The sequence below is a fragment of the Hippocampus bargibanti genome, linkage group LG09, assembly GCF_051943395.1.
Source record: "Hippocampus bargibanti isolate YZ-2025 linkage group LG09, ASM5194339v1, whole genome shotgun sequence".
In the NCBI taxonomy this organism is placed as follows: Eukaryota; Metazoa; Chordata; class Actinopteri; order Syngnathiformes; family Syngnathidae; genus Hippocampus; species Hippocampus bargibanti.
In genome coordinates, this window is record NC_142742.1 from 17,091,740 (window position 1) to 17,235,918 (window position 144,179).

At 41.0% G+C, this 144,179-nt stretch overlaps 6 protein-coding genes and 1 long non-coding RNA gene across 11 annotated transcripts in view; 3 read left to right on the plus strand and 4 right to left on the minus strand.

Moving 5' to 3' along the window:
* Positions 1 to 1,128: 1,128 nt before the first annotated feature.
* Positions 1,129 to 51,084, plus strand: crybg1a (crystallin beta-gamma domain containing 1a). 2 transcript variants are annotated; one of them, XM_089005259.1, is made up of 23 exons: positions 1,129 to 1,534; positions 25,074 to 25,215; positions 27,636 to 28,960; positions 30,360 to 31,399; positions 31,986 to 35,578; positions 36,850 to 36,888; positions 36,997 to 37,115; positions 38,689 to 38,866; positions 39,321 to 39,460; positions 39,784 to 39,910; positions 39,993 to 40,028; positions 40,822 to 40,976; positions 41,069 to 41,195; positions 41,297 to 41,442; positions 43,696 to 43,822; positions 43,913 to 43,939; positions 44,614 to 44,726; positions 45,137 to 45,269; positions 45,392 to 45,531; positions 47,331 to 47,454; positions 48,351 to 48,509; positions 48,784 to 48,946; positions 50,451 to 51,084. In XM_089005259.1, the coding sequence occupies exons 1-23, from the start codon at positions 1,203 to 1,205 to the stop codon at positions 50,537 to 50,539; spliced, it is 8,574 nt and encodes a 2,857-aa protein (XP_088861385.1). In that variant the 5' UTR covers positions 1,129 to 1,202; the 3' UTR covers positions 50,540 to 51,084. The 2 variants fall into 2 exon arrangements, with proteins under 2 accessions (XP_088861385.1, XP_088861386.1); XM_089005260.1 differs by lacking the exons at positions 1,129 to 1,534; positions 25,074 to 25,215 and adding an exon at positions 26,760 to 27,006.
* A 724-nt stretch (positions 51,085 to 51,808) lies between these two features.
* Positions 51,809 to 62,851, minus strand: rtn4ip1 (reticulon 4 interacting protein 1). Its single transcript, XM_089005264.1, has 9 exons — positions 62,407 to 62,851; positions 61,313 to 61,464; positions 60,804 to 60,872; positions 60,591 to 60,715; positions 60,479 to 60,527; positions 60,262 to 60,398; positions 58,441 to 58,624; positions 52,391 to 52,486; positions 51,809 to 52,151 (listed from the first exon to the last, which is right to left on the minus strand). Exons 1-9 carry the CDS (start codon positions 62,696 to 62,698, stop codon positions 52,029 to 52,031), a joined length of 1,227 nt encoding a protein of 408 aa, XP_088861390.1. The 5' UTR covers positions 62,699 to 62,851; the 3' UTR covers positions 51,809 to 52,028.
* Positions 62,852 to 62,960: 109 nt separating this feature from the next.
* Positions 62,961 to 75,711, plus strand: qrsl1 (glutaminyl-tRNA amidotransferase subunit QRSL1). 2 transcript variants are annotated; one of them, XM_089005262.1, is made up of 11 exons: positions 62,961 to 63,078; positions 63,357 to 63,516; positions 63,761 to 63,859; positions 63,942 to 64,038; positions 64,793 to 64,954; positions 65,025 to 65,200; positions 69,889 to 70,001; positions 71,282 to 71,474; positions 71,668 to 71,785; positions 72,137 to 72,342; positions 75,167 to 75,711. In XM_089005262.1, exons 1-11 carry the CDS (start codon positions 63,055 to 63,057, stop codon positions 75,379 to 75,381), a joined length of 1,563 nt encoding a protein of 520 aa, XP_088861388.1. In that variant the 5' UTR covers positions 62,961 to 63,054; the 3' UTR covers positions 75,382 to 75,711. The 2 variants fall into 2 exon arrangements, with proteins under 2 accessions (XP_088861388.1, XP_088861389.1); XM_089005263.1 differs by having other exon boundaries at positions 62,977 to 63,078; positions 63,374 to 63,516.
* Positions 75,712 to 79,780: 4,069 nt separating this feature from the next.
* On the minus strand, positions 79,781 to 81,554 carry LOC148893847 (uncharacterized). The gene is made up of 2 exons (XR_016116033.1): positions 81,216 to 81,554; positions 79,781 to 80,304 (listed from the first exon to the last, which is right to left on the minus strand). It is a non-coding gene; the product is annotated as an uncharacterized LOC148893847 (long non-coding RNA).
* A 156-nt stretch (positions 81,555 to 81,710) lies between these two features.
* On the plus strand, positions 81,711 to 100,456 carry iars2 (isoleucyl-tRNA synthetase 2, mitochondrial). 2 transcript variants are annotated; one of them, XM_089003820.1, is made up of 24 exons: positions 81,711 to 82,064; positions 82,676 to 82,795; positions 83,412 to 83,565; positions 83,641 to 83,789; positions 85,104 to 85,153; positions 86,118 to 86,227; positions 86,339 to 86,426; positions 87,664 to 87,779; positions 87,846 to 88,015; positions 88,106 to 88,196; positions 88,294 to 88,445; positions 88,560 to 88,720; positions 88,820 to 88,922; positions 90,440 to 90,533; positions 91,514 to 91,594; positions 92,060 to 92,168; positions 92,787 to 92,889; positions 95,103 to 95,225; positions 95,317 to 95,448; positions 96,208 to 96,314; positions 96,402 to 96,547; positions 96,631 to 96,821; positions 99,395 to 99,539; positions 99,599 to 100,456. In XM_089003820.1, exons 1-24 carry the CDS (start codon positions 81,792 to 81,794, stop codon positions 99,742 to 99,744), a joined length of 3,114 nt encoding a protein of 1,037 aa, XP_088859946.1. In that variant the 5' UTR covers positions 81,711 to 81,791; the 3' UTR covers positions 99,745 to 100,456. The 2 variants fall into 2 exon arrangements, with proteins under 2 accessions (XP_088859946.1, XP_088859947.1); XM_089003821.1 differs by lacking the exon at positions 91,514 to 91,594.
* A 127-nt stretch (positions 100,457 to 100,583) lies between these two features.
* rab3gap2 (RAB3 GTPase activating protein subunit 2 (non-catalytic)) lies at positions 100,584 to 120,800 on the minus strand. 2 transcript variants are annotated; one of them, XM_089003819.1, is made up of 35 exons: positions 120,438 to 120,800; positions 120,124 to 120,221; positions 119,351 to 119,465; positions 118,928 to 119,009; positions 117,707 to 117,754; positions 117,542 to 117,617; positions 117,364 to 117,465; positions 116,010 to 116,109; positions 115,282 to 115,380; positions 113,739 to 113,887; positions 113,571 to 113,650; positions 112,930 to 113,022; positions 112,701 to 112,840; positions 112,039 to 112,234; positions 111,760 to 111,903; positions 111,431 to 111,513; positions 111,074 to 111,138; positions 109,510 to 109,600; positions 109,295 to 109,416; positions 108,971 to 109,184; positions 108,757 to 108,854; positions 108,567 to 108,675; positions 108,340 to 108,500; positions 107,300 to 107,468; positions 107,042 to 107,218; positions 106,850 to 106,956; positions 106,709 to 106,775; positions 104,914 to 104,984; positions 104,798 to 104,833; positions 104,637 to 104,711; positions 102,806 to 103,021; positions 102,424 to 102,513; positions 101,940 to 102,137; positions 101,700 to 101,864; positions 100,584 to 100,736 (listed from the first exon to the last, which is right to left on the minus strand). In XM_089003819.1, exons 1-35 carry the CDS (start codon positions 120,538 to 120,540, stop codon positions 100,584 to 100,586), a joined length of 4,092 nt encoding a protein of 1,363 aa, XP_088859945.1. In that variant the 5' UTR covers positions 120,541 to 120,800. The 2 variants fall into 2 exon arrangements, with proteins under 2 accessions (XP_088859945.1, XP_088859944.1); XM_089003818.1 differs by having other exon boundaries at positions 107,300 to 107,474.
* Positions 120,801 to 128,468: 7,668 nt separating this feature from the next.
* kcnk5a (potassium channel, subfamily K, member 5a) overlaps positions 128,469 to 144,179 on the minus strand; it is a 23,833-nt gene continuing 8,122 nt past the window's right edge. The window contains exons 2-5 of the mRNA XM_089005011.1: positions 133,846 to 133,957; positions 133,524 to 133,690; positions 133,261 to 133,429; positions 128,469 to 132,533 (exon numbers count right to left, since the gene is read on the minus strand). Of these exons, the coding sequence (XP_088861137.1) occupies positions 131,590 to 132,533; positions 133,261 to 133,429; positions 133,524 to 133,690; positions 133,846 to 133,957 (1,392 nt within the window). The 3' untranslated portion in view covers positions 128,469 to 131,589. The remainder of the gene's footprint in view (positions 132,534 to 133,260; positions 133,430 to 133,523; positions 133,691 to 133,845; positions 133,958 to 144,179) is intronic.

Sequence of the window (144,179 nt, forward strand, 5' to 3'; positions counted from 1 at the left end):
GTAGGAACAATCAGTGGGGCCACAGGGGGGGGTCCCGCGCCACCCCCCCAACCTGAGAGTAGGGACCTATCATAGCTGTGTCCGGCGCCACCAGGTCTGGACATTAGGGATATATAAATGGGGCCGATACGACCAGTCAGACTTTAGTTCGCTGACGAAGCCTCTTGGATAGGAGGCGAAACGTCCGAAACCTTCACTTTTGTACAGATGACGGCTGAAGAAACCTTCTCATCGATGGACCACTCCTGTACGACTGAGAGCTTACACAGACGTAATGCTTTCTTGTTACACATCCAGTTATGAATATGATTCAAATACACTGTAGAGGATATATATATATATATATATATATATATATATATATATATATATATATATATATATATATATATATATATATATATATTACTGTAATACATATACTGTAAGAACTTTTACATTAAAAAAAATGTAAATTGGCGCTCTTTCCCAATATGACCAGCAGATAGGGCTATTATCCCAACCAATTTCAATTTGTGGCACAAGGCTCTCGTTATTGACATTACTTTTTATTTTGAGTACATGTCATACTGTACATGTCTTGTGCAGCATGACCTCGATTTTATCACATGGAAATAGTCTAGTTTTATTTATTTATTGATTATGGATTTTAATTCGTTTTATTTATTTACTTCATTGTGGCCTACAAATCCAGATCCGGGATTACAGAGTCAAAATTTAAATGAAAGCGATGCGGAAGTTAAAATTAAAGCCTCGCCAAAAACGTATACAAATAACAGTGGTTATGAATATTAAATAACTGGAGCTTCGCTTATGTTGAATTGTTGAGCGATTGATGAACCTGGGCGCGGTAACAATCATGAAGCTTCAGAATAAAAGTAACGATAGATGTATGAAGTTTAAGGTAACGTATCTGTCCATAATTTATCATCTAATCTTTTTCTAAACCATTTATCATAAAATTCACATTCTTGTCGTATTCACTGAGTTGGGTGCATTCACCCAACGGGTAAGCAATTTTATTATTTTGAAGATTACAACCGGAAAAGATCCCAAAACTAAACTCAGAGCGGTCACCTGGCAGGTAACTCGCCCCGCAGGTTCGACTGGTCGATCACGCCCCCGGCTGATAACGCAAATCAGTCGCCTCGCCTCTTAGGTTTTAAAGCCTCTCTTCTGTCTGACGTCGTTTCCCACCAACGATGAGTAAGTCCAGCACTTTAAAAGTGAAGAATTTGTTCAAAGTTAAGTCACCGGACAAAGAGGGCAAGGGAGCCAAACTGTCGAGCCCAGTCAAAGAGGGAACAGCTACCGTTTCCAGCAGCGACAAGTCGCGGACTACGGCAGTGAGCCCCGCTCCTGGGAGCCTCGGAGACGCCGCCGCACTACCCGGTGATGGCTTGCTCAAGGAAAAGAAGGCAAGGCGGACGCTGTCATTGCGGTGGAAACGAAAGAAATCCAAGCAGAAAGACGACAGAGGTGGAGGCGATGATGAGTTGTTCCCCAATGAACTGGAAAGCTTCAGCAGCCACACGTAAGAGTGAAAACCAATTTAATTTTACATCTTGAATCTTGTGAATGCTGAAGAATGAATTGTCGTGAAGAAATTGGTTTGTGTTTTCCCCTTATTCAGTTACAGCAGCTGAAAAAACAGTATAGTAGTGCGTTATTGGCCATATTGTGGAGATGTTTGCTGTAGAAATGACACGAATGCTCAACAACACTAAGGCAATTAGCTCCATTGGTGTTCTCTCACTGGATGACAGCAGATTCTTTATACTCGCATTCAGAACCACGCGTGAATGCTGAGAGAACGCCCTTCTCAATGTTTTTGGTTCCAAGACATGCATTTAACTCAACCTTTTTTTTCTTGCTGAAATATAATTTCATTTAATTTCCCTAATTTGTCTTTGGCGAGCAAACCCACATAAAAATATGAATAGTTTCGCCCCACCGGCATAGCGGCTGCGGGGTATGTGATCCAGACCCACTCATGAAAGTCTATTGGACAAGTGTCCAAGTCAAGGCCCCGGGGGCCAGATCTCACCTGCCACACGATATTATGTGGCTGACGAAAGCAAATCAAACATCTCGGCTAAGCATGGCTCTTAAACACAGCCCAAGTCACTATGAAGTCACAATGACGTTGGTAATCATGCTCAAATTGTGAATGCCCAAAGCAAAGGGGCATTTCATTTAGGCAGTTAGCTTGAATGATATAGAACCGTTTTAAATCCTCTCATTAGAAAAGGCTGTCAATTGTTGCAAAATTGGTCATCCCTGCAGATCTTAGAAAAAAATGTGATTCACATTAGTTTTCCTTTCATGGTGAGTGGGACCTTAATGGGAACTGAAATGGCCCTCACTGCAGAGAATATCAAATAGTTGACACATGAACACCTAACATCAATCAAGGCTCCTCCTAAAACTCGCAAACAATGATATTAATCAATAGCTGAAACGCAAATTGTGGGTCCTGTTTTTTTCCTCTCTGTGGCAGCCCGCTAGCCCACTGGTGTCAAAGTCAAGGCCCGCGGGCCAAATCCGGCCCGCCACATCATTTTTTTCGGCCCGCGAAAGCAAATCAAACTTGTTAAATTCCATGATGATTGCTAAAATCTGAGCCAAAATTTCATTTTTTTGGATGTCAACCACAATAAAAGTCATTATTCTTGACTTCAGATTTGAAAACGAGTTATTCATTAATTTGCTGTGTGCTCTATATGTAATATTTGAAGGGATTTAAACATTCTAATGGGTTCCCCAAAGTCATAACGGCCCTCGAGAGGAAACCATAACGACAATGTGGCCCGCGGCAAAAAATGACTTTGACACCCCTGCGCTAGCCCTTCAATGACATCCACTCAAAATTTGGCACCTTGTGTTTGGACGCCACAGATTCTCAGTAACTTGAACAAACTTGAAACTGTAACTTGAACAATCTGTACTGGTAAAAACCGGTACAAACTGTAACTGGTAATTAATCCAGTATTGTCTTTTATTCAAGGAGCATCAAATTAGTCGTTGTTCAATGGTTGCACCTCTATTAAGTAAATTACCATTTAGGATTGTGTGTCATCACTGAGCTGTGTCCTGACATTTGGACACCCTGGACTAAATTATAATTAATAGTTTGGTTTTGAAAATCTGGAAAGACAATGTTTGTAGACAAACGTGAACGTACAGCTGCATGCATCTTAGATTTAGCCAGCACACTGAATTAGTAGCACTACCCAGCAGTATACTACTTTATACCAGCCGTCCTCGTCATAATTATACCGGAACTTCCCTGTTCAAAGATCAAAGAAGAAATGGAAAAACTAGTCTACATTCATTACGGGAAAAAAGGGGAAAATATTGAGATGTGCCACAGAGTCTTAGATCATTTGTATCCATTTAATTTACATTGTTCAAATATATCTAGATTAACATAAACCCAGCCCACTGGTTGTTGTCCAGCAAAGAGCCCGTCAACATGTGAAAGTAGTTTTGTGACAAATTGTCATGCAAACATGGATTCCTGACAACTTTTATTTCCGACTTTTTGCATTCCTAGCTTTGCACTACACAGTATTTGTCTTGTGCCATTTCCATTTCAAAGAAGCAATAATAGGCAGCAAAAAAAGTGTTGGCAACTACCGTAGGGCAAATCTTTTTAGATGCCATTGCAACATATTTTAGCAACTGCACAATCTGTTGATAAAAGCCATAATTTAGTTACATTCTGATATTATTCCCAATTTTCTTTACAATGACAAATATTGCAATACTGATTGCTAAACATGCTGGTTGGGAAATTAATTAGTATAGCCGCCTCACAGCTTTGCCCTCCTTCTGGGGTGTTTTCCCCATGAGAATTTTGTGACTTTCTTGCATGTCAAGTTAATTTGAAGACTGTATGGGTGAATGACTGGTCTGGTTGAGTGAGTGGCTCCCGCTGCTCACCCACAGAATAAATATCCTGTGACTGTAAAGTGTCCTTGACAGTTTTGAAAGGCGCTTATAAATGAAATGTATTATTATTATTATTATTATTATTATTATTATTATTATTATTTATTTAATAATAATAATATTTGTACCATGCAATGAATCGGCAACCATGGCTTGGCTCCAGCTCACTCAGTGTGACCCCTATGAGGACAAGCATTACAGTATTTAACTAAAATGGTTGAAAGAATGCTCATCTGTCACCTAAACCAATTGGATAGTGGATGGCGTAGCTTTAACTCTACTTCGGTTGTCACTCAATTAACCTGCAATAACAACGGTTAGTTTGATTTTTTTAAGGAACCTGTAATGCAGGTATGACGCATTGGTAATTAACTCGGGGCAACTTATTCGGCACGTTAGCTAAATGTCACACAGAGAAGACGGAAATGGAAGACTGCTGACTCATAAACGCACGTGGTGGAGATCATCAGCACTGCCATTTATTTACTGACATAAGTCATCCCATCCCATACCTGACAATAAAATGGGGTTTTAATTGTGCCACAATTATTTCTTTATTTCCTATTGCTTTGTCTTACATTTCCTCACAGTTTGGAAAAACATTTTTCTCTGAACCTGCTTACAAACAGCTTCACTCATAGCTGAATTTCAGGAATACCACCCTGTACAATACACCTATGTCTGCAAGCAGAATCATTCTTTGTGTTTTATCATATTCCCCATTCTCGTCATTCCATGTACCGTATTTTTCGGATTATAAATCGCAGTTTTTTTCATAGTTTGGTCGGGGGTGCGACTTATAAATCGGAGCGACTTATATATGCTTTTTTTATTACTGTATATCATTTCACATGTTATTTTCAAATTAAACCGCAAGAACGCAGAGAAGAGGAAGTGGCGCCTTGTCTACCTGCCGAGTTGGGGGAGTTATTTAAAAGTGACACTGAGGATGAAGATTTGGTGATTTGGAGTAAAACCTGATATTTTGGTAAACTTGTTAGCATGTTCTTTGTGCTAGAGTTATCTGAATAACTCTTGTAAAAGACAGGTCTGGGTTACCAAAAAGGAGGTGTGTCCATCGGAGTTGCGTAGAGCGAGAGCTGCGGTGTTATGTTGGAAAAAAAAGAAGTGAAACGGAGCCTGATGTTCTCTATTTTATTTTAATTAATTTATTTTAAATTGCTTTTCAAGATGACATGTATGTTGTTTGGTGTTGGATTTTATCAAATAAATGTTCCCCAAAAATGCGACTTATCCTCCAGTGCGACCCATATGTTTTTTTTCTTCTTAATTATGCTTTTTTTGGCTGGTGAGACCTATAATCCGGAGGGACGTATAATCCAAAAAATACGGTATGTTTCAGGCCATATATATATATATATATATATATATATATATATATATATATATATATATATATATATATATACACACAGTAATGTCTCGTTATATCGATATCGGATATATCGATAGTCCCGGTTATATCGATACTATTTCTATGCACGCACGGAGAAAATTACATGCAAACAGGGTCGGATATATCGATATTTTTTCGGACTCCCTTGAATATCGATATAACGAGACTTTACTGTATATATATATATATATATATATATATATATATATTATATATATATATATAGTGTGGAGCCCAATAAATATATTTAGTGACAGGCCAGGACTTTAACTAAAAAGGTGTTGAATATTAGTTGCTCATTCAAAAAGAAAAACAATTTATTAGGGAGAGCCACTCCCACGATAGTTTTATTAACATTAATTATAGTATTTATATAGTCTTAATTCCAATGATGTGCAATCTCATTACTTTGTGTGTTTTACTTTGAGATACAAGTGGTCTGATTCATGAGACTAACACTATATTTCAGTTGTTAGGGTTTTTGCATTATTTGGGTGGTTTCATCGGATTTCTTTCCCTCTTTAATAAAGATCTGTGGGGTTCAAGCTCACTGATAAATAATGTTATAGTTTGATGCCATAATGCAGCTGAAATATTCTTTAGCTAGCGACCTAGCTATTATAATTCCACACCCGCTTTGTGCACTAGGGCGCAGTCATACTGAACAAAAAAAGTGATTTACCCAAAGTTAAAAGCATTTTCTTCACCTGATACAGTGGAGCCTTGCTGTTATTGCCAGGGCAGCGGGACTGAACCAATCTGCAAATAGGAGAAACCTGGGTATTACATTGGCATAAAATAAAGTAAAACACATCTTCACCAAAACTGCTGAGAACTTTCAATATGATGAAAAATGAAACTTAAAAAAGTCAGAAGGGTAAAAAAAGACAATACTGGAATCAACATACTATATTCATGTTCTGGAGGATTTTTTTGAGCAACGGTACATTTTATGACCCAAGTAAGGCAGCCATTTGGGAGAAGCATCAAAACATCGAAAGTGACATTTTGTGTGCTTGCAGGATAAAATGGGGTTGTGCATGATTGACGGTGCTGAGTGACCCGACCTGCAACCCATTGTTACATGCACACGTCTTTCCACACCTGCGCATTGGACAAGCCTTTGTGTGGTTAAAGTTAGCTTACGCTGTATTGCTTTTTAAACCCAAAATTTGTGTTATCACCCTTTAGCCTTTCAATAAGAAAAGAGCAGTTATGGATATGCTCATGTTCTCATTATAATTGTGCTCAGCAAATAATGTCATGTCAGCTTTTAAAACCACCTTGTTTGGCTCTGTTCAGTTGAGCTGTCGTTTATTTACCAACCTGGAACAGTTTGCTCAAGCAGGCGTGAACACAAGGCTGGGCATAGTCGCAAACCAAAACTCCCAAGCTCTCACAAAGTTGATTGTAATATGTAGTGTATATGCCCACCCCCCGCACCCCTGACCTATATTCATCCCAGCTATCAGGTATTCCCTGCAAGCTTGGGCAAAATAGCTCCCGTATCCACTTGTGAAGCACAGTTTTGGGTGGCTGGAGACCAGGTGGTCAACACACAGCTGTGACTTGTGCTGTGCAAACAATTCAATAACTAACTCTACCCCTTTTAAAATCAAATTAAAAAGAAAGTTATCACATCGAAAACAATTTAATTAGATAAGTAGATCATTTTAAACCTTTGTTACAAAGCCTGATAAGTGCTCCTTATTTTTGTGCATTTATTTTGAAAGAACATTAAAGTGCATCAACTGGTTGTCACTATTGTTTACAGAATGTATGTTTTGAAACTGATGTTCAGTACAGAGTCCACTCACTCGATTAATGATGCAATTTTAACTTTACTCCACACATTTCAATACAGTACAGAAGTCAGATGTCAGAGGGTCACTGTGCAATCCTAATACTGAGTGTGTCATGATTACTTTAATCAACGGTTCATTGCATCTGATTAGATTCAAGGACGTTTTTGGTTTGTTTATAAACGCTTGAGTGGCTTAAAACCAATATTATTTTTTGTCCAAAGTTTAGCAGTGCGACTGATTTCAGGATACTCGGCAGTGCAGGTGAAATTCCTTGTTTGCTATTGTTTGTGTAAAGCATTTGGATTGGATTAAATGTACCTTTATTCGTCCCGCAGTGGAGATATTTACATTTCCGAACAGCAAATTTATGAAACGAAGGACAGGAAAGAAGTAGAAAAACAAAATACAGGAGCTGCTGGAAAGGCGACCACTCTTGGGGCACCATCTTGAAGTAAAAAGAACAAAAATAAATAAATATGACAACACAAAGACACAGAGAGGCATTCATTCTTCAGCCCTTGCTTGCCCATGTCATGGCCGGTCTGGCATGCCGGCACCCCAGTGGAGAGGTTGTGAGTTCAAGACCGGGTCTGGCCTCCCTGTGTGGAGTTTGCATGTTCTTGCCAGGCCCACGTGGGTTTTCTCTGGGTTCTCCGGTTTCCTCCCACATTCCAAAAACATGCAGGGCAGGCTGATTGAACCCTCAAATTGTCCCTAGGTGTGAGAGCGGATGGTTGATTGTCTTTGTGTGCCCTGCGATTGGCTGCCAACCTATTCAGGGTGTCACCCGCCTAGTGGCATAGGCTCCCGCACCCCCAATGACCCTCATGAGAAATAATGGATATGTAATTATGTCATTAACTATCCTGATGTAATTGTCCCCCTTTGCAATCAAACTAACGGCACAATTTGTCGTGTATTATTTCAGCTAAGTAAGTTCAGTAGAGCTTATAGACCGATGCCAGTGAGAGAATTCAACGTGTGCCAAAAGATACTAAGCTCATGTAACCGATGACACAGGTACTTTGTGTATTCATTTGTAACAAATTAACAAAAATATAACTGACAAACTGCCAGTTCCTGGAATTTTAGACTTTGTTCAAAATAAATTCAAGTGTAAAAATAACAGTTTCAACTCCAACGAACATGACAGACTGTATTTCATATCAACTGATATTGAACTCCCTCTCTATCTCTCTTTGTGTAGTTTGTTATATATAGTAGTCCCTCACGAGTTAGAGCTTTATGTTTTGCAGCTTCAGTGATCAATGTAAAAAAATAATAAAACAAAATCAGGGAAAAAGAAAGCCATAGTGACATGTTGTGTTGTGTTTAGATAGCACGGGTGAGAAAAATAAAAAACAGCAGGATTATGCACCCAGGGGAAGTATTTTTTTGTCTTTGGAGACAAAGTCAGAGAGGCTAGGCCAGGGGTGGGCAAACTTTTTGACTTGCGGGCCACAATGGGTTCTAAAATTTGACGGAGGCTAGGGGCCGGGCCAGGAGCATTTGGAGGGAATGTTTAGGCCGGATGTACTAAAGCATTAAAGGACAACCGACGTCTCCAGACAAGTTGTGTCCATAATTTGTCAAATCGCTTCAAATGACTTCTATTGAGTGTATTTCACAAAGATTCCACCGCATATAGCTATATTTTACGTTTTAAGACTCGCGCTGAATATTCCGGAAGACTTGTTTTTGAGTTGGTGACGAGTCCTCACGTCACGTCACTGAAGGAACGCTCCTGACCGAGGAAGGACACACTGTAGCAGTCCTTTGATCACCCAATGTATTTTGCGGTACTTTATTTGGTCTGAAAACTTCGTGTTGATCCGTGTTGATGGCGAAATTAGAAGGAAAACACATAAATAACGTGATGGTGAATCCTTGCGTGTTGTGACAAAAATGTTGAGCCATTTACACACGGAAGATTGTCGCCATCTTCTGCCTTTTTTGGGTGCGACCCCCCCCCCCCGATGCCTCAAAATGACACGGAATAAATTCTTTAATCGATTGCAAACATGTATGCTTTCCTCTTCAGAACTATTTCAATCATATTCATAACTGGATGAGTAACAAGAAAGCATCTTCTCTGAATCTGAAGCCATTGTTTTGATTCTCGAGCAAGGCAAGACGTCTTGGCACCACGAACAAGGGGGCGGGACCTTCTGAAACTGGCCACTTCTGGTTTCGATTTTTTTTATTGGTGTTTTTCATTTGACTAAAAATATCATACTGCATGTTTTGGGTATTTTAGATGCTATAAAACATTTTTCTGATGTCAGTTAGGAAGCAAAAAACTGATGTCGGTTGTCCTTTAAATCTAGTGTGTGCAAACCTCACACAGTAAGAACACTACAACCCAATTTGGATTGGATTTGCCTTTATTAGTCTCGCAGTGGAGAAATTTACATTTCACATCAGCAAAGGGATGAAAGTGATGTTTTTGATTGATTTATTAACAGTCTTTCAAATGTGAAAAAAACCCTTATCAGTTCATAAATTTGTCTCAAGGAATATGCAAGATATGGCATTTACATACTATTTTGCAGATACTGGGAGGAGGAAATGTAAATAGATTAAAATAACATACGCACTGTGATTTATCAAGATTGTGTCTGTTTTTAATAAGTTTCAATCGAAAGTGGAAAGTTAACGAAATCAACATTTATTGAAAAAAAGGAATCACATTCAACATTCAATACGTATTGTTACACAACGAAATACTCAAGCTCAATAATATCTACTTGTGTTAAACTCTGCAAAATCATGGATGGATTGTCCTGACCGTGCAGTCGACTAACTCGCCACGGATGCCCTCGCTCGCCTGCATGCGCAAACAGTACACAGTTGTCAAGCACACAAACATAGGCTACTTACAGTTGAAATTTGCATACTTGGCACAGCAGCCGATCAGAAGCTTGCTTCCTGCTTCGGACTTTCCCAAAAACGCTTGGGAATGTCCGAAGCAAAGTCGTGCGTTTGCATATCATTTTCCAAAGTAGATGCACAGAACCTTAGCCCCAGAAGAAAGATTCAAAAGAAGCTAACAAAATTTGTGTCGCTATAAAAGGTAAATTTACATTAAACCGTGACTGTAAAGTGTACTTGAGAGTTATGAAAGGCGCTCAGTGGCCCGTAGGAGACAACGCAACGCAAACAACGCATTGTGCACAAAGACGGCAAAAGACAACTGCAATTAAACCTTCGGCCGCGGATATTTTCCGTAAATTAAGCAACGTAGCGTTTGTGGTAGGTAAAGCCTTAATTTAAGAAAAACCTATATACTTTGCGACAATGTTTTTTTTTAGCGATTTCTCGTCTTTCTTTATGGCCGGGTAGGCAACTTTTCAGAGTTGTCTGACTTGTCCGCTAACATTTTCAGACTATCGGACACTGTTTTTACTATAATTTGGACAAGTTCGGTGAGCCGGATTAAAAAGCCGTATGTGGCCCGCGGGCCATAGTTTGCCCATGTCTGGGCTAGACTGACATCGGTTGGACATGTCCAGAGTGACTATATCGGGAGAAGGATGCTAAGCCTTGAACTGGCAGGCAGGAGACCGAGAGGAAGACCAAAGAAGAGGTTTATGGATGTTGTCAAAGAGGACATGAAGGTAGCTGGTGTGAAAGAAGAGGATGCACAAAACCAGATTAGATGGAGGACACTGATTCGCTGTGGCGACCCCTGAAGGGAAAAGCCGAAAGAAAAGAAGAAGGAAGGAGTTTTTGTCCATCTCTGGAATCAGGACCAACAGATTTTCTGGGTCAGTCCACGACAGACTTCCTTCTCGCTGCCCACTGAAGGGCACACATGCTGCATGTCTTGTGTTTGTTTGTGGGGTGAATATACCGGGGTTGCTTTGAGCAGATGGCATTGAGTATCTGCTCATGTAAATCCTCTATTACACCCTCCTCAATCCTCTCTCCTCTGTTTTACATGCGACAACATCTCTCAACAGAAATTCCATCAAGGACAGAGGAGGTGACAAAGCAGCAAAGTGAGAAGAGCTAGAAATGTTTTGGGGGCTAATTTAGCTGATGAGTCGATGACAAGAGTCACATAGGCGCGGGTGGTTGGTTGCAGCTGTATGCAGAACTCTGTGCCCAAAACACCAACACCACAATATGTCCCCTGACATGAAGTCGAGAGCTTTCCAATTCCCTGTTTTCAACTTTTTATTCACTGGATGAATCTATTCGGCCAAACAATTCTTAATCGTCTTCTCAATATTGTCGTTTGTTGGAGACATCTGCTTAATGTGACACATCACAAATGCATTATCTGCATGTCAGAATTATAACTTATAAAATCGGAGCGATTTGTATATGCTTTTTTTGTGGCTCAAGACAATATGACAAGATAGGGACAATTAATCCACATACAGTATATGATAAAAGAAGATAAATGGAATGTATACCCAAAATCACATCTGTGGGTGTACTGACGCTCCCCAATTTATGAGCATTCGAGTTACGAATAACGGTACAGACGGACATTTTTGCTGGTATAGTATGTCGAAAAATCTTCGGACAGAGATACTATAAGTTCAATTTTGTATTGCATTCCTTTTTCCGGCCGAGCTCGCTTGCGATTGGCTGCGTACTGTGCTTCATGCAACCGCACAAAGACACATTGGAGGTTTCAAGGGCTGGATGTTGACGTGACGGGCACCAAGGCTGATCAATCAGCGCCCGGCTATGCTGAAGTGTTGCCAACGAGTTCAGGTCCCGATCTGCTGAGCTTACTTACAATTGGCTGCATAGTATGTGGGTGGGGAATCCCTCTTCCCAGTTGACGCTCCAGGAGGATGCGATACTTTGTTTCAAGTGGGATTACATGACAGTCAATACACATGATAACGTGATGGTACCGGTATTTCCTTAAATTGGGTGCGATGACAACAGAGATTTTCATCCTTTTTTGTACATTTATTTGCAAATAAACCAACATGGTTATGATTTTATATTAAATCTTGGTGAAATTATTTATTTTTAGTGATATTGTGTGAAGAGTTACCTTGTTCGGATTTGGGTCATCAATGTTGGTAGAGTATGCATATGTTATTTGTGTTTATGGAGGACAAAAGTAAAAAAATATAATGGCTCTGTTTTGACACAAAAAGTGCGAAACTTAAACTTTTTTTAGTCTCAACGAAATAAAATTTAATACTGTAGTTGCGTAGAGGTCAGGCACGTGTTCCATTTAAGCAGTACACTCTGCTGACTTCAACAAGTCCAAAACCGCAGTCTTCAAGTATGTTTTACAACACTGTATGGCCAAAGGTCCTTGCATATGAACACGGCCATTTGTTTGAGTTGCTTTTGTCATTCAGAGGATTTGCTGAATCGATATTGAAATGCAAGGTTTTTCAATGGTTTTATGAATCATTATTTTTACCCCACCTCCAGCAAGAACTGGGCAATTTGTGATAAATAGCTCTGTGTGTTTTCAAATTCTCAGTCAGGAACAAAAAACAGGTCATCCTCTGCTTGATCTATCTTTTCTCCTTCTGAAGGAATTCACCTGGTCAGCGGGATGCAGGTCAGATTGTTAGTTTGTTATTTGAATAGCTCCAATTTGCTTTGCTGGCACTCCCCTATTGCTGTAACCTCGGTTGTCATTAATTTGGACTGTGGCTCTCTATTCACATTTTGGTAGTGTTTAGATGTTTGACTTCTTTGCAGTTTGATTATTATTTGTCTTTTTTGTGCGATTATCAGAACATGTGAGAAAAGAAACAGCGGATTCAATCACCAGCCAGTCCAGGGGGTCGGGAACCTTTTTGCTTAAGAGAGCCATAAAAGTAAAATATTTAGAAATGTTTTTCAGTGAGAGCCACACACACACACACACACACACACACACACACACACACACACACACACACACACACACACACACACACACACACACACACACACACACACACACACACACACAGGTGGTAAAAAAATCCAGCCAAACGATCGGAATGACAGTCAACTTGCCGGGTCCACAGGCAAAGTCACTGCTAGCCAGCCTGCACACTGCTGATTAGCTTGCACGCTTGCTTTCTGCTGTCTCTCACAGAAGTATATTGATGCTACCATTAGCATGGGGCAAAGTGTCAGTGATATTCAACTGTTTCATTCATGCTATTGTTTCATTGCAAATTAGAATCACGGCAGAACTTTTTCTCTCCACAAAGGCAAATCCTTTTGTCCATTCAACCAGAAGTGTATGATACTCCATCCATCCATCCATCCATTTTCCGTACCGCTTATTCCTCATTAGGGTCGCGGGGGTTGCTGGAGCCTATCTCAGCTGTCTTCGGGCACGAGGCGGGGGACACCCTGAATTGGTTGCCAGCCAATCGCAGGGCACACAAAGACGTACAACAGTCACTCTCACACTCACACCTAGGGACAATTTGGAGTGGTCAATCTGCCTGCCATGCATGTTTTTGGAGTGTGGGAGGAAACCGGAGGACCCGGAGAAAACCCACGCAGGTCCGGGGAGAACATGCAAACTCCACACAGGGAGGCCGGACCGGGACGCGAACCGGCGACCTCTGCACTGTGAAGCCGGTGTGCTAACCACTCGACTACCGGGCCGCCCTGTATGATACTCGTCTTTTTTTTTTTTTTTTACTCGTCAGGCTTATTTAAAAGGGGGTGTTTACCTGTTTCAACATCAACGGACATAGGTCAGTATCATTCAATCAAAATTGCACTTTCCGCCAACAGCCGCCCAAACATCTGTGTAAGCTCTCAGTCGTACAGGAGTGGTCCATCGATGAAAATGTTTCTTCAGCTGTCATCTGTACTTCTTTGAAGGTGTTGTGCATTTCGCTTCTTATCCAAGATGCTTCTTCAGCGAACTAAAGTCAGACATGGCGGTGCCGGACACTGCTATGATAGATGTCTGGATAGTAGGGATATATATATAGGGCCTATACTACCAGTAAGACTTTAGTTCGCTGAAGAAGCATCTTGGATAAGAAGCGAAACGTCAGACACCTTCAAAGAAGTACAGATGACGGCTGAAGAAACCTTTTCATCGATGAGCCGCACAAACAGGAAATGAACAGCGAAAAAGCGAGAATACAGTAAAGTCTCGTTATATCGATATTCAAGGGAGTCCGAAAAAATGTCGATATAACCGGGACTATCGATATATCCGACCCTGTTTGCATGTAATTTTCTCCGTGCGTGCATAGAAATAAATAGTATCGATATAACCGGGACTATCGATATATCCGATATCGATATAACGAGACTTTACTGTATATATTACGTTTTATCGGCGAGCCAGATGCAATCATCAAGAGTCATAAATGGCTCGCGAGCCATAGTTTCCTGACACCTGAGCTAGTGAAATGTAGCATTACATGTTAAACCCAAGTGAGTTGGGTGATTTCTAACCTAAACAATGTGTGCTGTTTGTGCTGTTGTTTTTGATGGGCTTTTATTTAGACCAGGGGTGGGCAAACTTTTTGACTCGCGGGCCGCATTGGGTTCTAAAATTTGACAGAGGGGCCGGGCCAGGAGCATTTGGAGGGAGTGTTTGGGCCGGAAATACTCCGAACAAGTTATGTCCATAATTTATAAAATCACTTCAAATGACTTCGACTGAGCGTATTTTACAAAGATTCCACAGCATATAGCTATAGTTTACGTTTTAAGACTTGCGCTGAATATATGAAGTCTTGTTTTCGAGTTGATGACGATCCCCATGTGACATCACGTTTGGACCGCCCCTGACCGAGAAAGCGACACATAATGCAATTTGGGTACTTTGTTTGGTCTGAAAACTTCATGTTGATCTGTGTTGATGGCGAAATTAGAAGGAAAACACATAAATAACACCATGGTAAATCGTTTTGTGTTGCACCAAGACAACTATTTGATATTCGCTGACACAAATTCCCAGCTGACAAATCAGCCCATTTCTAACAGAGCTTGGGCGCAATCTTCTGCTTTTTCTGGGTGCTACATTGCTGTCATTGACGGCTCGAATTGATATGGGAGGACTCCTAGAATCAATTGCAAACATTTATGCTTTCCTCTTCAGAAGAACAAGAACAAGAAAACATCTTCTCCGAATCTGAAGCCATTGTTTTGATTCTCGAGCAAGGCACGACGTCTTGGCGTGACGTCACGAACAGAGGGGTGGGACCTTCTGAAACTGACCATTTCCGGATTCATTTTGAAGTCATTTTTATTGGTGTTCTTCATTTAACTAAAAATATCAGCCTGCCTGATTTGGGTATTTTAGATGCTATAAAACGTTTTTCTGATGTCAGTGGGAAACAAAAACAAAAAATGGTGCCGGTTGTCCTTTAAATGTAGTATGTACAAACCTCATAGCACAGTAAAAACACTACAACCCAATTTATTAACTGTCTTTCAAATGTGAAAAATATCCCTGATCAGTTAATAAATTTGTCTCAAGGAATATGGCGTTTGCATACTATTTCGCAGATACTTGCAGGAGGAAATGGAAATAGATTAAAATAACATGCACTGTGATTTATCAAGATTGCGTCTGTTTTTAAGTTTCCATCGAAGGGGCAAAGAAATCAACATTTATTGAAAAATGGAATCACTTTCAACATTCAAAACATATTATTACACAACGAAATATTCAAGCTCAATAATACCTACTTGTGTTAAATTCCGCCAAATCATAGATGGTTTGTCCTGACCGCGCGCTCAACAAACTCCTCACTGACGCTCTCGCCTTCACGCGCAAACAGTACACGTGTACCGTCGCCGAGCAAACAAACATAGACTACCTGCAGTTGAAATTTGCATACTCGGCTCGGCAGCCAATCAGAAGCCTGCTTCTTTCTTCCGGACTTTCGCAAGCGTTATAAAGTCGTGCAATTGCATGTCATTTTCCAAAATAGATGCACAGAACCTCAAACTAGAAGAAAGATTCAAAAGAAGCTAACAACATATGTGACGCTACAAAACGTAAATTTACATTAAACCGTGACTGTAAAGTGTACGTGAGACTTATGAAAGAGGCTTAGTGGCTCGTAGGAATCAATGCAAACGTTGCATTGTGCATCACAATGACAATCGACTACTGTAGCAAAATTTACAGCCATGCGCATTTGCCGTAAATTAAGCAAGGTAGCATTTGTAGTTGGTGCATTCTTGATTTAAAAAAAAAAACTTCATACTTTGTGACAATGTTTCTTAATGGGATTGGTCTCATTTTGCTTCAAGTTGGGAAAAATGGGGCAGGCAACTTTTCAGTTATCTGCCCAGTTGTTCGCTAGCTTTTTGTCATGAGTTTTAGACACTGTCTGTACTATAATTTGGGCAAATTCGGCGGGCCGGATTGACAAGCCTAACGGGCCGTATGTGGCCCACGGGCCGTAGTTTGCCCATGCCTGATTTAGACTGTTACATAATCACGTCAACAATTAAATGGAGCGCCTTTCTTTAGTATTCGTATTTCTTTAGTCTAGAGTATTTTTTCCAGCCAGGTTTTTATTTCTTGTCGCATGGTCTTCTTTCGTCTTGAGTAATGTCGCCGGATTTCTCCACAGACCACAATGTACTTTTTTTAACACCCCAACAACATAGAAAAATAGATGTATGGATGATAATGCACCAACTGCTGCACAAGCCTCACCATATAGGAAGGGGATGAATGTAAATTTCTGACCATAATGCTCAGTTTTCACTCCGCCTCTTCAATTGATAGAGAAAATCTTTCTGTTTTAAGTGTGAGTTTGGGATTTGGATTTTTCTATTTCAAAGTCAAAGTCAAAGTCAGCTTTATTGTCAAATATGCTAATATGCATGACATACAGCACAGATGAAATTTGATGGAACCATCTGGTGCAGATGTTCCGCGTTGGATCTTCTTGTGGTCGAGCATTGTGAACTGTGCAGAATGATCATAACAAATGTATTTGTTTTCATTTGAAGCAGCTTGAGTGGGATTTGTGTTACACCACAAAGGTGCAAATCGTTGTTCTTGGAAATCTGCTGGATTCCTGGCTCAGATTGGGTTAACATACAGCAACGAGAAATATTTTTCGCTTTGTGTGTTTTAAAAATATCTTTGGCTTTTAGGATGGCTGTGAAAATATTCCAATAATATTTTCAATGTGTAATATTACAGAATTTAAAAAAAAAACTGAAGATTGTAGGTAACGATCCTCTAACCATCTGGTATCTATAATGCCTTAAAAGTTTCAGGCAGACATATCAAAAACACATGCTCTTGCTGAAGTTGAAGGTGTGCACATCATATTCTCACACACAGAACAACAAAAGCACGCACAACAAGCATACATCTGGGCCTTGATAAAGAGGAGTGTTTTTGTACACCATCCAACTAGAATTTTTCGAAGCAAAAGAAAAGTCTTATTGTTCAGGGATTGTGAGAATTCACCTGAGAAAACATTTCAATAGTTTTGGAAAACACTTCACACTTCATCATTCCTCACTTGGCTCTATTAAAGGAGCTTTCGAAAGTGTCAGCAATCACAGCCGTTACTGTGAAAATGAAAAATAATTCATGAATATAGATTGTTGTGAATCAGGGTAAATTACCCTCACCGGGGTGTCCAATATGGACCCGACCCAAAATATTTTTTGGGGATGCAGATTTTATGGATCATCAACCAGGTTCACAATTTCATGTTAACTCATTCACTGCCGTAATATGATGTGGAAAACCATTCCCGAATTTGTTCGGGTTTTGGTTTTTCTTGGGGGGGGTGCCGATATAGTGCTGGTTAGACCTCTGCCAATGTTTCTTCCCTTCCACAAGGGGCAGAATTTTGTACAGCTGCCCCGACTTGCACCTCATATTACTCCAGGCCCATATACGTTAAGAATTAACTCTCCTAAGGTTTCTTATGCTGTATTCTGTGGTTCCTGGAATTTGAGTGAAAATGACAACCTTGGCACTGGAGTGGACACATTTTAGCACGTCTGGCAGTGAATGAGTGAAAGACCTTTTTTCAATTTTTGCTTGTTATAATAACTGCATATCTGTTGACTTGTCATTTATGTACTCCAGTGCTGTCACAGTACAACATTTTATGGAGCAGAAGAAATGGGAAGCAGTATTCATGAATTTGAGTGTACACTATTCACTCTAACTTTGAAACCACCACCAAGCGTCCCCTCGGTTTCTGTTTAGGACATTGTGAATGCTTTCCGTTGTGAGGTTTTGCCTGTATTAGATTTCATTTCCCCCACTAAGACTAAAGTTTTGTCAGTTATGAAAAAGACAACATGCCCTGATGGTTCTATCTGTAGACAAGCATACTTTACATCAGGGGTGTCAAACTCAGGTCTTCGAGGGCCACTGTCCTGCATGTTTTCCGAGTTTTCCTGTTGCATCACACCTAATTCAAATGACCAGATCATCAGCAAGCTCTTCAGAAGTCAGACATTGAGCCTGTTCCCTTGAGTCAGGTGCGCTACAACAGGGAGACTTGGAAAACATTTAGGACGGCGGCCCTCGAGGACCGGAGTTTGACACCTGTGCTTGAAACAATCACACTGTCGCCAGCACGATTCAGGCCAATCAGAAGGTGTTTGTTTTCAGACCCAACATTTTGAACCACATCCTTTCTCTCCTGAAATCACAATAGTCTTCCTTTGAGTCAAAGAATATATTTTATCAACTTACTTTAGTTCTATAAATGTCAAAATAATGTGCAGGATGTACGTATACCCTCCAAACCCTACTTATTTTAGATGATTTTATTTTATTTTATTTGTGATTTTCTAAATCTTTCATTTCTTTCTTTTAAGGCTTCTAATCTGAATTGGCTTGCTAATGAAACATGCTGTACTAATAAACGTGCCTGTCTGTTACATGGCATGAGAGATCCACTCACTTTCAATAAATACGTCTCCGTGTTTTAAGTTAGTGATTTTTTGGATACTTTGAGACCTAACTGGCCTTACGTATTGTGTTTGACAACGGTAATAAAAAAGCATTTAGAATGTTAAACTTTACAAGCGCTCATCTTGTCACCAAAATGCACCTGAATTGTGCACACACCTTCCTCTTTAAAATGCTGTTGTAAGAATCCAGAATGGGATATAAATTTACTTTTTTAGAGGGATTTTAACGGCTGACGTGACTTGATCATACATCGTTTGTACAGTGTTTGCTTTGTTTGTATAGCAAATATAGGTAGGAATGTACCTTCTATTTATAATTTGTGTATGACTATTCTTTGTAAAAATAATTTGCATGACCAGACTGAAGATAAAGCAAGCCCACATCTTCTTTTCTTTATAATGATGAACATTCGCATGGGGTTGAGAATGAAGGCTTCTGTAATGAATGTGAAGCGGTCAAGGAAAATGAAAAAGTGCTGCAGTATATAGTACCCGGCATTTTGGTCAACAGCTCACTGCATGTAAACTGATATATGGTGTATTGTTGGTTTAGATGACATGTTTACAGTTTAAAACAGGGGTCCCCAAACCTTTTCCTGTGAGGGCCACATAACTTTTCCCTTCTCTGATGGTGGACCGGTGTCAGTTTGTAACAGAAAAGGTGTGACGATTGTAGGGGAGCTTAAAAAATTTATTGTTTTCCAGAAAGCCACACATAACCAAATAATCCTTTCCAGGTTACAGAAAAAAAGTCAGGAAACAAATAATAACACTATTAATGAAATAAATAATAACTAAATAAAATATGTGTGTATATGTATGTATGTGTATGTATATATGTATGTGTATGTATATATGTATATGTATGTGTATATATATATATATATATATATATATATATATATATATATATATATATATATATATATATATATATATATATATATATATATATATATATATGTGTGTGTGTGTGTGTGTGTGTGTGTGTGTGTGTGTGTGTGTGTGTATGTATATGTGTGTATATATATATGTGTGTATATGTATATGTGTATATATGTATGTATGTGTATGTGTATATTTTTGACCACGACATTCATCAAGGAGGAAACTGTGCTGAGCGGTTGCGTCTTTTCGGCAGCATGAATATGCCTGTACTGTTTTTGAATGGGAGGAATGTCGGTGCCATTCGACTGTCATCGCTGGACAGCTCTGGGGCCATTGTGTTTTTTTGCGCCTGTAATGGGCAGCATCTTCACAGCCCCGCTTTGTTCAGTGGAAGGTCGGTGCTGTTGGACAGTCTGCGGCTGGATGGATACATGGCTTGAGGAGCCCGCGATAAGAAGGAAGGAGCGTCAGCGCAGAGCGCCGATGCGTATATGCAACTGTCGCGGGATGGAATTGAAGCAGATTTATGTGGGACAGGAGATGTGAGACGATCTCTTTTCGTCAATGGATGCTACAGCTGCATGTTTGCTTTTAACATTTAGCTTGTAGTCGACTTGCACTTTCCACCATGATGTCCCTGATACACTGGTGAAGAGACGCTTTGATCCTCTCCTCTTTCATCTGGATCTGCTTTATGTAACAAAGAGGGTACAGAAGGTGCTTAAGAATGAATGTCTCTCTGTGTCTTTGTGTTGTCATGTTATTTGTTATTTAGTTTTTTTTTTGTTCTTTTGACTTCAAGACGGCGCCGCGAGAGTGGCTGCCTTTCCAGCAGCTCCTATGTTTTGCTTTTCTACTTTCATTTCTTTCATAACTTTGCTGCTGTGAAATGTAAATTTCTCCATTGCGAGACTAATAAAGGCAAATCCAATCCAATCCAATCCAATATATATATATATATATATATATATATATATATATATATATATATATATATATATATATATATATATATATATATGTATATATAAAAGGAGTCAAAGATGGCGCCCGAGTAGGCAGCCGTCAGCAAGTGCTCTGATGAGCCTTGCTTTTTTTTTTTTTTTTTTTTGTCTTGTTGTGTTTTCTTTTGTCACTTTGTGTTGTTGTGCGTCGTGTGGAACGGATACGGATTGTTTTTCAGCATTTTTGACCACGACATTCATCAAGGAGGAGACTGTGCTGAGCGGTTGCGCCTTTTCGGCAGCATGGATATGCCAGTACTGTTTTTGAATGGGAGGAATGTCGGTGCCGTTCGACTGTCATCCCTGGACAGCTCTGGGGCCATTGTGTTTTTTTGCGCCTGTAATGGGCAGCATCTTCACAGCCCCGCTTTGTTCAGTGGAAGGTCGGTGCTGTTGGACAGCCTGCGGCTGGATGGATACATGGCTTGAGGAGCCCACGATAAGAAGGAAGGAGCGTCAGCGCAGAGCGCCGATGCGTATATGCAACTGTCGCGGGATGGAATTGAAGCTGATTTATGGGGGACAGGAGATGTGAGACAATCTCTTTTCGTCAATGGATTCTACAGCTGCGTGTTTGCTTTCAACATTTAGCTTGTAGTCGATGTGCACATTCCACCATGATGTCCCTGATCCACTGTTGAAAAGACGCTTTGATCCTCTCCTCTTTCATCTGGAACTGCTTTATGTAACAAAGAGGGTACAGAAAGTGCTTAAGAATGAATGTCTCTCTGTGTCTTTGTGTTGTCATGTTATTTGTTATTTAGTTTTTTTTTGTTCTTTTGACTTTGAGACGGCGCCGCGAGAGTGGCTGCCTTTCCAGCAGCTCCTGTGTTTTGCTTTTCTACTTTCATTTCGTTCATAACTTTGCCGCTGTGAAATGTCAATTTCTCCACTGCGAGACTAATAAAGCCAAATCCAATCATATATATATATATATATATATATATATATATATGTGTGTGTGTATATATATATATATATATATATATATATATATATATATATATATATATATATATATATATATATATATATATATATATATATATATATGTGTATGTGTATATGTATATATGTATGTATATATATCAATTACTCCCAATTTCTTCACTGCGTCTGGTGATTGTACTCGCCGACAGACTTAGGGCATTAAATGCATATTTCTTCTCAGGACACACCTCCTCCGCGACAGCATCCATGCATTTCTTAACAAACTCTTTGTCCGTGAAAGGCTTACCGCTGCTTGCTAACAGTTTAGCAACCCAAAAGCTGGCCCGAACGGATGCCTTCTTCAGCTGAGCTTGGCGTACAAATGTATTCTGCTGAAATAGTAGTCCACTTGTTAGCTTTGAGAGTTGTCTGCTCGTATTTGGCCTTGCAAGCTATCATACTTGTCTTTGTGACGGGATTCATAGTGTCGGCGAAGATTGTATTCTTTGAATACCGCCACCGCCTCTTGACAGATGAGACAAACAGCCTTTTCTTTGCATTGAACAAAAAAAAATATCGTTTGTCCACTACAGGTTAAATACCCTGCTTTCTGAATAAATTTTTCTCTTCCCTAACCTTTTCGCCATTATTCCGTTCTCTCTTTGGCAGGAAGGTTTACGAGAGAAAATGGGTTTGGGACCAAACTGAGCGCCTAATTGAGCACACCTGAATGTACCACCGGACTCCCCTGCACTTCCTCATACGTCACTTTCTTGTGTCGAGTCGCATTGTGACCGACTCCTTTAGCATTCTATCGTGAGCAGGCGTGTTTGTATTGTTCAATCACGATCATAGACAACATACATTGATTAAAATAGGAACAGATAAGGATTGAAAACCGCCGTTTGACTTGTAAAAGGATTTTTTTTCTGGAGGCCAAATCAGAAAAAAATCTGATATAATCTCTGGGATTGTTTAGGAGGCCGGGCCAAATGTGCTGACGGGCCGGATACGGCCAGTGGGCCGTAGTTTGGTGACCACTGGTTTAAAAGAAACGTCTTAATGAACACTTGAGCTCAGTTTCCACTCTCCTGTTTGTTATTTCTTCCAAGGAAAGGGAAGTTAAGTGGCTGCAATCTGTGGAGCGTTTACGACACACCCAACATCTGGCAAACTGTCATTTTCCAAGCACTCCCGAACACAGTCGTGCTTTCTAAACAAACATTGAGGCCTCATGTTATCAGACATATTGGTGCCTGCTTTCCTTTTATCAGAAGCAATTCAGGAAGTCATGAATATGAAAAGCAAGTTTTGCATTACTAGCAAAATGGCCATTTACTTCTTGATCTGAGATTATAAAGGCTGATAGACTGGACAGCAGCAATTGTATATTTGGTTTAGATTTTTTTTCTAATTCTTGAAAGAAAATCTGCATATTATTCATGGAAAATATTAAATACCTCTCAATCTAAATGAATTACTTGGTGAAGTGATCCCACTGTTCACCACTGCACCAATGTAACAGCTCAGCTATGAAGAAGTAGCAGTAGAGAATCTCTCCGCTTTTGTTTGTCTTTTGTAGTTGACCCTTCTATCCATGCAATGTTTGCAACATGAGGTAATCCATAGAGTGCATCACTTTGGGGCTTCAAAGAATTGAGGCCCTTCAACACTGATCTGACCCTTGCCCTGTGTTCAATGTTCCCATTCGTGGTTGCTGTGTTTTCATTTACCCCTCTGTGCTATGGAATTCCTTAAAGGTATCCAGCTATTTTTGGGCTCGTAAAAGGCATTTGTAGCATCTGTACTATTTCGGTGAACATTACACATTAACGTTTCATGCATTATCATGTACTAAAAGGAGATTATGTGCTGCGCAATGACAAAGTTTAGACAAGTTGGGGCGTGTATGTGCAGGTGTCAAAAGAAAGATAGATTTGTGATAACTTGGCACGCCACGTTAAATTCTAAAATCATTTCAGATGCCAAGGATATCTATAGAGGAATGCCCTAATGCCAGATGCCACATTCAAAATGCACCGTACATGTTTCACAATTATGTCGTGTAATGCATACAATGGCCGCATTCGACAACCACAACTGTGCTTCCATTTGGTCTTTAAGAAATAACCGATTCTATGAACTGTATAGGGACTAAATTGATAAATCCATCTCCCTGTCATAAGTATTCAGTGTGTCTGTGGAATGTTTTGAGAAAAAGTATGTGTGATAAATCCAAACCTAAGAGAGGGCCTGGCTCAAAATGCATGCATGCTGATATAGTCTCTGTTCTCAGGCACTTCCACAACAAGCTAAGCTTATGTCTTTATGCACCTTGTTTTGTGCACTGGGCTACATAGATACAATGTACTCTGTAACATACTGGAAAAAGAGACTACTGTTGAGCAAAGTGTGTCTTAACATTTCATGAATGAGGTGAGTGAGGTGTGCTTATTAGTTTACTGAGCAGCTCAACCATACAAAGAATGTTAGGGTGATATATTTCAAGGCAGAACACAGATGTCTTTTGCCTTTTTCTTTTTTGTTAAAAAGCCACTCAATAAGTTCACTGCTAATGGTGTGTGAATAACATTCTGCCTCTGCCCTCTTGTGGACAAAACTCCCCATTGCCGATTTCTGTCTTGGCTCGGATTGTTTTTTTTCCCACGTTGTCCTGTAAAAAATCAAGCAGACTTGACCCAAAATGAATGTGGATCGTATTATTACGTTTTATTATTTTCAACACATTATTAGAGCACACATTTTACCTTGTGGTAAAACACTGCTTGCAGCAGCAGGTAAACGCTTCTCATGTCTCACGCATGAGCCAGAATCCACAAAGGCCCTCTAATTGCTCAGCGAACATGGTACCCTACTTTGAACCAATGTTGCCCGCCAAGTGTGATCTTCTGCTTCTCCTCTGTGTTTATTTTTTTATTCTCCTCACTCCTCAAAAGCAGAACGGTCCAGCCCAGTGAAGTTAAAACAATTAAATATCAGTGCACCTTGGAACACCAAACTTTGTCATGGGAACATGAAACATTATTCAGTGCCACATACAGTAGCAGCTAAGCCTGAGTGAAATCTATTGTAAATACGCACTGAACAGTGAGAGGGGGAAAAACAGCTAATGACCTCATATCCTTTTGCCCCCCCTGCACATCTCCAACCCCCTTTCTCTTTCCCGCCTCGCTTTATTACCAGGAGCTATGACCAAATGAGTGTTTCAACAGCGTACTCATTCCAGACTGAATCGGATTGGGACCTTCGTTCTGACACCAACTCCATGATCTACTTCAACATGCCTCAACAAGGAGGTTCCACTTCACCATCTAAATACTTCAAGGTCAGTATTAATCCATGACAATCCAATTTAAAAATGTGTTTGCATCTTATTCCTGTCTGATACTAGCTGTGAGTTGCATTGTTCTGTTTCTGACTTTGGTATGAATGCATATTTGGAACTGATGCCCTTGACATTTTAGGGTAAACATTCCGAATGTACTGACTGATTTATCCTCATTTTAATGAAGCCATGGCATGAAATAAATGATAGTGTGGTGATAAAATCCAGACGATGAGGACATTTAAACTGAAATTTTACAGAATATGTGAGGTTCCCGTTTAGGTGGAATGCATTGCTTTGTTGTTTTTAATAATATGGTCAACCATTTGTCTAAGATACTCAGTCCAGTTAAACCCTGCCCATTAGCCATGGCCTCGATTACAATAATTGCACCACCAAAATGAGGTGGCCCATAATTAACTTCACAATGTCGTATTGATTGCATTACTTTTTGCATTTACTCAATTAAATTGCTCCTGATCAGCAAACTATTGCAAATTTCCTCTGCATTTTGCTGAACTTTGCAGCCAATCAAATCCACAGCTGTATGCTGAATCAGATTAGAGTGCTGTTACTGCATACTGTTGTTGGAATCTTGTGTAGCAGACTGTCTCATATACAGTATTTGTTACCACATCTTAACTCATTTTTGTCACTGTTGACTGTCAAGATGAAAATTATCCTGTGGGATTAATTATTCTTGGGCTATAATGTATCACGACCCGATCTTGGCCAACCTGCTTCTCCACCTTGTCCCACCTCAGCATTGCGGTTGTCTCTGAATAACACATTTTTTTACATGTGCAACAATTGATTCAGCTCAAGCTTCTCTTTGAACTTTAAGTGACAGTGCTTTCATTCTGCAAAAAACTGCGTGTGCGTGTGGGTGTGTGTCATTCTACATTGGAGAGTGAGACACACATGATGATCACATGATGTAGATTGTAGACTCTACATTGTAGAGTCTACAATCTACATCATGTGAGGGTTTAAGTATTAGTTTTAGTATGGTTGTCAGTGGTTAAACGTTTTTTTGGCTGACAAAGAACAACAAATAGCTATTATTAAATACTCACTGCGCAGAAGAAACAAGTTTTTCCCTGTGGAGGATTAAGTGAATTTTGAGGCACAGTACAGTGTTTGAGCAGGTAATGTAAATGTGATACTCTATGGGGAACAGGAAATTCAACATCTAGCAGAGGCCACTGGGTGTCTTTTTTTTTAATTCTGTTTAAACATGAACAGGAAATCCCAGCCATGAGTTGCTGTTTGTTTCGTCAAATTGTGCTAACATTTAGCACTATGGTGTATCAAAGGTGTCTTTTTTCTCCTTCGTTTTTAATTCCAGAAATGTCAAAACAGTTGTGACACACCCCGAGCAACTGTTGTTTGAATTCCATGTTGAAAGACCAAACTCAATGTAGTTGCGGAACAATTTGTAGAGACTCAAAAAAAAGAGAGTGCAATCCCCTCCATCTGAGGAAGGGTGGGGTTTCCCTCTTTTCCACACCCTTTTAGTTTTCTCGTAATGTAAATTGCCCGTTTGCCGTGTGAGACGCCATTTTCATCAGTGCTTTCACAACGTTGCTGCAAATGGCCATGCCCTCAGGACAGTCACTCTGCTCATAGAATACCAGAGCTGTTTGTTGTCACTCGCACAGGGCAGGACTAACTACATGTTGAGATGGTTCCTATGACAGCTGTTTTGGGAATGATTCTAAAGGAAATTGTCTGTGCTGGTTGAATGTATTCCAACTTAATCTGCAAAGAACTATACCAGATAGTCAAATGGTATGTAACTTGATTTTCTTACACAATATGGAATGGGATTATTACCGGTGCCATTTTAGTCACAGCTGTTGCCTCTAACCGTGGTTCGAATATTTTGCTCCTCGTAACTAAAGAGAATAAGTTCTCGATACGGTTAAAAAAAACACACATACTCACACATATAATCTTTTATAATGTGACAACACCTCATCTAGCTCTTGCATTGGATTTGTCGCTCATTTAATTAGGATGTGCCCTTCATGAGTTTGTGAGCTAATAGCACTTGAGGTTTGTATTCAGTTTGATCGTATATGTACAAATACATACTAAATTCATAATTCATCTCAGCATGACTGCTGTCTTTGGATGTCGAGATGTCTATTTTACTGAAAACGTATACAAACTAACAATGTAAAGAAATTCAAGTCATCATACTTTACCTACATTTTTTTTCTGATTTTATATTACTCACACGTACATTTTAAACAATCCAGAATATTGTTTCAAAAACATATAACTGAATTATTTACATCTTGAATGTTTACTTTTGGATAATCTAAAAACCACATCATCTAAAGACAACATGGGTGTTGGCACTGTCATCACTTGTACATGAATCTTGTGTCTGCATCTTGTCTGTCCTGTGTCAGAATTCAGAGGAAAAAAAAGGCGTGTTGGATCGTCTCAGTCACTTCTTCAAACCCAAGAAAAGGAAGAGCCGAGGAAGGGACACTTCAGACACTTCGGTCAATGTAAATATTCCAGGTTCGCCCGCCTCCCCCTTGTCTCCAAGTTCATCGCTGCTGTCACAGGAAGATGGCTCAAGGACTCCCACTCCCTCTCAAAAAAATGACAAGAGCGAACCCCGAGCAGGAGTGGAGTTTGGAGTCACCCTCAGTCAAGGCTCCAGCCCCGGTGCCTCTAGTGTGGTCTCTCTATTGACTGATGGGGGAAATATTCCATTTGCAGACTCCAACAGCAGTGGCTCTAACAGTGTGCGGGAGGTTCCTGTGTGCGGGGTGAGCACCGCCAGTCATCAAAAGAATTCAGGAAATGTGACCCCCACGGCTCTCGACTTTCCATTCACGAATTTGCCACTTTGTTATGATCCAAATTCAGAAGTAGGATTTGCAGAGTCAGTGGTGGATGAGGTCAGCAAAAGGTTGCAGATGAATTTGGACGATGTCACAATGAAGAAGGCAGAAAGGTGGACTGTGGGTGGGATTAAAAAGCCACCCAATTTGCCAACAGTTCAGATTCCCTTTCCCAACAATGCTTCATCCCCAAAGTCGCCTAACTTAACTTCCATAAGTGTAGCAACAACAAAAACATCAGTTAAAGGTGGAGAATATGTCCACAGCACAACACTAAAGGGAATAACATTAAGCTCTCAGACAACCGCGACAAACCTCATGCCCACTCACGAGCGTGCTCCACACATTGATTTGGAAAATACAGTACAAAGACATTCCACAGAAGGAAACCAAGTACAACAACCAAGTGAATCTCCCACTCACCTCTTCAAAGCCATATTAGTCGATACTCACCTCGCAGAGGAGGAGAGAAATGGGAGGGAGGACATGAGGGACGTTCGGATGGAGGAGGGGCAGTGTTTTATACCACTTTCGCCTGTCGTGCTTGCCATACCTGTCACAGTATTTCCTGAGGATGAGTCAATTACTCAAGGGAATACAGGCACAACGAAAAGCTTGCCAGAGTTGTCAAGGCTAACTAAAGGGGATTCGCAAATTACTTTACAACAGTCGGCGGAGCCTAATACTGGCACAGACTCAAAGAAACACCCACTAAAGGAGAACCAAGGGTCAAAAGAGACTTGTGTTACACGTAAGACGGTGAATCTGCCTTCAAAGCCCAAGGCTGTGGCCCATCAAGTGCAAGGTAGTCCAGCTCTAAGTCTGGAACGGAACAAGCAAGATTCCAGTTCAAAGATTTCTGGGCAGTCAAAGACGACCCTGTGAGTATCTGCATTTTTTTGCCTTTTTTAATGCTCTGTTCTTGAAAACTCCCTTTGAATGGAGAAAAGAAAGCAGGTGAGTTCACCCTCCCTTCATGCAACCTGATATTAGAATTCTCATATGCTATTGTACCAGCGGACACACAATGACTGAAGTGCTGAAATATTTATATTGTGAGAGTCAAATTATACAGAGTGGTGCCAGTTTTAAAAGATTTAAAGCGTCAACTATTTCTGATGCAATTACATTACCCTGACTTTTGTACTCGGCAACTTGAGTGTAAATCATCACCATTCCGTTGCATGTCTTGTATCATCTTCATCCACTGAGTAAGTTAGTCATTACAAAACTTGACAACCCACAACTACAGCTCTCTTAATTTGTGGCATCACACCTGTAAAGAATATCCACATACACTGATCTGGGTACATGTATATAGGTTTGAATGTCTGATAGCTATAGTATTCAGGCGACTGCAGGACATTTCTTTTGTCAAGTTTGTAATTGATCACATTTATATTCTATTTGATGCGTGAAATAAATTAATCAAAATACCTCTTGTATTGTTAATAATGTACTGCTGTACGACATATTACTCATATATTTACAAAATCAGCGTACTTATTTTGGATTATTTAATTCACCAAATGAATGAAGATGTCTAAATTCATAGTCAATCATTTGCAATGGCATCATAAAGCAGATTGAGTTGCAGAGATGAAATGGTATGAAAAATTCATATTGGTCGCCTCAGTTTTGTTAATTACCAGTGACATCCCAATTCTGCATTGATAACAAAATACACACACATGTATTTAAAATGCAGATAGTGCACTGTAACAATAAAAATGAAATGTACTCCAGAAATTCAGAAAATACTTTTTCCTTTTTTATCTTTCTTTCATCGCACTTGCATCCTTTCACAGTAGCTAATTGGTGTTGGGTTATAATTCAGACAGATGTCAGGCCATCAGCATTTAGCTGTTTAAGCTTTGTAGTTTTTGTCAGCATATCAGTCCCTTGGTATTTGGGGCAGAGTATTTTCATCACATGATAAATGGAATATCACACCTATAGACAGTGGCGTTTTAGGCACGTCACAACAACATCCGTGACACTCTGATGAAGGCGGAAGTACACGCTGAAACATGTCAAATAATTGAACACTTAAAACGCCACTGCCTGTAATAAAAGAATCTGTTCTAAATTCGATCATACGGACACAGTATGAACTTAACACAATCACACCTGTAGGTTGATTATTTATTCATTTATTGTCTTTGGGGAAATACAGGTGTCTATTGTGAGCCCTGGGCTTTCGTGGGCTGCCGTGTAACTTGTAACCTGTATTTTTGTCCTGATGCATTTACTCATGTGTTATTCTCTCTTTATTTGCAGATCGCTACGGCTTCAAAACCACAACACTGACACAAACAGACATGCAGACACTACGCCATCCACAGCATACAATGAAACTAAAGACAGAAACACAACTGAGGGTTTAATTCAACAAAACACCGTCTCTCAAACATCTGAAAGTGGCGATAGCCTCGCAACCCCTGATATGCATAGAGCAAAACTACAAAACGCAGTATCTGGAATAAGAGGCAATGGGAATAACCAGGCAACAGCCACTAAAGCAGGAGTTAAAGTAGCAGCTGAAAACCGGCGTACCACTGAAAGCATAGCAAGACCCTCGGCAACAACAGCAGGAGACAAGGCCAAAAATGTGACAACAAAAGCTAAGAGTGCCACTGAGGACATTAAAGTTACAGGACCCAGTGATCTACTGCCACGAGAGCAACATAGCAATGAGAAAACGGTCCCTGTGATAACACCATTAAAAGACAAATCCACCAGTGATCTCACAAAGTCAAGAATTCCCAAAAGGCAAATATCAGAGGGTGACATAAAATTACCAGCTTCAATAGATAAAACAACAGAATCTGATAGCCCTTCGTCAATTCCCAAACTACAGAAAAACCTGCGACTCGCAAATGAATCTATGAAATCATTAGTGTTGACAACCAAAAGTGTCGGAAAACGAAGCTCTGATGAGGAAAAGGAAATAAATACTCGCTCAGGTGGCATTTCTCCTACCAAAGCATTATGCCGGCCATTGACAGATCTTGTGAAAGAAGAGCCAACGGATATGGAATTAGTAAATGGAGTGGAAGAAGATCGTCTAATAGGACAGTCCAATAAAGATAAGCACGCTTCCTTATTGCCAAAGAGCCGGCTGCCCGTTTCATCTCCAACGAAAAAGTTAAATCACAACCTGCCAAAAACAAATGAAAGCAATTACAGAACGGTTACGTCTCCTCGGTTAGGCACAGACAGACACAAACAAGCCCAGAAGTGCCCAGACCAGCCAGCAGCTGCACGTGAGGAAAGAGTTGCCAGCGAGATCCCTCCTCCCACTGGAAGTCCCAAGAAAGGTAGAAGACCCCTTGTGATAGTCCATACATTTCTTATTCCTTGAAAATTGGCTTTGTATAAAAAGTGGATTTTTACTGTGTTTATGTTAATGTTAATGGAGGTTAATTGATAGACTACATATTTGTTCATTTGCTGTAGAATAAGCTTACAGGAAAAAAATATCAACCTGCTAGGTCGTCTATATAGAATCACTTCTGGTTTTGTACTTAATCGGTTAGCATAAATGGATTTGGAATTATTGGATTAAAGTTCCAATGTGAAGAAATACTTGACCATCAGGTCTACAACTACTTGTGAGGGCCTTCTCTCTGACATCACTTGCATGCCAGCATGTGTGTAATCAGGTTGCATTTGTGATGCTCACCGCAAAATACACGCGCAGAATACGTGTTGTTAAAAGGCCACTAATTTTGACTCGCCATCACAACTGCAAGTTACTTTTTCTTCTCAACTTAAGAGAAGATGTATGAAATCCACAACAAATATTGTATTACTTCCTTTCTTGAAATTTGGATTGGGGTTGGAGCATGTGATGTTCTGTGTTTTAATTGTTTCTCTGTGTATGTGTGTGTTTCTGCTCAACAGGAGGCATCTTATCACTAAAACAATTGAGTCACATCTTTAAAACAAGACAGCGCCATGAGGAGAGTGACTCTCCAACTGTCACCAACCAAAATAAAGACCCAAAGTTTCTCAAACAAAATCCCAAGTCTCCATTACATAGTTCCGGTCCCCCATCTCCAAGCAAACTTCCGACAAGAAGCCAGAGGAGCTCCGTCAATAATAAATCAAGGAAAAATCAACATGTTTCAAGCGATGATTCATCAAATATTTTTCTACACAAAGAGGACAGTGTACATCCAAACAGTAATACAGACTCAGCTGACAAATCTGCAAACAGTGTGGAGGCAGATCATTCGAAAGACAGCACCGCTGTGGATACACTTCCTCTTAAATCGTCTCACACGAATGAGCACAATGTGACATTGACAGATCATTCTTGTGTCCATGAAACCAAAGAGAAAACAAGAGGGCCAGAGGGTCTTGAAGAGGCCCTCAATCATAGTCCTGAAGAAAGAATTTCAAATACTCAGATAATCAAAGAAAAGGAAATAGTGGTTACAGTAAAACTAGAAGACAAAGTTAAACCAATAAAAGATCCAATAGCAGAGGTAGTACCAGCCAAGGCCATACTCAGTTCTGAGATTCATCGGCCAGGAGAAGAGCAACCATTGATTCCGGAGCATTCAACAAGAAATGCATCTCATCTCCAATGTGACAGGACTGCACTGAAATTACAAACAGTACATTTAACGGGCAAGATATTTTCAGAGACAGCCCAGCTCACAAATGACACACAACTGGAAAAGGTCAGTTCAGAGGAAGATTCACTCATGATGGCTCAGGGTGTTAGTGCTGCTCCAGATGCCTCTGTGAACCCTTCCCCCGATGGCATCCATGACTGTGACAACATTATACCCTCTCACCAGGAAGACACTCCCACTAAAGCGGCTAAAGAAAATGAAAATGTAGCGTTAACTGAATTTGTTTCAAAAGACCATGATTCTGAGCTGGAAAATGTTGTTTCGGCAACAACTTCAATTTCTTTTAACACCACTGAAAAAATTAAGGATCGTAAAGTCATTATGGATCAAATTACACATACAATTCATGAAAATATGTTGCCATCGGCATTGGCCACAGATTCAATAGAAAATGCGACAGGAGAGGAGCAAAGCAAAGAAAAGGTCAGCACGAAACCAGCGGACACAGAGAATGAAGCTGTTTATGAGGCCTCCAAGGATGTCAAATGTCAGCTGGACAAAGAGCCCCTTTCACAAATACAAGAGTCTAAAAAGGAGGAAAAAGAATCAAAGTCAAGTGAAAAGCTAAATGACACACCAGTGATGAGCAGCGACTGCATCAGGGAGCTCAAGGATTTTAGCACAGAGAGCAAAGTATACAAAGACGTCACTACACCAAATGAATCAACCCAACGACCAGCAAAAAATGAACATTTACCGCTGGTCACAAAAGAGGAAATAAATACAAACAACACTGCTGAAAAGTTCAAGAGTCAAGCACAAAAGGCAGAACAACTAAGTTCAGTGTGTGGAAGTGCAACCAACATGTTGGATTCTCAAGAGGCTATGAAGGATTCTTTGAAGGAATGTACTAGTGCAGCTCATGAATCCCAGCAGCCAATGGGGAAAGAACTGTCCTGTAATGTACCGCTAACTCAGGATGAGATCTCCAAGAGTCAAAATAAAATTACGGAAAAACGCAGTTGTGTTAAAAGGGGGAATCAACAGGAAATTAAGCTAGATGATGACACAAATGATTCGTCAATTAAAAGTTTAGAGAATGAGAATTCTAACCCTGAAGTTATATACCAAGAAGACCCGGAGCCTGTTGGAGTACAACTTAAGACTCTTGGCAAATGTGATGAAATTACTGGTATGACAAAAGGATTAAATGGTGAAAAAGCCCGGGAACGCCATCTTGTTGACATATCATCTTCTCAAAGTTCTCAACAACAAACAAATGATTCTCAATTTAAACATTTAGACGAAAAAGCGCCAGCTGCCAATAACAATGATGAAGTTGGGGATATAATTGACAGTGCAGAAACTAGAAGTGTTCATTTTCAAAAACAAGAGTGCTCTGGACACATCGTATCTGATCACGAGGAGCTCAATACACAGAATGATAACTCCCATCAGTACACAGATTGCAAATTGGCAAAAGTTAACCAAGAAAGTAACAGAAAAATGTTCTTAGCAGAACCTATTGAGAACAAGGCCAATAATTCTGAAATGCCTGCCAACTTGTTCAGAAGTACAACAGACGGTGGTAAGATTGATATGAAAGAAAATGCTAATTTAAAAGAAGTCACTCAGAGAGTGTCTCAACAAAAAGATCAGCAAATGACTGTGAAGCAAAGGTTAAACCCCGGCCAGATTCAAGACGGAGAACAAAAAGACCTGACCACCGATGCTGTCCAAAGCCCATCTGATGAAAAGGCCATAGAGATCATAGAAAGGAAAACGACAACACATGAACTACATTCCAATAAAGAAGCTAAAACGCTAAATACTTCACAGCAGCCAATAAAACCACCACTTAATGCCGTCTCCCCACTTGCCACTACAGTGAAATCGTTAAGTCCACCTGTAGGACTTCGGCCCAAAGAGGGGTTGCCATCTAGCTGGTTAGACGTGGAACATCATCACAAACAAAAAAAGGACAATAGAAGGAAACGAGACGCCTCGGCCAGCGAAGACAAATCTCTCGAACCAGACGAGTTGGTGGATTTTATCAACAGCATTAAGGCAGGTGGCATGCCCTTCTCACTACCTCTTAAGAAGCACCCACATAAAAAGGCCCCATCTCCCCCTTTTGCAATGCCAGCGATTAGGGAAGATCATTTTGAGAAAACTTTTGATCCCGAAGAATTCCAGTTTGGCTTGAGAAAGAATGGAAAAGGTTTCAAGGACCCATCTCCAGCAATGGTGTTAAAACAAATTGCAGCTAACCGGCACGGGCGTCCCACGGAAAAATGCGAGCCAGTCAATTCCACACCCACAGTACAAAGTGAATTCCTTGATGAGGAAAACGGAAAAACTCAAGTCAAAGAGGGCCCCCCGATTGAGCAGAACAATGGAGAGGATCCTGGGGAAATATCATCCCGATTCGAAAGGATATCCCTCCTCTCAAGTTTACTGAGTTCCCCTCGGTATGGTAAGAAGCACAAAGAGGAAGCAGCCTCTGACCAAAATAACACTTTGTCCAAACAACAGAAAAAAGGACCCTCGCTTGGAAAGCAGGAAGCAGTTAATGCAACCTTTCCTGAATACGAATCAGATACAAAGGGTGTGACAAAGAGTGATACAGACTGCACGGTGGGTGGTAGTAAAGATGCCACCAATGAATCAACAATTAGTCCCTCCCCTCTTTCTCTGTCCTTGGTCTCTCAAATCAAACCGCCTCAACATTATCTTGACGACGGAAAAGAATCTGCTGAGACTGAACAGGACTTTACAAAAGAACCTAAAACTGAGCAGAATCCGGCCGGACACTCGACTATGGATGAGGTTTTAAAGCCTAAAATCAATAAGGCTGGGCTGCCTCTGGCCACCAAACAAATCCCAAAGAGTATTCCAAAGAAAAACTCAAAGGTAAGCAGGCGTTTGCTTATTTGAATTTCTTGAATGTGGTGGAAGCAACTGGGCAAAATGCATTCAACTTTTATTTTGTCGTGCCGTAAATGTAACATCTGTTTAGTAGTTTTACTCCTTGCGGTGTTTCGGTGTCACTGGATGCTTTTTTTTGTTATATCCAAGTAAGGATCCATCTGGGCCGTGCCCTTGTGCCATTTGCACATTTTGACAGCCACTGGGCACAACTTTGTAACTCCACTGCGCCAGCACCTGCGCAAGTGTGTGGTGATTAGCGCATATTGCTACATGGTCTCCATCACGTATGACATACTTCTGTTAAAGTAGCTAAAGAAACAAATTTAGTTAAATAACAATTGAAAAGTGTTAGTTTTACTTCAGAGGTTTTAACTTTTGTCGTCTGCCGTCTTGCCTTTCCGATATCTAGTAATCACCTTGCATTTGTTCCAGTGAGCTCCAAAGTCGTGGTCGAGAATATCTCGGGCTTTTCCGTGATCCACCGGAAACTGCCAAAAGGATAATGAAATATTCATGGTGCATTGCAGTGTTTACGTCAAACATGGCGGATGGTTGCAATATCGAGCTTGAGAACAGTAGTAAAACTCTAAAAGACATTCAAAATAAGCAGCAAACAAACATATTTGCATTTTTTTAAAGAAACAATTGAATAAGTCTGCAGAGGGTAGTGATTCGTTGCAGCAAACAGCTGTTAATTTTTTGAATGTATTGGATAATGTGTATGATTTTAGAGCTGTTGTAGCACAATGGAAATCTCCAAAGCAAATTTAAGTAGACACTCGTAAGAATTATTGTGCTAAGTCTGTTCTCTTTGTCTTTTCTGTAATACAGTAGAATATCAAAACAGCACAAGGATTGATTGTGTAGTAACTAAGAAAATTTTAAATGTTTATGTATGAATAAATCATTTGACCAGAATTAAAATTGTTTGTTGATATATTAGAGTAATATATTTTACTCAAATAATGTATTTTTTTTTCATTTGGAATTTGGAAATATCATGCTCCAATGAATGTATTTTGGTTTATTTTAATCAGTTTTACACACTTCTGCAATCTTGTGAAATTAAGACGCACCAATTTCAGAATTTTGCCCCCTTTTCAGACACAAGGGGGCCAACTCGCCCCCTTTTTTAATTTCCCAGATGCATCCCTGAAACCACGAAGAGAATGGTCACAAATAAATGTGTTTCACACTTAGATTGCTTGAATTGACCAGCTCATAAAATAAGCAATTTTAACATTTCCTTGCAGACAACTGTGGTCAAGGGATCCCACAAAAGACCTGGAAAGGTACAAGTGAATATTACATCAATAAATTGTTTGCACGTTTATCTTTACACATAATTAAAGCAATGTTCCCACCTCAGATTGTAACATCACCTCTATGTCCCGGTCCAGCTTTTCATTCACGGACATGACAACGTTGGGAGCGAAGTCTATGAACTATGTCGTGATGTTGAGGATGCCACGCAGATGAAACTGTCTCCTGTCATCTTGGTACGAGTCATCAGAGGATGGTAAGCAGCCTTTACTGTTCTGAAGTTCATATGGATTTATTAAGCGAGTTGTGTTAATTACAGTATGATTTACTTTGCTGTGTTAATTATTGTATGACTTGCTGATTGAAGGAGCACTTGGGGCTCTGTTAGGGTAATACACCAAATACCATTCCAGTAAAGCAGCAAGTTGTGTAAAATGTAAATAAAACATGACATTGTTTTGTAAGTTTTTTCCAATTTATATTGAATATGTGTTTGTGAACCAAGGACACTCATTTTAGAAAAAAAAATATTTCCCATGCTTGATTAATGTGCTCAACAGTTCAGTCTTTGTTGTATTTTACGCTATCCAAAATGTTCAACGTTTGTACTGCTGGATGGCCTGTCCAGTCTATTCTTACCATTTTTGTTGTGACTATAAGCGCATAATATGGATTGGCTTTGTTTTGCTGAAATGAGGAAGGATTTCCCAGGAAAATACTTTGCTTGGAAGGCACTATACTGTATATTCCTCCAAAACATGTACGTATTTTTCAGCAATAATGGTGTTTTACAGATGTACAAGTTACTCATGCCATGGGCATGAATGCACACCAATACCGGCACCATTGCTGGCTTGATATGTATTCCATAAAAATTATTTCAAGTGTGGACTCATCTCATCCGCAGCACACTCATCCACTCTTTGTCCATCTCAGATGAACTTGGACTGGAAGAAGTCGGCTGCATTTCTGGGTCTTGATGCGATATGAGTTTTGCTTTGCATTGAAGAGTTTTTTTGTTTTTTTTTTTTAATTTAAAATATTGTTGTAAGATTAACAGTGATGAAATGCTTACGGGGCAATATGAAATAAATTATACACCATAATGAATTAAGATGTCCACGGACACAATTTTTTTCCTGCCGATTTCCTCCTGATATCTGTCGCAGTCGACTCGGACTATTCAGTGAACTACCAGTCAACTGTGATTGACTTGATTGGGTTCTTCTTGCTGTAAATGTAAAAGTAGTAGTAACTGTACCTGAGCTCACATGGCAAAATCTTTTTTTCACATTTAACTTTGACATGATTAAATGCCATGTGACGATCACAGGCATTCAGGGTTAGTTTTTGGCCTTACCCTGACCATGCAGAGATTTTTCCAGATTATCTGATTCATTTGATGACATTATGGACAATAGACTATAAAATCTATTTTAAAATTGTTGATTTTTTTCATGCATTTGTTCACAAAGGATTGAACCTTATCGTAGGCTTTTTAAAACCAAGCATGAGACTCACTTGTTTGACACTTGCATTATTTATTATTTATTACATGTGTTTATCTTTTACCCCTGTACCAATTTGTGGAAATTGTCACAGCCACGCCATTAAAATTAAAGAAGACCCCCCCCAAAAAGTTTTCATCAGTATGAACATTAAATGTTATTTTTCGTGCGTTAAATTGCGGTTGATAAGGATTAGCAAGTCGTTGTATTCTATCTTTTATTTACTTTTTACACAATATCCTAACATCATGGGAAATTATGTTTGTATGTACAGTACTATTCTATCTGTCTAATTTGAAAACGTTTTTTTTATATATTTAGCTGGCTCCTGTATGAACATAAGGGCTTCCAGGGCCGTGTCATTGCCCTAGAGGAAGGTCAAACTGACCATGTAATGAATATGTGGGCTGACGATGGACCCAAAACTCCTCCGGATGAGAATAGTCAGCCTGCATCAACGACACCCTTTACCATCGGTTCTGTTAGACTGGCAGTCAACGTAAGTTGGCGCCTTGAATCTATGTCTCTAAATGTCTAACGTTATCGCTCACTTATCTAACTACTTATTTCAGCTCACTGGACACAACATTACATACAGCTTCACAATCTAATGAAACTCAGTGCAAGAACTTCATCAACAAATTCAGAATTTTAAGTGATTATCTCACACAAATTAATTATTTGCAGTCACATTTTTCTCTACTTGGTAAAGTCACAAAAATGCCACAAGCAGCAGCTACCGTGATGCTGTGTTTTCTACGCACCACTGCAAAATAGCTTCTCATTTCTTATTAGGGTGCAAAGCAGATTTCTGGATGATTTTTTTGCATCTTGCTAGTTGAATACGGGAAGTTGAAAACACAATTAACAAGGTGATGAACTACCCGATTTGCTGATGTTGTTGAGTTTGTTATAATTGCTCCACAATTTATTTATTTTTCTCACTATTGCAGGACTATACCCAACCCAGAATTGACCTGTTTACAGAGGTTGATGGTTTGGGGAGGGTATCCTCTTACTGCGACGACACAATTGAAATTTGCTCCTTTGGGATCCCCCAGACCACTGGTTCCATCAAGGTCCATTCTGGAGTGTAAGTTGATGTTGCTCATGTGACGTAACAAAGACTGTTGCCTCATTGCAGATCTAATGTTGGTTAATTTGAATTAGTTACAACTGATTTCCAATTTAGACAAAGGTACAACTGCTCTGCGAAATCCCTTCTTTTCACATTAAACTGTTTTCCCCATTGACTTTTTGGATCTTGAAAGTACCTCCTAATGATTTTCGTGCAACTTCTGTTCAAGTCCAACGATCAGGTTGCACATTAATAATTAATAACTATGTGTTACTACTTCACAATCATTGTTTTATAAAAGAACGGTCCATTGTCTCTCCATGTGTCTGTCTGTTTAGCTGGCTTGTGTACAGTGATCCTGGCTTTGGAGGTTTCGTTGGAGTGCTGGAAGTTGGCGAGTTTCCTTGTTCACAGACCTGGGGATTCCCACAACCCTTTGTTGGCTCTCTCAGGCCCCTTCGAATTGTAAATATCTACTGCGCAATGCATCACTTTGATCATGTTTTGTATATTGACTAATTCTGATACTTTATGTCTTTCTGTAAAGGGAGCAATAAAAGTGGATCATCCTAAACACGTCAAGGTTTGTTTAAGTATATCACCTCTTTTACATTCGTTTTATTGTGTGTCATATGGACTATATTGATTGTATCAACCACATTGTTGGAATATGGAACAATTATAAACATAAGTGAACATGTCAAAGAAAGAACCCACCCTACGTTAAAAATGACATTCAAATAAACAATAAAAAAAATAAAATCTTGCACAATGATCACTTTTTGCAAAGCTGAAATCAATATGATAAAGAATGTAACATTTATTAGTCATGGGAGTAGTCTTGAATCATGAAATCTGATGGCAGCCGAAATGAAGCCGAGATGCTACTGATCCTTCTGTGCAACGTGATTACCGCACTCAAGAAAAAAGTTTTTGATATGACTGAAACCATTGAAGTGAAAAATTAATGACATATTTTGTCTGTCATTCCCTTTGGGTTGATCTTGGCTTCTTGTTCATGCAAGTGCATGGAATGTTAAAAATAATTCACGACAATTGAAAATGTAAATATTTCATGAATTGTAAATTTGAACTAGTGATTTTCGGCACAATTTAAATGTTTGTGCTGTTTAGTATTGACTAAATTCTGAAGCCAGTGATATAAATTGTATTTTCAATTGCAACATTAATTGTTCATTACAAACTCAGGTGCAATACTTAGCATTAGGTTGAAATGATGCTGCCTTTGGTTACAAAAAAAAATTTCAATGTTGCACTATAGCATTCAGTTAAGCTCCAGGAAACAAAACCACCAGGGCATCAACTAAAAGGACCATCCAGAAAACCCATCTGTTCATTGATTTGGGCTCTTTTAGGCACTGGTGTTCGAGAAGGCCAATTTTGAGGGAGAATGTTTAGAGGTGGACGGTGACTTGTACAACTTGGGAGAGAGAGTAGCAGGACATGGCACCTCTGGTGGAACTACAAATACAATCTCTTTTGTGGGGTCCCTCAAGATACTCGGCGGTCTGTAAGTATTTCAGTCCATAGATGCAACGGGATCGGAAAAATGATTTGCTGTAGAAATGTGTAAAATGCCCTCTCTGCGTTTTGGTCTGGTAGCTGGGTTGGTTATCAAGAGGAAGACTTTGAGGGTCAGCAATACATCCTTGAGGAAGGGGAGTATCCCCATTGCAGTGATTGGGGGGGTTCGGAGAATGGTCTACTCTCTCTTCGTTCCATTAGGACGGTGAGCTTTATTGTTAGAGCCTTCATCTGTTATAGGAAGTATATTACAAGTCAGTGATAAATGAATTGTGTGAAAAATCGTTTATATCTCATCTCGCTTAGGATTTCCTGTCCCCGCACGTTAAATTGTTCAGTGAGCCCAACTTGGACGAACGGGGGCTCAGTGTGGATCTTATGGGCCCCGTTGTCAGCATGGAGGTCATCGGCCATAGCTTGGAAACCCAGTCCATCAATGTCCTGAGTGGGGTGTAAGTGAAATACTCGCTCTCTCTTTTTTTAGGCCAGGGTGTTTTGCTTTTTTTTTTTCAATTTCAGATATGCATTGTAAATAAAGGCTTCAAATTCCTCCTCAGTCCCTTTGGCTGACTTTGCTCCATCCATCCAAGAAGTAGAGACTTGCGTGTCGACTTTGAGCAGACTTTAGAAGCAGTAAAAACAAGGGGTAACATGAAATGTCCCGATTGTGTTCTCTCAAGCAGACACTTGCAGTTTTAGGTGTGTTAGTCTACTTACAAACATGACTAAGAGTTTTGTCACTGTTGAAACGCTTGACACACCTTGATGGTGCATGCACACAGCCCCGGAGGATACATTTCAGAATAAGCTCTCGCAACTGATCTGCGCACGTCATTTTCTCCCGTGAATTTCAATGTGTTTGTTTTTTCCTGTGCTTAAAGGACAACCGACGTCACTTTTTTTGTTTCTTAACTGACATCAGAAAAACGTTTTATAGCATCTAAAATACCCAAAACACGCAGTATGATATTTTTATTCAAATGCAAAACACCAATAAAAATGACTTAAAGTGTCCAAAATCTGAAAAAAATTGAGCTGCGAATTGGGCATTTTCAGAAAGTCCCACGCCCCCAGTTCGTGACGTCACGCCAAGACGTTCTTGCATTGCTGAAGAATCAAAACAATGGCTTCAGATTCGGATAATATACTTTCTTGTTACACATCCAGTTATGAATATGATTCAAATAGTTCTGAAGAGGAAAGCATACATGTTTGCAATCGATTAAAGAATTTATTCCGTGCCATTATGAGGCAACATTGAGGGGAAATGTCTCACCGAAAAAGAAGCACAATATGACGACCTCCTGTGGCCACCTCCGTTTCCACAGGCTGATAAATTCCTCATATTGTGCTTGGACGCCCTCTTCTGGCGGCTTTTGGGTGCAACACGAGGTCCCCAGACCAAACAAGTACAGCAAAATACATTGACGTGATGGAAGGACCGCTACAATGCGTCTTTTTTTCGGTCAGGGGCGTTCCTTTAGTGACATCACGTACGGACTCGTCACCAACTCAAAAACAAGACTTGCTGAATATTCAGCGCGAGTCTTAAAACGTAAAATATAGCTATATGCGGTGGAATCTTATTAAAGTACGCTCAGTAGAAGTAATTTGAAACCATTTTACAAATTATGGACACAACTTGTCCGGAGACGTCGGTTGTCCTTTAAATATTTGAATAGATGGTATTATTGATGCTCGTGAAAGGGTCTTGGCAATACAGTGATACCTCAGTTTACCAACACTTTAGCTAATGAACGTTTCGCCTTACGAACATTAAATTTGGGAGATATAATTTTGGCATACGAACTAATTTTCAGGAAACACGTGGAGCGCCACAATGGCTGGCGGACTAGTTTTTGGTGGAAGGAACAGCGCCACTGTGGCTGTCAGACTACTTTACCACACCCACTTTCTTTGAGTGCATACGTGGCATACACGATTTGCTATCGAGTGGATACTTAGCGTTCCAGTACCAGTATGCTATGTCGACCATTGCTACGTGTGTCTAAGGATGTTTCTGTGTTGTCTGAGCAACAGTCTCAGGCAATAGAAGAGGTTGAAAAAATTCTGTTGATTTGGATTAATGAAAAGCAGCAAGTAGGGGACAGTGTGAGTGAGGGTATTATCGCTGTGAAAGCACGGCAACTTCACTCCGATATCATGAAGAGGCAACTTGGGAGTTCATCATCCATTCCATCATTGTCATACAGATGCCATTGGGTGTTACCACTGCATGATGATAGCCTTTCAATACTAATTTGTCATGTCTGTTTATTATTGTTGCTTTGTATTGCAAGAGTAGTGTAGCCTGCACTCCCGGAGATATAGTCGTTGTTTGTTCTATGTACTTGGCCAATAAAGATAATGCTGATAAATCTTCCGTTTAGTTTGCTCGGTCTAGCCTTTATCTTTGCATTCAAGTAAGTCCCCATGATTTGTTCTAGAAATCGGGTTGTTGAACGATTCATACATATTTAAACAGCTAAGATGTTCTTCACCATTGCAAGGGAATTTTTAAAATTTTCTGAAATATTATTTGTGTGATCACAGATCAAATTAATTTCAAAGAATGTCTAGTTTTATCAGAAAACCTAAAGTAAAATGTCATAAGTGTGGGTGGTCACTGTTTAGTACACATGATAAAATGAATATAAATGGTATATGAATTTCATTCCGTTGTTTTTGTCTTTTCTTGGTGACAGCTGGGTGGCATTTGAAAATCCAGCATTCAGCGGCGAGCTCTACATTCTGGAGAAAGGCTTGTATTTGTGTCCAGAAGACTGGGGTGCCCAGAATGTCAATATATCATCAATCCAGCCAGTGTTCAATGTAAAAAAAATTGCATTCCCGCTCTGAATCAAGTCATTTTGGTTGAATGCTGATACAGATTTCCTCACTTATTTTTATCTTATTTTACAGGAAACGTTGCTGGAATCCCAATTCAAGGTATGTTCTCCGCCTATACTGTATAGGACATGGGGGCGGGGGCTACTTTGCTGGATAATTTGCTGGAGTGAGTCCGTGGGAATTTGTACCCATTCTTCCAAAAGCATGTCAGAGGTTGCGGATGTTGGTCAAAAGGGCTTGGCTCACACTGGCTGTTTTTCTTTGTGTATTGGAGCACAGTCATGCTGGAACAGAACTGATACCATGTGGCAAGCAAATTATCCAAAATGTCACACTGAGATGAAGAAATGCAATTCATCTCAAGACCCGGTGGCTAATTGTCCCTTGGGTCTTTTTCCAAGTGTGATTTTCCTCAATAGCTCCTCCAAATAAAACATGTTTTACATTGATATATTATTATTATTATTATATATTGATATATTTGCTGGATCTCACCATGGTCAAAACAAACAACCACTCATCTATTGGCAATTTTGAATGTTCAATTGACTTTATATGCACATTTTTTTACAATGTTGGACGATGATGGAATTCCCAGCATTTCACACCCAAAAGCCTTGACTGTATGAGTCAGATGCATGAAACCCACCATATTGTGCCAGCCTCATTACATCCAATACTTCTCTACAGTTTTGCATTGAAAATGTGAGTTAATCTTGCAACGGTTGTGTATGTAACCAAAGCCCATAAGCGTGCGATTTGTTGCTATCCAGGTGAAGATGTTCTCTGAGCCTAACTTTAAGGGTGAACTGGTGGTTCTGGAGGACAGTGCGGCAACTTTGGATGAGGACTTTGTGCCCATGTCCTGTAAGGTGCTAACTGGCAGGTAAAGGAGCCATAACGGAACGGACAATTCAGTACCACAGTAAAATTACAGTAAAGTCTCGTTATATCGATATTCTCGGGAGTCCGCAAAAATATCGATATAACCGGACTATTGATATATCCGATCCTGCGTGCATGTAATTTTCTCCTTGCGTTCATAGAAATAGTATCGTAATAAGCGGTACTATCGATATAACCGATATCGATATAACGAGACTTTACTGTATGTGTATACATTAACAAGGATATGCATGTGCTTTAATTAACATTGAAATATGTACAAAACAGTTCAATTAAATGCAAGACGGGTGAAAAATATCAAACTATTGGAAATGCAACTACCCCAATCATATGGTACAGCATGCCATTGTAATGTGTGTGTGCGTGTGTCTGTCTTTATTTAATGCTCAGTTGGATCGCATATGAAGGCTGCAACTTCACTGACACCATGTACTTATTAGAGGAGGGAGAGTATCCCAACGCCGAGTTCTTGGGCTTCCCATCCTCCGACGTGAGGATCCGTTCCATGGAAACTGTTGGCCACGTAAGGCCTTTGTTTAGTTGTCTGATTACGTGCAGGCTCCTGTGGCGAGAGTATCCTGTATGTCTGTGCAGTTAGTTAGTGTCATATTTCATGTGAGTAACAAAGCTCTCTACTTTATGTAGGAGTTGACTCTACCTTCCCTCTTGCTGTTCAACAAGATGGGTTGCACAGGTCGCAGAGTGGTGCTGACTCGTGGGACTGTGAACCTGCACCAAGCAGGCTTATCCACTCACATACGCTCTCTGGTGGTGGAGGGAGGAAAGTATGTACATTGGGACCTTCGCTTATGAACCCCTTGGCTTACGAACTTTTCGGTTTCCGAACATTACATTTATGACAATTTTACCTTGGCATACGAACTATTTTTTGGGATACACACAGCGCTGCCACAAGGAGTGATGTGTCGTTCACGAACAAGCCCGTTCTCCTAACAAGAAAATGGTGGCCAATGTTTTCATCCTCTATTCCCCACCCCCAGTCTTCGGTTAAAGCCACGTGATTGGTCAAGAACGCAGCAGTGGGGGATGGGGTTACAGACAGAGAGAGAGTGAGGCCGTTCTCCCAAAAAAATAAAATGGCGTCTTCGGTAAAAGCCACGTGATTGGTCAAGACCCCAGCAGTAGGGGGGTTAAACAGTAAAGAGACGGGCAGAGAGAGAGTGAGAGAAAACACACACACACACACACACACGAAAGGGAGATGACAAGAGATTTTAACCAAAAAACAAAAGTGAAAAATAAAAGAAAAAACATAAAAGGTTAGAAAATGGATAGAAAACAGTGAAATTTAGATTTCTTTGATAATTTAAAAGCAGAGTATAGACTGGAAGGTTAAAATATCCCATCAATCAGGCTCCATAAATAACCCGCTCAAGTCATCTGTATACTTGATGCAAAAAGCTATCAACCCAGCTAAACAGATCACAATTGATGAAGAACTAGATACAATTATCACAGAGAAAGCACCTCCAAGGGATCATTCCTCAAGTTGGTGAAAGAAGAAGGCTACGTTCCTCATCAAGTGTTTAATGCTGAGGAAACCGGACACTCCATTCCATCAAGCCATTAACGACCATCACAAAGGTAAATAAAATGACTTTATTGTAAAGTAGTTTATTTCTTTGATTATAATACCATATCACATTGTACATGAAATAAGGTATATTTTGTGTAGTTTTAGGGCTTAGAAAATTAGAAAGAAGAAAATTGTGTTTTATGGGGACCTGTGAACGGATTATTCTCATTTTAATGGTTTCCTATGGGAAATTAATTTTTGTGATACACACTTTTCTCCTTACACACTGTGTCTGGGAACCAATTAAGTTTATAAGCCAAGGTCCTACTGTACCTATCTATTACTATGAAGGTTGTTCATGTTTTGATAAACTAGGTTTTGTGTCCAGCGTCCTATTCCCAGTTTTCAATACAAAACACTGTATGTTGGTGGCCAGTGGCTACACTAGCTAGGCATTCTTCCAATATTTTTTGTGATGATCCAACATGCAACATTTTCACTGAAATGTGCAGTCAATGTGTGGTTCCAAGCTGTGATGTTGAATCAGACTAAATCCAGAATTGGTTCAAACGAAATTTTTCTTCACAATTAAAATGTTATGCAACATTATAATCGTTGTATAAATAAAAAAACTATTTACATTTGACATAATTGAACTATACTGCTGCTACAAAACTAATCTAATTATTCCTCCAAACTTTTTTGTAGGGCTGCCTCGAATCCTTAAAAGGCATTAAATGCACGAATCTTAAAACAAGTCAACGATGATTGGATATTATGATCATAAATAGCCTCAAATTTCAAACTAAAGCAAGATTTCTCGAGAGACGCTAATAAATGAAATGTATTATTATTATTATTCCTTAAAAATAAATAAAAAATGACTGCTGGTAACATTGCGCAATGACAATGGTGGAACCAACCAACTGATCAACAAACTAGCCTGTGTGTGTTTCAGTTGGTAGTCTTGAGAATGGACTAAAAAAAACTTTTCACTTCACGTTCATTTTTCTTACATTGTCTCGTATTCCATCCGGTCCCGTCTAGGTGGGTGTTGTACGAAGGCAGCAACTACCGCGGTCAACAGATCCTGCTCCATCCGGGTCAAATCATCGACTGGTGCAAGTTCAGTGGGTTGAAGGGAATTGGATCGCTGCGGCCATTGCCTCAAGTATTAAGCAGTCTTCTGTCCAACACAATAGTGCCAACTTGTATCATCTTGGCTTGCTGTGGGGTCGGCTTTCAGTTAAAGGACAACCGACGTGACTTTTTTGTTTTTTAACTGACACCAGGAAAATCTTTTATAGCATCTAAAATACCCAAAACACGCAGTATGATATTTTTAGTCAAATGCAAAACACCAATAAAAATGACTTCAAGTGTCCAAAATCTGCAAAAAATTGAGCTGCGAATTGGGCATTTTCAGAAAGTCCCGCCCCCAGTTCGTGACGTCACGCCAAGACGTCTTGCATTGCTTGTGAATCAAAACAATGGCTTCAGATTCAGAGAATATGCTTTCTTGTTACACATCCAGTTATGAATATGATTCAAATAGTTCTGAAGAGGAAAGCATACATGTTTGCAATCAATTACATTATTTATTCATTGCCATTTTGAGGCAACATTGGGGGAAAATCTCTCACCCAAAAAAGAGGCACAAAATGGCGACATCTTGTGGCCACCTTCGTTTACACAGGCTGATAAATTCCTTATATGGCGCTTGGACGCTCTCTTCTGGCCTTCTGGCGACTTTTGGGTGCAACACGAGGTCCCCAGACCAAACAAGTCCAGCAAAATACATTGACATGATGGAAGGACCGCTACAATGCGTCTTTTTTACGGTGAAGGGTGGTCCTTTAGTGACGTCACGTACGGACTCGTCACCAACTCAAAAACAAGACTTCCTGAATATTCAGCGCGAGTCTTAAAACGTAAAATATAGCTATATGCGGTGGAATCTTATTAAAATACGCCCATCATTTGAAGCCATTTTACAGATTATGGACACAACTTGTCCGGAGACGTCGGTTGTCCTTTAACTCAGTGTTGTTGCGTTTACACCCACAGAAACAGATTGGTATCCGTTTGCGAAACAAGATGACTGGATGTCTGATGTCATTGACCGGGGCACTTGAAGACATCCAGTTGATGAGGGTGCATGCTATGGAAGACACGGGGGGCATAGAGCAACTCTGGCTATATAGAGACGGTCAGCTTGCCTGCAAGGTAAGCATGGTTAAAGTGCTCCCGACCTTATCCAAATATACGTAAATGCATGTCTAAATGAAGTGCATAAATATTCTTCAATGCCATATTTGAGTGATTTATATGATCATTATGATAAGACGCCATTCAGCATCAGAAAGTGCGAACTGTTTCAATTTCATTGAGAAGAACCTTTTTCACCATTGTGATCAGGAATGCATTTTTGAAGGAATGAATGAATTCACCTTTTTCGACACACAAAACTGAGAGGTAACAACCTCCTGTTCACTTCCAGTTTGCCGAGGACTGTCGTCTGGAGACTGCAGGTAACATGGTGATGGCAGGCAGTCGACTTTGTGTGTCTCCGGAGGGAAGAAAAGACAACCAGCTGTGGGACATAACCTCAGATGGCCTGGTGCGCTGCCACTTCCAGCCTGGCCTGGTCCTTGAAGTCAAAGGTCAGATTCCCTTCTCTGGGTTGTGTCGTGTTTGTCAAATACAGTAGACACTAATAGTCAGGGTATTTAAAAACTATGTATTTGAAATACAAATACAGTGATACCTCAGCTTACGAACTTAATTGTTTCCCAGAAAGTGTGTGTAAGGCGAAAAGTGTGTCTTCCAAACATTAAAATGAGAATAATAAATTCCCAGGTCCCCATAAAACATAAATTTCTACTAAATAAGCCTTAAAATACACAAAATAGTCCTTATTGTATGTATAATAAATGTGCTATTATATTGTAATTAAAGAAATAAACTGTACTGTATAATAGTCGTTTTATTTACCTTTGTGATGGTCGTTGATGGCTTGATGGAATGGAGTGGGAGGAAGTGGGAGGGAGGGTCACATTCCATAAGGACTGTAGGAAGGAGGGTTAGCCTATCTTTCATAGTTCTCTTCCTGTGTAATGAAAGTCCGATGAGGCATCTTTTTTCCAAAAAAGGCCGGTTTCATCAGCATTAAACACTTGATGAGGAACGTAGCTTTCTTCTTCCACCATCTTGAGGAATGATTCCTTGTAAGCTTTGGCAGCTTTATCGTCTGAACTGGCTGCCTCACCATGACGAATGACACTATGAATCCCTGTACGACGCTTAAAGTTCTCGAACCATCCGTGGCTAGCCTTGAAATCATCAACAGATGACGAAGTTCCAGGTTGCCTCTTGACGATATCTGAGTGAAGTTGCCGTGCTTTCTCGGAGATAATTCCTTCACTCACGATGTCCCCTGCTAGCTGCTTTTCGTTAATGCAAATTAACAGATGTTTTTCAACCTCTTCGATTGCCTGAGACCGTTGCTTAGACAACATGGAAAAACCCTTAGCAACAAACGCACCTTTAATAGCTTTCTTGTTCCGAAGGATGGTAGCAATGGTCGACTTAGCATACTGGGACAGCTAAGTCACACAAACGCACACCTCGTTCGTGTTTCTCGATGGTCTCCTTCTTCTGCTCGACCGTAATTTTCTTTTGTGTCCTCTTCGGTTTAACGGGAGCCTGTGGTGGGGTCTTTTTAATTGCAAAAATACTCCAGTCGATAGCAAACCACGTCTGCAATCAAAGGGGCCACAGTGGCGCTGGTGTTTGGTGTTCTTACGTCGAAAACTAGTCCGCCTGCCACCGTGGCGCTCCGTGTGTTTCCCTAAAACTAGTTCATATGCCAAGATGCCGCTGTGAGACTAATAAAGGCATATCCAATCCAATCCAAGATTCTATTCTCGCGAATTTAATGTTCGTAAGGCGAAAAGTTTGTTAGCTAAAGCATTCGTAAGCCGAGGTATCACTGTCTGAGCTACATTTTAATATTATGAAATGGATGTGTGTCAGAAGAACAAACACATTTCGATTTGATCATATTGTTGAATTAATTGGTCTTCATTTATGGGCTTGATATGTGCAGATGCACACTTCGTGACCTTCCCGGACATCTTTTAACATAACACTTTGAATGTATGGCAGGAGGTCACCAATACGACCACAACCAAGTCATCCTCAACACGTTTGAGGAGGGAAAATCAAACCAAAGATGGACGCTGGAGATTTTGTGACTTGCCGGGTCACATTGAGGCCCACAATCGCAGCTCTGCTCGTGAAGCACCCACCACTCGGACAAGTCCTGAGTGATACTTTGCACAAAAATTGCACTCCTGTCGCGTTTGCACCCTTGTGGAAGAGGGTAACCATGTTCGGATTGTAAAGTTCTCATTAATGTAACACTTTTATTTTGTTTGTTGCTTTTGTACTTCAGAATGAAGAGAAATATGTTATTTATCTAGTGACATTCTTTTTATATGGTGCATTGCTTGTTTTGAGATGTCAGACCTGGCTCAATGCGGCGACTCTCTGGGCTTTGTGGTACGCAACAAAACTAATCCACGGTGTCTTGTTCCTCATCTCATGTTGATGGACGCAATGAAGTCTTAACTCCAAAGATATATTATAGTCACGCATTTTGTCACTACTGTTGGTAATATGGTAAATTTTAGCAATGTTTTCTAAAGTTTTAACACTGAATCTGATGCATATTATTAACTTGTGGATTTCACTTTAAATCGCGATTGAAAATATAAATATTAAAAGAGAAAATACCTGTTATCTTGTCGTGTATCATTTAAGCAACATTTTGTGGGGTTTTAACAGTTTATAGCTGTATTTTGCAAATGTTGCCCTGCAACCAAGTATGCCTGTTAAAGAGTGCCAAAGTAACCTGCTTATTTAGAAAAAAACCGAATGACAGGTCGTTTAAAAAGCCCAGTTATTTTGGAGGGGGGGGTCGGGACATTAGATCACCATAGGAAGGTGACAGGCTAATAAAAGATGCTTTTTTTCAGAACATCTGCCTCACAGTTCTGAGGTTCAGAGTTCATTCTCCACAGCGCTTGTGTTTCTTGTGTGGGTATTGCTTGCGTGAGTATTCTTCGCCCCAAATTACCAAAATTCCATAGGCGTGACTGGCTGAGGAACTTTTAACATGTGTCCAGTTTACCCTGACCTGCATGTTGGTTTCAATTCAGGATCAATTCCTGTGAAGAGGAAACACTACTACTGTAATGATTGTAATGATCTGTCAAAGATTTGTGGGAAGGGGATAAATACACTAACTTCAGGATTTAAAAGAACACCGTTTTTTTCCGGTGTATACGGCACACTGGAGTATAAGGTGAACCTTCAATGAATGAGACATGTTTCCAAATACAGTATATAAAATATAGGGCACACCACATTATACGATGCTACAGTATGGGGGGTAATGGAGTCGGTGGCTGCTGACAGAAGTTGCGAGACCTGTTGTGGTTCAATATTACTTTACATATAAGGCGCACCTGTGTATACGGCGCAGGGTCATCTTTTGAAGAAAATCAAGGCTTTGGGTGCGCCTTAAACATCTGAAAATACGGTATTTTTGGATGAGGAAAAAAAACATAGTCCAGAAGTTCTTGGGTAGAAGCTTAAGGTTTTTCACTCAATTGCAGCGAACACATTCGGGCTTCATGCATCGGACAAGATTTTTTTATGTATCTCTTTATTTATTTAGTGCTATGCGCCATGTGTTCCCTTGATCTGGACCACAGTCTTTCCTCGAGCATGACCCTTCTCCACTTTCGCAAAGGCCTGAGGAACCTGTGCAAAACTGAAGGTTTCTTCTACGACCGCATGGATCTGCAAATGAAGCAAGCACAGTCAAAGTGAAAAAAAAGAGTGAGTGCAGTCTATAGGTGAATATGATTCGTTTTTATTTTTTTTAAGCGTGTGTGTGTGTGTGTGCGTGCGTTTATCTGGGTTGCACGTTGTGTTTTTTGTGCGTCACCCCCTAGTTGGTTTGAATCGCAAATCAAACTTGTTTTCATGCTTCACCACAATAAAGTCACAGAGCCAAAGTAAAATACATGTCAGCATACCTGTCCTGCATCTACCATTTCCCTTATTTCATCCAGTGCTGGACCACTTGGTGCAAAAAATCCCCAACGGTAGTGGACCCCCTTAACAAAAAGGTACTGCAAAAGAACAGAGTACAAGTGAATGAAAAGTGAATTTCATTTTACAGTTCTGCTCACGGGGCAGCCTGGTGGTCCAGTGGTTAGCATCTGGACCGCATAGTGTAGAGGTTGTGGGGTCTATCCTCACTCCGCCACCCCTGTGTGGACTTTGCATGCTCCCACCGGGCCTGCGTTAGTTTTCTCCTCCGCTTTCCTGCCATAACATGCGTGGCAGGTTGATTGAATAAATGGCCTCGAGGTGTGAGTGTGAGCACGGATGTTTTTTTGTGTCTGTGTGCCCTGCGATTGGATGGAAACTGCATACCTGGCAACTTCTGAAACCAGAAAGGCCTAGTACTATGCCGGGGTCCAGAGGACGCAGGCCCCGGTCGGTCCAGGACAAAGTCCAAGCCAATCAATTTTTAACATTCCAGCTACTGAAAATAAGGCTCAAAACACTATCAATTTTTCAATTTGTCAATCGTGTTTGCTACTATTTTAAGAAAACAAAACAGAAATACATATTTTACAATCAATGAAACATTTAATAATCAATCTTGTTTGAAAAGTAGAATGAATTGTAAGACATTGTTAGTAACTTCAAATATGCACATCTAACCTACATTCCTATGGGTTCACCAAAATAGCTATCAACAAACTCAAATTTGAAAGGCACCCACTTGAACAACCAATACTGTTCACATCAATGAATCATAAACATGTTGAATTTTCATATGTACATTGAGTTCACAGGAAACGCTTTCTGTACGAAAACAAGAGGTTATACTCTTCAGAATAAATAAAAAAAACGCACACTGAGTCAGATTGTGGCACTCGTGTCATCCTTTTTCTGGTTGTGAGGCTCCCAATAACTTTTGTTGACAGGCCTGACTGGAACTCTGTTTTGTTTTAGTTGATGTGGCTAAATATGCGCTCACAGTCAACATGACTGTGTGGTACATGACCTTGCCTGAATTTGCATTGCTGCCTGAAATGAATGTTGAGCATCCTGTGGCATTGACAAGCACGGACCAAAGTGAAAGGCTAAAATCCTGTTCCTGACACTTGAAAAAAAGGAAGGCAGGTCACTGTTCTCCCTGTGCTTGTCAATGTATTCCCGGCAGTCTGATCCAACAAAGATGTCCTCATTCTCCTTCTGATTTTCTCTGCGTGCAAAGTCAACGTTGTGATGTCACATGCACTGGCGATGAGGCTTGCTAAATCTTATGGCCATTTTGCCAAATTGACCCGAAGGCACACATGATGAAGGAGTTGGATACGTGGCTTCTTTGAAGAAAGGTGTTTGTGCCATTGAATATTGGTCATATTGCCAACAAAAAGTTAGCAAATAGCAAAGTATTTGCATCCTCCATCTTGTTGAGAATTCACTGAGCCTTGCTGCTACTGTTGGTCGTGGCCATTTTGCTTTTTTTTCCTGCTACATTGGAATCTAGGTGTTTTTTAGCTTCACCTGCCAACTCTGTGTCCTTGAACATGCAACTTGCCAAGTCAAATTCCTTTGAAGAAGATTTAGCTGGGGGTTTCGTTTCTGTCATGTCACATTTGCTTGGCCTGGCCGCAGTTGACCAAGTTTCACCACCACCGTCCTTTAGCTTCCTCTTCTTGCATCGTCTTTCAGATTCTTTAACGTCTAAAGAAGTAAGAGGCCTCTTCACATATTTAATAATAATAATAATAATAATAATACAGTAAAGTCTCGTTATATCGATATCGGTTATATCGATAGTACCGCTTATTACGATATTATTTTCATTTCCCTTGCACATTTCTAGTCTTTTTATGTATAATTAGTACCGTTTAGTACGATACCCGGTTGTTACGATAATCCGGTTATTACGGTGCTCCTTTTCATCCCCCGCCGGCCATTTTTGTTGTTTACATCGATATATCCGTCGCGCCATTGGTCAACTTGGTCATGTGTCTTGTTACGTGAGCCGCCATCGGTCGCGCCATTGGTCGACTTGGTCACATGAGCCGCCATCGGTCGCGCTATTGGTCGACTTGGCCGTGTGACTTGGTTACGTGTCACGCCATCAGTCGCGCCATTGGTCGACTTGGTCAGGTGACTTGGTTACGTGTCACGACATCAGTCGCGCCATTGGTCGACTTGGTCAGGTGACTTGGTTACGTGCCCAGCACCCGTGTAGCAGAGCAATTTTCATTTTCAGACGCTAGCTCGTGTGTAGCAGACGAGATTGAAGTGTTTGTGTTAAAAGGTAAAAATGGGAAGCAGAAGAAGATTGATGACTTTTTTAAATTGTATACATAATACAGTAAGATGTAAGCGTTGCAGTTTCCCTGTTGTGTTATGTACATGCCCACTGTACTGTATATGAATGCAATCGTTTTTTGCAACAATGTTTCTTGTTTTGTCTGCTGAAGCGCGATGATTTTGAAATTAACATTCCATACTGTGTATTAAAGGACAGCCGATGTCACTTTTTATTCAAATGCAAATAAAAATGACTTCACGCCAAGACGTCTTGCATTGCTTGTGAATCCAAACAATGGCTTCAGATTCGGATAATATGCTTTCTTGTTACACATCCAGTTATGAATATGTTTCAAATACACTGTAGTTCTGAAGATTAAAGCATACATGTTTACAATCATTAAAGAATTATATGTGCCATTTTGAGGCAACATTGGGGGAACAAAAAAGGGAGCTAATGGCCAGCTCCGTTTCTTATATGGCGCTTGGCTGCCCTCTTTTGGCGGCTTTTGTTTAATGCAGTTCGGCGCAGGATCGGATATATCGATAGTCCCGGTTATATCGATATTTTTTCGGACTCCCTTGAATATCGATATAACGAGACTTTACTGTACATTTAAATTCTAAACGTTTTTTCTTTCTTTTCCCGAGTTACCTCCGCATTGAAGAACTTTGACAGGGCTGCCCATTGTTGATACACACAAACCGATTCAATTACAGTAAAGTCTCGTTATATCGATATCGGATATATCGATAGTCCCGGTTATATCGATACTATTTCAATGCACGCACAGAGAAAGTTACATGCAAACAGGGTCGGATATATCGATAGTCCCGGTTATATCGATATTTTTCGGACTCCGACATGTTTGGTCTGAAAACCGTGTTGCACCCAAAAGAGGGCGTCCAAGCTCCATATAAGGAATTTATCAGCCTGTGGAAACGGAAGTGGCCACAAGAGGTCGCCATTTTGTGCCTCTTTTCTGGTGATTGATTTCCCCCCCAATGTTGCCTCAAAATGGCATGGAATAAATTCTTTAATCGATTGCAAACATGTATGCTTTCCTCTTCAGAACCATTTGAATCATATTCATAACTGGAGGCGTAACAAGAAAGCATATCCTCCGAATCTGAAGCCATTGTTTGGATTCACAAGCAATGCAAAAAGACGTCTTGGCGTGACGTCACGAACAAGGGGGGCAGGACTTTCTGAAAATGCCCAATTCGCAGCTCATTTTTTTGCAGATTTTGGACACTTGAAGTAATTTTTATTGATGTTTTGCATTTGAATAAAAGTATATACTGTGTGTTTTGGGTATTTTAGATGCTATAAAACGTTTTTCTGATGTCAGTTAAGAAACAAAAAAGTGACGTCGGTTGTCCTTTAAAGATGTTCGTATAGCGAATTACCCCAACAGTTTTCTCGGTAGTCGACTTGGCTTTTTACGAGTAGCAATATTTGTTATAATTAACATTACTGCAAATATTTAATGACGAAAACGGAGTTGAAAATATCTCAAAATTTTATTTACCAAATTTTGTGTTTCCCGTACAAACTTTCTTGTATGGCGTACACATCTAAAAATGTGCAAACATCGTACAGAATACGGCAAAATACAGCCGGTTGACAGGTATGGGTGCCTAACAATTACGCTACTGTATATCAAACTTCCACTGAGTAGAATCACGTTTAACTACTTGACTGCCAGGCAATGTGCAGGAATGTGTCCACTACATTGCCAGGGTTTTTGTCATTTTCACTCAAATTGCAGGACCGTGAGTATAGTTTTGCTTTTGTGAATGTTGCTGTGCCAATGATCATTTTGTGTTTGGGAGCCTTTTACTGATCATCTTCATCTTTATTAAGTTCATAGTGTTGTTTGTTCTGTAGCCACAAGGGGACATAAGCCAGTGTCTTCCTATGCCGGTCCCAAGCCCGGATAAACAAAGAGGGTTGTGTCAGGAAGGGCATCCAACGTAAAATTGGCCAAAACAAACATGTGAATCAAACCTATGAAGATGGAGGACACTGATTCGCTGTGGCGACTCCTTGAAGGGAAAAGCCAAAAGGAAAAGAAGATATCAACCTTCCACTGCAAGGAAAGCGGCGATGAGGTTTGCTGCCGCCATCTTGCAGTAGGGGGCGATCTAATTGCACACTTGATTTGATTGCTGTCATTCTTATAGAGTACAGTGAGACATCAACTTACAAACTTTTTGTCTTACAAACATCATATTTATGAAAATTAAACCTTATAATAAGCACTATTTTCATAATACACACCCACCACGGCTGGCGGAGTGATCTTCGGCGGAAGCACACGACCGAACAGCACGAGAGGTTAAGTTACCAACAGTCCTTATGGAAGGTGACTCTCCTTCCATAAGCCATCAACGACCATCAAAAAGGTAAATAAAACTCTATTTTACAGCACAGTTTATTTCTTTAATTACAGTCGTCATGTAATGCGCCTCTCTTTCCAAACAGCAATTCCCTTTGACCTTCGACCTCCAACGCCATTCCATCAAGCCATAAATGACCATCACAAATGTAAATAAAGTGACTTTATGATACAATATATTTATTATATATTATATTTCTTTCATTACAATACAATAGCACATTTATTATACATAGAATAAGGTATGTTGTGTGTAGTTTTAAGGTTTATTTAGTTGAAAAATATATTTTATGGAAACCCCGGAACGGATTATTCCCATTTTAATGGTTTCCTATGGGAATTTTTTTTTGAGATACACACTTTTCGCCTTACACACTCTGTCTGGGAACCAATTAAGTTCTTAAATTGAGGTCTCGCTGTATAGCGTTTCTATCTCGGGGACTCAATGCACTTCACACTGTTGCCTCATTCACCTACTGTGTTCATGCGTGGGATAAGTACATCGACATGGGGAATGTACCAAATTGTCCATGCAGGACCGTTATAAGGTTAAGCGGGTTAAGAACAACGATAGTTGTAGTTGTGTTGTCGAGTGGAGTTATTCATGATGTGGTGATGTGATGTCTGGACTCCCGGGGATAGGAATCGTGCCAGATCTTGTTTACAGAGGATTTATTTTTATTAAACCACATAATGATGGTGGCAGTCATCAAAGTCATTAGACAGATGCTGCTGTAGTAAAATATTGTTCAAGTTGTCTGATTTGTCTATTTTTCTATCTCTATGTAATCATCTGTTCATAAAAAAATAAGTATTTGTCAAGTTATTTTGTGTTGAAAGGGATTATCTAGATTATAGAGAAGTGGCTTTTTAAACCATAATTGCTTGTGTAGTTGCAGCTGTTTGTCTGGAGTGTTTTACCATCCACCAAGGATGAAAGTAAATTATTTGTAGATCTATTTATGTGTATTTCAAACTAATTCTGAAAATGTATGCAATTTTTGATTTGGTGCTTTTCCATCCTCTCAAGAGTTTCTGTGACATGACTTCCGTGGCTTGGCTAAGAGCCTCAGCCACTTAGGATCCAAAGCAATTTAGGTTATGAATGTGGTTTAACCGTGCTGACTATTTAATGTGATATTCAATTACAAGGAACAACCGTGTTACTGATTCAAATAAGTACTGTAATCCATAATCATCTAGCACACATTTTATACACAAGGCAACTCAATGTGCTTCGCACAAAGACAAAAGACCTACAAGCATTGACAAATACAGTTAAATTACACGAAGTAAATAAAACGTAAAAAAAACACTTAGTAGATTTTATTCCCTACCTTGAGTGCCTTGCTGGCCACGGTGGCAGTAGTTTTCATCATTCCATCAGCAACCCCTAGGGTGTCTGTGTTTTGGATGAAGGGCGTAACTAGGGTGACGTACTTTGCTCCACTCCACGGCTTGAGCAGATTCAGCGCCCAACGTTCTGTGCTGCCTCCGATGTTATCTAGGATCAGGTCAAACCTTAATGAGGATGAAGAGCAGAGCGTTAAAAGAGGCATCAGCCAACTGACCAACACATCCGAGTTCCAAATGCAAAGTTTATGCCATACGGGGTCAGGAACAATGCAAATTGCATGCATATGTCCTCACCCAACACAAAGAAGCTCAGTAAGCACAAGGCAGATTGTTTTTGGTTTGAATAATTTCCGTGTATGTCTGAGATGTGATTTTCTGACATAATTACTTTAGTTCTCAGTAAGTTAGTGACAGACTAGGCTGCCTACAGTTTACATACGTACTTATTGTAGGTCAGGGGTCTCAGACTCACGGCCCGGGGGCCAAATGCGGCCCCAGAAATAATATTTTGCGGCCCGCCTTGATATGAAAGATTAATGTTAGTGCGGCCCGCATGATTGATATTAATGAAACTTGTGTGTGGAGCTGAACAAGTAGGCAAGAGAAGCCATGTTTAGGACAGTTCATGTTCAATATTTTCTTTATGTTACGAAAGTTAAAGGTTAAAGAACTGTGAATACAGACATTTGAAACTTTATTAAAATAATTAGTTTTCCTGTGTTTTTTTTTCTGTCGTCTGTATCTGCCTTATGATCATGATAATTATTTTATTTATTTATTACTGGTTAATTTATTTGTTTTTCATTTTTCCATTTATTAATTTAATTCATTTTTGTGTGTGTTAAAAGTAAAGATTTTGAAAACATTGGAATGTTTTATCTGTGATTTTCTTGTGGAAATCTCGATGCGGCCCAGCCTCACCCAGACTCTGCCTCCAACGGGTCAATTGAGTTTGAGACCCCTGTTGTAGGTGGTAAAATGGGTTGTCATTTATATGTCGCTTTTCTACCTTTGGTACTCCAAGTGTTTTATAATGAATGTTTCCTAATTTTACAACTGAATGAAGGTGAAGGCTGGATACTGGTGAATGCATTGTTGACAGCTGTTAAATTATCAACCTAGTTAGCATTAGCCAAAGTGATATCACAACCACCGGTCACCAGATTGATGAGTGATATATATATATATATATATATATAATATATATATATATATATATATTCCTCCGTCAGAGGATCCCTTCCCCCGACACAAAGCAAACCTCATGAAGTTGGAGTAAACAAAAGTCAGTGAGACATGCAATGGGACAAGGTCCGAATGTAGCATAACTGGGCTAAATCAATCAATCCATCCATCCATCTTCCAGACCGCTATATCCGCTTTAGGGTACCGCAGGTGGGGGGGGGGGTGCTGGAGCCTATCCCAGCCGTCTTCAGGCGGGGGACACCCTGAATTGGTTGCCAGCCAATCGCAGGACACACAGAGACAAACAACCATACGGACAATTTGGAGTGTTCAATCAGCCTGCCATGCATGTTTTGGGAATGTGGGAGGAAACCGTAAGACCCGGAGAAAACTAACGGTTTTAACATGCCCGGTGAGAGCATGCAAACTACACACAGGGAGGCCGGAGCGGGACTCAAACTCACGACCTCAGTACTGTGCTAACAACTCGACTAATAGGCCGCTCTAAATTGATTGATCAATTGGTTTTTTTTTTTTTTTTATTTCAAGGCCACATTTCCCAGTTCTTTCATGGCCCACCATATAATAAGTAATGAAAGTTTCATTCTTGTCCTCACTTGTCCAAAGCAGTGAGCGGCACCTCAACAGGTCCGGCCGTGTAGTCCACCACGTGGTCCGCGCCGAGCCCCCCGACAAGATCCTTGGCATTTTGGGTGCATGTTACAGTCACATGGGCTCCCCATGCTTTCAGCATCTTAAACAACAATAAGCCTCAACATTATTTGGCATTAGATCAAGATATGGGTGAGACTTGCTAGCAATCTTCCACCTAACCTGAATGGCAAATGTTCCCACTCCTCCAGACCCTCCAATGACCAAAACACTGTGACAAAGAAAACAGAGAGAATGTGAACCTGAGTGCGTGTGTGCGCGCATATTCCCTCACCGTTTCTTGGCACAGTTGTCTTTTGTGAGCCCGCCGGTGTTAACAAGGGCCGACCAAGCGGTGGTCGCCACATAAGGGATGGCTGCAGCCTCCGTGTGGCTCAGGGACTTTGGTTTGAGAGACACCTGAGTGTGATAGTGCGAATAAGGGGAAAAAAACATTTTGCTTTCTCAGGTAAATTCCTTGGTTGCATGATTACGACGTGATTCTTACCTCATTGGCACTCAGCACAACAAATTCAGCCAAGCTTCCTTGCTTCCACGGTGGAATGGCAGCCCACACCTGTTGATATCACAATCTCGAGCCTTATGTTGGACTTAATGTGAAAGTGTGGTGCCTTTTTCAGGAATCACTGTCAGATTATTGCATTCGGAGTTTTTTTGGTGGTGCATCTATTTTCTATTTAAAAAAAAAAGACGCCAACAAAACTATAAAAATAGATGATTTTCATTGGAATGCTAGCTTACTCGTGTCCATGAATCACTTTTCCCCCGTCTGGTTATTTAAGATGAAAAACTGAAACCAATGTAAATGAAACAATTATAAGGAATGTTACACTTAGTAGTTCAAAGGTTGTTTTGGAATTGTGAGTGAGTTCTATGTTATGTATAGTTCTCTCATTCATCTTATTTAATAGCTCAACTTCAATGTAAGTGTTTTGCACACAGCGGTGCATATGTGTAATGTTTGCGGCTAGTAAAAATGTCTCACATAATTTTTACCTCATCCCTTTCTCGGATGAACTTCACATCTAGGCCACACTCCATGATAACCCCAGACACGTCCCTCCCTAGGGTGAGTGGGAACTCGCTGCCTCTTTGATTAATGTTCAGAGGGTCTCTCTTCATGGACATGGTTGCCGCGCCGTAGCCACCTGGCATATTGCAAGACATAATTGTTGCACACCGTAATGGAGTTTATTAATCATTCAGCATCCCAAGCCCGTTGTTCCAAAAATCTCGGTGGGAATAATCTGGATTTAGAAATCCAGTACCGTTTTTTTGCTCTTCAATTTCAATGTTTTACTTTCATGCTGGTTCTTCAAAGCAATGTTGGATTCGATCAACCTGATACACAGTTTTAATGATTACCAAACCTTATATCACAATGTGAGGTACAAACAATGTAATGAACAACAGGTGGAAGAGCCAACATGGGATCACTTTAAGTAGACCTTGAATAAAAAATATATATACAATCAAACTTTACACGTCTGTATTTTTTGTGAACATTGGACTCTATTGGTTTTTACCACACTGCATATGCTTCTGTGAAATGTAAATTTCTCCACTGTAAGACTAATAAATGTAAATCCAATCCAATCGCATTCAACAACAATCAGTCTTAGGGACAAAAACTCCCAACAATTTTTGGATAAAGTTTGGTGGATGGGCAACGGCTTACATCGCTGGATCTGGTGTTAATGTTGTTTGTGCTCCCTACTTTGCATTCCATTTATTAGTCTGCAACCTCTCAATCAAATAAAATCTCTAATAATAATAAAAATATATGATGTAATTAGAGTCTAATTGCATCTTTTTTAATGTGATATCTGCTTGTCTTGGAAATAGTCAGGTGATTATTTTTATAAAATGTGGAAGAGAGGGCACATTTATCTGTTTACGAATGTGGGATGAGGAAGTAAAACGTCATCAAGAAAAAACGTGAAGAATAGTACATTGCAGTTCCTAAAAGGTCTACTTTCACACTGTCCCGGTAACTAAGTTTTTCTAGTACTGTACTTCATGACTTCCTACACTACTGCGTTGCATTCAGTTACGCTTTGATTATTCACGAAGAGAAACGTGTTACTTGCCTCTCATGCTGACGTCAATTGGATTCAGACCTGCTGCAAACACCTTGACAATTACCTCATTGGGGTAGGTGATGACGGGGAAACTGGCATTTTTGGTAAACCGCAGAACATCATTGTCTCCATACTTATCAATTACCCATGCAGGCATGACACTTTTACAGCTGCTGGAAGTCTTGAAAAATCTGGAAACTAATGACCTTGAAACGTAAAAGTGAAATAACCGCCTCCTGTTCACCAGACATCTCGTAGCTGCCATCTCTGTACAGTTAATTTTTACAAAATAGGACAGCATTTCCACCCCGTGGAAGGAAAGCGATGTTTATACTTGCAGAGCCATCATTGCGCAGACAGTTTCTTCAAGCATGTCTACCTTGTTCCTTAATACATATGTGTTCTTAAATGACATATTGAATAAATATAAATGTTGTCCTTTCAAAACAACGCGAGTCTCCCAAAATACATAAATTACAATTACTTCCTGAAATGAGTGAGTGTTTCAACCAATAACAGACAAGTGTGCTTTAAACACAAGCCAATGAAACACGACGATGTTTCGACACCCGGAACTTCCAAACAAATATGGCAGCCCACTGGTGCTGCACACCGTTGTGAAGGTTGACTGCGAAAAAAATCCAGTGTATCAGAAAAATGCTCAACTTGACTTTACGAGAGGTAAGATGGCTCCACGTTAAAATAATATTGTTGTGTTAAATCTAACATTCTAGAACATTCAGTCTGGGAATTAAGCGCGCGCGTGTGTGTGTGTGCGCGCGTCTGTGTGTCGAATATCGATTTAGATTTCTTTAATCAAATGATTGTTGACCATATAACCAGCAAACGTTGTACAGTAGTAGCTCATTTTAACCATATTATGTAAATGTATGTTTTTTGTTCAATGTGTTTGTTCTAATATAATTTTATATAAAACAAACTAAGTTTTAATTTTCCAGCTTTCCATTGCATTCAGAGAAAGAAAGATCTCTCCAACTGAGCTGTGTAGAAAATGTTTGAACCGCATCAAGCAGAACCAGCATCTAAATGCTTACATCACGGTGACAGAGGAATTGGCCTTGAAGCAGGCTCATGAAGCTGAGACCAGACTACTGCGAGGTAAAAGTACATTGGTGAATATGCATATTAACTAGATGGGTTTGGTACCTCTAAAAAGATCCATTGCACTGGGAGAACGTGCAAACTCCACACAGGCAGCCTGGAGGCGGAATCGAACACTGCATAGCTGCACTCTTAAGGTGGACATGCTAACCAGTCAAACCTGTGCCGCCATGAAAGAACATTTGCTTTAAGTGTAAAGTATCTATTCTGTGTAGTCACAATTTTTCATGATCTTCTGTAGGTAACCCAAAGGGTCCTCTGGACGGAATCCCATTTGCAGTCAAAGACAACTTTAGCACGAGGGATGTCAAGACCACATGCGCTTCAAGAATGCTTCAAGGTCTTAGGGGACCTGCACGTTGTGTGTTCATTTGATATACAGTAATTAACAAACCATGGTGCTTTGATGCTCCTTGTTGCAGACTACACGCCACCATACAATGCCACAGTAGTCCAGAAGCTATTTGACCAAGGAGCTGTTCTTCTTGGGAAGACCAACATGGACGAATTTGCTATGGGGTAAAAATATTGTTGGCAATAGCAAACATGTCACACATTTCATGTATATTTCCATTTTCTAAGTCATTCCCTCTTTGCAAAAAAAATACCTTGCATTGACTTCCACAAAAATAATATTTCAATTTAAATACAGTATGTATTTCTTTTCGCATAAATTGAGAACAATGATTTTTCTGTCACAAATATGCCCATTAGGTCAAGACAGTTTGTGAATGGAATCCCAAATAAATTAAGATTTTAGATGAGGTGTTTATAAACCAGACACATACTGTATGTTGTTTTTCCGACAAATATCGTTCAGTTTTGTCATTTATGTGTATGTAGTCTATGTGGTTGGAATTGGTCATTAAATATCTCATATGCACAAATCAGATATGTAAATTTTAGAGAACTAAATTTCCAGTTTCAGATGTCCACAACTTGACTTAGAAAAGTCACAATTGCAGGAGAAGATATCTTTAATTCATGCTAATTCAAGATATCTATTTGTCCGTTTTAAATGCTGTTTTAACAAGGCGACATAAACTTGAAGATAACTGGAATGTGATTCAATCACTAGTTTTAACTTTGCAAAATTAAATTGAAGAGGGGTAATCATACATATACGTAAGATATGATCACACAAATCAACTCTTCCTCTATAATAAAAACCCTTTCTGCAGTTGATCAAAAATAAATACAACTCAGCCACTGTTTAACAAAATATGGTCTGAGTTTCAGTTGTTGATCAGCCTTTTGCTTCTTTGTCTTCCAGTTCGGGCAGTACTGATGGCGCATTTGGACCAGTGAGGAACCCATGGAGCTACGCTACTCCCTACTGTGAGAGGACACGAGCGGTACCAGAGGTTGACTGGGTTATCTCCGGTGGAAGTTCAGGAGGAAGCGCAGCAGCTGTCGCCTCCCTAACCAGTTACCTGTGAGGCGTCACCTAATTCGATCTCTGAAGTGTTCCCAAGTGAAAGAGAATGACATTGTCTTCATGACAGGGCTTTGGGGTCGGACACAGGTGGTTCCACCCGTAACCCAGGTGCACTGTGTGGCATCGTGGCTTTGAAGCCAACGTATGGACTGCTGTCGAGACATGGTCTCATACCGCTAGTCAATTCCTGTGACGTCCCAGGCATTTTGGCACGAAGTGCCAGCGACGCAGCCATCATTTTAGGTAGGTTATAATTTAGTCATGTTTCTTGAGATGCAACAGACCTCATGAGTTGCTCGAAACACGGATCGACCATTACCAGTTCACAGCTTAATTCATGACAATGAGTTATTTTTTTTATTCTGCCGCTGCTCACCCGCAGAAAAAATATCCTGTGACTGTAAAGTACCCTTGAGAGTTTTGAAAGGCGCTTATAAATGAAATGTATTATTATTACTAGTGAAGCAGACTGTAAGGCCTCTAGTCACAAAAAAGTCTCTGAGTCAGTCATGATAACAAAATCTATACTCGTATCTGACCCATTAATAATAATAGTAATACACTTTATAACTGCATTTCAAAACACTTGACAATCAATAACAACAAAAATTCAGATCAAATTATAAATGACAAAAGAAGACATGAAGTAACATAAAGTAAAAAAAATGCGTTTCAACAAGGCCCATTTTAATCATTAGGTCTCTTGGCAGTCCATCGAAGTCGAAGATGACATCGCTTCCATTGCTTTGTGGGGTATTGGACAGTGGTTATTGGCGCTGGCGCCGATGCCACTGTAGGTGACTATGAAGCCCGATTCTGGAGCCACAAATCCTGCCACATTCAGGACATGTGAGGCCAGGACCGGGCTGGCGAGACGGTACTGAAGCAGCACAAAGGTGTCTTTGCTCGTGCCGCACGATCCTCCTCTGGGTGCGCTTGTCTTCAAGTTGTGTCACCCCTTCGTGGCATAAGGAGCGCCACAGTGGCCTGTTCGCTGCAGCAGACTCCAGATCGCTGGGCTTGATATTGCAGTTCTTTAGAGTCAGTTTAAGATGGTCTTTGTATCGCAGCTTAGGACCACCAGGCTTCCTCTTCGCTGACAAGAGTTGTCCATAAAGCACCTGTCGAGGCAAGCGGCAGCTAGGCATCCGGATGACATGTCCAACCCACCGAAGTTGCCTCTTTGCCAGTATGGCCTCGATACTGGTGGAGGCAGTGCGTTGAAGGATGTCGGTGTGTGGAACACAATCCTGCCAGGTGATGCCAAGGATTCGTTGGAGGCACCTGATGTGGAATGCATCAAGGCGTCTCACATGGCGTCGATAGATGGTCCAGGCTTCTGCGCCATATAGCAGCGTGGACACACACACTGCTTGGTAGACTGCGACTTTTGCTGGAGTTCTTAAGTGGTTGTTTTCGAACACACGAGTACGCAATCTGCCAAAAGCTTTGGAGGCTTGATGGATGCGCGCCTGGACGTCATCATCAATTAGACAGGAGGGTGTTAGAATGCTGCCGAGGTAGCTGAATTGTTGGACAACCTTGAGGGGTGTGCCACTGAGGGTGAACGCTGGGGTTGGAGAACTCTCTTTTGCCATGACCTCCGTTTTGGTTACATTGATCACGAGACCGAGTGATCGGTAGACGGAGGACATGGTATCAAGGGCATTTTGCATGGCAGCTGGGCTGTGGGCCAGCAGAGCACAATCATCTGCATACTGTAGCTCGTGGATGCCGCTGATCAGGGTCTTGGTCTTGGCCTGTAGGCGTCTGATGTTGAACAGGCTACCATCCAGGCGGAATTGGATTTGTACGCCGCCACCTTCCTGGATGGACTTATGGAAGAGGAGCGTAGCTGCCATCAGGAACAGGTTGAATATAGCAGGGGCCAGTACACAGCCCTGCTTCACCCCGACTTCCACAGGGAACGGGGAAGATTGCTGGCCACCAACAAGTACAGTTGCTTGCATGCCGCTGTGGAACTGTTTTAGGATGCAGAGAAATTTGGAGGGGACGCCAAATTTCTGCAGTATGGTCCAGAGAATGTCACGGTTAACTGTGTCAAATGCCTTTGTAAGGTCAATGAAGGTGATATAGAGGTCCTTGTTTTGTTCCTTGCATTTCTCCTGAACTTGGCGCGCAGCGAAGATCATGTCCAGAGTGCTTCGATCCTTCCTGAAGCCGCATTGTGTCTCTGGGAGGATGTCTTCGGTAATGTGCGATGTAAGACGGAACAGCATTACTTTTGCAAGAATCTTGCCAGCAACAGAAAGTAGGGAGATGCCACGGCTGTTGCCGCAGACTGACTTGTCCCCCTTCCTTTTGTAAATGGTGACAATGTTGCTGTCTTTCCATTCCTGAGGAAGTGTCCCGTTTTGCCAGATGTTGCAGATGAGGTGGTAAAGCTTCCGTGTCAGGAGGTAACCGCCGCTCTTGAAGACCTCAGCTGGAAGTCCATCAGGGCCAGGGCTTTTGTTGTTTTTAAGGCTCCGGATTGCAGAGAGGACCTCTGTGAACTGAGGAGGTTCATCAAGGGAGGGAACTGATGGAAGCTCTGGGAGGGAGTCAAGGACAGATGTGTCTGAAGGGTTTACTTGGTTGAGCAGGGAGTCAAAGTGCTCTGCCCAGCGCTCAAGTATTAGCTGTTTGTCCTTCAGTAGTACAGAACCGTCTGCAGATTTAACTGGGACAATGTGTTGTCTTCGTGGGCCGTGCAGGGATTTTACAGCATCATAGAAGGCGTGTGTGTTGTTGTTGTCTGCATGCCTCTGGATTTTTTGGGCCGTGCTGAGCCACCACTTGTTCTCCATCATCCTCAGCTGTTTCTGTGTTTCACCACGGATGGCCTTGTAGTGAGAGAGGAGAAGTGGAGAATGAGTGTTGGAGAGAAGTGTGGTATGGGCTTTGCGCTTGGCTTCCAGAAGCTCCTGTATGGCAGCTGAGCTGTTATCGAACCAGTCTTGATGACGTTTCTGAGTGAAGCCGGTGGTCTCGGAGGCAGCTTGATGAATTGTTGTCCTCAATTTTTTCCATCTGCTTTCAACATCAAGGTCACCGTTACTGGTGTCATTGTCCAGGCTGGCAAGTCCCTCTGCCATCTTGTGGCGGTAGCTGGCTGCACATTCTGGGGACTCCAGGGCCCTGGTGTTAAGACGCCTTTGGGGTTGCTGTTTCTTATGAGGAGGTCGAATTCTCAGCTTGAGCCTGGACTTGATCAGTCGATGATCAGTCCAGCATTCAGCCCCACGCATGGCCCGCGTGATGCAGACATCATTTTGGTCTCGTTGCCTTGTGATGATGTAGTCCAGTAAGTGCCAATGTTTGGACCTGGGGTGCATCCATGATGTGATGTATGTCTTTTTCAGCTGAAAGATGGTGTTAGTTACAATCAACTGATGCTCAGAGCACAGAGTGAGGAGTCGGAGGCCATTGCTGTTTATTTTCCCCGTCCCGTGCCTTCCGATTACTTGTTTCCAGAGCCTGGCATCAGTACCTACTCGGGCATTGAAGTCACCCATCAGAACAAGTTTATCAGAGGCAGGGATTTTGGATATGGTAGCATCCAGGGACTCATAGAAGGCATCTTTGGTGTTATCGTCAGCATCCAAGGTGGGAGCATAGGCGCTGATTAAAGTTGTGAAGCGACCTTTTACCAGGGGAATACGCCAGGTCATAAGCCGTTCACTGATGCCTTGGGGGGACTCAGGGATGTTACTGAGTAAGCTGCTTTTCACAGCAAAGCCAACTCCATGGAGTCTTCGCTCATTCTCTGGGAGACCCTTCCAGAAGAAGGTGTAACCTTCACCAACTTCTTTGAGTGAATCCTCGCCTGAGAACCGAGTCTCACTGAGTGCGCCAATATCGATGTTGTACCTCCTCAGCTCATGTGCGATGAGGGCAGTTCGTCTTCGAGGTCTCTCCATCTCGTCTCGAGCATCGAGGAGGGTGCGAACATTCCAGGAAGCCAGGTTCATAGTCATGGGTTTGATTATATTTCGTTTTCGACCGCAGAGGGGGGATGCCTTGGTGGCTGCGGTGGGCCACCCAGGTGTGGTGGAACAAGCAATGTTTAGGTCACCTTTTCTAGACCCTTCCCCTATAAGGGGTGAGCAGTGCGGACCCTGAATAGGGCTGCTCAGACGCACAGGATGCTGCCGAAGGATAATGTTGCTCCATCCCATCTTCGCAACGACCATCAATCCTGTACCGCCCCTGTGTAGGAATCAAGCTAGAAGCTTCCAGTCACATCCATGACCTGCCCCCGTCACTTTATCCTATCGCCAGTGGACTTATATGGTGGAAGCTGAAACCTGCGCTACTAGTGGATTTAGTGTGAGGGACGGGGCGCGGAATTCCTTCCCCCACATACTTGGCTGCACCCACTGTATTCCAGTGGCAAGAGTGAAGACTCGAGACGACCTTCAGGTGAGTGCGGTTGCAAGGGGCTGCCGGTGGTCCGATCTGTTGGACTCCGCCTACGCCTACCCCCGGGTGCGGATTTGGGATCACTCTTTGTCTGGCCTCTACCCTCCGACCTGTTCGGCTTGGGTGACCCTGCCAGGAGTACAAGACTCCAGCCGACATAGCTCTCGGGGTCATGGAGACGCGCAAAGTGCCTCACCACGATAAGGTGGTGATCCCAGTCGAGGCACAATCATTAGGTAGGCAGCAGAAGATTGACATGGTTGTTTAATTTCACACATGATGGACGTGGTAGGCATTCAGGAGACCAATAATTTGCATACACACCATTAAAAAGTCAATTTTCTAAAAAAAATGCCCACTTTGTTTCCACGTGTGCTTCATTGTCCTCCACAAAGCATCACTAAATAAAATATAGGCAAGTTATTCATTTGTCGTATTGTAAACACTGCAAGTGTTGAAATGTAATCGGAAAATCTTATCTGAGCTCTTGTTTGCACATCAATTAGGTATTCTCCAAGGCACCGACACAAAAGACTCCACAACTGTTCCTGCACCCCGATCGTCAACAGAGCTGCCTGAAAACTTCAACATCAAGAAACTCTGCATAGGCATCCCAAAGGTTCATTTATTCTTCTAATTTTGTCAGACACTCAATTTGGGAACTAAACATTTTAACATCTATATGTAAACATATATTGTCGTAACCTCTATTGTTTTTTGCTATTGATGCACCTGGATAATCACATATCCTGTGATGTTACATGATTCGACTGTATTTAACTTATGTCTTGTCTTATACTAATACAGTGATACCTCAGCTTACAAACTTAATTGGTTCTCAGAAAGTGTGTGTAAGGTGAAAAGTGTGTCTTCCAAACATTAATTTCCCATAGAAAACCATTAAAAAAGAGAATAATCAGTTTCCAGGTCGCCATAAAACATATTTTTCTACTCAGTAAGCCTTAAAACTACACAAAATATACCTTTATTTTATGTAAAATGAATGTGCTATTGTATTGTAATTAAAGAAATAAACTGTACTGTATAATATAGTTGTTTTATTTACCTTTGTGATGGTTGTTGATGTGGTTGCCTCTGAATGATATCTGAGCGAAGTTGCTGTGCTTTCTCAGCGATATTACGCTCACTCAAACTGTCCCCTGCTAGCTGCTTTTCATGAATCCAAATCCAACAAAAGTTTTTCAACCTCTTCTATTGCCTGAGACCGTTGCTTAGAAAACACAGAAACACCCTTAGCCACACGTAGCAATGGTCGACTTAGCATACTGGTACACAAAGTCACACAAACGCACACCTCGTTCGTGTGTTTGGATGATCTCCTTCTTCTGCTCAACTGTAATTTTGTTTTGTGTTCTCTTCGGCTTAGTACTAGCCTGTGGTGGGGTCTTTTTTGGATCCATAATAGCAAATGTATCCTTGATGAACAAACCACATATGCACACAAAGGGTGTGTTGGAAAAGTAGTCCGGCAGCCACAGTGGCGCTGTTCGGCCGTCTGGTTTGGTGTTCTTCCGCCAAAAACTAGTCCGCCAGCCATTATGGCGCTCCGTGTGTTTCCCGAAAACTAGTTTGTATGCCAAGATTATATTCTTGCAAATTTAATGTTCATAAGGTGAAATGTTCGTTAGCTAAAGCGTTCATAAGCCGAGGTATCACTGTACTTCTTAGATTTGCTTCCAGAAATCATTTGCCATCTGTTTCATTTGCAGTTCTAAGCAAAATAATTGCTTTTCCTATAAAGCACAAGTGTCAAAGTGAAGGCTCGGAGGCCAGTCTGGGCCACTATGTCGTTCTACGTGGCCCGCGGGAGCAAATCTCGACACCCATTACAGACTCCTCCGATGGCTAACAGAGTTGTGTGCCTCCCATCATATCCAGGAATTCTATGCACCTGGACTGTCCGAGGAGACCGCTGCACAGTGGAGTCGAGTTGCTGACATGTTTGAGAAATCAGGTGCACGTGTGGAGCAAGTGTCCCTCCCCCACAGCCACTATTCCATTGCGTGTTACCACATTCTGTGCTGTACTGAGGTGGCGTCGAACATGGCGCGTTTCGATGGCCTCCAGTATGGTAAGAACCAACAAGAGCTGCTTTTATATACCACATACTGTACATTGCGGTTGCACAGGAAACCTGTTTTGGGTGGGTAGTCATTGAAAACGCTCTGGGGAAGCCCCACTGCTGCCTCACTTAAAAATGCAGTGATGACGTTTGAAGATGATTATGATGATGATAATAAACATAATAATATCTCATTGCTCAGGCCATCGAAGCAAAGTGGACAGTTCCACAGAGACTATGTATGCCACCACACGACACGAGGGTTTCAATGACGTTGTGAGAAGCAGGATTTTGTCCGGAAACTACTTCCTGCTCAAACAGTAAGACAACTTTTTTTCCTCATGAAGGAAATAGATATATAGGAGGGAATAGAGTTTAAATGAGATAATTATCAGGAGCTGTGGGGGGCACGCTAAGCATAAAAATGCTCAGGATCATTTTTATTTATGTCTCAGTCCACCCCTAGCAGTGTCAGTTGCTTATTGGAAAGTACAGCAGTTGCTGTAAGGATTCAAAGAAAGTTGCTGTGATAGAGACAGTCACTAACATTGTGCATGCACAAATTTACGTTTCCATCTGGTAATGCACAATTGAGGCATATTATCTGTTCAGTGGGTCCTTGTTTATTGTTTCTTCTCCAGCATCGTATTTTTTTCCTCCTATCTTGTCAGAAACTACGAGCACTACTTTGTGAAAGCCCAGAAGGTTCGTCGGCTGATTGCAGACGACTTCAACCGTGTGTTCAGCTCGGGTATTCACATGCTACTGACACCCACCACCCTCTCAGACGCTGCACGTTACGCCAACTTCACACAAGAAGACAACCGAACACGCAGCACACAGGAGGACATCTTCACCGTTCCCGCCAACATGGCAGGTACATAACAAGCTGAGAAGTCACAGTTATACAAATGGCCTGACGCCCTAAAATCAACAATGGATTTACAATAGTCACAGCCACCATGCTTTAAAGGACAACCGACATCACTTTTTTGTTTCCTAGCTGACATAAGAAAAATGTTTTAGAGCATCTAAAATACCCAAAACACGCAGGATGATATTTTTAGTCAAATGCAAAACACCAATAAAAATGACTTAAAGTGTCTAAAAACTACTTCAATTTGAAACCGGAAGTGGCCAGTTTCAGAAGGTCCTACCCCCTTGTTCGTGGCGTCACGCCAAGACGTCTTGCCTTGCTCGAGAATCAAAACAATGGCTTCAGATTCGGAGAAAATGCTTATTTGTTACTCATCCAGTTATGAATATGATTCAAATAGTTCTGAAGAGGAAAGCATACATGTTTGCAATCGATTATATAATTTATTTCGTGTCATTTTGAGGCATCTGGAGAGAAATGTAGCACCCACAAGATGGCGACAAAGCTCCGTGGAAAGGGGCTGATTTTTCTCCTTGGCATTTTTGTCAGCGAATATCAAATAGTTGTTCGGTGTAACACGCCATCGTGTTATTTATGTGTTTTCCTTCTAATTTCGCCATCAACACGGATCAACGCGAAGTTTTCAGACCAAACAAAGTACCGCAAAATGCATTGAGGTGATGAAAGGACTGCGACAGTATGGCCTTTCTCAGTCAGGGGTGTTCCTTCCGTGACGTGACGTCAGGACTTGTCACCAACTCAAAAACAAGACTTCCGGAATATTCTGTGCGAGTCTTAAAACGTAAAATATAGCTATATGCGTTGGAATCTTTGTAAAATACGCTCAGTAGAAGTCATTTGAAGCCATTTTAAAAATTATGGACACAGGCGTCGGTTGTCCTTTAAGGGAGAAATTAAAAAGAATGATCTGATAGTCATCAAAACATCCAGTCATTCTCGTGTGTGACTTGTAGGGCAGCACAATATTTGAAAAACATGTCATCATGGGGGGCGGCCTGGTAGTCGAGTGGGTAGCACACCGGCTTCACAGTGCAGAGGTGGCCGGTTCGCGTCCCGGTCCGGCCACCCTGTGTGGAGTTTGCATGTTCTCCCCGGACCCGCGTGGGTTTTCTCCGGGTCCTCCGGTTTCCTCCCACACTCCAAAAACATAGGTGTGAGTGTGAGAGAGTGACTGTTGTACGTCTTTGTGTGCCCTGCGATTGGCTGGCAACCAATTCAGGGTGTCCCCCGCCTCGTGCCCGAAGACAGCTGAGATAGGCTCCAGCAACCCCCGCCTCCCTAATGAGGAATAAGCGGTACGGAAAATGAGATGAGATGAGATGAGATGAGATGTCATCATGGGTCCTATTTCCATTGTGTCTTATGAAACACAAGCCAGTGGGTTTGACGGTCCGTCCGTACATCCAATTTCTACCGCTTGCATAGTCAAGAGCTTTAGCAGGCCTTGACAAGGGGTGGCTAAATCAATTTATCTAGCTCAGGCATACTAAGGAAGGCATGCATGGTATTTATGCTAAAAGCACTGTGACCTTACACAGTGGAACTGCGGTTCGGACGCATGCCCCAACAGACATTGTTTTTTTTTCCTTTTTTTTGGTGGGGTGCACGGTACTACTTAGTCAACTTAGACTTTATTGATGGGTGGATTTAGTTTCCTCTCGTTATTTTATGTACAGATGATTTTTTAAGAGGAAACATTTTCTAGTTGTTTTCCTTAGTTTCGTCCTGTTTGTTACCACTCTACAAATGAACTTGTAACTATGCTTAAGGTCCCAATACGTCTGTGTAAGCTCTCAGTCGTACAGGAGTGGTCCATCGATGAGAAGGTTTCTTCAGCCGTCATCTGTACAAAAGTGAAGGTTTCGGACGTTTCGCTTAAATGTCAGAAAGAAAGAATAGGGAATGAAACCAATAATTCTCAAGATACAAAAAAGGAGAGGAGTAGCAGTACCGTACATTGCAGGAGTTTGTGAAAAATTACAAAGAGTCCTTTGGCAACATAAAATTCCTACTTATTTCAAACCGATAAACACGTTAAGGCAAAAATTAGTGCATCCAAAAGATAGGCTACCAAATGAAAAACAAAGTAATGTAGTTTATTCCATACATTGTAAGAATGAAAATTGTAAAGAGCAGTACATTGGGGAGACTCAACAAATTCTCAAAAAAAGACTTTATCAACATCGCAGGGATAATATAAGTGGACCTCAATCGGCAGTACATTTGCACCTAAAAGCTAGCAACCACTCATTTGATGACAATGAGGTTAAAATCTTAGCGAAAGAACATAGATGGTTTGAAAGGGGGGTAAAAGAAGCGATTCTTATAAAACAACAAAATCCTTCATTAAACCGGTCTGGTGGGGTGAGGTTCATTTTGGATCGTTCATACAATAGCCTGCTTAGGCAAAACAGGTTAGGCAACTTTCGTAATGCTGATGAGGGTCGTTATGCTGATGAGGTGATACCGGTGGGAGTGGGGGTAATAGGCCAGTCGTTAGTCAGGAATGTAGAAACAATCAGTGGGGCCACAGGGAGGGGTCCTCTGCCCCCCCAACCTGAGAGTAGGGACCTATCATAGCGGTGTCCGGCGCCACCATGTCTGGACATTAGGGATATATAAATGGGGCCGATACGACCAGTCAGACTTTAGTTCGCTGACGAAGCCTCTTGGATAGGAGGCGAAACGTCCGAAACCTTCACTTTTGTACAGATGACGGCTGAAGAAACCTTCTCATCGATTAAGGTCCCAATCATCACCTTTCCATAAAGTGTCCTTCAAGTCTCATTTTTCCTCACTGCAGGCCTCCCCGCTGTTTCTGTGCCAGTGACCTTATCCAGAAGAGGCCTTCCCATTGGCTTACAACTCATAGGCCCTGCCTTCCAAGACAAAAAGTTGCTTAGTGCTGCCCAGTGGATTGAACAAAGGGTTAGGTTTCCTTCCATCAGTGACTTTGAGGAATCTAACATGAAGCAGCGTTCCAGTTACGATATTAGTTTTGCCCAGGGGCAGAGATGAATAGATGAAGTCAGTGAAGGTTGTAAGTTGTAATTAACTCATTCACTGCCATTCCCGAATTTGTTTGGGTTTTGGTTTTTGTTGCGGGGCTGCCGATAAAGGTCCAGTGAGATCTCTGGCCATGTTTTTTTTCCCTTCCACGAGGGGGAAGCATTTCCCTTTTTTTCCATGTTAGCGCTTTGTTACAGCTTCAGCTGTTGTTAAAGTGCAAAACAGTGACGACCATCAAGGCCTGCAAAGCCTTCTCTGCTGGCCTAAAAATATCTGAATCACGGACTGATGTCAATTATATTTTGTCCATGAAATCCTATTAAATAATTCCAAATTGTCTTTCAGGTGCCTTTTATTACATTTTCCCTGTTGCACTGCTTCCAGACTTATATATTTCCAGATCCATATAATTTATGAATTTATGAGTCTAAGGTTTCTTACGCTGCATTGAATGTTTGTGTAGGCCTAAAACTCAATATTCTGTGGGTCCTGGAATTTCAGTGAAAATGACAAAAACCCTGGCACTGGAGTGGACACATTTTGCATATACAGTAAAGTCTCGTTATATCGGATATATTGATAGTCCCGGTTATATCGATACTATTTCTATGCACGCACGGAGAAAATTACATGCAAACAGGGTCGGATATATCGATAGTCCCAGTTATATCGATATTTTTTCGGACTCCCTTGAATATCGATATAACGAGACTTTACTGTATCTTGCACTGAATTAGTTAAGTTAAAGAAATAGCCTTCAAAGCTGTTTATACATTTCCTACAAAGGGAACAGCCAGCCACAGAAATCAGCTTTTGGGCTCTTAGCCCTTTCATGCTCCCTGTAACTCGATAACATGATTTGCCATCGACTGTAGTCACCCCCGTCACTGAGAGGGTGAAAGTCTGTTATTTTTCTTTATATTGGACAAAGCTGAAGCGAATCAAATAATTCAGTTCTAAACAGCTTTATGGAATGCTGGTCACAGATGTACAAGCTTCAGTAACTGCCATGTACCCTCACAAATTACATCAATATTGTCTTATCTATCATCTTCAATGGATAAAAAGCACATGCTTGCAGATACAGTTGAAAGTGACGCAGCCCTTCAAAGCTGGGAAGGCGCTAAAAGAAGTTGACAGAAACTCAAATAAACTACTCTCTTTTCGACCTCAGCTCCATATACTATAACAAGCCGCCGTTCCCACCGATCTGTTCTTAATTGGTCCAATTATGATTACTGGTCCAGTAAAATTTAATTTTAAATAAAATGTGTCCATGTGAGAGTCTCGGTACTGGCTTTTTTTGATCGTTGACCAGACGGAATAGAATTATTGAAACATTGGCAGTGAATGTTTATTTGCACTGATTTAAGAGCTTTTCATAATTCAATTTGTATTTCTCTAATTAATCCAATGCTAGCTCACAGTTGCTACATGAAGCTTGCTCACTAAATTTAGGTAACTCCTACTGACAGTAACACAATTGATGGATTTAATTCCAAAATCAACATAAAAAAATATGGATTTCTTTATTTTTTGCTGTAGTTAGATTGTTCCACTTTTTAGGGAAGTGTTGTCTGTCATTCGCAGATAAATTCTGAGCAAAAAAAAAAGCTAAATGTTGATTATTTGCACCACTTTGACAAAGTTGAGGATGTGTGTAGAAATGGCGTAAATTTGTCATTTCCAAAAACGAGTCAAAAGCAGGTCATGCAAAGCTTTATCTTCAGCAAACTTGCAGCAGGGCCCACGAAGTGTACAGCTGGCAGCTGAATGATTGGCCATTCTGCTTGAATGTGATCACATTTTATGGAAATGTTTTTGCTGCCTTATCTCATATTGGGGTATGTGGAACATGATAACTGACTCAAAGTTAATGCTCACTGAATCATCACGTCAGAGCATTGAATACAAGGTGCTGGTACCTGCTCACTGACTTGTCGCTATTGTTGAATAGCTCGAGAAATACAAATAGTGCTCACGTTTACTTGAGCGTGAAGAAAAAAAATGGAGTGGAGGTCAAGCAACAAACGTATTGAATGTCATTCTTGTCCTGTTGAGGGTTGTGAGAAACTCAGGCCTATCCCAGCTCAGATCAGCCAAAAGGCATGACGACATCCTGGATTTGTCTTTACTGACTGAGCTTTAGTTCATTCATTCATGTGGAAATATGTTTAACTCTTGGCAACTTAATGCATTATACATGTATAGTTCAAAGGGGTTCCAAATTGCAATGCCATCCAATATGGGTGGGGAACAAGTGCAGAGAGATTCCATTAGTTGATAGGGTCCTAGTGACATTCTGTACAAAAAGTATTCCGTTTATTGTAAATAGCTTCTGAACTTCCAACAACGGCATGTTAAAAACAAAAAATACAAATGAAAGGGTTTGTTTTTTTTCAATTAAAAAAAAAATACTTTTGAGATTTATGAGGATCCCAACTGAGAGTGACAACCGAGAGGTTACAGATGGTGCACTTGACCTGTACAACCTGTGTTGTGATTCATCTTTCGTTGCTTTTAAGTCAGGGCTCTCAAGTTCTAAACTACCAACAACACCCCACCATACTGATACTGCTAGAATGGAATAAAAATAGCCATTCCTCCAACTGGTGAGTATCGACAATTAAACAGTGTAGAGACATTCAAACGAACACCTGGTGATTCGTGATTTATTACTGTGAGACATACCAGTAATTGTCAATAAAGTAAGAGTTTTCTGGCAATTCAAATCATGATTTTATGATCGACTCCATCATTGGGATGAGCTGTGGTTGGCATGCAATGCGAAGCAAACTCACTTTGTGGGTACAATATCCGTTTCGTGAAATGTGTTGTTATTAGTTTCATGCTGGGTAAACCACAATTCAGAGGAATGAGGTGTAACAGAAGTCTGAATGAGTTAGATTGACAGTTTTACGATTAAAAACACCTATCTGATTAGTGTTTGGTGTGAGATTGCTTTGTCAGACAAGATTCAATGAGTCCAAAGTCAATGCACTCCTATACTTACTAATTTCATCACAGATTTTAGTTTTGATGTCTAAATCTCAAGCCAGTCATCTTCCTAAACCCCCATGTGCCATGTTTGCTTTCCTCCCCCACTTTGTCACACACCCCAGCTCAGATTTCCTTTAGTTTCGGGGGATATGTGGAGTGGCGGGAAAGGGAAGTGGAAGAGCGCTTGAGTGGTCACACTCTGTTAGTCAACTAAAACACAAGTCGAGTCCCCATCACCTGACTACACTCCGACTACAGTCAAGAGTTGCTCCTGAGCTGCAGGAATGTGACCGCGGCATGTTCCAAAAGTCGCTGTTCTTGACGTAAGATATGAAAACGCGAGAGGAGAAACATGTATGCATAATTGCGGTAACCGTAGTACCAGGAAGTAAAAAAAAAAAAAATGAAAGATGGACACAATATGGCACACATCGTAGTGAAGTCTGTTTTTCAGAAGATAAGATGAGCGGAACAATGGCGCCATTGTCCTAAACAGGGGGTGGAAGGCAATTCCCACCCAAAACCAAATCAAGCTGGAGTCCAGAGAATTCCATGAATCACTCTTGGAAAAAGCCCATTTGAAAGTCCAACGGGCAGGTGAAGGCTGGACTAGCCAGTGTATGAATTATTCACCTGCTGAATGTCAATTATTGATCCTCCTTTGTTTTATCGCCATTAGTTTTAAACAGGTATACTTTGTAACAGTAGCGACCTACGTCCTTTTCATTTAACATTTACCAACATGACAATTTAATGCAGTAGTCTCAATTGAGAACTTATGCTTCTTCCAGTAAAATACACCACGGATGAATCACAACATATCCATTTGTCAAATTCTGGCTGCAAATATGCCATTCTGTGGAAGATTTCACGTAAATGCCAAACGCAGCTTTTACTTTGATGGCCAAGGCTTGAAATTACTTGGTTTTCAGTCAAGCAACTTCAGTGCCTTAACCAACTTTCCAAAACCCCTTAGCAAGTAAAGCCCCTCCACCCCCATCATTTCAACCATTTGAGTTTAGTTATCCCAATTTCTATTGCTCATTGCATTTTCTAGCGGTCTTATATTACATGCGGTTTGGGGGCAGTATGTAGTGGAGGTGTGTTCCATGTTGAGCATCCTGATTAAACTGTGCATAAAGAGCATGAAGCACACTTGTGTCATTGGTCTGATTAATAAAATAAACCTCACTTGTGATTTAGTGAGTCATGTGAAAAATATATTTTGAAATGCTTAAGATAGTCAACTTGTTACCATCTTAGAGTTTCACTGAAGAGCGTAGAACTTTAATTTAAGAGCTTTACACCAGACCTGCCTGAGACCAGTAAGGCAGAGAATTATTGAGTAACTGCATTACCAATTTAGCTCAATTTCACAATACACAAGTAGTGAGTGAACATCAAAAAATTCAGAGTTTACACGTTTAATGTTTATTGAATTTACAAAATATTTCAAGACCTAAAAAGCATTATTTTTTATGTCTTCAAAAGTACAAAGTTTAACTCACATCATTTGATATACGTATATAAAAAAAAAAGCACTCACTGGACATTAACACAAAGACATCAGCAACTGTTAGACAGCACACAGCGAGTTATTTCCTGGTGATAGTCCATGCGATACTTTCACTACTTGACAAAGGGTTGCAGCAGTACATTCAGATCATCAAACACCAGGTGTCTCATCTTTGGATAAACCAAGTAGCACGGGCATTGAACTCTTAATGTCCAGTGAAGAAACTCGTAACACCACCATCAGCACCATCGACTGTGAAACAGAGGTGCCAAGGCGAGGGCCAGGGTCAATAAGATGGAGGCATTGATCCTGGAGCATGCGTTCTTATCAGTCGTGTTGGCAGCGGCTGGGCTTGAGCTGGATGCAGCCATTGATGTCATCACGGGTGAATAAGTGGTATTCTCTCCATCAACCACCTGCAATGGAAACAGCCAAATACTGTAAATGTAGGCTGCTTACACCTCCAGTCAGTGTTCCTCTACGAATGGCTGGTAGCATTTTAAGCACAACAACCAACAAAGAATTTCCATATCATGAGGAACACTTCCGTTTCTCTGCAAACTGCTCACAATTCATTTATATAATTGATTATGTTGCTGTTTGAAAAGGTTTCCAGTCTAGGACTAAGTGCCAGACTTTGTTTAAATGAAAAATTATTTTAAAAGAACTGCTCACTATGTATTAATTATGCATTTAGTCAGACAAATAAGTGTAAGCGCCACCTCTACTGAAATATCCGTAGTACTCTTCCGTCCAGTAATTTGGAAAGTTTCACCTCGCCCTAATTACAAATACTGTACACCTGAATGCGTCTCAAATGATAGCTTGGGGGTGTGGGGGTATGCAGTTGAAGAATGTCAAGATTTCTAGCGCAATCTGTTCTACATAATGTCTGACTACAGTGTATCAATATCTATATTAAACTCTGAAACTCACTTCCACCCAACATCCGTAATATTGACTCTCTTCCCACTTTCAATTTCCACCTCAAACCCCATCTGTTTAAAATTGCATTCAGTTTAGTTTAATCAGCTCTTTTATTATTTATTATTTTGTCGTTTTATTGTGCTCTTAATTGTAAAGTGTCCTTGGGTGCTCTGAAAGGTGCTTGTAAATTACATGTTTGTTATTATTATGATCTCAGAGAAGCAGATAAAATGTCTCTTTCAATTTAGACTCATTTCACATTCCCACACGTCAAAGGCCAAACGTCTCAGTGATCTACACATGAACGAAACGAGAGTTTGCTCGTTTGAAACAAAGCCATTCTCATTAGAGTAGAGTTGAAAAAAAATGTTAAACTCGAAATAAAAAAAACATAACTTACCTGGGCTGAAAGTGCAAGAATCACGAGAAGAGCACCAAAGGTAACACACAGCTTCATCTTGTTGGGAGCGAAAAGAACCTTGAGCGTCCAAGGAGTAATGAAGGGAGCTCTGTGGCAAGATGATTGAAATTACAAGCCCAGCCCTTATTTATACCCCAGAAGATATCACGCAGCGACGCCCCGACTATTCCTCTGCGTTCACGTGCTTTCAGAAGTGTTTTTTTTTTTTTGATTTATCAGGTTTTATTTTTCTATACTATTACTATTAAAGAGAGAATCTATCTCGCATGAAATTGTTTTTATCTGTAGCACACCTATCTGATCGTCTAATCATGTGATTCAAGTTTAGAGTACTACGTGAAAAGTTCAGTACATAAAATGTTGATGTAGGTTTGCCAAATAGTGCCCTCTTTTGGATAGTTGGTATACCGTTGCGCGAGTGTTTATTTTGATCACATCGGTTTTCCGTAGTTGTCCTCCCTTTTGTATTCTTCCGATAGAAACAATCTGAGTGCCGAAGGACGTATTAAGACGTCACCGCGCATTGGCATTTCCAACCAAAAGATCAATACCTCCATGCTGCTGTGCCGTGGTTTGGCCGTAAAACGGACGCTAACGAGATGGGGACGTGGGTCACATTGTGGAGGAAACGTCCACCAGCGGTCCTTCTTGTGTAGCTCGAGCCGCTGTCATGGTGTTGGTGTTTCCGCGGACGAGGGCAGCACTCAGTCTGTCGAGACGGGCTCTGCTCAGGGACTGTACCGGGACACCGTGCTTCTTCCTCGGACGGATTTCCCCATGAAACTGGCAGGACAGAAACTAATTGACAGAGAAATCGAGATTCAGGAGGTACGACCGACCACCTTTGGACAAATGCTCAGTTGCAAAACCATCGAGATGTTTGATGACTTCCTTGTTGACGGCATGACCCGTGCAACAGCAGTTTGGACCTGTCTTATTAGTGTTGTTATTTGTGTCATCAGTTCGCCAAGAAACACGAAGACATTGTTGTTACAGTATTCCCGAAGGGCACAATTTAAAATACAATCACAAGCCGCGTGTGACGTAGGAGTGTTAACTTTTTTTTGTTACTCTATTTATGCTATGAATCAGTAAAGTTGCACACCATCGCAGACTTCACCAATTGTTACATAACACTTAATTAGCTTTACGTTTGTTTTATATTATATTCGATTAAATTAAATTAGCCTTTATTAGTTTCACACTGGAGAAATGTACATGGTGCAGTGAATTAACAATTCACACACACACACACGCACACACACACACACACACACACACACACACACACACACACACACACACACACACACACACACACACACACACACACACACACACACACACACACACACACAGCAGATGTTTTCCCATATCTAATCATCTTACCATACATTTTTGTTAAGTGTTAAACGTCTACGGGCGTGTTTTGTTTGCAGAAGTGTGGCTTTGCAAGTTTGTACACTTGGCAGAGTGAGAGGAAGGCCAAGAAATTTTGCCTTCACGATGGACCCCCATATGCCAACGGAGACGCACACGTTGGACATGCGCTTAATAAGGTCAATACATATGTATTTTTATTTTTCCCTCTGTTGCTCACTGTCGCAGTTAGGGATGAGTGTCATTGAGATTTTAATGATAATGCTCTTCATGAAACTGCGAATTGAGCCAGTACTGCTTTGTGGTACTCTTTTCTTTATTCTTGTTTTATCCGGTAATTTATCAAAACCAATACAGTATTATAATTTAAGCTACTTTTATATATAACTAATATAAGTTAACCTGTGTTGTAGTAGATACAGAGTCATTATTGTACAATAAATAAAAACAACATTTTACAGAAAAATAAGTACTGTACAGTATTTGGAACACCTCACTATGAAACTACTACACATTATATGGAGTCAACTGATACTGCAGTTTGTAAGAAAAACTAATTCCCGGGTTATTTACATATCTCATTACCCATCCATAGTAAATGAATGGAGAAATTGTTTCAAATCAAGTTTGTTTGAAATCATCGGGTGTATATTGTAAATGAATATTCCACGTTTGAATTTTAAAAAAGCTTAGCTAAAAATAAGATGTCTAATTCATTATTTTTGTTAATTGATATGGATGATAAAGAACTGTGGCATTACATCAATTCGAACTATTTATTAATTTTTTTTTCAGATCCTGAAAGACATCCATAACCGTTTTGAGATGCTGAGAGGCCGACAGGTGCACTACATCCCAGGCTGGGACTGCCATGGTCTCCCCATTGAGATGAAAGCTCTGGGCGAGCTGGGTGCTGCGGATCTCAGTCCACTGCAGATCAGGCAGAAGGGTAGGAAAGAAATGCAGGTAGCCCGGTAAATGTCATGTGTGTTGGATTTTCTTCATTATATGGGTTTGTTTGTAGCTCGAAAGTTTGCAAAGGGAGCCATAGAGCGTCAGAAGGCTGCTTTCCGACGCTGGGGGGTGATGGCTGACTGGGCGCAGTGCTACTACACCTATGATGGTGCCTACGAGGCCGCTCAGCTGAAAGTGTTCCAGGAGATGCACAGCAAGGTGGGTCATTCTGAAAGTATGAACAGAATTTTTTTTCATGTATTTTTTGGAAAAATGTTTTAATGCAAAGGTCCTTTAGGCAGTGGCGGACCATCAACGCCTGCAAAGCCTTTTCTGCTGGCCTAAAAATATCTGAATCCTGGATTGATGTTAATTATATGTTCTCCATGAATTCTTATTAAATAATTCAAAATATTATTTCAGCTTCCTTTCATTACTTTTCCCCTTTGCGCTCCTTCCAGATGTGTGTTTTCATATTTAAACATTTAACCAATCATATTTCAGCCATCATTTGTTACCACGGTCACAAATCTACCTGGACGCCTTCAAAATCAGTTTTGCGGGCCCTGTCGCATCAAATATGTCGATCGAACTGTTGCTTTAATGAATCAGATTTCGAGTCGCGTTCTTGAAGGCGGTTGTCAATGGTACCCTCTAGTGCAGAGGTCCCCAATTCCCAGGCTGCGGACCGGTACCGGTCTGTGGGTCATTTGGTAGCAGGCCGCGCAGAAAGAATACATAATTTACATAATTTCCCTTTTATTTATTATCTGAGTCCGAACTGTTTTATTTTGAAAAATGAAAAATTACCAGATTACATCCGTCTATGACTTACTCTTGACACAATGGATTCAAGTTTATTATTATATTTCAAAGAAAGAAAAACAACGTTTCCATTCCTGTTGTATCATTTTATTTTGTTGTATTTATCCGCCGGTCCGTGAAAATATTGTCTAACATTAAACCGGTCCTTGGTGCAAAAAAGGTTGGGGACCACTGCACTAGTGGACTTGTAGTCAATCACACCACACTTTTTTTCCAGTCTATTGATCAGAAATAGCAGTACTGAAGGCCTAGCAATGAAATTCACGGCCCGCCACTGCCTTTATAAAAGAATTGTTACTATTTGGGGCGTGGGGGTGTGTACACTTTTGTAGCAAGCTTCTTTTTCTTTTCTTCTTGTATTTATTTTTTTTACATTTTATGTTCTCTTCCACAAAATTATAAATATTTTTCATTTTCTTTGTACGGTTTTTAAATGTCATAGTTATTAATTATAACATAGCCAAATAGTATAGTGCCCCCAAGGAACCATAAAGAACACAAGCATGATTGATAATACATTAATTGTGAAAATTCTGATCCATCGTGGCTTCATCTGCTCTAATTGTCTTGCTGGTGTCAAATATTTTAAACGCTAATTTGCTTGCTATTATTTGATTGGGGAGGAACAACAGATTTTCTGTGCTGAGTACTGTTTTTGACGAGGTACTCTTAATTCAAGTGTATTAATTTCACTGTGTTGTCTCTTAGGGGCTCATCTATCAAGATTACAAGCCTGTTTTTTGGTCTCCCTCATCAAGGTATAAAGCCATTTTTCGCATAATTTACAACATGAAATCTTGGAAATGTGGTTATCAAAGGAAGAACAAAAAAGCAATGATGTAATTTGTGTCTTGGAAGATCAAAGCAATGAGCTTGAACCCGACTGAACTGCCTGCTGCATATTTTGTGAGGTTCATTCAGCCAGTAGTTTTTCTGCAATTTACTGAACCAAATCCCAGGGTTGCAATCAATCCAAAATGCAGCATTATTTTACGTACTTGAGCTTTCACAAGAAAAATCGACGTTTTCAGGTACATATCAATGTTGGCTGGCTAACTGGCATTAGCCTACCGCATATAGTGCAATTCAGAGGAGAGAGAGTGAATATATTCGGAGAAGGATGCTAGTCTTGAACTGCCAGGCAGGAGACCGACAGGAAGACCAAAGAGGAAATTTATGGATGTTGGGAAAGAGGACATGAAGGTAGCTTCTGTGAGAGGAGGATGCACAAAACAGGTTCAGATGGAGGCAACTGATTTGCTGGGGCGGCCCCTGAAGGGAAATGCAAAGAGAAGATATAGTGCAATGTGATGATTACAAGAAAGAATTGTGCTGTATATACTTTGTAGTTTATGGTAATACTTAAGCATATTTTAAATGTCATATTTACCTTGCACGGAGCCCAGTAGTCAAGTGGTTAGCACATCGACATCACAGTGCGGAGGTTGTGAGTTCAAGACCAGATCCGGCCTTCTTGTGTGGAGTTTGCATGTTCTCCCTGGGCCTGCGTGGGTTTTCTCAGGGTACCTTGGTTTCCTCTCACATTCCAAAAACATGCATTACAGGCTAATTGGAATCCAAAATTTTCTGCTTAAGTTTGTCCCCATTAGCCATTTCTTTTCTATGGCATTGACCCTCCTGAACAGCATGTCTCAGCATTTGAACTATTTTTTTTAAAGCGCAGCCTACATTTCATGTTACAATATATTCCTGTCTTATTAGAACTGCCTTAGCCGAGGCAGAATTGGAATACAACCCTGAGCATCTGAGCAAAGCCATCTACGCCACATTCCCTCTGGTCACCGTGCCACCCAAGTTAGCATCTAAAGCAGGTAATGAACACATTTGCATTTTGGTCACTCAGAAAACAGCTTATTTTGTATTGGGTGGAAGATCCCTTCAAATATGTCAGAATTTCTGTCTTGACATTTGTTCCTCTCCAGTCCAGGGCAATATTTCTGTATTGGTCTGGACCACGCAGCCTTGGACAATCCCCGCTAACCAGGCGGTCTGCTACATGCCAAATGCCCAGTAAGCATCAGCGCGAGACTTCCTGCATGTGCAAATGTTGCCAATCAGCACTGTAATCCCAAATGCCAAACCCGTTTCAATAGATGTTAACATGTTAATACAACTATTGCCTTGGCTTCTTGAAAAATTGAGGTTTAAAAATATGTCATGTTTTATCAAATAAAAGGGCAGTTGCTTATTTTTGCTGTTTATCATGGGGAGGACTGACCCCACCACCCTATAGTAAGTGTGAATCGAATAAATAAGTAGACTAAATTGTTTTTTTTATAAGTGAATGTTACACCTCTAATTCTCTTTAAACACATAATTAAATAAACAATAATTCTCCTGCACCTGATTATTTATAACATCTCTTTGAGAACAAGAAAAGAAGACTCCCTTGGAGATGCTATGTGTGCTTCCCTCAATTGTTTTATTTTCCATTCCCGGTTCAAGCACACAAAAATGCACACGATAGACAAAATAGAAATAAATATTCTCCATTTGTTACACCCAAATCATCCAACTGAAATATATAATTGTGTCTAGAAAGTGCCTGCTGCATATTCTGTGGGGTTCATTTAGCCAGTAGTTTTTCTGCAATTTACTGGACAAAATCCAAAATAGAATTAAATATTCTCCATTTGAACACCCAAATGTCCAACCAAAATATATAATTGTGTCTGAAGGAAGTCTGCTAGCTTTGGTGGTAACGGATAATGGGAAATGTCCTAAGTGAGCTAACAAAAATAAGCTTAGTTGTTACAATAATGATAAAACTTCCAAAAACTGACTTTAACACACACATAGCAGCAACACAAGCAAACACAATGTGCAGTAATTCTCACACTTTGACATCCTTTCTGCTCTGTGGCAACAGATCTTTTAGAAGTCATTACTCCAACTGAGTGGCTTTCGGGACCTTTCCTGCCTCTTGTCTTAAATATCTTGCATCTCTTCCACTAGAGTGCTGCTGGCCTGTTGGAGGGCAATTTTGTAAACGAAGTCATGGAGCACACTTTGTGTCTTTGTTTATCTGACCACATTGTAGCTACCAGCAACAAACACCAAATATAATGAGGTGGAGTGAAGCCACACTCGAATGGAAATACTGTACTTCTTTTTTATGACAAAAACAACATGATAATAAAATGAATTTCACTGAATGCGTTTTAAATAACTGGGCGATCAAATGTGAATATGTGTAGTGTTACAAACCACCAAATGTATTGCGTTTGATGGTGTAATGTATTTACAGGTACTCTGTGGTGAGGAGGAAAGACAACCCTCAACTGCTCTTAATGGCCACAGAGCGCTCTGTCAGTATGGCAGCAGTGTTGGGAACAGAGCTGGAGAGTGTCGCCACCTTCACTGGTACACGCACACACATGGAACCACCCCCTCCCACACACACCTGAATATTTGGTATCTTAACAATAGGATTGGAACTAGAGGGTGGTATCTGCAAGCATCCCACTCTTCCAAACAAGGAAGTTCCACTCTTGCCCGCCAATCATGTGACAATGGCGAAAGGAACAGGATTGGTCCACACAGCACCAGCTCACGGCATGGAGGATTACGGCGTGGCTTCTCAGTTCAAACTCCCTGTGGTATGGTCTACTTTGGGGCCGAATAAGAAACTTGAGCGAGAAAAGCCAAAGCGCTTGACGTATGTCCAACTATTGTGATTGCTCTTGAAGGAGTGTCTGGTGGACGAAGATGGCAAGTTCACAGAACTGGCAGGCCGGGAGCTCCAGCATCTGTCTGTCTTTAAAGAGGGCAATGAAAAAGGTATTGAGAAAAAGTTTTCAAAATGGATGCATTTCCTTTGTTGTTGGGATTGGGCTCATTTGCCTTTCCTCTTGCGCTGTGTACATGTGTTTGTTAGTGATCTGCATGCTGAAAGAATGTGGGGCTTTGGTCAAAGAAGAGGATTGCGTTCATAGTTACCCATATGACTGGAGGACCAAGCAACCTGTTGTTATCCGACCCAGCAAACAGTGGTTCATTAACACCGGCTCACTCAAGGACAAGGCAAAGGTCAAAACTTTGACAAAAAATGTCTCCACCTGTGTTGTTTTTATGTACATAAACAGAACTTCTGGCTTGTGTTGAAATTAAAAGAGCTGCTTGTGTGTGCGTGCGAGTGTCTAGGATGCGCTGCAAAAGGTTCGTATTTTACCAGAGTCAGCACGGAGCAGCCTTCTAACCATGCTAGACAGACGCACCTATTGGTGCATCTCACGGCAGCGCAGCTGGGGGGTCCCCATCCCAGTTTTCTACCACAAAGAATCTGGCGAGGCGCTCATGAACAAGTAACGATTTGTCCTAAACCAAACGTCATCATCATGAAACACAAAACGTTTGTAAATTGGTTGAACGTTTTGCGGTGCCATCCATTCCTTTCTGTGCAGACACACAGTGTCCCATATAGCGACTCTCTTCAAGGAAAAGGGCAGCGACTGCTGGTGGGAGCTTCCAATCGAAACACTACTGCCAGCAGATATCCTCAAGAAGGTGGGTGTGTCAAAATGTGTGCACTCAGAATACACTTTATTACCAGAAAGACACGCACAAGTTTAAACAACATCAAATGCAAGAGCTTCATCATTCACTCCTATTGTATAGTGTCGTCTGGATTGAGTTTGACACTTTGTAATGCAGTTTGGAAGTAAAGCAGTGACGTGCAGTCAGTGGCTGCCTCACCTGTCATCATGGCAAGCTGTCATGGAAATATCAAATGAAAAAATAAATTAAACAGTTAGATGTATTTAGTGATTTGTACTTTGAAGTTCTTGTCCATTTAACTTCACCGTTTTAGGATTTTTTTCAAAATCACTGAATTTACCGTTCAAATACTAAGTAGAGACGAGCGATGACGTCATTGATGACGTCAGTGCCTCACCAGCCATGAACCTCACCGCACGTCACTGAGGTAAAGTGAGTCGAGGTTAGCACCCCCATACCTCCCCTAATGAGTGATTTATGGTTAATTCAAAACCAATCTACCCCATGTTTCATTCCACCATTATTAAAATATGATTTTCACCCAGTGTTTTTTTTTTTGGGCGCAAGACAAATTCAGGGAGTTGTGGTTATCTTTAATATCAGCAGATCACCACGTTATAACACAGCTAGACATCAAATGATTTGCTCATTTTGGACTCGGACTCATTTTTTTTGTCAATTGTTTAAAAAAAATCACATTGCATAACAATATTATCAATCCATCCATTTTATGAACCGCTTTATCCTCACATGAGTTGCGAAGGGGTGTTGGAGACTATCCCAGCCATCCCTGGGCAGTAGGCAGCCAATTGCAAGTCACACAAAGACAAACAGCCATTCGCTCTCGCACTTACACCGAGGGACAATTTTAAGTGTTCAATTAGCCTGCCATGCATGTTTTTGGAATGTGTGAGGAAACCGCAGGTCCCGGAGAAAACCCACGCAGGCCCGGGAAGAACATGCAAACTCCACACAAGGAGGCAGGAGCGGGACTCAAACTCGCGACCTCTGCACTGTGCTAACCACGCGACTAACGGGCCGCTCTAAATCTATCTCTTGTTTGCTTGTTTTTGTATTTATTTATTTATTTCTGGCACCGGACAATAAGTGCTGTGTTAGGACCATGTCACTTATTTATTTACAATATAATTTTTATTCCGGTAATTATGTTGTAAGTTGCACCATCCAACGTTAATCAGTAGCATTGTATTTATGCAATAACATGTCCAGTAGTGCTTGAAAACTAGCCAGAAATGGCTTTTAAAGGGGCTGTTAATGTGCAGTTGGAAATGACAATTAAAAATCTAACCCCAAGCTTTTGTATTTATTCATTTATTAGTTTATTTATGTATTTATTTATTTGGGTGGCTACTGTAATACAGCATAATTTGTATGTAATCATGATGAGAGGAACACTATTTGTGTCAGTACAGAGCAGTTCCCTACTCTTTGAATAACTCTGTTATGATTGGCTAGTGAGTATGTGTTGTTCACTGCTTTCCTCTTTTACTGTATGTCTCGATCAGAGTAAAACAGGACCAGCAACTGATTATGTCCGTGGAGAAGATGTGCTTGACATCTGGTTTGACAGCGGAGCGTCATGGGCAGCTGTCCTAGAAGGTAAAACTAATTCTATCTGCGGCTTGCTTTTAAGATGCAAAACGCCCCGCTGTAACAAATCAGATCGTTTGCCAGAGTCACAATCGACTTATCAGTCAGTTCTGTTGCAGTACATAGATATTTAAACACTGAACAGATAGTCAATATTTTGGAAATGTGTTAATGTGAAACTAAGGCACCATGATTCTTTCAGTGGTACCATCAGTTCACATTTTCTTACTGGGCGGTTCATTTGGTACACTCCCAACATGGGAATAATATACAATACAGCATCCGAGGTTCTGCCTAAAAAATCAAAACGGCCTGTTGTAATGGTATATGTTTATTTGTTGTTGTTAGCTGTGGTGTCCTCAGACCGGATGAAGGGGCATTTTCAACTTGTTATAATCACCTCTTGATGATATCGTTCGTGTTTCTCGATGATCTTCTTCTGCTCGACCATAATTTTGTTTTGTGTCCTCTTCGGCTGAACACTAGCCTGTGGTAGGGTCTTTGTCGGTCCCATAATAGCAAATGTATCCTTGAGAAACAAACCGTGTATGCCACGTACGCACTCAGAGAAAAAGGGGGGGTGGAAAAGTAGTCTGGCAGCCACGTTGGTGCTATTCAGCCGTGAGGTTTGGTGTTCTTCCGCCGAAAAGTAGTCTTCCAGCCATTGTGGCGCTCCGTGTGTTTCCCGAAAACTAGTTTGTATGCCAAGATTCTATTCTCGCGAATTTAATGTTCGTAAGGCGAAAAGTTCGTGAGCTAAAGCTTTCGTAAGCCGAGGTGTCAGTGTATTGTGAATTAGCCAAATCGTAGAAATGAGCAGGTAACTTCAGACTTTCAATTTAATTTCACTCTTTATTGGTCCATGGTGGTTAGGCACTCCAGAGACAGACACAAACATTTATAAAAACGTTTCCAAAGTCAATTTTCCAGAAGGTTCTCCATAAAGGTTTGGTGAATGTTTTCCAATGTTGGATTGTTGTCATTTACAGAGGAGCTGCAGGGAGACTCTGAGGAGCTTGAGTCTCATCTCAGCTGGCTCCCAATGCCACTCCGTAAACCACTGGTCACAGGTTGTTGGAGCAATTTCCTTCATGGGCCACACACGGACGAGGCTCTTTTCCTTTTGCCAAGCTCTTACTCATCTCGTGCCTCCAAATGCTCGTTCTTCCTCACTTGGGCCTTAGTTGCAGATGACTGATACCCCTCTTGGTTCATGGCCTCCTGTTGCTCTGCATCTTTTGCATGCAGGACGTCTCCTGCTTTGTCCAGCATTGGCAAACAGCTTTGCGTCTTTACCACCAATTTTTGGACTGTTTAGGGAGGAGGCAGACTGCTCATCCGGGGTGGCATTTTTTCCAATTGCCTTTGATCTGCCACGTTAACAGCTTTTTCGTAAGCGTCTGCTAATGGCTGTTGCCCTCTTTCTGATATTTCCATGTTCAGTGCTCTGTAGACAAGAACTAACAGAAAGTAACTTTGCCCCCAATGTTTTCTGACTGGAACAAACAGTAGGCCTCTTTTCCTTTCCCCCAAAGAGACAGACTGCAGGGCGGACGCGTACGTGGAAGGGAAGGACCAGATCGGAGGCTGGTTTCAGTCATCACTGCTCACCAGCGTCGCTGTCAGGAACAAGGCACCTTACAAGTGAGTTTTTGCCAACATGGAAACATTTTTACACGCAGGTAGGCAGAGAATGCGGACGTTTATCAACTGCACAAAGCAACCAGAATGTGAATATTTCTTGGCCAAATATCTGAAGAAAAAAATAACCACAAAAGGCATTTATCACTGCTACACAATGAGACGGTATCAATGTAAATGTGAATGGCCTCCAAATGCGTCCCGTGATTAACTAAACATCCATTTTCTAATCTGCTTAATCCTCACAAAGTTTGTTAGGGATGCTGGAGCCTATCCCGATTTTCTTTGGGCAGTGCAACTGGTTGCCTGCCAACCGCAGGGCACACAAAGACAAATAAGACAAATATGCTCAGACTCGCGCCTCGGGACAATTTAGAGTGTTTCATTAACCTGCCAGGAATGTGGGAAGAAACCAGAGTGCCTGGAGAAAACCCACACAGGCACGTGGAGAACGTGCAAACTCCACACAGGACGGCCGTAGCTGGAATCGAACACTACAGCTTTGCGCAGACACAATTACCAGGCGACCATCGAGCCGCACCGACCGACACAGTTTTCACAGTTGCATACAAATGATATCTCTTTGTTCAGAATGATTAAATCCTTGAATGATTTGAACAGATCACTGGTGGTCCATGGGTTTGCGGTCAATGAGAAGGGAGAAAAAATGTCCAAGTCTCTCGGGAATGTCGTGGATCCGGATGCAGTCATCAATGGTGCAAAGGTGAAAACAAAAATCTAATCTCAACCTCTTTTTTTTTTTTTTTTAAAGGCGGTTTCATCCTTGCATGCAACTGTGAGTCCTGTCTTTTGACACACAATCAGCATTGATGGCAAATAATAATCTTGAGAAATCTCCATCATGCATTTTTGCAACTTTGCTAACATCACCCAATTGTGACATAGTCAAGTGTGAGCCAACGTTTTTGTGTATGTACGTGTAAGTGGAGGAGTCTTTGGTTTTGAGGAAAGTTCTGCTTCAATGTCATTTTTTGTGATCAATAATTTAGAAAAAAAAATACCCACTGTATCGTACAAGGGTCGATGAAATTTGCATCATTTTACATCCATCCATCCCTTTTACAGACCGCTTTATAATCATTAGAGTCGCGGGGGGTTCTGGAGCCCATGCCAGCCATCTTCGGGCACTAGGCGGGGTACACCCTCAATTGGTTGCCAGCCAATTGCTGGGCACACAGAGACAAACAACCAGTCACTCTCATACTCGCACCGAAGGACAATTTGGAGTGTTCAAATCTGCCTGCTATGCATGTTTTTGGAATGTGAGAGGAAACCGGAGGACCCGGAGAAAAGCCACATGAGCCCGGGGAGAACATGCAAACTCCACCCAGGGAGGCCGAGTCGTGAACTCACGATCTCTGCACTGTGAAGTCAGCGTGCTAACCACTTGACGACCGGGTCACCTCATCATTTTACAGATTATTGCAAATAGAAAAAAGTCGACATACATCGTAAACCTCATCTTACAAACGCTTTAGCTCACAAACTTTTCGCCTTACAAACATTAAGTTCGCGAGAATATAATCTTGGCATACGAACTAATTCTCGGCGGACGAACCAAACCACACAGGTGGCTGGCGGACTAGCTTTCGGCGGATGAACACCAAACCAGCCGGTCGAACAGCGCCATGGTGGCTGGTGGACTAGTTTTCATCACCACTTTTCTTTGAGTGCAGACGTGGTTTGTTATTGACGATACTTTTGCTATTGTGGGACCAAAAAAGACCCAACCACAGGCTAGTGCTAAGGCAAAAAGGACACAAAAGGAAATTACGGTCGAGCAGAAGAAGAAGATCATCGGAAAACACGAACGAGGTGTGCGTTTGTGTGACTTAGCGTGCCACTACCAGTATGCTAAGTCGACCATTACTACGTGTGGCTGAGGGTGTTTCTGTGTTGTCTAAGCAACGGTCTCGGGCAATCGAAGAGGTTGAAAAACTTCTGTTGATTTGGATTAATGAAAAGCAGCTAGCGGGGCACAGTGTGAGTGAGGGTATTATCGCCGAGAAAGCACGGCAACTTCACTCGGATATCATCAAGAGGCAACTATTGACCATCACAAAGGTAAATAAAACGACTTTATTATACAATACAGTTTACTTCTTCAATTTCAATACAATAGCACATTTATTATACATAAAATAAGGTCTATTTTGTGTAGTTTTAAGGCTTATTTGGTAGAAAATTATGTTTTATGGGGACCTGGTAGCGGATTATTCTCATTTTTAATGGTTTCTTATACACACTTTCTGGGACCCAATTAAGTTCGTAAGATGACGTATCACTGGATAATGTAAAAAGTAAGATTAGCCTGGTAGCATCAGAAGGCCATTTGGTGGACCTTTTATGAACATTTAAAGGCCATCGTTGTCATTGGCATAGTATCAATTCATTTAATGATTGGTGCTTCTTGCAAAGTTACTGTTTGAGCATGTGGAATTTGTATGACAATTTGTGGACTTTTCATAATTTCACTTAGTGTAAGTACATTTTACAGCCACTACAGGATATGATTAGACTGTCTTTTCTTGCGAGCCAAAATGTTTCAGCAGTGACAGTATTTTAGGTTGTTAAATCTACAGATGAATGAACGGATGTCTTTCACAGACACGCATATCAGGCGTTCCCCTAGCTGCTCGAGAAAATGGGAGTGTGTTTCATCAGTAAGATGGCTCCTCTCTGTGCGTATAAGAATGAGCACCGTGTCATTCTCATGAATCTGCTGCTCAATCAATTGGAGAGCAGGAATGAGCAGAATAATTCAGAGATGCATGCGTGGAAGAAAGCACCAAATTGGGGCTGTTTTTGGTGAGGAATTAGTACAGAACATGGATTCAAGTTCCAAAAGTTACTTTGGCAGGATACGCACCTTTTAAGTTGCAGTTTCCGCACTGTGTCGTTTTTCCCACATTCCAGGACGGCAGCATTCCAGCTTATGGGGCAGACGTGCTACGATGGTGGGTGGCCGAGTCAAACATATTTTCCGAGGTTCAGATCGGACCTTCGGCCCTCAACTCGGCCCGAGAAAACATCAACAAGGTTAGCGGTGCCGTTAGTTTTGCGCGCTTTTGCACTGATGATCTTTGCCAATCATCTGATTGCCTTCGTCTTCTTTTTTCATCTCCAACAGCTCCGAAACACATTGCGGTTCCTGCTCGGCAACATGCACGGCTTTGACCCAAGGACTCAGGCCGTGGAGGCCAAAGATATGATGTACATCGACCAGTACATGTTGCACCTTTTGCGCGAGTACAGCATGAAGGTAACACGTCATCAAGACTTTGATCAGACAAAGCTTATTGATAAGCCCGTCATTTGAAACAAGTGTCGTGGAGGAAGGAGACAAAGAGACATGAAGAGTCAGAATAGGAGGTCCCGAAGACCAGATTCGGGCACCCATTTTCTAATTATTCCCATATGTTAATTTCGGATCGATTTAGCGCCATTAGTCCCGACATGAAATACACGATAGCAACACGTTGATTGCTTGTGTTCACGTGCAACGACACGGGGGGTTGCTTCAGATCGAGAAAAGGGATGTTGCATTGGCAGCCAATCAGGTCGGTGTTGGTGTTTTAACTAAATAGCTGGCAAGAAGTGAATGCTCTCACCATGCTTCAATCGTGTTCCCGGAAGCTCGGAAGCTGGCTGGGTTGCTTCCCTCACATTGGAACATTGCAAATATGATGGCAGAAACATTTCAGCATGTTTTAGGTCTGACTTCAACGCAGTAGGGACTGTATTTCCTAAAGAAAGCTTTAACCCTCTTCTATCATCTTTTTGCCACAGTAGTTGAACATTGCTACGGTTCTTGAAAACGCACCTTTTCTGAAGAAAAAGTTCTTGTTGTGTGTGTGCTGATCTCTTCCTTAATTTCCTCACAAAGCAGAGCTTGTTTTGAAATCTGAAACGGTTGAATTTGACACATTTCTTACAGCACACTAATAGAAGGTGGGCCACCTTGGCGGAGGTCTGCGTCCTCATCAACTTCCCATTTTAATTGTACTGCATCCCTTTCAAGGTGACAGACGCTTACAGCGAGTTTGATGCCGGACGAGTCATACGCCTCCTCCAAGCCTTCATGACCAGAGACCTCTCCAGCTTTTATTTCAGCATCATCAAAGACAGGTAACGTCTTTGATGTTACCTGTCTTACGTTACGCCGGCGACTACGCCGAAGGGAAGCAGACTTGTTGTCTTCCCACTTCCGACCAGGTTGTACTGCGATCCCGAGGACTCACTGGGTCGCAGATCGTGTCAGACGGTCTTGGAGGAGATTCTGGATGGGGTGACAAGATCCATTGCCCCCGTCCTGCCTCACCTGGCTGAAGACGTGTACGCTCATACACCGGGACATGGCGGTGAGTTAAACACGCTGACAACCATTTGGCTCGGCCGAGTTGTTCACATGCCTAAAGATTTTTTTTTGTGGGGGCTTCTGCAGAAGAGGAGACGCTATTTCGAAGCGGCTGGATCAAATGCAGCTCTGTGTGGAGGCGACCGGGACTGGAGGAGGCGGTGGAGGGTGCGTGCGCCATCAGGGACTCCTTTTTGTCTTCCATTCCAGGCAAAAATGCGGCCCAGTATGACCTCACCATTGCCATTGAACCCGGCCTTTTGTTTGAGCTTATGGAGGTAAGCCGTGATATCGTGAAAGATATACAACTATGTAGGTGTGTGTGTGCATTTGCCTGTGTGTGTATACACGTATGTATTTATGCGTTTATGTGTGAATGCATTTATGTATTTGTGTGGATGCATGTGTGTATGTACAGTAAGTATGTATGCATGTATGCAGTGTCTGAAACTCATGCCAAAAAGTTACCGGACACCAGGGCAGACAACTCTGAAAAGTTGCCTGGCCCATTTTTTCACAATTTGAAACACAATAAGACGACTAAGCGCAAAACAAAACCACTGTTGGAAAGTATTAAGGTTTTTTTTTTTAATTAAGGATGTACCTACCACAATGCTCCCTTGCTTAATTTATAGTAAATATCCCTTGCTGATGATTTTGCTCCAGTTGTCGGTTGTCCATACACTCTTCGGCATTTTGCGCAATGCAATGTTTGCGTTGCATCGTCGGCTACAAGCCACGTGAACTCATCTTTCCACGATGCTGTACATTTACGTTTACGTTTTGTTAGCTTCTTTTGAATCATTCTTCTGAGGCTATGACGGAACACAAAGTTATTTGTTGCTGGCTTCTGATTGGCTGCTGATTATGCAAATTGCCAACAGAACTGAAATTTCCAAACCGAACAAAGTTTTCGAAATCGGAATAGAGCAAACATTTGATTTTTGATTCCAGGCAGGACTGATGTATGTATGCATGTATACTGTGTATGTATGTATGTATGTATGTATGTATGTATTTATTTATTTATTTATTTATTTATTAGATCAAATCAGAATCATCTCTATTGCCAAGTATGTAGAACATACAAGGAATTTGTTTCCGGTAGAACACGCTGCACTAGTATCGTCGTCAAAAAAACTGCTAAGTGGCACTATACAGTTCCATTTTGGCTACTGTTGAAACAGTTCAATGTATGTATGTATGTATGTATGTATGTATTTATGTATGCATGTATGCAACACACATTCTTCATGCCTGCATGTATGCAGGCATGCACACATGCATGCAGGCATGTATGTATAATGTAAGAGGGTGCAGAAAGTGCTTCAGAATAAATGACTATCTGTGTCTTTGTTTTGTCATGTTATTTGTTATTTGGTGTTTTTTTGTTCTTTTGATTTCAAGACGGCGTCGCGAGAGTGGCTGCCTTTCCAGCAGCTCCTTTTTTTGTTTTTCTTTTTTCATTCCTTTCATTACTTTGCTGCTGTGAAATGTATTTTTTTCCACTGTGAGACGAATAAAGGCCTGTGTGTGTGTGTGTGTGTGTGTATGGATGCATCCATGCATATATGTATGTATGTACGTACGTATGTATCCATGCATGTATGTATGTATGTATACATGCATGTATGTATCATGCATGTCTCCACGTCTGTAGGTATGCGTGTATGTATGCATTCATATATGGATATATGAACGTGTGTGTTTATTTATGTATGTGTTTATGTATATATGAATGTGTATTTGTGTTTATGTCGATGTATGTGTGGATGTGTATGTGTTTATGTACGTACTGTATGTATTTATATCAGAATCAGAATAAGAATACCTTTATTCGTCCCGCAATGGGGAAATTTGCATGCACGCATACACATACAGTACAAACATAAACACATACGTACACAAAAACATTATGTACATACATACATCCATACACCCATACATGTGTGTATGTGTTTATGTGTGTGTACAGTATATGCATGTTTGAGTGTGTTTATGTATGTACAGCATTTATGTGTGTATTAATTCATTCTTTTTTTTTCCTTCATTCATCCATTCATTAATGTACATGTATGTTTGATTCGTCTTGTTAGTTTTCAGGATTATTTTTGACAAACCCCTTCCAATGAAGCTGGCATATCATGCAAAACATAAACTAAGACAAGGATATCAGGGATTGCAAATCATGTTCAATTTACATTTAATTGAATAGACTACATAGACAAGATATGTAATGATATTCAAATAGATTCGCCGTTATTTTATAGCAAGTAATCATTAAGTCAGAATTGTTATGGCTGCAACATGTTAAAGATTGCAAGGGATTAGGGCTTCCATCACCGTTTGGTTCGGGGCCGCCACAAAAATGGACAAAATCCGACTTCAACGGACAGTTAGGACGGCGGAAAAAATCATTGGCACCGCCCTACCCACTCTCGAGGACTTGCACACTGCAAGAATCCAAACTAGGGCGCGGAAAATCCTACTGGACCCTCCGCACCCTGCCCACCACCTTTTCCAGCTACTCCCCTCAGGCAGGCGCTACCGATCCATGCGCACCAAATCCAGCAGACATTTAAACAGCTTCTTCCCCCAAGCCATTAACTCTTTCAACAGTAGCCAAAATGGAACTGTATAGTGCCACTTAGCATTTTTTTTGACAACGATACTAGTGCAGCGTGTTCTACCGGAAACAAATTCCTTGTGTGTCCTACATACTTGGCAATAAAGATGATTCTGATTCTGATTCTGAAAAAAGACAAGTTACATTGTGTTTGTCATCAATCTGTCAATTTTGTGGAGGGTCTTATTTTATCCACCCAAAGTCACTCTGGGCTTCACATTCTAGTCTCTCCAAGTGGATCCCACCTCGACTTCCTCCCAGCTCGTTGAGCTCATGATGGCAGCCCGAGTCAACCTGAGGGGCGCGCTGCCTCGTGACCTTCCATCTGACACTCTTGTGAGCCACGGAACATTCCTCATCAACTTAGAAGGTAAGACATTAGTTAGAAAACAAAGTTTCCTGGTACTGACTGTAAATGTACGTTTTGAGGCGGTGTTATTCGAGAGGAGAGCATCTATAATATAGCGGCAGTGCCCACCTCCGCTGATCGATGCCCACGATGCCGACGCTACACTGCTGAGTCTCCAGACTGCCTGTGCCCGCGCTGTCAGACTGTTCTCGCCAAAGCGCAGTAATGGGCCAAAAGCAGCCCATCGGCTCAAAAAATGTCCTGCTTTCACCCTCCCGCCGAGGAATCTGTCACCCCAGAGGAGCTTTCCCAAAAACTTTGTATTTATAATATTGAGGTGGTTTACTGTATTTCATATGGAATGCACTGACTGAAGAGGAATCCGTCAGACATCAGTCAAAGGGCTGTTTTAGTTTTGTGTAGAGAAGAGGATGAATTCACTACAATCATGTCACTCACTATGTGATCATGGCAGGAGTACGTTTGTAAATGGCACTTATATGGGCGATATACATTCAAAGAAATCCAGTTATCTCAGTGTGTTTGCTGTTTGAAACTGGTGAGAAAGACCAGACCATGTATGTGTACTTGGAAACCTAGTTTTTTTTTTTTTTTTTTTTTTACCGATTACAGAGAAAATCTTCTTTCCAGGGGAATAAAAAGACAAGTTCAATACATTAGGGTTACCTGTTTATTATGTCTATTCGGTCCACTGGGCCCAGAATGAGTGAATGAAAGGATTACAGGCACTGCGAGTACTGAGGTGCACTCCCATCCGTTATCGCATTAGTTTATTCACACACACATCACTAAACAAGATTTTTCTCTTCAGACATAAGACATCAATGAAGCTGAGGATCATCAACTCAAATATTCAGAAATATCATACATTGCTACATACAAAAATATGGTATGTTAAAAAGAAATGGAAACATGAATCATGAAATAAACTCCACGTAAAGAAAAGGGAAATGTGGCCTTTGTTGACTATTTATTTGAGGAGCTCATGATGTGATGTCACATGTATTATGTACTCTTAAAAATTAACTGTCCACACCTGGAGAGTCAATCTTCCGTTGTAAGGGCATCCACGGCCTCCACTATGTGCAGTGCCAGGCTGTACTGGGCGTGGTTCTCCGGAAGCATCTCGATCACATGGCCCACCAGCCTGCTGGTCTGACAGAGGGGCACCAGGGGGCACCGCAGCTCACTGGGGTCCTGGAAGCCCACAGAGTATCATGCGGTATATTGAGTAAACTTCAGTACACAAAGATGCAACTTTTAAAGCGGACGAGTCATTCATGGATGAAGTCAAAATCATTTTTTTAAAAAAGGCTTGAACACAATTGCCCAATTATTTAATTAAAAAAGGAGCTTAAGTGGACAAAGGCGGATTTGGTACTCTGCCAAACTGTCTTCGTCCACTATATCCTGAACCTCTTTTAATTTCAATAATTGGGCAATTGTGTTCAAAACCATTTTAAAGGTACTTGCAAGGTTACATTCCGTATTTTCATGACCATACGGCGCAATGTATTAAAAGGCATAATGTCATTGGATTGGATTTGCCTTTATTAGTCTCGCAATGGAGATATTTACTTTTCACAGCAGCAAAGTTATGAAAGGATTGAAAGTAGAAAAACAAAATACAGGAGCTGCTGGAAAGGCAGCCACTCTCGCGGCGCCGCCTTGAGGTCAAAAGAACAAAAAAAACCTAAATAACAAATAACATGACAACACAAAGACACAGAGTCATTCATTCTTAAGCACTTTCTGTACCATCTTTGTTAAACAAAGCAGTTCCACATGAAAGAGAGGATCAAAGCGTCTCTTCACCAGTGGATCAGGGACATCATGGTCTGTATTACCCACATTATTCGCTTCGTAGTCCATTTTGGAGAAAGTTAGAATTTTCAATGCACCTTATGGTACTGAAAATATGGGATATATTTGTAGATTTAGTCACAGACGTGGACGCACACATACAAATGCACAACACACATACATGCGCGCACACACACTATTTAGGGATTTATTTCAGTCAAAAATGTTATTTTCCATAATTACCATGAAAATTGAAAATGTCTCATTGAAAAATATGCCCAAAGTGGGAGGATACTGCTGTGTGCCCCAAGGGAATTTCAAGGCACAATTGTAAAAAGAGGGTGGCAGGGTCCTCACCATAGCTTTGAGCCACGTGCACAGGGTGGGGGGCAGACGGGCCAGTATTTCCATAGCAGGCTGCGTCTGGTCCTGACTGTGCAGCAGCGAGAAGCTCAGCCTTTGTCCTGTGATCATCAGCAGCAGAGAGCCCAGCACATCCTTGTCTTCCACCTCTAACATCACCTAAGAGGCACAACCGTGCGTCCAGTTCAAATATGGCGTTACGTGCTTATGAGCACAGGTCGTTATTCGACCTACCTCCTCTGCGTGCGGGTCCAGGCCTTGGTTGTAGAGCTGGCACACCAGGTGTCGCCGCAGGATGTCGGGGGTAACCTGCAGCAGGCCTCCCAGTTCCAGACACAAGGAGGGCCACCACGCAGCCTGGGGACCATTCGAGGCGGACATGGACGGATCGTCCATACATTGCACCCAGGCGGTTAGAACCCGGAGAAGAAACTGAGGGCGGCGGGAAGATGAACATGTGACATGCCATTGTTGACAATGATGACATTTTTTTTCTGAAATGCTTTCAAGGCGTGTGCCAGACTTTATTTTGATCCAATCCAAATTCAGCAATGCACGTCAATCTAAATTGCCCTTTGAATAAGTAACCTTGGGCCAACAATCAAACGTGCAAAGAAACAAAAAAGGATTGACATCGCACTTTTCACAGAGAAGGTTCATAAAGTGTTTCACATTGTTAAAATACAACAATTGAATGAGAAAAGAGAAAAAGTCTTACCTCTTGTCGTAATGAAACCAGTCTTGGGTCAGCGTCTCCACTTGGCATTAGCTGAATAGTGGTCAAGTCTCGAAAGAAAGCATTCTTACCCTGGATAAATTAGCAGTTAATTTTCAGATAACTGCCCAAATGCATCACTTGGAAAAAAAATCCACATTTGAGTTAGGTCATCACCAACAAAACACTGTTGTACAAACCCAATAAAGGAGCTTGGTGACCAGGACGAGGCAATTTATAAAAACAAATATCAACACTGTTTCAATATGGGAATTTTGTGATGCTCAAAACATGAGAATGGAAGAAAAATGATGAAGAGCATAGCAAGTTTGCAACATTTGTGAAGGTAAATGGAAGGTCCACGGATGACTCCTGCCTCCTTTACCTTGCTGTCAAACAGGCTGAGGGGTTTGACTTTCAAGCTGAAAGTCAAGGCGGCATGTAGCAGTGAGGCGAGCAGACAGTGATGCTGCACCAAGGGGTAGTGAACACCTTTCTGCTCGAGGGCAAGTTCAGCAATGGAAGCAGGGCCCTTAGCTCCGCACCACACCTCCTCTACGGACAGCTCTGGGGGAGGAACCTCAGCTACCGCAGAATCGGCCTGGAAAGAAGTCGGGGGCGAAGAAAGAAAAGGATGATTCGAAAACAATAAATAAAACATCAATTTTGTAGCACCCACGTGCAAACATGCTATGCTAAACCAATTCACATCATAATATTTTTGTTCACCCATGTTACAAAATGGAATAGTCATTTATTTCCTCCGCACACTACAACTCAAAGATTGTCAACCTCCACGTGAGCAGCCATAGTGTGACAGAGATGTTGGTCCTTCAGGAAGCTTCTGTCCTCATAGAGGACGCCCGGCCATCGGTTACTTCAAAGACTTTTTGAACAAATGATGTTCGTATTGATGTGATGCTGCTTCATCCATCTTTTCAAAAAAATGTCTTGTTGCGATCTCAAAACAAATGTAATCCTCTCCATTTTATATACAGTGAGACCTCAATTTACGAACTTAATTGGTTCCTAGACAGAGTGTGTAAGGCGAAAAGTGTGTATCTAAAAAAAAAATTCCCAGAGGAAACCATTAAAATGGGAATAATCCGTTCCCGGGTTTCCATAAAATATACTTTTCAACTAAATAAGCCTTAAAACTACACACAACATACCTTATTCTATGTATAATAAATGTGCTATTGTATTCCAATGAAAGAAATACACTGCATTGTATCATAAACATTTGTGATGTTCATTTATGGCTTGATGGAATGGCGTTGGAGGTCGAAGGTCAAAGGGAATTGCATGAGGGCTGTAATTAAAGAAATAAACTGTGCTGTAAAATAAAGCTTTATTTACCTTTTTGATGGTCGTTGATGGCTTATGGAAGGACCATAAGGACTGTTGGTGCTGTTCAGTCGTGTGCTTCCGCCGAAGATCACTCCGCCAGCCGTGGTGGGTGTGTATTATGAAAATAGTGCTTATTATAAGGTTTAATTTTCATAAATTTGACGTTTGTAAGACGAAAAGTTTGTAAGTTAAGGTCTCACTGTATGTCATAGATGATGTCAAACCATTCTTCGATGGTAGGTGTTTCAGGTATTAACCACTTTCTTGTAATAGCCTTTCTGCTAGCCGCACTTAGAATCCGGAATAAATATTTGGTATTATTGGAAACATTTACTTAATCTAAAGCATTAAAATTGTCATATATAGCAGGGGTGTGCCACATTGTAGTTATGGTTTCCTCTCGAGGGCCTTTATGAATTTGGGGAAGCCATTAGAATGTTTCATCCCCTCCACATATTCCATATAGAGCGCACAACAAATTAATGAATAATAGTTTTCAAATCTGAAGTCAAGAATAATGACTGATATTGTGGTTTACATCCAAAAATATGAACTTTTGGTTAAATAAACAATAACTTCCAAGAATTTGAAGAAGAGTTTGTCATCTCTGGGGACAAGACAATCATGCTGGAACAACTGAATTAACCACAGGTAGATTCCAATGAAGGTGTAAATGAAGGTAAAAAAAAGAAAGCCAAAAGAGCACAAATGAAGCTGGCAAGCTTCCTTTCCTACTCATGCTTTTTGCCGACTGATGCTAGCCGGCCACTCTCCATGCCGTGTCGTGGAGTGAGTGGACTCTCTTTACTTACAAAGTAATTGACAAAAGACAACGGGCACCGATTCTTAACCAAGAGTCCAGTCACCTCCATGAGGACTTGCAGCAGCTGGACACAACATCCCAAAAAGGAGGTCATCGCTTTGTCTCCCATTCCGACATCCTTCAAACAAAACAAAAGCCATCACATTCAACCTTTTGAAAAAAAAAGGACTCACATTGTGTCATTTTTTCCCCCAAGACACTTACCCGTCGACAAAGGCGATCTTTGGGTGCTTTTCCTACCTGGAAATAACAAAATGAAAGATTTAGGTCGAGGGGGGGAGGGGTGATATCTCTTTGTTATTGTGAGGGGGCCCGCTTACCTTCTCAACAAGGAAGGCAGCTGCTGAGAAACGTTTAACAATAAACGTACTCCACATCATCGTGCAAATACCTAGGAAAAAGACCAGCACGTTTCACAGAGGAATTCGCCAACTAAGCACATGTCCAAATTTGGCTGTTTACTTGCCATTTTCTCCTTGCTCATCATGCCGTACCCATATCTATATTCTGGACTCCAGTGTCAATATTTCCCACAGAGGCACCTTCCCCCACAAAAATTGCCCTGTCAATTTCATCTACATTGCTGGCTAAGTTTGATTAAAAAGTCAACAATTTTCAGCCCTCGTCCCCTCCCGTGTGCAAATAGTGTGTGACTGTGATTGGACGACATCTTGCAAAGACTTAACACTTCTGCGGCACCTAAAAAAATACAATTCCCCGTGTGTTCCATATCACAAGCTTTATTGTGACAAAGTCTAACAACGACAGTGCATGTTACTGTACGAATACAACAACTTCCCTGTCAGAGCATGCAATGGCCTTTTTTATTATCATTGCTCTAAAATGTTCGTGATGATGGAATTTCCCGAATGTAAAGGGACCAGAACAACTAATCTTGCCAAAAATACAGTCAAGTGCCCCCCCCCCCCCTCCAGATCTGGTGTTTGAACTACACACATCACCCGAACAAAGTTATCCGTTCTTACAGGGAAGAACAAGTTATATTCCACATAATGTCCATATGTAGAACTACAGTAGGTTGGACTGTAAGACTTATATTAAACCGTTAAAAGTGAAGAAGCAGGCCATTATTCAGAGGGCACGTGGATGAAAATAAAGAATGGATATTTTAAAAGAAGCTACCGCACACCCATTGACTTGAATGCCGCCAGGTCACGATGTACCTCGCTCAGTCACGTTTTGGCATCAGTGACCACAGGCTTCTCTATTTCATCCACAAGCACAGATGAAATAACTAAATGAGACAAATAAAGTTACTTCCATGGGCTTAGCTTGATTAAAACTACGGTGATGTATTTTTAGCGAGTAAAATCTTGGGTGCAATTTTGATTGGAGTCGCTACATTGGGCAATTACAATTCAAATTCTGAATGGCTGCAAAACAGAGTCTGCCGATTTGACCGCACATTAAGAACTAGTTGGCGCACCCCACACTCACTGCGTGAGCGTTTAGTCAGCTTTCACTGCATGAGTCGAACGTACGGCAGGCCCAAGGTGATGTCATTGTAGTCACTGGATGACTGTACGGACGCTCCCCACCTTACGAACGAGATACGTTCCAAGTGGCAGGTGAATTTGTTCATAAGTTGCTTCAGTGCCATATTTTGTATGGAATGTATGTTTAAGTCAAACACCGAACGGGGAAGTATAAAACACAAACGCTCTAACTGTCATAAAATAAATTCACACCGACCACTCTATATATATATATATATATATATATATATATATATATATATATATATATATCCTTGGGTCTTCCGTAAGCCACTACTGCATAAAATTACATTTTGTTATGCATCGCGTCCTCCTGCAGCACCAACTGGGAAGAGGGATTTCCTCCCTGCCCACAAGCAAGCTTGGTGTGTAAACATCCAGCCCATGAAACCTCCCGTGTGTGTGCGTGCGTGTGTGTGCGTGAAGCACAGTACGCAGCCAGTCGCAAGCGAGCTCGGCCGGAAAAAAAGCGCGCAATACAAATTCTAACTTACAGCATCTCTGGCCAAATATTTTTCGACATACCCGCAAAAATGTACCATTGTTGGTAACTCGAATGGTCGTAAGTCAGGGCGCGTCTGTAAGGAGAAAAGCCTACCTAGTTGGATATGCGGACTGGAAACAAGCTTCAGATGTTCAACGGCCCGACACAAGTGTGCACCCTCCTAAAGGAACAACGTGAAAAGATGATGTCAACAATGATGCATTTGAAAGAAAACCCCTAATGTGCAATTCTAACCTCTGGGTCTTTGTTCCACTGCACCACATACTCCCAGCAGCAATGAGCGAAGAGCAAGTTTGGGGAGAGGGAGTGTGGAAAGCGCTTGCAAACAGTGGCCAATACCTCTGCGGGAACATGCGTGTAAGATTTCATATACAGTATGTGGTAGGTACAGCATGTCAGATCACCCAGATTTGATGTAATCCTCACCTGCAGTCCCATCTGCACCCTTTCGACTTTCTACCACTTTTACATCTTCTCCTGCCCCCTCCTCGATCTTTTTATCTTCATCCTTATCCCCCTCTTTCTCCTTAAGGATTTCTTTTAGTTGCTCAGGGTCCAGGTTGTGCCTGAACACCCACTTGGAGACATTGTCAGTGATGCCACCTTGAGAGACGACAATTGAATTTCAGTCTTAAGAATGAGGTAGAAAATAATGATAAAATCAATCACAATCAGGACTTGAACCTGAGCCTCCTTCCAGCAGTGTTTTTATGGAACAAAGGGCCGCAGGACTTCCTGCTGCTCCGATACTCGGCGGCACCAACAGTAGCGTTTGCAGCACGAGTACATCCTCCAGCTGACGAACACACACCACCCAGTGCTCCAGCTCCAAAGACACTGCTTCCCACTCTGACTGTAACTTGCATATGCCCATACAGAAAAAGCAACACTTGTAATTTATCTGCTTCAAATAAAACATGTTTTGAGTGTGTAAGAATTTCTCCGTCGTGAGATAAAGGTTTTCTTTTCTTATCTTATAAGTAGACGGTCTGAGGCACATTAAGTACGCAACAATACTCGACTTTTTTGGTCCTGTCTCATACAAATGAGCCTGAGACCAATGGGGCGGAGCTAGGAAGTTTACAACAAGGCGGGCGAGTGTTGGTTCTCAAACACGCTGTCTGAAGAGAAAGTCAAGCAGAAACAAGGCAGAGGGAGCAAAATCGGACAGACGTTTTGACTCATGAACGAAGTGCGTCGACGCCACGCTGTAAAATTACACTTCCAGAATCAGAATCAGAAAACCTTTAATTGTCCCACAATGGGAAAATTTGCAGTGTGAAGATCCGAGGCCCAGCAGACTGTCCACTTGTCTGAAATTCATGTTGGTTATTAGAAGCTAACGTAAATTAAGATGGTTGGTATCATTGGAGTTCTGCCTAATATTTTTGGGGGGCTTTGACATTATAGACATAGCTTTTAACTCTGGCTTCCATTGGAAATGGCAACAAAGGCATGGTGGAGAAACACAATTGTTATGTGAATTAATAGCGGAAATCAAGAAGAGCTTACCCACAGAGAAAGTTTCGGAAAAATACCGTAGGCAAACAATTAAAATAAGTCAACTTTCCATAAAATGCGAGTATTTCGGGTCTTTTTTCCATTAATATCGTAAGATGAATGGGGCTCAAGGAATAAAGGAACACTTTCTTCAGTGATACAAAACAGAGGCACTGAATGACAAGTCCCACTGTTGGCTAATTCCATGTGTCTGTGCACTCTACCTTGCTGTCTGCCCTGCTGTTGATGCTGGCCCTAGTGGCACGATGAGCAACAAAAGCAGCCAACAGAGCGGCTGCAGATTGGTGTGACTGCAACAAGATGTTGCGGCACTGCTGCCACCATGGTGAGACGGATTGGGGGTCCCATGACTCTTCGATGGCGCCTGTTGAAAAGGGGGCAAAATGCAAGCTTGTGTTCGTTTATTCAACATACAATTAAATATACATACCGTCCATGTTGCTGAGGAGCACCAGCAATTCGTGAAGGTTTTTAAGGCATTCTATCGGGTTCTGGAGTACGTCCTTTTCTCGTTGCAACCATACACTGAACAACAGAGACTTAAATGAGACAAAGGGACAAGATTATGTTGCTGTTATCAGCCATCAAGAGCTAAATGATATTTTTATCTGTGGTCATACTAGTAGCTGCGGTGGGCCAATGGCAGCCTGTTGCAGCTCGTCACAGATCTTATTTGGTGGGCTTTTACCGCACAGGCAAGCCCAGAAGATGAAGCTCCCTGCATAGAACACATGCATTGTTAAGTCAACTGAGGCCTCAGCCTGTTCATTAATGTTAGCAACTTGTCGGGGTTAGTTGAAAGCTAATGCATTGAGAAATGATAACTGTGTGTACCTAACTGGTTCCATTCTGGTTGAGAGTGGTGGCTCAGCTTAAACTTCCCATCCTCTGTGCATTCAATCTGCGATAGGAAGGCTTGGGCAGAAAAAGGTGCGTCTGGTGCGTCTTGAACAAAAGAAACGCTGGGCCTCGAGTTGAGCTTGGTGTAACGTTGCAGGGAGGGACTCACACGTGCCAAATCACCCTCAATGCCATCAATGGAGTCCGGCTGAATGTGGTTTGTAGAGAAGTATTGCAAAATTTCAAATCATTATCTCACATCTGTGACTCATCTTAACACCATTCGATTCAAAACTGTGGCTGTGCATGTGCACCTACAGCTTCGTTGCGATCCTCACTGTCAGCAGAGGAGTTCATACTGTGGATGGCAGTATAAAGCTGAAGCAGTTTCAGCCGGGAGGAACAGAGCCGGATTAACACTGGATCCACTTGTTCGGTGTCTGGTACAGTCATATTTTGTAAATCGAGAAATCCAAATGAAGGTATGATGAATAGTCAAGTAAAAATGCTTTTTCAGATAAGCGACTCTATACCTTGCTGCTGCAGGGCGCAGAGTAAGGCGCATGTGATGTTTGTGAGACACAAGACAGGAATGCTCTTGTTGGACAGCAAAGACTCCAAAGCCTCCAAAGGAAGAAAAGAAAAAAAATGACAAACCAAACTTAGAAATGAGTGTGTGACTTCAACGGCAAACATGTACAGTAAAGTCTCGTTATATCGATATCGGTTATATCGATAGTACTGCTTATTACGATACTATTTCTATGAACGCAAGGAGAAAATTTACATGCCGCAGGATCGGATATACCGATAGTCCGGTTATATCGATATTTTTTCCGACTCCCGAGAATATCGATATAACGAGACTTTACTGTATTTGTAAAGCAAAGTTTACACCAGGGACGTGGAGGCAGACATTGAAATATGGAAAAACCGATACCTGTAAACCGTATTTTCCGCGCTATGAGTAGTATATGGCGCACTTTTGATGAATGGCCAATTTTAAAACTGTTTTCATATGGAGGGCGCACCTTATATTAAGGCAGATAGAAAAGAAGCTACAATAGTGGCTGCGGTTACATTATGCATCCACTAGATGGAGATACGCTAAACGGAATATAATACAATTTTATGTAGGGCTTTGAATATGGCTGCAGCTCTAACAAAGCGCTTTACAGACATTTAAAATGTTTTGTGCCAGAAGTATGAATATTGATGCATATATAATTGGACAATAAGGCGCACTGATAGTTTTGGAGAGGTTTAAATGTTTTTAGGGCCGTGTGGAAAACAAGATATACATTTTTAATCCACATGAATGTGGTCTGTGCTTTGTTGATTTACATTTAGAATTCAATAATGGCCATTATATAATGTACGTTGATACCTGTAATATACATTCAGACTATTACTGTACATTGTCCATGTTAAATTTGGCCGATCACAGAAAACCACATAAGAAGCGTGAGGTGAGGCAGACAGCATTCTTCCTCAACACTGTGACATTTTTAATTATATTTTAAATTAACATGCTCATAATAACCAACAATGAATCCAATGTTTGTTTTCTGCATGATATGAGTGTACTCTGAATGGAATGACTTTGTTTCCAGAGAAGATAAAAATTGATCAAATAAATGAAGTTAGAACTCCATAACTGACGCAATGCTTAATTTGTTACTTCAGGATGCTATTCTATCAGCTATGATTAAGTCTGTGTGTGGCTTTGAAGAAAGGAACTAAAGACTGATCGAAATGATTCAAGAGAGATTCGAGAGAGAAAGATATTAATTTAAGTTATCACCCAATGGGGCATACGTACGAATTATGACGCACTTAAGTTTAAGCTATTAACGCAAGTAGAATTCTCTTTTTCTGTGAACTCTGAAATTCAGTAATCCTCATTATACTAACGTATCACCACATTTTGCATTAACGTTGTGACGGTTGTGGCAAATTCCTTTGATAATATGTAAATCTCATTGAGAATCTACCACAATTGCGGAACGACACGTTTGCCTTTTCCATTCACCGTTCTCTGAAATGTGCATATGGTTGCCCTTGGGAACACAGGATATCAACAAGGCTTCATCAGACCTGTTTTTGAATGGAGGAGTGTTTGATATCCAGCAGCATGTCTTTGGCCTCACTCTCCAAAATATCTTCAAGGAAAAGGGAGACAACAACAAGTCTATTAATAAAAAAGTCTATCAAAAATGTTTATGCAGTTAAGACTCCACAAGGAAGTCACATGCTCTTGATGCACATAAATGTCCCTCAATTAACAAATAGCTCATAACTTTCAGATATTTTTTTTCTAATATACACCTCACCAAAAGTCCAAAATAAACATCATTTATATGTGTGCATAATTATAAAGTCAATAGAGAACAAATCATTATTCTCCTATCTGTACTGCTAATGGTAAATGGACAGTGGGGTCAAGGGTCTCACCAGGCTTCATATCTCTGCACTTGAGTATTGTTGTCAGTTTCTTAAACAAATGCACATCTTTGGCCCCTTCACTCTTCTTGTCGCTGAAATGAATCCAATGCAATCAAATCAGGACAACTTATCTTTCTTGATCATAAAAATACCAGAACGTGATTCTCAAGGGTTTGTTGTGATCGAGTAAAAAAATAGCATGGCAAGCCACATCCAGCCATCAACTAGTGTGCGGGCTACCTGATGTTTGCGATCGACTGTTTGGGCACCATTATTGTCATGAATATGTGTTGATGTTAAACAAGATGTACATATGTACTTCCGGTGAGTGGAGCAACCTGAGGGCGAGGTGAAAGGGGACATTCACAGTCCTTAGGGTTCCTGTGATGGGATCCAGCAAACACACTTGATTGGTGTGGATCTTCCAGCCTTGACTGGTTACACTGTTCACCCCCAACAGACGGTAGCCCACATACAGCAACCTGGAGATGAAAAGAAACACACAAATGCGCACACACACACACCCATCCCCACACAGACACACAAACACATATCCTAAGAAATCCACTGATGAAACACGAGGCAATTGACATTAAGCACTGGTTTTCTGTGCGTACCTGCAGTGTTTGCCAACATTGAATGCGCCCACTCGAGGTCCATATCGCATCGCCCATATCTCCAGGATCCCCCTGCGCGGGGCGTAAATAACCAAAAACAGTGCATGGCGCCTGGGGATGGAAGTTGAAAGGGAACTTTCCCGACTGACTTGTTCCTCTGGAACATGCAACCAGCCCAGTTGCGCATCTCTGTAGCCTTTAGTAAATAAACAACATTTTATCAAAAACTAAACAAAAAACAACACTGTCCAAGTCATGTCAAAATGCAGGTGAGTTTATTTTGCCCTAGACACAATAGTTCCATCGCCTATCCTTGGCTCATCACTAACAATGAACAGACGCTCTATTCCCCTCACCATCTCAAAATGAGGACTAATCTAGCCTAGTCATGTCCCTACATAATCAATTTCCACCATGATGCTTACATAATATCATTACTACTTCAAAGAGAGAACTACTTCCATTTTATTTAAAAGAAATAAACACAGGCAAGAGAAAATGAAGATAAGGCATAAAGTTGATTCCCACTTAGAACGTCATCGTACTAAATCAAATTATTGAAAGATGGCATTTACAAAGCATCATTTTAACTGTAAGCAACAGAATTTACTCCACAGCACCATTTTTGCAGCCTGATTATTCTCCCTTTGATTTCCCTTTACCTTTCCACATGCGAATAGCAAGCCCTCTATTTAGATCCAACAGCGTGACTCGACCAAAGTCGTCCGTTACTCCGGCTAGCGTGTTACAAGGGGACAGGCAAATGGACTCGCCATGGCGGCGAGAGTCCGGGAGACCAAATCTGAATGAGAAAGGCCAGTTTGAACATCAACAAGCCATTCATTCACTGCCATCCCCAAATGTATTTGGGAATTGAAAATATGAAGTCACCTGATCCCCAAGGGTGTTGCAGGTTCAACTTTGGGCTTGTGTTTCTGGACCGTCTCATCTTCATTCTTAGGCCTGTTCCATCCGAGCCATCCACTTCAATAAGAGCAAAGAGACAAGAGAACAAGTCAAAATAGGAGACTGAATGAAGTTGCACACAAAATAGTAAGATGGGACAAAAGAGGAAGGGTTGCTTGTTTTTGAATATTGTCAGATCGCTGGATTATGCGCATTAGTGAGGACTGCACATGGTTTGGAAGAAGTAATATAAGACATCCATCCATCCATCTTCCGTACCGCTTATTCCTCATAAGGGTTGCGGGGTGTGCTGGAGCCTATCTCAGCTGTCTTCGGGCACAAGGCGGGGGACACCCTGAATTGGTTTCCAGCCAATCGCAGGGCACACCTCACACTCACACCGCGGGACAATTTGGAGTGGTCAATCTGCCTGCCATGCATGTTTTTGGAGTATGGGAGGAAACCGGAGGACCCGGAGAAAACCCACGCGGGTCCGGGGAGAACATGCAAACTCCACACAGGGAGGCCGGACCGGGACGTAAACCGGCAACCTCTGCACTGTGAAGTCGGTGTGCTAACCACTCGACTACCGGGCCTAATATAAGACACCAGGAGAATATGCTCACCTGGCAGCACTGAAGAGGGCTGATGTCAGTTTACTGGCCACAGCAAGAGCCACGTGAGAAAGAAGAGGCTGGGTGCTTCCCTGGGAAAATACAGTGATGAGTATTCATACACTTCGTTTATTACCCCAGGCTGGAAATATCTTTTTACAAGGACTGCAATAGACTCACCTCGACAGCATAGTAAAAGCCAGTGTACGGGCCCCCTCCGACAGTAACGTACTGGCTCATGGCAGGGGGGCTCCCTTTGACCGAAGCATTGAACCCCCCCAAAATAGAGGCATTCTTCATCTGATCAAACACATTTAGTGTCATGACACCTACCAGAAAGAGAGATAAAGAAGGATTTGTATGTGTGTCTGTGTGTGTGTGTGCGTGGGCGTGTGTGCGCGTGGGTCCATGTGTGTGTGTGTGTGTGTGTGTGTGTGTGTGTGTGTGTGTACAATGCAGATGGGCAACTCAAGTAAACAAGTAAACACTTACATTGATGGATTGTCCACAAAAGGAAATGAGTGTAATGAAGCAATTCTCACATCAGCACTCCTTCCATTAAGTTCAGTGAAAAAAAAGATGAGAGATACCTGTACTGTATGATGATCTTATGGCAGCATGTACATGTATCGTCAACATATTCTTCAGATACAAAGACGGTATTTCAATCTCTCCAGATCCCAAAACAACAAAACTGGTACAACTGGGCATCTTCGGAATTTTGACTCACATTCATTTTAATACACAATGGGAAAAAGTGCTAACAGAGTGGAACCTATAATTGCACCGAGAGATGGATACCCTCAAAGCTACAAAAGATTTGAAATTGTTGTGTTGACCAACAAGGTCATTTACATGCATTAGGCAACTCTCTACATCTCTACCAATGTAACCAAGAGCAGCGACAACCTTTGTTAAAAAAAACTCACACAATAACGAAATTATCTTCTCTCAATTTATGTCTGTGTAAGCTCTCAGTCGTACAGGAGTGGTCCATCGATGAGAAGGTTTCTTCAGCCGTCATCTGTACAATTTTGAAGGAAACTTGGTTCTCTCAATTTACTCAGTGTGAAATATTTTCTTGGAAAGAAAAACGTGATATGATAATAAAAAATGTACAAAAAAGTAATTATAATTACAGTGGAGTTCAAACGTGAAAAATGTAAACTGAATTTAAGCCATTAATTTCTTGTATTTAGTTGCTGAATGTAGCAATTAAGTGAACATGTTACCTAACTTCTGTGTAAACTGTCGTACAGGAGTGGTCAATCGATGAAAATGTTTCTTCAGCCGTCATCTGTACATCAACACCTTCAAAGATGTACAGATGACGGCTGAAGAAACTTTTTCATCGATGTAACCTAAATCCCATTCAAAATCATGTTATCAGTAAACTATGTTTTTTTGGGGGGGGAACTCCAAGCAACACTTGTTTCCGCAGTACATTCCATGGTTGACCTAAGTCCTTTTTCACACAGGGGCAGATAGCGCTGAATATTTTTTAAATTCATTTTACATTGACTTAAGTTATCTTTGTCTAATACATTTTTATTAGCTTATACAGTACATTGAAAAATAAAAAGTGTAAAACAGTAAAACAAATAGATAGACCAAATTATTTTTCAACCTCTGTGCATGGTCAATAAAATAACTGTCACGGAATAAACAAATCTGATAACAGAAGACTCACAGAACTCAAAACTAGTTTCAATGGTATACTTACCCACACTACAGTGGTCTACAATAGTGTCCATGTCCTGGAGAGCCCACTTCTTATACGCCAGGGGAGGAGGCTGAATCACATCACTACCAACGGCTGCAGCTAGATACAATATGTGAAAATCAAGAGGAATTGTGGCAATAAATAATGGAAGAACATTAAGAACATGCAGTATGATCAGAAGCCATGAAAGAGTGATTTCATTATTTATTGTCACGTTAATCACATTAAAAAGCTTAGCTACTGGCTTTGTGTGTCCAAGAGGGTCATGTATATCAAAATTCTTCAATACTAACATTGTTCCGCTTCGCTAGCAAATAAAGGAAACACTCTTAATTAAAAAAAACAGCACTGTGCAACCATTCAACTCTCTAATCAGAGAAACTGATTCGGGCACACCCGCATGAGTCCATGGACACAGATGACACAAAAGCCAGGAAGGAACAAGCCCCATGCCCACAACCCTCCCCACTTCATAATGACCCTGATTGACTTTCAAGAAAAATATGCCTCTGATAAAAGAGAAGACAAATGTTCCATTTACGTTGGGAGTGTGCGTGTGTGTATAAAAAAGATAAAAGTTTTGTCCGTGTCACGCACAGACACACACACTTATACACGCGTGCGCGCACAACACACACACACACACACACACACACACACACACACACACACACACACACACACACACACACACACACACACACACACACACACACACACAAAAATACCTCTTGCCACCTGGTTCCGGCAAGCGCGCAGTGACTGGAAGAGGCTGAAACCATCGATGGTGACCAAGGCAGCAGGGTAGAGGATGCTTAACTCTTCATGCTGAGATCAACAAAGTTATTTTGCATAAGCCATCGCTTGTGATTCGAATAGAATGAGTAACTTGGGTTGACGTGTTGCGAGCAATCAACATGTTCTTCCATAGCAGGACACTGCGGGACTCTTAACAGCGTAACCTTTTCCTTTGTAAATTTTGTTTAAGGTAAATCAGTACTTCAGTCATGAGTACGTTCCAAACCCCTGCTTTCTAATTGTCCATGTAGTGTGTGGAGGAGACGACACCACCCTCCATTCTTAACAGTGCATCCCTATATACGTTGTTACTATTTGTATCCCTTTATTTAAAATATAGGACATTATTAAACATATTATGGTTTGGTCCTTAACATGTCAGCAAACAGGCAAAATGTGTAGACCAGGGGGCTTCAACCGCGGTCCTCAAGGGCCCCTGTCCTGTCTGTTTTCCAGCGCTCCCAAGAGCAACACACCTGATTCAAATAAACAGGGTCGTTCTAATGCTGCTTCAGAGCTGGTTGATGAGCTGATCACCTGAATCAGGTGTGTTGTAGCCGGGAGAGCTGAAAAAAAGCAGGACAGTCGCCCTCCAGGGCCTGATATGGACATGCCTGGTGTAGACCTTTGTCGACCAGATATTGGCGAATATCTTCAGAATCAGAATCAGAATCAGCTTTATTGCCAAGTATGTAGAACACACAAGGAATTTGTTTCCGGTAGAACACGCTGCACTAGTATCGTTGTCAAAAAAAACTGCTAAGTGGCACTATACAGTTCCATTTTGGCTACTGTTGAAAGAGTTCAAAGAGTTAATGGCTTGGGGGAAGAAGCTGTTTAATGGCTTGGGGGAAGAAGCTGTTTATTATGATTCACCATCTGTTCACCATCTAAGATCTGGTTGAATAACCCAGTCAGGAACCCCACCGCCACCTCTCCAAGACACTTCTATACCTCGATTGGTAAATCATCAGGCCCGAGTGCCTTTCCCCCTCTTCATCCTCTTCAGCGCCCTCCTCACTTCATCCTTGCTAATGTTTGCTACGTCTTGGTCCACAACAGTCATGTCTTCTACTCTTTGTTCCTTCTCATTTTCCTCAGAGAATGAGTTAAAATAGATAAAATAATGTCTCACAAAAATTATTGCTGAGCAAAAAAAAAAGATGTTATTTAATTCAATAATCAATTGCTGATTACTTACTATTATTAATGATGATGCAAAGACTGTAAAAAGAGAAAAAAGATGAAAGTGGGGGCAGTGGGTCAATTCTACTCATTTCCTACCTGCTCAGTTACTCCAGGATGGCGAGGGATCTCATATGTGCGGCATTTAAGCCTTAAGACATGGTCCTCATGAAGCAGTTGCGCCAGAAGCAGAACTCCACTCTGGTGAAAACAAGATTAATTTATCTGATTATAACAGCGCTTTGCGATGCAGCAAGCAATTAGGAAAATGGCAGACCTCTGTGTAGAAGCGGACATGGCCAGAGGTGAAACCAACAACAACACATGTCCAGTCCGGTCGCCCAGTGGAGCTCCTACAAAAAAACAGACACATACGCATTCAATAAATCCACTTTGTTATTCATAAACAAGAAATAACAAATACTTCAGGAAAAATAAGTACCTTTTCTGGCTTGCCAGCGGTATACAGATGGTGCTGCTTACGCGCTCTCTGAAGAAAGTAATCCAAAATGACACTTGACATACATTAATTTCTAATTTCTAACTTCTAATCTTATTTCATCTAATATATGTTGGTTGCATAACTTCCCCCCCCCAAAAAAAAGCAAACAACTTTATTTTCCCCAGAAATGTTTTATATATAGTTTTACGATTCAGCAAAGCTTTTCCACCTTTTAAAGGACAACCGACGCCACTTTTTTGTTTTTTAACTGACATCAGAAAAACGTTTAATAGCATCTAAAATACCCAAAACACATACATATGATATTTTTATTCAAATGCAAAACCCCAATAAAAATGATTTAAAGTGTCCAAAATCTGCAAAAAATTGAGCTGCGAATTGGGCATTTTCAGAAAGTCCCGCCCCCAGTTCGCCAAGACGTCTTGCATTGCTAGTGAATCAAAACAATGGCTTCAGATTCGGAGAATATGCTTTCTTGTTACACATCCAGTTATGAATATGATTCAAATAGTTCTGAAGAGGAAAGCATACATGTTTGCAATCGATTAAAGAATTTATTTCGTGCCTTGAGGCAACATTGGGGGGTAATGTCTCACCCAAAAAAAAAGAGGCACAAAATGGCGACCTCCTGTGGCCACCTCCATTTCCACTTTTCAAATCCTGTTGAGAAAACCGATGTCTTCTCAATGTTCGTGACAATGAATGCTTGTCTACGCAGGCGTGAAATTCATTTGCTTTGTGAGAATGAAACTGTATCGTTCCTATTTTCCAGTCCATCTGTGCGCCTTATTCTTTTCTTTTGGCCAACCAAACAAATGTTTCCCTCAATGTGAATAGTGTATCGTCGCACAGCACTGAGCCATTTCGCAATATAATTCGATAACAATGCCAAAGAGGAGTTAACAGGAGAATCACCAAGGTATTACAATGGCCGATGGCAACTCGACATTCTGACAATGACGTAATTTGTCAGAAAAACAAACAAAAAACATGTTGGTTGTTAAGCGCGTTGCTATGAGTATAACTATGAACTTGGGTCAGTTGGCTTTAAAAAAACGAAAGTAGGCTTTTAGCCCTGGGCGTAACTCAAAAGATTGTTGGCCTGTAAGACCTGACCATTAATTCTATCCAAAATACAGCCATGGTAACACATTCCAAAACACTTGTTTACTTTTTAAGCAAAAATGAGAATCATCTCACCCTTCTTCAGTGCTGAGTATTCCACTCCAAGACACAGCCAGTGTCATCTCTTCTCTGCCACCGCCATCTGTTCGCCATTTAGCTGTAGAGAATTGGCCAAATATAATGCCTGTGTTCATTAAGTGATGAGTTATAAACCTTTCCTGTGGATATTGCCAAGATAGAGGTGTGGAAATTACCTCATGATGCTCACATATGCAATTGTTGAGAGCAATTGGTTCTGTCTGTACTTGAAATTTATATGTGACCACATGCTTGCGCAGACATTTTCCTGCATCTAACTAGCGGCTGTGCACACGTGAGGCAAGAACCGGTTCAGTGTAACTGACACAACTGGATAAATACTGCTCTGTGTCTTTTGATGCAGCAATTTTATGTGATCTTCTCTTGAAAGACGCTTCTGTGTCTGTGTCGACAACTGACCTGAGAGAAAGACAGCCTTTTGCTCATGAGCCACCACAAGCAAATCTGAGCAGGGAGAGAGGGATACCGTGCAGTTCTGCAGCCAAGGTCCACTTAGATCTGTGGTTTCTTCCACCTAAAGGTTTGCGGGGAAACATCACTCATTACAACAGCAACAAAAAGTGAGATGTTTACTCAGTATTTTTCTCCATCAGTTTATCTCTGTCATGTTGATGTTTGGACTGGAGACAGTGCCACTGAAGAAAAGACAGGAAGCAGAGCTGGAGATAGAAGAGCTCAAGATGTTGAGGTTTTCTTTGGGAGTGACCAGGTTGGATAGGATCAGGAATGAGTACATTAGAGGGACAACTCATATTAGAGGCGTTGGAGAGAAAGTCAGAGAGGCCAGACTGAGATGGTTTGGACATGTCCAGAGGAGAGAAAGTGACTAGATCGGAAGAAGGAGGGGGAGCATTTAACTGCCAGGCAGGAGAACGAAAGGAAGATGAAAGAAAATGAGGTTGATGAATGTTGTCAAAGAGGACATGAAGGTAGCTGGTGTGAGAGAAGAGGATGCACAAAACCGGGTTAGATAGAGGACACTGATACGCTGTGGCGCCCTCTGAAAGGAAAAGCTGAAAGGAAAAGAAGTGTTTATCTCTACCCAATCCCCTGAGGTTTAAATCAACCAATGAAAAAAAACTAATACCTGGCTTTCCATTTACACTTGCAAATACATCTAAGGGGGAGGGCAAATAATTGATTTTAGAATGATGAGAGATGACATGACAAACCGATGTAGCCGATGTAGGTTCTTGCTGTTTGCTCTTGTCAGTGTCCCATGCTGTTTCCCAGTCAGAAGTCTCCCACGAAAATTCATTTTCATTTTCAGCTGGAGAAGAGGAATGCAAAACTTCAATGTACGCAAGATTCGCGCAGGGTGCTACGTTTGTTTGTGTACGTGTATGTGCAAAACGTCAATAAATATGTTGTATTTTTTTTTAACCCGGAGTTAAAAAAATACTCGTCAGACTACCACTATGTTATTTCCAGGGGTAGGCAAGAATTAGCCTGGTCTGCCAATGATGATGATGATGATTTTAATTACCAGTTTGATTGCTCTCCACTGGCTCAGTTTGGCCGTGGAACAAATAGTCCCTGACTGTCTTGAGCTCTTGGAGACTACAAAACTCCAACAAGCCGCAGGACATATCCTCTCCGTCCTACCTGGACCAAAATTTTGACAGAAAACAAAACAGTTAGCCTGTGCGCTAAAACAGTCTACTGGTAGAAGAGCAACGTTGTCTTGCGTTAAACTTCGAAATCCCCACTGTCGTGCTAAAACGCCACCAAAACAATGTCGACTTCTGTTATTGCCGTAAGAAAAATAATGCGACCTCATACGAATACGTGTCTCCAATTTTACATGGGCGCAGTACAGGTATTTGCCGTCCAGAAGTGGAAGACAACACTCGCATCACATTTGATAATTTCCGGGTCACGCTAAAGGCGAGTTTTTCAAACTAAAGACTTCAGTTCTTCATTTCAGAAAAAAAATCGGAAATGCACTACAGTTTGGTCTTAAAAACGACAATAAAATATAAATGTTCCAAATGTAATGCTGAATTATTCATTTTATCCGCGCTGCAATAAGTTGCGCCCAATGTTTTAGTCTTGTTTTTCTAGACTTAAATGCTTTGCTCACCAAAGAGCAGCAGAGCAGATTTTGGTGCTTTCTTATTTCGACATACGTAGCATATTAAAGTTGACACTGATTTTATCAAAATATATGTAATATACTAATAAATACAATATACACATCATACTGTCTGTCTCTCTCTCTGTCTGTCTGTCTCTCTCTCTCTCTCTCTCTCTCTCTCTCTCTCTCTCTCTCTCTCTCTCTCTCTCTCTCTCTCTCTCTCTCTCTAATCTATTCACCTATCCATCCTTCCATCAGCCATCCTGAAGACAACTGTGGTATAGGCTCAAGCACAGCCACGAGGCTAGTGAGGAGGTTAAGACGATCTGAAAATAGGAATGTTTTTTTAATGCATGCAATATTCTTTTTTTAATGCATTGGTTTTGGCAAACCAATTCGGGGAAACTTTTCATTTTCTGTGCCAAACATTTCATAAAGTAATAATAATAATAATACATTTTATTTCAAGCGCCTTTCAAAACACCCAAGGACACTTTTCAATAAAAACAATAAAACAAAGCACATAACAATAAAACCATAAGTAAAATGATACATAATAAAATAGCAGATAGAACTATACATTGAAAGCAATTTTAAACAAGTAGGACATCATGTAGTCATTGAAAATGTGAATTCACTCACATTCATATTTTTTTGCCTTTTTTGGATTTTTTTTAATATCCCACTCATGCTGTTACAGAGAGCTTTCATCTTTACAACATGCAGCTTTTTTTTTTTTTTTTGCAGTTGAGATGGCTGAATCTGGCATCTGGTATTGGGTGAATGTACCTGCATATGTGGAACTTCTATCTGATGACATCCACTGACAGCTATTTTGATATGATACACTGACATTATGTTTCCTTATTAGAAATACATTACATTTCAATGACACACATACTATAAACAATAATTTCTGAAGAAAACAAGATGATTTTTGGATAGAGTCATTTGTAATTGGATGATGAAGGATGTGCAGCCGGAAAGTGTGCCTACAAATGCAGTGGATTTCATTTTAATGCCACAGAGGGTAACAAATAGTTTTCACTTTCAAGCAATGCATAATACACATTGCTAATGATGGTTATGCAGAGCAAGAAGAAGCATACATAGATCCACCTACTCGTCCATGCCAAGACCATGGCGAAAATAGCATGCACGGTAAATATGGGTCATTTTTGTTCAAAAATAATGCTTGTAAACAGGTGCGTATGTAACCTGAGGTTCCGCTAAAGTTATTTTGCATCATGTCATGACTTTTCACCCTTTTGGACTCCAATGTCAGGTCAAGGGAATGTTTTCCTCCTTTGAATGTAATGATAAACATGTCCAGTTGCCAGTCACATTGTTCAACAATGTGTCTTTTGTTCCCATCCTTTCATCCATTTTAAAAAAGCAGCAGGGGTGTGACCAGGGTAGTTCCTGCATCTTCACGAACAAATACACCATGGCCCAGATCCGCAGCACACAAGTGCAGAGTACAGTATGAGCACATATAAATAAACACATGCAAATGTTTCTCTGGGGGGTAACCAAAAGTTTCCGGTCCGGAAAGTCAGACACAGAAACTCGGGAAACAATTGGGTGTCAGAGAGGTCCTTGGGCCTGTTTCAGTCACATTTCCCCATCCTCGTCCGTTAGGTACTGAGCTGTTGCTGGGTCTTCCGAATTACAAGGCGCAGAAACAACTCTACATCTGGTTCCCCGTCTTCCCTTGTTGACAAGCGAGTGAACTGGCATCACTGTGTCCCTGGATTGACGTGACTTTGTGACTTTATCTTGGGACCTCTTCAGTGTGCAAGACTGCTAAGGGTTGTTTTATCCTGCCTGTTTTCAGACAGATTGGTCACTAAAGAAAAGCATTAAATTGTGTGCAATGACTTTTTTTTCCACATAGAAGTCAAATAACTTCATTTCACAATATGTGTGCAATTTATACACATCACTTCCATGTTATTTAACCATCGGAAGGGACTTTGGGCAGTACTCTCTTCACAGATACACTCCAATCCCATGAAGCACAAACTTTGGAGAAAGTATCCAAGTGTGAAAGACTGGGCTCGATTCAAGGACTGTTTCTGTAACACATGCAAAGAGAATGCAGACAACTATTTCTTGAAGTGCTCAAAGGGTTAAAGTGAAAAAAATTGCAACTTTAGCGCTCCCAGAGTATTGTTGGCCTCTTCATGAGGAGATGCGGGGGGCTTTATATAGGACCCTGACTCCTATTTTGACATCACTTGGCCTGATTAGTCGCTGGCTCGAATGGCTGCCGTAGTCACCCACACAAAAACAAAAATCCAGTGACTGTAAAGTGTCCTTGAGAGTTTTGAACGGCGCTTAGAAATTAAATGTATTATTATTATTATTAGTCACAGGTGAACTGGGGTCGATTCCTGTTTACAGCAGGGCACACCCACGCACACAAAACATACATACAGTGGCTTGAAAAAGTATTCATACCCCTTGAACTTTTGCACATTTTGTCATGTTCTGACCACAAACATGACTATATTTTATTGGCATTTTATTTGAAAGACCAAGACGAAGCGGTTCACAATTGTGAATTAGAAAAAAAATTATACATGACTTTCAAATTAAAAAAAATAAAAATTAAAAATGTGGCGTGCAAAAGTATTCAGCCCCCATGTGTTAATACTTTGTGGGAGCACCTCTCGCTGCAATTACAGCTGCAAGTCTTTTGGCGTATGTCTCTACCAGCTTTGCACATCTAGAGATTGGAATTTTAGCCCATTTTTCTTTGCAGAACAACTCAAGCTAAGCAAGATTGATGAAGAGCATTTGTGAACAGCAGTTTTCAGATCTTGCCACATATTTTCAATTGGATTTAGGTCTGGACTTTGACTGGGCCATTCTAACACATGAATATGTTTTGTTTTAAACCATTCCATTGTAGCTCTGGCTTTATGTTTAGGGTCGTGGTCCTGCTGGAAGGTGAACCTCCGCCCCATTCGTTTGCAGATTCCATCAGGTTTTCTTCAGTGTCCTGTATTTGGCTCCACCCATTTTCCCATCAACTCTGACCAGCTTCCCCGTCCCTGCTGAAAAAAAGCAGCCGCATGACATGATGCTGCCACCACCATGTTTGAAAGTGGGGATGATGTGTTGAGAGTGATGTGCAGTGTTAGTTTTCCGCCACACAGACATTTTGCATTCAGGCCAAAAAGTTCCACTTTGGTCTCATCTGACCAGAGCACCTTCTTCCACACGTTTGCTGTTTCTTCCACATGGCTTCTTATGGCTTTCTTTCAACAATGGCTTTGTTCTTGCCACTATTCCATCAAGGCCAGATTTGTGGCCTTTGTGGACAGACGCCCCCACCTGAGCAGTGGATCTCTGCAGCTCTTCCAACGTGAGCGTGGGCGTCTTGGTTGCATCTCTAATCAGTGTTCTCCTTGTTCGGCATGTAAGTTTCGGTGGATGGCCAGGTCTTATGTCTTGGTAGGTTTGCAGTTGTGTCATACTCTTTCCATTTCTCGATGCATGGGAAATGTTTTTATAACCTAACCCTGCTTTAAGGTTCTCCACAACTTTATCCCTGACCTGTTTGGTATGTTCCTTGGACTTCATGATGCTGTTCACTGACCAGTGTCCTCTTAGAAAACATCTGAGGCCACCACAGAACAGCTGTTTTTATACTAAGGTTAGATTACACAATGGTGGACTCCATTTGATCATTAAGTCCATAGCTGATCATTCAGCAATCATCAGGCAACGCCTGAAGGCAACTGGTTGCACTAAGAGAAAAGGGGTTGAATACTTTTGCCCGCCACATTTTTCAGTTTTTTATTTTTCTTTAAACGTGAAAGTCATGTATAATTTTCCTTCTACTTCACAACCGCTTTTTGTTGGTCTTTCACATTAAATGCCAATAAAATAGATTCATGTTTGTGGTCAGAATGTGACAAAATGTGCAAGTTCAAGGGGTATGAATACTTTTTCAAGCCACTGTGTGACATTCCTAATTTCGGAAAACAAAAACCTCTTGACTGTTAGGTAGTTGTGCTGCGACATTATATCATATTATATAAATAATACATCACATTACATTCACACAGAAATGAACAACTATTCAGACTCACACTCATACCTAAGGACAATTTGGAGTGTTGAACCCGGTATTTCTGCCTTGACCAAGACAAGAGCACGGAAAATCTTACTGGACGCTCCGCACCCTTCCCACCACCTTTTCCGGCTACTCCCCTCAGCGCTACCGATCCATGCGCACCACAAATCCAGCAGACATTTAAACAGCTTCTTCCCCCTAGCCATTATTATTATTTTCAACAGTAGCCAAAATGGAACTGTATAGTGCCACTTAGCAGTTTTTTTGACGACGATACTAGTGCAGCGTGTTCTACCGGAAACAAATTCCTTGTATGTTCTACATACTTGGCAATAAAGATGATTCTGATTCTGATTAACTCTCGAAACAGTATCCCATATATAACTGTATAACTTCACATCGCAATTTTGCACAGCCCTGTGGAACAGCATCCCGTTATAATCATTGTAGCGCCAGCTCTGTACTCACTTGTTACTGACCTATATAATCTCCAGCACCAGACACTTTGAGGCGCTCAAGGACACCTGTATAATTGCACAGTTGTATTACAAATACAGCGACTATCATTTTAAAATGGTTCAATGATTTCCTGCACCAACTGTACAACTGTTACCATATTTCATTCCGTCATTGATTGAGCTTGATACTTTACTCATTGTCTCACCGTTGTTCCTGAGAGTTATCACTTACATTAGGGAATTAGATTAGATTAGTTTTTATTTGTGTCCTCCATACTTTTTTGTCATGTCTTTTTTAGGATGATACTAGTGCAGCGTGTTCTAAGGGAGACAAATTCCTTGTGTGTTCTACTTACGTGGCCAATAAAGATGATTCTGATTCTGATTAAGAGGTCAAGGTGCTACCCACTCGACTACTGTGCTGCCACTAAATCAAATTATAGTACCAGTAAATATGTTTTGGTTTTGTATTTAATGACACTGATGTGTTCCTTTTGACCATCATTTCTGACCTGTGCGATACAATTCAACGTAACTGTGCAAAATTTCAATAGTTTATCACACCAAGTAGCCTTTTCGGATTGTAAAGTAATTATAAATGAGGACAGAGCGCTAAAAACAGAAGTCTTTAGGAAGGCTATGCACACTGACCAATACTTACTTTTCGATTCTAACCACCCTTTACAACACAAACCAGGAGTTATCAGAACCCTTCAGCACAGGGCTGAACTAATACCAACATGGGTTGAAGGTAGAGAAAAGGAGTTAAAACATATCAGGAGAGCTCTCACAAACTGTGGGTACCTTCAGTGGTCATTTAACAAATGTCAGAAAGAACGAATAGGGAATGAAACCAAAAATTCTGAAGATACAAAAAGGAGAGGAGGAGCAGTACCTTGCATTGCAGGAGTTTCTGAAAAACTACAGAGTCCTTTGGCAACACAAAATTCATACTTATTTCAAACCGATAAACACCTCAAGGCAAGAATTAGTGCATCCAAAAGATAGGCTGTCAAATGAAAAACTAGTAATGTAGTTTATTCAACACATTGTAAGAATGAAAATTGTAAAGAGCAGTACATTGGGGAGACTAAACACATTCTCAAAAAAAGACTATCAACATCGCAGGGATAATACTAGTGGGCCTCAATCGGCAGTACATTTGCACCTAAAAGCTAGCAACCACTCATTTGACGACGATGAGGTTAAAATCTTAGCGAAAGAACACAGATGGTTAGAAAGGGCAGTAAAAGAAGCGATTTTCATAAAACAACTAAATCCTTCATTAAACCGGTTTGGTGGGGTGAGGTTCAATTTTGATCGTTCATACAATAGCCTGCTTAAGCAACATAGGATTAGTAATACTGATGAGGTGATACCGGTCGAAGTGGGGCAATCAGGCCAGTCGTTAGTCAGAACAATAGGAACAATCAGTGGAGCTGCAAGGAGTAGTTCTCTGTTCCCCCCCCAACCTGAGAGCAGGGACCTTTCATAGCAGAGTCCGGCACCGCCATGTTTGGACAGTAGGGTTATATAGGACCTAAACTACCAGTAAGACTTTAGTTTGCTGATGAAGTTTCTTGGATAAGAAGCGAAACATCCGACACTTTCAAAGAAGTACAGATGACGGCTGAAGAAAACCTTTCATCGATGTTATCACACCAAGGTTCAAATGTTCTGCCATGTTTTTGTGTATCTAGCATAGGTCAAGTTTTTTTAAAGTAGAATTTTCAACATGTTGAAAAATGTATTCATCAATATGTCACTGTGGAGAAGTCGTAACACAACATTCGCTTCAAAGTTGACCACAATCTATTTTGTGACACTGGTTGCCTACTGTGCGTGTGTGTGTGTGTGTGTGTGTGTGTGTGTGTGTGTGTGTGTGTGTGTGTGTGTGTGTGTGTGTGTGTGTGTGTGTGTGTGTGTGTGTGTGTGTGTGGTCGAGAGATTAGCACGGAGACCTCACAGTGCAGAGGTGAACAATTCCAGCCACTGTGTTCCTGTATGGAGTTTTCATGTTCTCCCCATGCTAGCGTAGGTTTTATCAATTAACAATTTCAAAAACATCCATAGCAGATTAATAGAACATTCTAACTTGTCTTTAAGTGCAGTTGTGAGTGTTCATGATTGTTTGTCAATGTGGGCCCTGAATTTGGGTGGACAGCTGGTTCACGGTGTGCCAACCGACCGCCCAAAGACAGCTGGGGTCAGCTTCAGCATGCCTGCGATTCTCGTGAGAATAAAGTGGTTCAAGTTAGACTGGATTGACATGGCGGATTGACAGAGGCACAAATATAACTGAACAAAGAAATTTGATATTCATATCACTGGACTTTCTGATTGCTTTTAGGCCTGTCGAAAAGGTCTTGCTGGCCCAGACCTCTCACCAACCGATGGTTTTATTTGGCTTTTAGGAAATGTTTTTCCCCAAAAATTCTACTCAAATTGTAAAGGGAAACACTATTGGGTATTTCACTGCAGCCAGTTGTACGGTATAATACGTTGGAGGTTCTTGAACTGAGTAAAATGAAAAAAAGGCGCACTTTCTTAAGAGTTTCATGAAGGCGTATCCTCATCTGATAAACTCGTGTGCTTGGAAATTTCCAGTCGCACAGATTAATCTCTGCCTACATTGTGGTGAAGTTTAAAACTGCTTGAAATTGACGTCTTTTTGATCCCTATTTATTTTGCATCATTTTCAAAATGAGCCCGAGGAGAAAACAATGAAACAAATTGTGTGTAATGACAAGTAACATTATTTCTGAAATTGTCCCAAACATCCGTTTTCTACCTCCCTGGTTCACGAGAGGTGGCATACACCTGGGACTCTCGGTTTTTACTCAAACTAAAATGAAAAAAACAAAACAATTGATGAAATAATATAAAAAAATGCCATGCTTTTAAAAAGAAATTTTATTTAAACAAAATGCATTTGGCAAAACTAACCTATAATTACAAAGAAAATATCCTTTGCATCCATTATTGTCAATTGATGTCATGCATGCTCAGTCAGGTTTATTTGAAATGTATTTATTTAGAAATGACTTTTTGGCCATACAGAGAAAAAAAACATCAGCATCCACCTGGGAGTTGTAATTTACCCTATTTCACAACACTTAGTGATTGTCGTTTTTTTTTTTTTGTCTTACAGTGAAAATATATCCATCCATCCATTGTCCGTACCGCTTATTCCTCATTAGGGTCGCGAGGGGTGCTGGAGCCTATCCCAGCCATCTTCGGGCACTGGGCGGGGGACACTGAATTGGTTGCCAGTTTTATCGTTGGCAACCTATTCAAGCCCTTTGTTGTAGCCCTTAAATAATGGAAACAGGGTAAATGTAATGTATTATTATTATATTTAATTGTATATATCGCCTAGACTATGATTTTTTTTAAAACTCTATTCAGAAAGAAAACGTTAATTTTTAGCGCTTGGAGACAACCAGTCCTGCTCCTCATACAGTTACTTTACATAGTGAACGATGAAGGGCCCGGTCAATAAACAGTGAGTGGGTTGTCCCCATTTGTCCTGTTCTTGAGAAGCAACTGGTCCAAAGCGTACTCCCTCATTTTGTCCATAGTCACCTGGTCTACTGGATCCAGTCCCATGAGACTCAACAGGATAAACACTATATGAATATAGATGCTCTAAACTATGTGTTTTTCACCAGGATTAAATGGCTCAACATTAGTCAAATGAACACATTCTCGCCAAAAACTGCCCCAATGAGTACTGACTACAGTAAGTGTATATTTTAAAGATTTTATTCCAGCGTCTGCAATCTACAGATCAAAGTGTCATTAAAGGTTGGTTGCAAAGCTGTACTTGGTCCAGCATGCAGCTCTACTTGACTCACAGTAATTATGTATTGTACGCATGAAAGGGCGACACAAATATAAATCTGTCAGAATAAAAGTGCAACACAGTGGGGTCTTTGTGACCAATGTTGCCTGCAGAAGGGAATCCACTGCACAAGTACACCAAAGAGACCGGACTATCTTAACAGACCTTTGAAAAGACATTATTTATAAAAGATCAAAAATGTAATAAATAACCACCATTTAATCAGAATTCAGGCACTGGGATAGGCTCCAGCAACCCCCACAATCCAAATGAGGAATAAGCGGTATGGAAAATGAATGGATGGAAATCAAAAAGAGTCACTTTTCAAAAAAATATTTTTACATGAAACATAGTTTGGTTGGAAATTCAGATACAAACAATAATTTAATCAGAAACAAAAGAAAATAGAAGACAATGGGTTTAACTATTCACAAATACATTTTCTTCAGACATGTTTGAGAAGTACCAGGACATAACAATGGTGCACCTATGTGTATACCATAATAATGACAATGACAGAAATGCACAGAAAATGTGACCAAAGAAAAAAAAAATTGTGGGGGAAAAAAATGGAAAGCTATAAAAACACCTGGTGTGTACCACAAAAAAAATCAGCATTGTACTTTAGTTCCTCTGCTTTGCAGTGGATTTAAGGCATTTTGTAAGGCAGAGCATTTCCAAGGGTGACAACAACAACAAAAATCTTCCATTACCCAATATTTACAAACCGGTAACTTAACACGACTCAGATTTCCAAGTCTACAACAGCCCGGTGTGACAATGCATTTTTGGAACCTTCCCATTTGAAGTAACACGTTTTTGTGTTCAAGTGCATGTGCAAAAAGCAGGAAGTGAGCAAATAAAGGCTTCGGACAGGACTTTTTGACCCGCACACACACACACACACACACACACACACACACACACACACACACACACACACACACACACACACACACACACACACACCACACACACACACACACACACACACACACACACACACACACACACACACACACACACACACACACACACACACACACACACACACACACACACACACACACACACACGTCATGAGAGCATCGATCTACGGTGTGTTAACCTAGCTGGCCGTCATTTGCGGTACTACAGTCATTTGTGTCAGAACGAGCCCCCAAAAGCAAACAAGTAGCAAGGCCATGTCCTCGGCTGAGGTGTTTGTGGCTGCCGATGGGGTTTCAGAGGATATTGACTTGACAAACGCAATGCACTGGAGGGAGTGATGCAGGAAAAAAAAGCAATTCATTGGCTCATACTTTTCAATCACATTGCTACACCAAAAGGCCACTTCATTCATCAGCAGTACAATAATGTAGATTTCATAAAAAACATGAGTGGATATTATTACGAAGGCCGTTTTTGGCATACAGGAAGTGTTGTTTTATTACTTTTGGTGCTTGTCTCATTTTGGGAATTTATATACACCAGCAATATAGCTCTGTTAACAAGTTTCTCTTTTCCTTTAGAGTTTTATAATACCTCTTGGAGAGTCACCGATGGTGCTGTTCCTGGCAAGTCAACACAAAATGCAATCTCAACAGAACTAACTCGAGTAAAGAAACAACAAAAAGAACAGAAAAGATTTGGCTCAGGTTAAGAAAAATATAACGTCTGCATTGGAATGGATTTTGGACAGTGCTCATCTGATGGAAGTGTGCAAGGGACACAAACACTCACGCATCTACAGAACATGACTACACCCATCATTTTAAATATTTTCAAAACACCAATATGGCGTATGTGACAGCCAATATATTTGAACATATAGATACGTTATTGCTGTTATACGTAGAACGGATACAGTCGAGAAATAAAAACTGTTAATTTTTGCATGATTTGGATATACAAAACCCAATGACTCTTTTCTACGTGTCTACAAAAGATAGCTAGTGCTGATGAAGTCTCAAATCAATGTTGCGATTGAGGATGTAAAATGTGTTCAAGTCCCAAATGATTTTAAGGCAATAGAAGCAAGCACATTCACTTGAAGGGAAAGAACATTCATTTGGCTTGGCAGTTTATCCTTTTCCTGACCCAACAGTGCAATGGGAGTACCAGTCTCATGAGTTCACATTAGAAAAGCTTCAAAAGCATCAACAAAGGCAACGTTGACCGTGTGCACAGCAACTATGGGTCTGTATTGTCCTCCTTTGTATATTCCTCAACGAGAGCTTCGTAAGAGCGGCTGTGTTCTGAAACATCACTGGCAAAAACCGAGCCGTCTGACTCTGAACTGTGCTCCTCTTTGGAGACAGTTTCAATGTTTTCGTCACACGTTGTTATAGAAAGTTTCGTTTTGGAATCATCCGCCTGATCCTCCTCTATATTATTGCCGAGAAAGTTTTCTTCATCAATGAAAGTAATGTTTGCATTTTGGAATGTAAGAGAATGGTAATCTTTGGAATCCCACGTCCTTCGAGCAGTTCTGCCGCAATCTCCCACAATGCCGCTCCCGTGATCCACGTCTTTGTCAAGCTGATTTTCATATACTTGGTCCTGGTCAAGTCCGCCGTCCCTGTCACCATGATCCTCTGTTAGCAGCAAACCACTGTCAGAGCCCAGGAGGTAGTTTTTGGACTTGGAAAAGGCAACAGTGACACGGTCGCTAAAGCTATACCGTCTTTTCTGACGTGGTGAACGGTCTAAACTGAGAATGGTGTGGCCATTAAACATGAGAGTATCACTGCAGCTTTTGGAGCAAGCCTTGTCTTTGGCTTTAGCTTTGTTAATGGCTATCCTTGCGCTGGTGTCGAGTCTCTCGTCACTTTTTGTCCCAATCTGCTTGATCAGGTCGTTGTAGCCTTCTTGCTTCTTCGACAGAAAGCTGAAGATGTTGACATCATTGGGAGTGGGCGGCAGACGGAGCGCGGCTTTGTGAGATTCTTTATAATGCCGCAGCTCATCGAGGGATAGTTTACGTAGCTTGCGTCGTTTCTTTAGCGCTTTGTGAGCCTCAATAACCATCCGCACTTTCCAGTTGAAGAACAAAGAAAGCCAAGCCAGACCCAAATAAATCCAAACCTCCACAAAGTAGCGATAAAGAGAAGGATAGTCTTTAGTGGGCTCGACACCTGAAAAGAAAGAAAGAATGAATGAATGCATACCTGCATCAATGAATAAATAAACACAATAAATAAATACATAAATAAATTTAATCAACATCAAAATTAATTAAGACGGGCCTTAATAACTAATTGGCTATGCTCTCATACTGTAACTACACCTACTGTTCGTATTATGTATTGTGACCTCGGACAGTGTTGTTTTTTTTAGATCACACCTTTGAGGATCATGAGTGATTTTATTCTCTTAAATGTTTGGCACCTAACACCAGATGGGTGCGTAACAATGTCCTTCAGCTTGTAATGATGTTGATATAGTAAAATGGACAAAGTTAAGGCAATACATTGATATTGACATAATTCAACATTTTGGCTTTGAAATACATGCACAAAAAATTCTTAACGGACAAATCAAATGAAATTGTTCACAATGGCTGTTAAAATGTAATTTCTTAAAGAAAAGTAACCGTTGTCGTCTTAACAGTGCTGTTTTCATTCCAAATGAATGTGAGAGGACTTGTGGTTTGCGGCGGAATGTTTGAATGGAAAGTTCCGTCAAGGAATGGATGAGCTTGTGAGGTTTCTCATGTTTCAACAGTAGGTGTGGGAGAACACAAAATTTCTATTCAAGAGCCTGAATCATGGTCAAGTTTAACAGCAGCATATTGTTTCATATCCGGCATTTCTAACTTCTTGGTTAATTTATAGTCATTCAGAGTGCATCCCACAAACATACCTGCTACCATGTCACCAAATCCAATTGTAGTTAAGGTGACAAACGAGAAGTACAAGCCTTCAATGTAGGTCCAACCCTCCTGTGACATGAACACAAAAGGCGGAAGGACCAAATGGAGCAGCAATCCCCAGAGAAGAAAAATAGCAGTGCAGGTAAATTGAGCCTTTCTCTGGAATAGAAACAGCAAAGCATCTGGTAAGGTTTAGGAAAGGGTTACAGTCTTTTGCACTGACATAATAATAATAAAGCAAATATTAAGTTACCAGTGAAAATCCTTTCTTGGTAAGAAAATGACCAAAGTGCTTGGCTCGTCCACCAAAGAACTTCCCAAGCTCGCTGATCCAGGTAAGACACAAAGGCACCCCAAAGAGCCCGTAGAAGATGCAAAATACACGTCCCACTGCTGTTTTGGGTGCAATGTTCCCATATCCTTAAAAATAAAATGTACATTTAATTAGCCTAAATACCTGAAACCACTGAACTGAAATTTTGAGAGCATTTGGAGCTCTGCTTTCCATATTTCTCCAAAATATCTTGGAGAAAGAAATAGGATAACAATTTTAGATAACCAGTAAAAGTAGCTACCTATCGTAGTTATGACTGTGGCAGCAAAGATGACAGCGTTTGGCCAGTTCCAATTGTTGAAAGTCTTGTTGCCAGTTATGGTGACTCCTTGGCCAGCAGCATCAGAAACTATCTAGAGACAAACATAAGAAAAAAGTTTGTAAAATAAAGTCTGTTCCAAGGTCTGAGTTAATTGTAAAAAAATAAAATAAATAAATACAGCAATTAATTTGTCATGCCGAAAACTATGTATATTTTGTTTGTGATTTAAACGTAATTTTACTTATATGTCTACTAGTACAGATAATATGAATTGATGCTATGGTCCATTTACTTTGGAATTATCATCATAACCACTATTTACAAAAAGGAAGCATGTCCCTTATCAGCATTAAGATTTTAGTTATGCAGAATGTGCATTCTCCAGGGGATAAAAATCAACTACAACGCTTTGACTGTTTTTATTTTCAAAACATATGAACTAGATAACTCATTATATTTTTTTGTGGAAACGTGCATAAAATGTTTTTGATAAAATCCCTCTACAGAGCAAGTGTTCAATAGAGACAGAGTTAGAGAGACAGAGCAAGAAAGTGACAAAGAGGAAGAGATCATTTAGCAACAGTGAGTTTAATTGAAACTAAGAATGAGGCACTTGTAGATGACATGACGTGATATAATACAATTAAAATATTGGTTAGAGTAGAGTCACAAGTCAAATTTCTTAAACATTGTTATATAAGAAGTTGGCAACAACATGACATACTTAAAATCTCTGATTTTTCCTCACTAACTGCTGACAAAATATGGTTGGATAGAATGATGACATTTCCTTGAGGCCAAAATGACAAAGGAGATTTTTAATGATTAAAGATGCGGAGCATATTCCATTTTCATGTTGAAGAGCACAATGAACAACACTATTGTTCTGTCGGGAAAGCAACAAGAAGACAATTGAAGTCCATAGAAAAGTGAAATAAAAAAAATTAAAATACAATCTTGTCCTATTCTGCTCCCTATGAAAATATTTCCCACTCCTGTCCTCCCCAGAGATTTGTTTTTTCTCATTCTTAATGGATAAGTCCTCTTCTGTACATTGTTTTTATCCTGTCCTGCCCCAAACCCGTGATTCAAGCTAAAGATGATCCTATGGGATTCCAAATAAAACACCCCCCAGGATGTTTCAAATATTTGTTTAATAATGGTAATATTTATGGGAGGGCACTGACTTTTTCACACTTCAGCCTGGCGTATATCTTTATTCGTTGTACTAAATTCGGCGGAAGTAGTCGCCGAAACATGTCAGGTATTTGAACACCGACAATACACTGTCTGTAAGTAAGGAATCTGCTTAACATTTGTATATCTTTATTTGTCACCTAATGATCTCTTAAAAGTGGCCAATCATCAACAATTCATATGTAAAATTCTACTTCAAATGGTGAAAATTAATGTAAATAAAAAAAGATTGGCACAATATTTTGGCATTCACTAAAACTGCAAGTAATGTCATGTTTGTATAATCAAAATGTGTAGTATATAAATGTGATTGCCGTTGCCGTTTGGTGTCCAGTATATTCCAACGAGAATAGTTATGACATTGACACAGTGTCATGGGGTTTAGGTCGATGAGGACTAAAGATGAAATAAAAAAAATGTTAACACACCATTGTCTGCACATTAAATTAATTTCCTTTCTTGTACAGCGCCATTTAACATCAATGGAGCCTGCAGCACGGGTGTATTGTCAGACATTGCAATTATCTAACACAGGATTGCAATTATCTAACACTTTGCATGCGTTCAACCAATGTTTTTTTCAATACCCGCAACACCCCAGGTTAAGGCCATAACAAGGTTGCCAGTTGTTAGCTCTGTATCCTGTGCCTTTTGTTTCGAATAAAAAGAGCCCACAACGCCCCGAGTGTATGGCAGTATCTGGCTGAGAACCTTCGCACAACTCACCTGACCTGGACCTGCAAGCACCCCTGCCCTGCCCCGACCCCCTACAGTCAATCCCACTGGGGGTCAATAAAACAACTCGTTTTGAAAGATGACATGAAGATGATCATAATTCCTGAATTGCAGAGGATCCAATAAAAAATATTGCAAGAGGAGAAGGGTTGGCAAAGTGCATGAACCTCCAGGGGGAGACTTGGAATGGGAAAACGTGTCGTTTGAAGGTTTAATTTGAACTTTATCTTTTGTAACACCAATCCTTGAACTTTTCTCACACACTAAATTTGACTATTTGCCAACGAAGCATAGTTTGAAGACATCCCTCACCTTCTTTCTGCGGGAAGAGCATGAAAAGTGTGTATTCGTTTTATCTGCCAGCTAAAAAGTGCTGAATTTCACGAGAAAAACCGCTGATTCACAGGAATACAATAGGGGTTGAGTACAACCTTTTAAATCGGGAACGTTGTACTCAAAAGTCAAAATACTGTATAGCAGGCAACTCTCAATCATCTCATTCTTCAGTGTTTCAGGAAACTATTCCCAAGCACGCAAACAATGTCATGCGAGGAGATGATGAGTGCTCTGACTTTTTAATGACAAAGAATGGGTAAAGTGTAAAAATTTGTTTCAGTTACAAATTGAGCCCGGCGGCACAGCTTTGAAGGACCGTTATGAAACGTTTTCACAGAGCTGACTGACTCTGCAAGGAAAATCAACAATATTTCTCAAATAGGCCTTTGGGTTTTTCAGAGTGCGCCAAACCAATGTTTTTTTTTCTCTCTCCGCTTTTATAATCGTAAAATAATTTCTCTCTATTCCCTTTACTTTTTTCTGTTGTTTCTCCTTTGATCATTTTACAAAACGATTAGGGCCGTTTGTCAAATGGTGAGTATAGTTTTTGCTTTTTTTGAATGTTGCTGTCCCGATGACCATTTTGTGTTCGGGAGCAGTTTACTGAGCGAGTTGCTTGTTCTGTAGCCACAAATGGACATTAGTCTTATTGTGCCGGTCCCAAGCCCGCATAAATACAGAGGGTTGTGTCAGGATGGGCATCCGACGTAAAAAAAATTGCCAAAACAAATGTGCGAATCAAACCTCTGAATCACATACCGGATCGGTCGAGGCCCGGGTTAACAACGGCCGCCATTTGTACTGTTGACCTTCAGGATGCCAGTGGAAAATTGACTACTGTTGGTCGAAGAAGGAGAGGAGGGATGTGTGCCCGGAGGAAAAGAGAGAAATGGAACGCCAAGAGTATAGAACTAAGAGTAGGAACTTTGAATGTAGGAACAATGACAGGGAAAGGAAGGTAGACATACTGTGTGTTCAGGAGACCAGGTGGAAAGGGAGCAAGGCTCGAAGCTTAGGCTCAGCGTTTAAGTTGTTCTATCATGGTGAAGACAGAAAGAGAAATGGAGTTGGGGTTATCTTAAAAGAGGAGTTTGTTAGGAATGTCTTAGAAGTAAAAAGAGTATCAGAATGATGAGTCTGAAGCTAGAAATTGAAGGCATGATGTTCAATGTTGTTTGTGGGTATGCCCCACAAGTAGAATGTGAGCTGGCAGAGAAGGAGAAATTTTGGTTGGACTTTGATGTCATACAGAACATCCCGAGAAGTGAGGGGGTTGTAATTGGTGGAGACCTCAATGGACATGTTGGCGCAGGAAACAAAGATGAGGAGGTGATGGGCAGGTTTGGACTCCAGATGAGGAACGCTGAAGGACAGATGGTGGTTGACTTTGCTAAGAGAATGCAAATGGCTATTGTGAATACTTTCTTTCAGAAGAGACAGGAACAGGGTAACCTATAAGAGTGGAGGCAGAAGTACACAGGTAGACTACATTTTGTGTCAACGGCGCCATCAAAAGGAAATCAGTGACTGCAAAGTAGTGGTTGGTGAGAGTGTAGCCAGACAGCATAGGTCGGTGGTGGATGACGCTGGCAGTGAGGAAGATGAAGAAGGCCTGATGATTTACCAATCGAGGTATGGAAGTGTCTTGGAGAGGTGGCGGTGGTGTTCCTGACTGGGTTATTCAACAAGATCTTAGATGGTGAACAGATGCCTGAAGAATGGAGACGAAGTGTACCTGTGCCCATCAGTGTTTGCTTTAAGAATGCCGATAGAGAAGAGTAGAGAAGGTCCGAAGGAATTGCATTGTGTCTTTGGAGATCTGGAGAAAGCGTACGACAGGGTGCCCAGAGAAGAGCTGTGGCATTGCATGAGGAAGCCTGGAGTGACGGAAAAGTATTTCAGAGCGGTACAAGACATGTATCACGACTGTAAGACAGTTGTGAGGTGTGCTGTCGGTGTGACTGAGGAATTCAAGGTGGATGTCCTCCATCTATCCTGGTTTTGTGTATTGTCTCATCGCACACTAGCTACCTTCATGTCCTCTTTGACCACATCCATGAACCTCCTCTTCGGTCTTCCTCTCGGTCTCCTGCCTGGCAGTTCAAGGCTCAGCATCCTTCTCCCGATATAGTCACTCTCTCTCCTCTGGACATGTCCAAACCATCTCAGTCTGGCCTCTCTGACTTTCTCTCCAAAGCCTCTAATATGAGTTGTCCCTCTAATGTACTCATTCCTGATCCTATACAACCTGGTCACTCTCAAAGAAAACCTCAACATCTTCAGCTCAGCTACCTCCAGCTCTGCTTCCTGTCTTTTCTTCAGTGGCACTGTATCCAGTCCAAACATCATGGCTGGTCTCACCACTGTTTTATACACTTTTCCTTTCATCCTAGCTGAAACCCTTCTATCGCACATCACAAGTGACATTTTTCTCCAGCCGCTCCAGCCTGCCTGGACACGCTTCTTCACCTCTTTTCCACACTCTCCATTGCTCTGGACAGTTGACCCCAAGTACTTAAAATCCTCCACCTTCTTTATCTCTTCCCCCTGTAGTATCACTCTTGCACTTGGCTCCCTCTCATTCACACACATATTCGGTCTTGCTGCGACTGATCTTCATTCCTCTCCTTTCCAGGGCATATCTCCACATATCTAGTTTCTCCGCCACCTGTTCCCCGTTCTCGCTACAGATCACAATGTCATCTGCAAACATCATGGTCCAAGGAGATTCTTGTCTAACATCGTCTGTCAGCCTGTCCATCACCATAGCAAACAAAAAGGGGCTCAGAGCTGACCCCTGGTGGAGTCCCACCTCCACCTTGAATTCCTCAGTCATACCGACAGCACACCTCACAACTGTCTTACAGTCATGATACATGTCTTGCACCGTTCTGACATACTTTTCCGTCACTCCAGACTTCCTCATGCAATGCCACAGCTCTTCTCTGGGCACCCTGTCATACGCTTTCTCCAGATCTACAAAGACACAATGCAATTCCTTTTGACCTTCTCTGTATTTCTCTATCAGCATTCTTAAAGCAAACACTGCATCTGTCGTACTCTTTTTTTTTTGGCATGAAGCCATACTGCTGCTCACAGATGTTCACTTCTGCTCTTAGTCTAGCTTCAACTACTCTTTCCCAGAGTTTCATTGTATGGCTCATCAACTTTATTCCTCTGTAGTTAGTACAACTCTGCACATCTCCTTTGTTCTTAAAAATGGGCACACGTACACTTCGTCTCCATTCTTCAGGCATCTGTTCACCATCTAAGATCTTGTTGAATAACCGAGTCAGGAACAACACCGCCACCTCTCCAAGACACTTCCATACCTGGATTCTTGCCATCACACTACTGGCACCTGTTAATACATTGCCATCTCTATCCTTAATTACCCGAACCTGCTGCAGGTCCTTACCATCTTTGTCTCTCTGTCTCGCCAGCCTGTAAAGATCAGTCTCACCTTCCTTGCTGTCCAGCCGAGCATACAAGTCATCATAGGCCTCTTGTTTGGCCTTTGCCACCTTTACTTTAACCGTGCGCTGCATCTCCTTGTACCGCTGTCTACTCTCGTCCGTCCTCTCAGTGTCCCACTTCTTCTTTGCTAACCTCTTTCTCTGTATCTTCTTCTTTGCTAACCTCTTCCTCTGTATACACTCCTGCACCTCCCCATTCCACAACCAAGTCTCCTTATCTACCTTTCTCCCACTCGATACACCAAGTACTTTCCGACCTGTGTCCCTATTATGTTCGCTGTAGTTTGCCAGTCATCTGGAAGGACCTCTTGCCCACCCAGTGCTTGTCTTACCTCCTTCCTAAATGTCATTCAACACTCTTCCTTTTTCAACTTCCACCATTTTGTCCTCACTTCAGCCTTCTTCATCTTCCTCACTGCCAGCGTCATCCACCACCGACCTATGCTGTCTGGCTACACTCTCACCAACCACTACTTTGCAGTCACTGATTTCCTTTAGATGGCGCCGTTGACACAAAATGTAGTCTACCTGTGTACTTCTGCCTCCACTCTTATAGGTCACCCTATGTTCCTGTCTCTTCTGAAAGAAAGTATTCACAATAGCCATTTGCATTCTCTTAGCAAAGTAAACCACCATCTGACCTTCAGCGTTCCTCATCTGGAGTCCAAACCTGCCCATCACCTCCTCATCATCTTGGTTTCCTGCGCCAACATGTCCATTGAAGTCTCCACCAATTACAACCCTCTCACTTCTCGGGATGTTCTGTATGACTTCATGAAAGTCCAACCAAAATTTCTCCTTCTCCGTCAGCTCACATCCTACTTGTGGAGCATACCCACAAACAACATTGAACATCACTATCTCTCTGATACTCTTTTTACTTCTAAGACATTCCTAACAAACTCCTCTTTTAAAATAACCCCAACTCCATTTCTCTTTCTGTCTTCACCATGATAGAACAACTTAAACCCTTCCTTCTCTGCATCATGTCAACCAGCTCTCTACCTTTAACTGTCATTGTTCCTACATTAGTAAGTTCCTACTCTTAGTTCTATACTCTGGGCGTTTCATTTCTCTCTTTTCCTCCGGGCACACCTCCCTCCTCTCCTTCTTCGACCAACAGTAGTCCATTTTCCACTGGCACCCTGAAGGTCAACAGTACCAATGGCGGCCGTTGTTAACCCGGGCCTCGACCGATCCGGTATGGGATTCATAGGTTTGATTCGCATATTTGTGTTGGCAAAGTTTTTTACGTCGGATGCCCTTCCTGACACAACCCTCTGTATTTATCCGGGCTTGGGACCGGCACAATAAGACACTGGCTTGTGCCCCCTTGTGGATACATTAAGTTAAAATTCTTCTTTGTGCTTCCATAAATTAGTTAAATTTTAATGATCTTGGGTAAAATAAGTCTTTTTTTACAGCTGTTGATCACTCATTCATTCACATTCCAATTTCTTCGACACTTCTCATCACTCTTACGTACCTCACTTCAGGTCAAGGTTGTCCGTTGCTGAAGTCACTTTGAGCTTTGTGAGGTTTCTGGTGATCATTAATTTTTCCAACACTTCTGTCTCATTTGGTCACCTCGCTCACTGACTAGTTCTCATTCTATTCCATATTATATTTATGAAATCTCCATCTCGTGCATCTTCAGTAATCTGACACTACAGGACGTGATATTCACTTTTAAACATTTCCATGTGAGTTTGGATGGGTAAAAATGGTTCTTATGACAGGAAAATCTGTCCAATGTCTGGTAAAATTTGCCGTCCTGAGAATATTCACATTAAAATGGCCACTTTGAAAAGCATATGTTGTTGATATCAGGTGTTGTTAAAGTGCTATATAAATCTATAAGTATTGTATTGTATTGTATTGTATTGATATTACATATACTTTAGACCAGCTGGAGTCAAATTCTAGCAGGGAAGCATTGAGTTGTCTGGACGACAAACACACCTGGAGTGTTGTATAATTAACGCAAACATAATTTAGACAAACATTTATCAATGGTATCCACCACCTTGCACAAACAAAAAGACTAAAACGAGCCTCTATTTAGAAAAAAAAACATTACACAAACAGTGTTGTTTTATCACGTAATGTTTCTGAAACTGAAAGTGAAGTGGGGATAAATTCAGAGCAATGTTGAATGTGGGGACAGGAGGGAATAAAAGACCTCACGAACATCTGCAGGCTTCGTGTTTCTGTAAAAACAGGACATTCTGTCCGTGTTGGTGAAATGTTCTGCACACAGAAGACAATGGAATTCATACTTTAATCATTCATACGGAGATGCAAAACCACTGTCATTTGCATCATATGCACCTATTATGTGCACACATCATACCTGCTGATCATCGGGCTGTTATTTTACTTTTGATGTCCACATACGTACATACATATACACAATTTTTACAAAAATATATGCTTCGGCAAATAAATAAATAAATAAAAATAAATAAATAAATAAAAAATGGATGCTGTATGGAAGGACACATGAAAGATATGTTTCACATAATTTATTTGCAGTTGTAAAAAGATAACATTTTGTCTCCAATTTATTTGATCTGTTGCTTTGAGCTTTTTCCTTCTATATTATACAATACAATACATATTGATTTATACAGCACTTTAACAGCAGCTCAAGCTGTAACAAAGCACTTAACATGGGCAGCTATGATATACAGGAAATAAAGCAGTCACAAAGATAGTAGAAAGGACCAAGGAGTAAAACCAAGATCAAGTCAGAATCATGCAGAGTTGAATGTGAGTTTTGAGACAGGTTTTAAAGATGGGCAGCGAGGGGGCTTGCCAAATGTTCAGTGGCAGGTCATTCCAGCAACGGAAAAGGCCCCCGTTTAGTTTTTGGCACATGTAATAATGTCTGGTCAGCAGACCTGAGGCATCGGGAAGGTCTGTCGAGGTGGATGAGCTCTGGGAGGTAAGGTGGAGCGAGGCCATTTCAAGATTTGAAGACAAATAAGATCTTGAAAAGAACTCTAAAATGCATAGGGAGCCAGTGAAGGGATGCCAGAGTAGGAGTTATGTGCTCCTTATTACAAGTACCAGTCAAGAGGCGAGCAGCACCCTTGTGGACCATCTGGAGAGGCTTCATGGAGGATTGGCTGACTCCAAGGTAAAGCGTAAAAGTAAATTAAATTATATATGATATAATTGATATATAATTGATTTTAACACACAAATTATTAGAGCTGGTTACCATGTTGCGCCACGGACAGATTTGCTGTCCTGTCATTCATTACAAGATATTGGGGGAGTCGGTCATGAAACAAACAACAGAGACAAGGGTTGCACTTCTGAGATGGCTGTATTTATGGCACTCATTCCCCATGCCCATGAAACTCAATTGCTCCCAATTTCAATAAACTGTACAGTGTGTGTTTATTGATTGGTTTACACTTGATTGAGCGTGTGTTGTGTAGAGCATTCTCATATTTGAATTTGGAATGTCTGTCTTCAGGCAGCGTGTCCTGCCCTTGAGTGTGCACACTTTAACTACAAACGGGTGATGGATATTCAGTATGCGTGAGGACACTTTAATTAGTGCACTGTGTTTGGTAATTTCATTAGTCAGAAGCGACAAGACTGTGGGTAAATCTAATGGCGATTTGAAGCTTCTCAGAAAAGAATAGAATGACTCATTTTCAAAGTCGAAGGGTTTAAAGAGTGGGAAAAACAGCATCTTATATCCTGGAAATTACAGTAAAAGTTTGTGCTATACATTGTTTATATATTGTTTGGATTACGTCTAAATATACAGATGTAACCGGTCATGTCATACTACATTGTGTTTCAAAATATTGGCAACGCACAATAGGACTTCCTGTATTGGCCACGTTTAATCATATCATTCACAAAGCCTGACAAAAATAGCTGAAAACATTTTCCTCCCGTCAATTAGCCCTCTTCAAGGACATCAAGAGAAAAAGTGCCACATGACACAACAAACCTGAAGAAAATATCAGGAAAGAAAGTCCTCTAAAGTCTCATGCCTGTACATAAATTATATGGCACAACAATGTATTAAACGAATTAAAGACTTGTTGAGTAAAAGGAAAACAAATGTTTCTCTCTTCCCAGCTCTAACAATGCTTACCTCCCAAAGGACATCAGGACAAAAGGGTGAGAATCCAAGGTGGGAGTTATTAATTAATACATATTTTGGTTGCACCTTCTAACAATCAGAAAGCCTTTAATCATCCCACAATTGGGACATTTGCAATCTACAGCATGTGGAGGATAATGGAAGACATAGCAAAAGAACATGTCAAGGATTTATCATTTCACAGTTTTTTGTGTTGTTATAATACAGTACTTTAAGTTGTTTACTGGCCCCGTTACACACAACTCTACAAATTATAAGCACTACTGAAGGGTATGACATACAATCAGCTCTCCACGTAATTCAATTTGCTTCAGTTCGAGCTGCATCTCACGTGGGTGATGACCAGTGATTTAGACACAAATCAAACTGACAGGAAATGGTAATGTAAATCGGAACCAGGATATAGGTTACAAAGTTATGCAGAGTATGGGTTCATG

What these genes read in the sequence shown, in the direction of transcription:
- crybg1a (XM_089005259.1), top strand. Translation starts at nt 1,203, where the DNA reads ATGAGTAAGTCCAGCACTTTAAAAGTGAAGAATTTGTTCAAAGTTAAG. An exon ending in GGGCAGTCAAAGACGACCCT is followed by an intron (nt 28,961 to 30,359) that starts GTGAGTATCTGC and finishes CTTTATTTGCAG; the next exon opens with ATCGCTACGGCTTCAAAACC. An exon ending in TGCTGGAATCCCAATTCAAG is followed by an intron (nt 43,940 to 44,613) that starts GTATGTTCTCCG and finishes GTTGCTATCCAG; the next exon opens with GTGAAGATGTTCTCTGAGCC.
- rtn4ip1 (XM_089005264.1), bottom strand. Translation starts at nt 62,698, where the DNA reads ATGCTGTCCTATTTTGTAAAAATTAACTGTACAGAGATGGCAGCTACG. An exon ending in CCGCTCACTGCTTTGGACAA is followed by an intron (nt 58,625 to 60,261) that starts GTGAGGACAAGA and finishes ATCCTCATTAAG; the next exon opens with GTTTGACCTGATCCTAGATA. An exon ending in TGGCCAGCAAGGCACTCAAG is followed by an intron (nt 52,487 to 58,440) that starts GTAGGGAATAAA and finishes GTTCTTTTGCAG; the next exon opens with TACCTTTTTGTTAAGGGGGT.
- qrsl1 (XM_089005262.1), top strand. Translation starts at nt 63,055, where the DNA reads ATGCTCAACTTGACTTTACGAGAG. An exon ending in CGCTTCAAGAATGCTTCAAG is followed by an intron (nt 63,860 to 63,941) that starts GTCTTAGGGGAC and finishes TCCTTGTTGCAG; the next exon opens with ACTACACGCCACCATACAAT. An exon ending in CGTTCCCGCCAACATGGCAG is followed by an intron (nt 72,343 to 75,166) that starts GTACATAACAAG and finishes TCCTCACTGCAG; the next exon opens with GCCTCCCCGCTGTTTCTGTG.
- iars2 (XM_089003820.1), top strand. Translation starts at nt 81,792, where the DNA reads ATGCTGCTGTGCCGTGGTTTGGCCGTAAAACGGACGCTAACGAGATGG. An exon ending in ATGGGCAGCTGTCCTAGAAG is followed by an intron (nt 90,534 to 91,513) that starts GTAAAACTAATT and finishes TGTCATTTACAG; the next exon opens with AGGAGCTGCAGGGAGACTCT. An exon ending in TCATACACCGGGACATGGCG is followed by an intron (nt 96,548 to 96,630) that starts GTGAGTTAAACA and finishes GGGCTTCTGCAG; the next exon opens with AAGAGGAGACGCTATTTCGA.
- rab3gap2 (XM_089003818.1), bottom strand. Translation starts at nt 120,540, where the DNA reads ATGTCCTGCGGCTTGTTGGAGTTTTGTAGTCTCCAAGAGCTCAAGACA. An exon ending in TTGGCCCACCGCAGCTACTA is followed by an intron (nt 108,676 to 108,756) that starts GTATGACCACAG and finishes GTCTCATTTAAG; the next exon opens with TCTCTGTTGTTCAGTGTATG. An exon ending in TGGTTTCATTACGACAAGAG is followed by an intron (nt 102,138 to 102,423) that starts GTAAGACTTTTT and finishes CGCCGCCCTCAG; the next exon opens with TTTCTTCTCCGGGTTCTAAC.